General features: G+C 47.3%; 1 protein-coding gene and 1 long non-coding RNA gene across 2 annotated transcripts; one reads left to right on the top strand and one right to left on the bottom strand.

Annotated features, from left to right (window-relative positions):
- The first annotated feature begins 55,783 nt into the window (after nucleotides 1-55,783).
- On the top strand, nucleotides 55,784-140,249 carry LOC140420799 (uncharacterized). Its single transcript, XR_011946589.1, has 5 exons — nucleotides 55,784-56,294; nucleotides 57,000-57,155; nucleotides 60,631-60,739; nucleotides 119,331-119,386; nucleotides 139,553-140,249. It is a non-coding gene; the product is annotated as an uncharacterized lncRNA (long non-coding RNA).
- Nucleotides 111,563-117,690, bottom strand: LOC140420798 (uncharacterized). The gene is made up of 2 exons (XM_072504827.1): nucleotides 117,550-117,690; nucleotides 111,563-113,405 (listed from the first exon to the last, which is right to left on the bottom strand). Exon 2 carries the CDS (start codon nucleotides 113,068-113,070, stop codon nucleotides 111,862-111,864), a length of 1,209 nt encoding a protein of 402 aa, XP_072360928.1. The 5' UTR covers nucleotides 113,071-113,405; nucleotides 117,550-117,690; the 3' UTR covers nucleotides 111,563-111,861.
- Nucleotides 140,250-144,179: the final 3,930 nt, after the last annotated feature.

Below are 144,179 nucleotides of genomic sequence, written 5' to 3'. Positions count from 1 at the left end.
GCAGATGGGCAAAGGGGCGGGGTTGCATTGTTAGTAAGGAATGAAGTTAAATCGATAGCAAGGAGTGATATAGGATCAGAAGGCATAGAATCTTTGTAGGTAGAGTTGAGGAACCGCAAAAAAGACCCTTAATGGAGATATGTACAGGCCCCCTAGCAGTAGTCAGGATGGGGGGCAGAAAATAAATAAAGAGATAGAAAAGACTGTAAAAAAGGCAATATTACAATAATCATAGGGGACTTAAATCTGCAGGTGGACTGGAAAAATCAGGTTGGTAGTGGATCCCAAGAAATGGAATTTGTAGAATGTCTAAGAGATGGTTTTTTTTGAGCAGCTTGTGACAGAGCCGACGAGGGAACAGGCAATTCTGGATTTGGTGATGTATAATGAGGCAGACTTGATTAGGTAACTTAAGGTGAAGGAACCCTGAGGGAGAAGTGACCACAATATGATAACATTTACCCTGCATTTTGAGAGGGCGAAGCTGCAATCAGATGTAACAGTGTTACAATTAAATAAGGGTAACTATAAAGACGTGCGGGACGAGCTGGCCAGAGTTGATTGGAGAAGGAGCCGAGCAGGGAAGACAGTGGAACAGCAATGGCAAGGGTTTTGGGGGTTATTAAGGAGGCACAGCAGAAATTCATCACAAGGAGGAGAAAACATGCTACGGGGAGGACAAGGCATCCAGGGCTGACGAGGGATGTCAATGACAGAATAAAGGCTAAAGAAAAAGCATATAAAGTGGCGCGGATTTGTGGAAAACCGGAGGATTGGGAAGCCTTTAAAAGCAAGCAGAGGACAACTAAAAAAGCAATAATGGGGGAGAAGATGAAGTCCGAGTGCAAACTAGCTAGTAATATAAAGGAAGATGGTTAGAGGTTTTTTCAATATATAAAAGGGAAGAGAGAGGCAAAAATAGACATTGGATCACGAGAAAATGTGGCTGGAGAATTACTAATAGGGAGCAGAGAAATGGCGACGAACTGAATAGTTACTTTACATCAATTTTCACGGTGGAAGTCACCAGTGGGATGCCAGAGCTCCAGGAGAACCAGGGGCAGAGGTGAGTGCAGTGACCATTACTATGGAGAAGGTTCTGGGGAAACTGAAAGGTCTGAAGGTGGATAAGTCATCTGGACCGAATGGACTACAACCCAGGTTCCTAAACGAAATTGTAGAGGCATGAGTGATGATCTTTCAGGAATCAATGCAGGCAGGAAGGGTCCCAGAGGACTGGAAGGTGGCTCATGTCACACCACTGTTCAAGAAGGGAGAGAGGCAGAAGACGGGAAATTATAGGTCGGTTAGCCTGACTTCGGTCATTGGTAAGATTTTAGAGTCTGTTATTAAAGATGAGATTGCGAAGCTCTTGGAAGTGCATTGCAAAATAGGACGGAGTCAGCACGGCTTTTTCAAAGGGAGGTCGTTTCTGACAAATCTGTTAGTTCTTTGAGGAGGTAACAAGCAAGTTAGACAAAGGAAAATCAGTGGACATGATTTATTCAGATTTCCAGAAAGCTTTGACAAGGTGCCGGATAGGAGACTATAACTATACGTTAACATCCCATAGTATTAAGGGTAAGATCCTTGCATGGATAGAGGATTGGCTGACTGGCAGAAGGCAAAGATTGGGGACAAACAGGTCTTTTTCAGGATGGCAACTGGTGACTAGTGGTGTGCCTCAGGGGTCTGCGCTGGGACCACAACATTTTACAGTATACATTAATGATCTGGAAGAAGGAACTGAAGGCACTGTTGCTAAGTTTGCAGATGATACAAAGATCTGTCGAGAGACATGTAGTATTGAGGAAGCAAGGGGGCTGCAGAAGGACTTGGACAAGCTAGGAGAGTGGGCACTGAAGTGGCAAATGAAATACAATGTGGAAAAGAGTGAGGTTATGCACTTTGGAAGGAGGAATCTAGGCATAGCCTATTTTCTAAATGGGGTAATGCTTCGGAAAGCAGAAGCACAATGGGACTTGGGAGTCCTTGTTCACGATTCTCTTAGGGTCAATGTGCAGGTTCAGTTGGCAGTTAAGAGGCAAATGCAATGTTAGCATTCATATCAAGAGGGCTAGAATGCAAGACCAGGGATGTACTTCTGAGGCTGTATAAGGCTCTGGTCAGACCCCATTTGGAGTATTGTGAGCAGTTTTGGGCCCCGTATGTAAGTCAGGATGTGCTGGCCTTGGAAAGGTTCCAGAGGAGGTTCAAAAGAATGATCCCTGGAATGAAGAACTTGTCATATGAGGAACGTTTGAGGCCTCTGGGTCTGTACTCGTTGGAGTTTGGAAGGATGAGCGGGGATCTTATTGAAACATAGAAGATACTGCGAGGCCTGGATAGAGTGGACGTGGAGAGGATGTTTTCACTTGCAGGAAAAAGTAGAACCAGAGGACACCATCTCAGATTAAAGGGATGATCCTTTAAAACAGAGATGAGGATAAATATTTTTGGCCAGAGGGTGGTGAATCTGTGGAACTCTTTGCCGCAGAAGGCTGTGGAGACCAATTCACTGAGTGTCTTTAAGACAGAGATAGAAAGGTTCTGTTGATTCATAACGGGATTAGCGGTTATGGGGAGAAGGCAGGAGAATGGGAATGAGAAAATATCAACCATGATTGAATGGCGGAGCAGACTCAATGGGCCAAGTGTCCTAATTCTGCTCTTATGTCTTATGGTCTTATGGTATTATGGATCCCACACAATTCTTGTGGAAACAAAGTCCCACCTTCACATTGAGGATACGATCCATCGTGTTTTGTGGCATTACCAGCGTGCTAAATTGTACAGATTTAGAACAGATCTAGTAACTCAAGGCTGGTCATCCATGGGGCAGAAAAGCATGTCAGGAGCAACACAAAACATACCTAAAAATGACGTGTCTACGTGATGAAGCTACAACACAGGACAACTTGTATGTGAATCAACATAAGTAGCAAGTCCAAAGATGAGCAGGTTAGGTCGTTTGGCCATGCTCAATTGCCCTTTAGTTTCCAAAAGGTTAAGTCGGTTCACTGTGCTATGATAACAGTGTTGAGGCCTTGGCCTGGGTAGCGTGCTCTTTGAAAGGGTTGGTGTTATGTCTGTGGGCCAATTGGACCTTTCTGCTCTATCAGGATTCTATTATGCACCTTCTCACTTCCCAAATGAAACATTGTTACATTTAAACGATAAAGTGACAGCTGATCAGTTGCACCCAATGTTGTCCCTCGCAATGAGCACAGGGGGCATTATGGTGAAGTGAGAGTACAATGGAAAGTAGAGTTTTGGAATATCTCATGGTTCAAATTTGTCTAAGATATCCTACAATGTTTCTGATATCAAACTGTGTGGACCCATTTCAAAACTGTCGAAAGGTAATGTACCATAAATTCAGTGCAATGGAATATATTTCGAGGGAAATCATTTAACATCTTCACCATTGATTATTGGCAATAATCCAATTGGACATACATCCATATTAGCAGCAGGTGCAGGCCACTTGGACCATCTGGATTATTCCGTCATTAAATAACATTGTGACAGATTTGATTGGATCCTGAACTCCCAATCACCCCGGTAATCTTTTGTCCACTTTCTTCTTGATATCTCTCCAATTCTGCCTTAAATATAAACATTCTGCTTCCATAACCTTTTAAGCAAGACAGGTCGAAAGCCACACGATCCTCTGAGAGAGAAAGAACAGTCTCATCTCCGTGTTGAATCGAAAATCCCTTATTTTGAAACAGAATCCCCAGCTCTACATGCTCCCCGAAAGGTAGTGAATTCCTGGAATATGTGTGGGACAATTTCCTGCTGCAATATGTTCATGGGCATCACGGTAGCATAGTGGTTAGCACTCTGGCTTCAAAGCGCCAGGGCCCCAGGTTTGATTCCCGGCTTGGGTCACTGTCGGTGCGGAGTCTACACGTCCTCCCAGTGTCTGCGTGGGTTTTCTCCGGGTGCTCCAGTTTCGTGCCAAAGGTCCTGAAAGACGCACTGTTAGGCAATTTGGACATTCTGAATTCTCCCTCAGTGTACTCGAACTTGTGCCGGAATGTGGCGACAAGAGGCTTTTCACAATAACTTTATTGCAGTGTTAATGTGAGCCTACTAGTGACAATAAATATTTTATCATGGATGCAACTAGGGAACAGGCAATAGGCACTAGGGCCTAGTTTCAGGAGCCGTTCGGAGGAGGAGGAGCAGTCTCTGTGTGAGTATAAAAACCTACTTTAACCCGGGGATCGCGGCCTAGTTTCGGGAGCCATTCGGAGGAGGACGAGCAGTCTCTGTGTGAGTATAAAAACCGAATGGTAGCTTCCTGTTTTCCACTTTTTTTTCAAAAGTGACGTCAGAGGGAAGCTGTGATCTGATTGGTTGATAGCAAACGTACCCCAAATTTAGAAAAAACACAGCTAAACTCGTACACTTAAATTAAAGTAATTAATTAATTAGAGCTGGCTGGTCAGGTGATGTGCTTGAGCTGCTTGATGTCGGAGCTGGCAGATCCCATTGCGAGCTGCAGCAACTACATCTGCAGTAAGTGTTGGCTGCTCGAAGAGCTCTGGCTCAGAGTTGATGAGCTGGAGTCTGAGCTTCAAACACTGAGGCACATCCGGGAGGTGGAGACTTACCTGGACACTGCGTTTCAGGAGGCAGCTGTCAGAGTAAGTAGTTTTAATCCTGCCAGTGGCCAGGGACAGCAGGGTGTGACTGCAAGTCAGGCAGGTAAAGGGAACCAGCAGTCAGGAACTCAGGAGGCTCCGCCCTTGACCCTGTCCAACAGGTACGAGGCACTTGTTCCCTGTGTGGAGGGCGAACAGGGCTGCAGGAAGGATAACTCAGCTGACCAAGGCACCATGGTTCAGCAGGCCATTCAAGGGGAGGGAGTAAATAGGCAAGTTGTAGTTATAGGCGATTCAAGTATCAGGGGGATAGATAGTATCTTTTGTGAGCAGGATAAAGAACAACAAAAAAAGAACAAAGAAATGTACAGCACAGGAACAGGCCCTTCGGCCCTCCAAGCCCGTGCCAACCATACTGCCCGACTAAACTACAATCTTCTACACTTCCTGGGTCCGTATCCTTCTATTCCCATCCTATTCATATATTTGTCAAGATGCCCCTTAAATGTCCCTATCGTCCCTGCTTCCACTACCTCCTCCGGTAGTGAGTTCCAGGCACCCACTACCCTCTGCGCAAAAAACTTGCCTCGTACATCTACTCTAAACCTTGCCCCTCTCACCTTAAACCTATGCCCCCTAGTAATTGACCCCTCTACCCTGGGGAAAAGCCTCTGACTATCCACTCTGTCTATGCCCCTCATAATTTTGTATACCTCTATCAGGTCGCCCCTCAACCTCCTTCGTTCCAGTGAGAACAAACCGAGTTTATTCAATCGCTCCTCATAGCTTATGCCCTCCATACCAGGCAACATTCTGGTAAATCTCTTCTGCACCCTCTCTAAAGCCTCCACATCCTTCTGGTAGTGTGGCGACCAGAATTGAACACTATACTCCAAGTGTGGCCTAACTAAGGTTCTATACAGAGTCCAGCATGGTATGTTACCTGCCCGGTGCTAGGGTGCGGGACATCTCTGACCGGCTTGAAAGGATACTGGAGAGGGAGGGGGATGATCCAGTTGTTGTGGTCCATGTCGGCACCAACACCATAGGCAAGTCTAGGAAAGAGGACCTGTTTAGAGATTATAAAGAGCGAGGATGCAAATTTAAAAACAGGTCCTCAAGGGTCATAATCTCCGGATTACTGGCCGAGCCACGTGCAAATTGGCATAGGGAGGCAAGAAAACGGGAAGTTAACACGTGGCTGGAAGAGTGGTGTGGGAAAGAAGGGTTCCTTTTCTTTTTTTTTTCAATAATTTTTATTAAAGGTTTTCATAAAATATCAATAACAAAATGAGAAAGAAAAAAGGACCCAAAAGGGTTAAGTACAAAACACAATCTAAAAAAGCAACCCCCCCGAACCCCTCCCCCCCCCCATACCTAAATAATAAATTAACATTAACACCCCGACTTAAGACAACAGGTGTATACACCCCCTCAGACCCTTCCAGTCTAAATAACATAAACAAAAATAAAGTAAACCCCCCCCCACCCCCCACCCCCGAGCTGCTGCTGCCATTGACCAATGTCTATCGTTCTGCCAGAAAGTCTAAGAACGGTTGCCACCACCTAAAGAACCCTTGTACCGACCCTCTCAAGGCGAATTTCACCCTCTCCAATTTCATGAACCCTGCCATATCGCTGATCCAGGATTCCACACTTGGGGGCCTCGCATCTTTCCACTGAAGGAGAATCCTTCGCCGGGCTACCACGGATGCAAAGGCCAGATTTCCGGCCTCTTTCGCCTCCTGCACTCCCGCCTCCTCGTCTGCCACCCCAAATATTGCGAGCCTCCAGCCCGGTTTGATCCTGGATCCTACCACCCTCGACACCGTCCTCGCTACGCCTTTCCAAAATTCCTCCAGCGCTGGGCATGCCCTGAACATATGGATGTGATTTGCTGGGCTCCCTGAGCACCTAACACACCTGTCCTCACCCCCAAAGAACCTGCGCATCCTTGTGCCGGTCATGTGTGCCCTGTGCAGCACCTTAAACTGTATGAGGCTGAGCCTCGCGCATGAACAGGAAGAGTTCACCCTCCCTAGGGCATCTGCCCACGTCCCCTCTTCGATCTCCTCTCCCAACACCTCCTCCCACTTACTTTTCAACTCCACCACCGAGGCCTCCTCCTCCTCCTGCATCACCTGGTAAGTTTCCGAGATCTTACCCACTCCCACCCCCCACCACCCCTCCGAGAGCACCCTGTCCTGTACTGTGTGTGGCAGGTGGCAGTAGCCGTGGGAATTCCACCACCTGCCGTCTGGCAAACGGCCTTACCTGTAAGTACCTGAAGATGTTCCCCGGGGGGGGGGGGGGGAGCCCATACTTCTCCTTCAGCTCACCCAAGCTCGTAAACTTCCCGTCCACAAACAGGTCCCCCAACTTTCGTATCCCTGCCCTGTGCCACCCCGAAAACCCTCCACCTGTTCTTCCTGGGGCAAACCGGTGGCTCCCCCGTAATCGGGCCCACGCCGAGACCCTAACTCCCCTCCTATGCCGCCTCCACTGCCCCCAAATTTTGATGGCCACCACCACCACCGGGCTCGTGGTATACCTCCTTGGAGTGAGCGGCAGCGGCGCCGTTGCCAGCGCCCCCAGACGCGTACCCACACAGGACGCCGTCTCCAGCCTCTTCCATGCAGCCCCCTCCCCCTCCATCACCCACTTGCGCTCCATTGTCGCATTGGTGGCCTCGTAGTACCCACAGAGGTTGGGCAGTGCCAGCCCCCCCAATCTCGACTCCGATCCAGGAACACCCTTCTCACCCTCGGAGTCCCTCGCGCCCACACAAACCTCATTATACTCCTATTAACCCGCCTCAAAAAAGCCTTCGGAATAAACAGGGGGAGGCACTGGGACAGGAACAAAAACCTTCGGAGCACCGTCATTTTGATTGACTGCACCCTACCCGCCAGGGACAGCGGCAACGCGTCCTACCTCTTGAACTCCTCCTCCATTTGCTCCACCAGCCTTGTAAAGTTAAGCCTATGCAGGGCCCCCCAGCTCCTGGCCACCTGGACCCCCAAATATCTGAAGCTCCTCTCCGCCCTTTTTAGTGGGAGCTCGCCAATCCCCCTCTCCTGGTCCCCTAGCTGAACTACGAACAGCTCGCTCTTCCCCATATTGAGCTCGTATCCCGAAAAGTCCCTGAATTCCCTAAGGATCCTCATCACCTCTGGCATTCCTCCCACCGGTTCCGCCACATACAGCAGCAGGTCAGCCGCATAAAGCGACACCCTATGCTCCTCCCCACCCCGCACCAACCCCCTCCAGTTCCTCGACTCTCTCAGTGCCATAGCCAGGGGTTCAATTGCCAGTGTGAAGAGCAGGGGGGACAGGGGACACCCCTGTCTCGTCCCTCGGTGCAACCGAAAGTACTCGGACCTCCTCCTATTTGTGGCCGCACTCACCATCGGGACCTCATACAACAGCCTAACCCACCTGACAAACCCCTCCCCAAACCCGAACCTCTTCAGCACCTCACACAGGTACCCCCACTCTACCCTATCGAAGGCTTTCTCAGCGTCCATCGCCACCACTATCTCCGCCTCCCCCTCCCTCGCCGGCATCATGATAACGTTCAAAAGGCTCCGCACATTCGCGTTCAACTGTCTCCCATTCACAAACCCCGTCTGGTCTTCATGGATGATCTGTGGCACACAATCCTCAATCCTCGTGGCTAAGACCTTCGCCAGCACCTTGGCATCTACATTTAGCAAGGAAATCGGTCTGTCAGACCCACATTGCAGGGGATCCTTGTCCCGCTTCAGGATCAAGGAGATCAGTGCCCGTGACATCGTCGGGGGTAAAGCCCCCCCCCCCCTATCTTGCCTCATTGAAGGTCCTAACCAACAGCGGGCCCAACAGGTCCATATATTTTTTATAGAACTCGACCGGGAAACCATCCTGCCCCGGTGCCTTCCCCGCCTGCATGCTTCCTATCCCTTTGATCAGCTCCTCCAGCCCAATCGGGGCACCCAGTCCCACCACCAGTCCCTCTTCCACCTTTGGAAACCTCAATTGGTCCACAAAACGGCCCATCCCTCCCACCTCCCGTGGGGGCTCGGATCGGTACAATTCCTCGTAGAAGTCCCTGAAGACCCCATTGATGCCAACCCCACTCCGCACCACGCTCCCTCCCCTGTCCTTAACTCCCCCGATCTCCCTAGCTGCGTTCCGCTTCCGAAGATGATGCGCCAGCATCCAGCTTGCCTTTTCCCCATAGACCGCCCCCTGGGCCTTCCTCCACTGCACCTCCGCCTTCCTGGTGGTCACCAGGTCGAATTTGGCCTGGAGACTGCGCCTCTTCCTCAACAATCCTTCCTCAGGTTCTTCTGCATACCTCCTGTCTACCCTCACCATCTCCCCCATCAGCCTCTCCCTCTCCCCCCCCACCCCCCCCCCCGCTCCCTCCGCTCCTTGTGGGCCCTGATGGAGATCAGCTCTAACCTCACCACTGAAGTCAGTGCCTCCCATACCATCCCCACTTGGACCACCCGTTGTCTTTGGTCTCCAAGTACCTCTCTATACTTCCTCGGACCCGCTCGCTCACCTCCTCGTCCGCCAACAGCCCCACCTCCAAGCGCCACAGCGGGCGCTGGTCCCTCTCCTCCCCCATCTCCAAGTCCACCCAATGCGGGGCGTGGTCCGAAATGGCTATTGCCGAGTACTCAGTATCCTCTACACTCACTATCAGTGCCCTACTCAAAATGAAAAAGTCGATTCGAGAATAAGCCTTATGGACATGTGAGAAGAATGAAAATTCTCTAGCCCCCGGCCTTGCAAATCTCCAAGGATCCACCCCTCCCATTTGGTCCATAAATCCCCTCAACACTCTAGCCGCTGCCGGCTTCCTACCCGTCCTAGACCTGGAGCGATCCAGTGCAGGATCCAACACCGTGTTAAATTCTCCCCCCCCCCCCATTATCAGGCCCCCCCACTTCCAAGTCTGGGATCTGACCCAACATACGCCACATAAAACCCGCATTGTCCCAGTTCGGAGCATACACATTGACCAGTACCACCCTCTCTCCCTGCAACTTACCACTTACCATTATGTACGTACCGCCATTATCTGCCACAATGCTCGACGCCTCGAATGATACCTTCTTTCCAACCAAGATCGCCACCCCTCGATTTTTGGCACAAAGCCCCGAGTGAAACACCTGACCTACCCACCCATTCCTCAGTCATACCTGGTCTGCCACCTTCAGGTGTGTCTCCTGGAGGATAACCACATCCGCCTGGAGCCCCTTCAGGTGCGCGAACACGCGGGCCCACTTAACCGGCCCATTCAGTCCCCTTACATTCCAGGTTATCAGCCGGATCAGGGGGCTACCCGCCCCTCTCCCCCTGCCAACTAGCCATGACCCCTCCTCGGCCAGCCTCGAGCCCGCACCCCACACCCGGCCCGTTCCCCACAGCGGCATACCCCCGTCTCGACCCACCCCACTCGCTCCAGCTCCTCCTTGATCTTATCAGCAGCAACAACTCGATTCCCCCCACCCACCCACCCCCCCCCCACCCACCCACCCCCCACCCCCGACCCCCCCCCCACCGCTAGGAGCCATCCTAGCTGGTTTACTCCCACCATTGCACTTCCGCAAGTCAGCTGACTCCTGCTGACCCCGGCCACTCCCGCCTCCCCTTCGACTCCTCCCATTGTGTGGCACACCCTCCTCTCCCGCTCCCCATTCACAGGGTCTCCCCCTCCATTCTAAGCGTGGGAAACAATCCTCACTTCCCCGCCATGGTCCCGCCCCCCCCAGTCTTCGGCGCGGGAAAAAAGCCCGCACTCTCCACCTACCAGGCCCCGCCACCAACCAAAACAGTGCCCAACCCGCCCCATCCACCCTCCCCAACCCGAAAGAGAAAAACACAGAGAAAAAGAAACCCAAAACAATGCAAAGACACACCCCCCCCCGCACCGAACCAAAAATAGGCATTACATATCCACCGCAGTCGCTAATCGCCCATCCCGACCCTCAGTCTGTGTCCAGCTTCTCGGCCTGAACAAAGGCCCACGCCTCCTCCGGAGACTCAAAATAATGGTGCCGCTCCTTGTAGGTAACCCACAGTCGCACCGGCTGGAACATGCCAAACTTCACCCCCCCCCCCCCCCTGTGCAGCACCGCCTTTGCTCGATTGTACCCGGCCCTCCTCTTCACGACCTCCACACTCCAGTCCTGATATATCCGAACCTCCACATTCTCCCACCTGCTGCTCCTCTCCTTCTTGGCCCACCGGAGCACACACTCCCAATCGACGAACCGATGGAACCACACCAGCACCGCCCGCGGAGACTCGTTAGCCTTGGGCCTCCTCGCCAACACTCTATGGGCCCCTTCCAGCTCCAGGGGCCCCTGGAAGGACCCCGCACCCATCAGGAAGTTTAACATGGTGACCACATAGGCCTCCACGTCCGGCCCCTCCAGCCTCTCCGGGAGGCCCAGAATCCGCAGATTCTTCCGCCTTGACCGATTCTCCATCTCCTCGAACCGCTCCTGCCATTTCTTGTGGAGCACCTCGTGCGCCTTTACCGCCAGGACTAAGATCTCGTCCTCCTTGTCAGAGATCGTTTGTTGAGCCTCTCGGATCGCCACTCCCTGGGCCGTCTTTGTCTCCAGCACCTTATCAATCGAAGCCTTCATCGGCTCTAGCAGGTCCGTTTTAATCTCTCTGAGGCAGCGCTGGATACCCTCCTGTTGCTCCTCCGCTCACTGCCTCCATGCTGCCTGGTCTCCGCCAGCCGCCATTTTGGCCTTCTTCCCTCCCTTCTTCTGATCCACCACCACCGTTTTTGTCGCCCCGCTCCTAGTTAAAGCCATATACTGACGGGGAGCTATTATTAACTCCTTCTCACTCTGGGAAACGTCGAAAAGGTTCCCTTGTGGACCCTGAAAAGAGCCCATAAGTCAGTGTTTGCGGGAGCCGCCGAATGTGCGACTTAGCTCCGCAAAGCCGCAACCGGAAGTCTCGAGAGGGAATCCTTTTGGCAGTGTTCGCTTCACCAATCTGCCCCAATAAGTCTGTGGAAACTCCTGAAAAAGGTCTAAGAGTCCGTTCCAGACGGGAGCTGCCGAATGCGCGACCTACTCCTCTATGGCCGCCAACGGAAGCCTCGTCCCCGCTTCTTCAGTGGCCTTGGTGAGATCTTTTCGCAGTTGTTCCCTCTGCTGCTAGAATTCACCTTTGATAAAGGCCCTCAGGTTAGCTTGCAGCTTTAAGCTTGCCCTTCCCCCGCCTGCATGCTGGAAGAGGCCCTGTTTATCCTATTGCAGCAAAATCCTTTACTGTTTCTGCCGGATCTGGTAACCAAAGGACATCCCATTCCTGAGGGATACTGCCAGGGGAATGTTACAGTCTTCTTGCCACACCGGGAAATGTCAAACAAATGCCGTGGGGGCCCTGTAAAAGAGCCCAAAAGTCCGTTCCAAGCGGGAGCTACCGAATATGCGACCTAGCTCTGCATAGCCGCACCCGGAAGTCAGAAGAGTTCCTTTTCATGGGACGCTGGCATCAGTTTTGGGACGGGGGGGACCTATACCATTGGGATGGTCTCCACCTGAACCGAGCTGGGACAAGTTTTCTGGCGAAAAGGGTAAATAGGCTGGTCAATAGGACATTAAACTAGAGATTGGGGGAGAAGGGAAAGCCAGGGAACCAAGAGGTGAAGTAATCAGTGGGAAGCGTAGCTGCTTAGGAATACAAAAAAGCACGGAAAGACAGAACTCAGGAGAGGTTACGATAGTCCCCATCTCACAAAATAAGGACAAGTGTGGGAGGTGCGGCGGAAGCCCGGCAAACCACACACATATGTTTTGGTTGTGCCCGGCACTGAAGGGGTATTGGAGGGGGGTGACGGGAGTAATTTCGAAGGTGGTGAAGGTCCGGGTCAAACCAGGCAGGGGTTAGCTTTATTTGGAGTTGCGGATGAGCCGGGAGTGCAGGAGGCGAAAGAGGCCGATGTCGTGGCCTTTGCATCCCAAGTAGCCCAGCGTAGGATTTTACTCATGTGGAAGGAAGCGAAACCCCCCGGACTGGAGGCCTGGATAAACGATATGGCGGGGTTCATAAAACTGGAGCAGATTAAGTTTGCACTGAGAGGATCGGCTCAAGGGTTCACCAGGCGGTGGCAACCATTCCTCGACTACCTAGCGGAACGTTAGAGGGAAGTTAGATGACCAGCAGCAGCAACCCAGGGGGGAGGGGGGGGGGGGGAGGGGGAGGGAGGGGGGAGGGGAAAGTTTCATTCTATGTTATTTGGTTAGTTTACCATGTTAGTTAGTTACTCTGTATTAGATTGTAGTTATCATGTTACTTGTACTGTTAAATTTTTTAAATGTTTGATGTGTAGGGGGGAAAAATTGTGAATGAAAAATTTCAATAAAATATTTTTTTTTTTTACAGTCCCAACTAACGTGAAGCCCACGGAATCTAATCCACAGTGTTCCACTTCACGTGTCAGAGCCTCAGCCCAATGCCTAATGTCCCAACTCACCACTCATTGTTCGAAATGCCTCACGCTCCCCCAACAAATCGCTACTTATGCCGAAAGGAAATGCACTCTCCCACCTAATCGTACCAAACCTCAAATTTAACCACATTGCATAACCTCACCACGCATTGTGAAACCTCACCAATCCCTCTCACGGGTCCCAGATTAAGCCACACTGTGTAATCCCGCCACACCCTGACTCAGAATTAAACACAATTTCTAAATTTACCACATATCCCTGATTCAAGCATATTGTCTAACCTCACCACTCATTGTCCAAGATCTAAATGCACTGTCTAAACTAATCGCTCGTTGTCCCCGAATGATCCAAAGTGTCAAAACCCTGGTTGAACCATATTCTAAAGTCTCACTGATCCCTTCCCAAAATGACACACATTGTCCAATCTCACTACTCCCTGACCCAAAATGAACCAAACTGTCTAACCTCACCATTCCATGTTCCAGAAGGAACCCTATATTCTAACCTCACCACTGTCTGTTGCATATTGAACCACATTGACTGAGCTGAACACTTACTTCCACGGATTCCAACACATTGTCCAACTTCAGCTCTCCCTGTGCCAGGTTGAACCACATTGTCGAACATAACCGGTCCGTGTCGCATATTGAACCACAATGCATAATATCAACACTCCCAAAATTCTATAGAATCCCTACAGGTCATTCGGCCCATCCAGTCTGAACCGATCCTCCGGAAGTGCACTCTGCCTTGGTCCATTCCGTCTCCATAACCCTACAACTCAGTATCCCGACCGAAGCTGTACATCTTTGGACTGTGGGAGCACACCAGTGCACACAGAGGAAACCCACGCAGACGGGGGATGCATGTGCAAACTCCACACACACAGTCACCCAAGGCCGAAAGCGAAGCCGGATCCTGACGCTGTGAGCAGTGCTAACGACTGTGCCACCATCCCAGATTCAAGCTCACTCTGTAACCTCAGCACTCTCTGACGCCCAAGGATCTTTACTCACACACCTTGGCAGGCCCTGACCTAGACTAAACCATGCAGCTATAAGTAACCAATGCCTCGCGCCTTATTACTGGCAACGTTCTTCCTCATTAATCCCGATCAGCTTTGAGCCCTCACCGGTCCTTGCCCCATACTAAATTCCACCACCTCAACAAATCTGTCCCGCCCCAGAATAAATTATACTATCCCACCACACCTGTCAATGCCTCAGGCAAAACCACACATTCGAAGTTCATTAATCCCTTGCCTCAATAAATCACACTGCTCCACCTACTTAAACCCTTTCACAACCGGAAACACTTCATGGGAAGCTGACCTATTCATATTACCAATGTCCCACCTTATCAGTTCCTTTCCCAATCCAAACCACAATGCCTCACTTCTCAAGTGCCTGACAACGACTTAACCAGCATGTTTGGTATCAGCAAATTCCTGCGCAGACAAAATCACAATGTCCCATCTCACCAATCCCATTGTCACACATGAATCTTACCAACCTCTTCACCAGTTCTGAAAAACCGTTGAGCCATACAGTGCGACCGCATCACTACCTGTCATACACGGTATCACGCCGCCCCATCAACACTTGTCTCATCCTTGACTGAATCAAACTTCCTCACATCATCAGTGAATGCACTACAATGAACATCTCAGCCGCTCCGGTCTCTCGATCAAGCAAATACTTCCAATCTCAACGGTTCTGCTCCACGCAGATTCAAAGTAACCCAAACAAAGGCCGCTGTCCACCAGTGTAACCACAATTCAACATCCAACTGTTATCTGTCCCAAGGTTAACCGCAATTCCGCACCGAACAGTTATCTCTCGAGATTGGCAGAGAGTACCCCACATAACCACCCACTATCGTAGACCGACAAAAACTACCCCTAAATTAATCCCTGTCCCAGACTGCGAACCGTTTCAGCAACTTAATTTTCCCGTCCAGCAGTGCCCAAAGTTGCACGTTACCAGCTTGAGCCAAAATTCCCCGAGTACCGCTGTCTGTCCTTGACTGAATATCATTACCAATAGACGCCGCAGAATGAACATTGTTGTCGCACTTCAATGGCAGCCGTTCCAGACTGAAAAACATTGCCGCAACTCAGCACTTCTCCCCCAGAATAATAATAATCTTTAGAAGTGTCTCAAGTAGGCTTGCTGCAATGAAGTTACTGTGAAAATCCCCTGGTCAGTACTTGGCGGCGCCTGTTCGGGTACACTGAGGGAGAATTCAGAATGTCCAATTCACTAAAAAGGATGTATTCCGGGACTTGTGGGACGAAACCGGAGTGCCCGGAGGAAACGCACGCAGACAATGGGAGAACGTGCAGACGCCGCACAGTGATCCAAGGCGGGAATCGAACCGGGGACAAGAGCGTTCTGCAGAAACAGTGTTAACCACTGTGCTACCTTGCCGTCCTTGGGCCACATAAACATTCCACGCAACAGAATATAACAAAAACTGCCCAATTCCTCGCCGGAACCGCAAAAGAATGAGGCTTTTGGGAAGACAGCATTTATGGCTCAACTACAGTTCACTCTGGGATGAAGCTGTGAAGTCACTGTGTCACAACATAAGCGGCAACGACTGCACTTCAATTAAATAATGTTGACTGGACCCACAACGAGGCCAAACCTGGTAGGGAATCACTGAAGGCGAAATTATTGACTTAAGCTTTTTGTGTATATGATAGAAACTGCCCCAACTGTTTGAGTTATTTTCCGCAATATTAGTGCGTTTTACCGCACGGGTCATGTTCGATTGCAGTTGTCTGCTCAATTCCAAATGTATTTGAATCCTAAAAACAGGAAGTGCTGAAAAAACTGATCATAGCTGGCTGCAGCTGTGGTGAGAAACAAAGTTATTTTTTCTTGTGCCCATGACTTTTTTGCAAACCTTTCAGAAAGAACATTAATGAAATGTTCGAATTCAGCAGATCAGAAACGGCGCTGACACAGTGATCAAATACTGTTTAACTAGCTGCGGGGAGGGGTTTGGATTCGACCGAATCAAGAAACGTTGTTATCCCACGAAAGGTAGACATAGCCGACGATCAGGTACGTATCCATTAAATAGCTTTCATTCCAAGGAGGCCAGTCCAGTTCTTGAAATGTGTTTCATGTGCGAGCAAGGACAGCACTTACTCATGGAAAGAGAAAGGTTGGGGCTACCTCGAAGAATAAAACAGAGGACTTTGTCCGCCGTGGTGGGGGATGGAGGAGTACAGCCAGTACGGGGCGAACAGGAGATTGTTAAGGCCAAGGAACTGGAAACTGTCTCAGTGAGGAATGGTATCAGAAGAGACAGAGCTGGAGCTGTGAGCAGAATGGAAGGAATATTCCAAATATTCATATAATTACGGAGAACAGGACCGTTTACACAGTAGGGAACACTGGGGAACATGTCATTTGAAAATTAATATTACCGTGCATATAACCATGTGTAAATATATTGCTAGATAACGAAATATTCACTTTATTAGGGCATTTTTAATGACACTACATATAAAAACAGAATATGGAGGACTCTGTAAATTTGAAAAAAAGCAGAAAATAGTGGAAGTACTCCATAGGTCCAGCAGTATTTATGGAAACCAATACTGACAGGCCTGTTGGGAATTGCAGCATTTTATGTCTTTGCTTCAGGTGAAACATTACCTAATTCATGTGGGCCAGCCCATTCTGACAGTAAACCTGTCGATCTGGATCTGCTCACTTGGAAAGCAATGCTGCTGAATGCAATTGTGTCGACTGAGAACATCAGTGTACCGCACTCGCCCTGTGCATGCTGATTGGAAGCAGTTTGTGATGAACTTAGCAACACTGAAATTAACAATGATGCGTTGAACCTGACCACACTGAAATTAACTGTGTAAAACTGACATATAGAATCTTATAGGAATGAATCTGATCCTTAATGAACGGAACCATGCGACTATGAAACCGTGCACATGTTATGTGACTGTAGGGTTCGAGACTAGTTAACACTGAATTTAAACAATTGAACAGAGCATGTCGGCACGCAATGTACCTGTGTTGAGCTGGACATGTTCGTACTGAGCGTACATCGGCTGTCCTGGACCTGTTCACGGTTAAATGATTTTTTTCTCCAACAAAGAACAAAGAACAAAGAAATGTGCAACACAGGAACAGGCCCTTCGGCCCTCCAAGCCCGTGCCGACCATGCTGCCCAACTAAACTACAATCTTCTACACTTCCTGAGTCCGCATCCCTCTATTCCCATCCTATTCATGTATTTGTCAAGATGCCCCTTAAATGTCACTATCATCGCTGCTTCCACCACCTCCTCCGGTAGCGAGTTCCAGGCACCCACTACCCTCTGCGTAAAAAACTTGCCTCGTACATCTACTCGAAACCTTGCCCCTCTCACCTTAAACCTATGCCCTCTAGTAATTGACCCCTCTACCCCGGGGAAAAGCATCTGACTATCCACTCTGTCTATGCCCCTCATAGTTTTGTAGACCTCTATCAGGTCGCCCCTCAACCTCCTTCATTCCAGTGAGAACAAACCGAGTTTATTCAACTGCTCCTCATAGCTAATGCCTTCCATACCAGGCAACATACTGGTAAATCTCTTCTGCACCCTCTCTAAAGCATCCTCATCCTTCTGGTAGTGTGGCGACCAGAATTGAACACTATACTCCAAGTGTGGCCTAACTAAGGTTCTATACAGCTGCAACATGACTTGCCAATTCTTATACTCAATGCCCCGGCCAATGAAGGCAAGCATGCCGTATGCCTTCTTGACTACCTTCTCCACCTGTGTTGCCCCTTTCAGTGACCTGTGGACCTGTACTCCTAGATCTCTTTGACTTACAATACACTTGAGGGTTCTACCAATCAATGTATATTCCCTACCTGCATTAGACATTCCAAAATGCATTACCTCACATTTGTCCGTATTAAACTCCATCTGCCATTTCTCCGCCCAAGTCTCCAAACAATCTAAATCCTGCTGTATCCTCTGACAGTCCTCATCACTATCCGCAATTCCACCAACCTTTGTGTCGTCTGCAAACTTACTAATCAGACCAGTTACATTTTCCTCCAAATCATTTATATATACTACAAACAGCAAAGGTCCCAGCACTGATCCCTGTGGAACACCACTGGTCACAGCCCTCCAATTAGAAAAGCATCCTTCCATTGCTACTCTCTGCCTTCTATGACCTAGCCAGTTCTGTATCCACCTTGCCAGCTCACTCCTGATCCCGTGTGACTTCACCTTTTGTACTAGTCTACCATGAGGGACCTTGTCAAAGGCCTTACTAAAGTCCATATAGAGAACATCCACTGCCCTACCTTCATCAATCATCTTAGTGACCTCCTCGAAAAACTCTATCAAATTAGTGAGACACGATCTTCCCTTCACAAAACCATGCTGCCTCTCACTAATACGTCCATTTGCTTCCAAATGGGAGTAGATCCTGTCTCGAAGAATTCTCTCCAGTAATTTCCCTACCACTGAAGTAAGGCTCACCAGCCTGTAGTTCCCTGGATTATCCTTGCTACCCTTCTTAAACAGAGGAACAACATTGGCTATTCTCCAGTCCTCCGGGACATCACCTGAAGACAGTAAGGATCCAAAGATTTCTGTCAAGGGCTCAGTAATTTCCTCTGCAGCCTCCTTCAGTATTCTGGGGTAGATCCCATCAGGCCCTGGGGACTTCTCTACCTTAATATTTTTAAGACACCCAACACCTCGTCTTTTTGGATCATAATGTGACCCAGGCTATCTACACACCATTCTCCAGACTCAACATCTACCAATTTCTTCTCTTTGGTGAATACTGATGCAAAGTATTCATTTAGTGCCTCGCCCATTTCCTCTGGCTCCACACATAGATTTCCTTGCCTATCCTTCAGTGCGCCAACCCTTTCCCTGGCTACCCTCTTGCTTTTTATGTACGTGTAAAAAGCCTTGGGATTTTCCTTAACCCTATTTGCCAATGACTTTTCGTGACCCCTTCTAGCCCTCCTGACTCCTTGCTTAAGTTCCTTCCTACTTTCCTTATATTCCACACAGGCTTCATCTGTTCCCAGCCTGTTGGTCGACAAATGCCTCCTTTTTCTTTTTGACGAGGCCTACAATATCTCTCGTTATCCAAGGTTCCCGAAAATTGCCGTATTTATCCTTCTTCCTCACAGGAACATGCCGGTCCTGAATTCCTTTCAACTGACACTTGAAAGCCTCCCACATGTCAGATGTTGATTTGCCCTCAAACATCCGCTCCCAATCTATGTTCTTCAGTTCCCGCCTAATATTGTTATAATTAACCTTCCCCCAATTTAGCACATTCATCCTAGGACCACTCTTATCCTTGTCCACCAGCACTTTAAAACTTACTGAATTGTGGTCACTGTTCCCGAAATGCTCCGCTACTGAAACATCTACCACCTGGCCGGGCTCATTCCCCAATACCAGGTCCAGTACCGCCCCTTCCCTAGTTGGTCTGTCTACATATTGTTTCAAGAAGCCCTCCTGGATGCTCCTTGCAAACTCTGCCCCGTCTACACTCCTGGCACTAAGTGAGTCCCAGTCAATATTGGGGAAGTTGAAGTCTCCCATCACCACAACCCTGTTGTTTTTACTCTTTTCCAAAATCTGTCTACCTATCTGCTCCTCTACCTCCCGCTGGCTGTTGGGAGGCCTGTAGTAAACCCCCAACATTGTGACTGCACCCTTCTTATTCCTGATCTCTAACCATATAGTCTCACTGCCCTCTGAGGTGTCCTTCTGCAGTATAGCTGTGATATTCTCCCTAACCAGTAGCGCAACACCGCCACCCCTTTTACATCCCCCTCTATCCCGCCTGAAACATCTAAATCCTGGAACGTTTATCTGCCAATCCTGCCCTTCCCTCAACCAGGTCTCTGTAATGGCAAGAACATCATTGTTCCAAGTACTAATCCAAGCTCTAAGTTCATCTGCCTTACCCGTAATACTTCTTGCATTAAAACATATGCACTTCAGGCTCCCAGACCCGATGTGTTCAGCAACTTCTCCCTGTCTGCTCTGCCTCAGAGCCCCACTGTCCCTATTTCCTAGTTCTCCCTCAATGCTCTCACCTTCTGACCTATTGCTCCCGTATCCACCCCCCTGCCATACTAGTTTAAACCCTCCCGTGTGACACTAGCAAACCTCGCGGCCAGGATATTTATGCCTCTCCAGTTTAGATGCAACCCGTCCTTCTTATATAGGTCACACCTGCCCCGGAAGAGCTCCCAGTGGTCCAAACGGAAACCCTCCCTCCTACACCAGCTGTTCAGCCACGTGTTTAGCTGCTCTCTCTTCCTATTTATAGCCTCACTGGCACGTGGCACAGGGAGTAATCCCGATCTACATTGAATGAAACGAAAATGCTCTTGGCAAGTACACACTGAATGCAATTATGCAGTCCGGACGCTGGGCAGACTGATTGTACGGGCAGGTAACTGGGCCAGTCCACAAAATAGGCATATAGTCGTATTAAACTGGGTGAATAGTCTCAGTTTCAGGTGATCACATTGTCAGATTAATGGGACCGTGTCAGATCGAAAGAATTTTTAAAAATGACATCCAAATGTAAACACAAACCGAGCCGCAGCTGGATAAATCATATCAAATTCAATTAAGGCAAGTAAAAGACCCATCTAATTAAGTCCCTGGATGAGGACCTTGGTTATATATGTCATAACCTTTCAGAATGATGGTGAACACCGCTTACTGTATCTGAGAGAAATGCACGGACCACCAATTGGCCTAGTTTTTGCCATTTACTATCCCATCCTTGCAGCGATCGAGATTCCAGGTAGGGTATAATAGTTAGTCTGTATCTATGATTATCATTGGGTCGCTACATCGATTTCTCCCATTAACAGCAGCGATTCGCCATGTTAAATATTTGTTTTTCCCCATTTGACAGCATTCAATTTTCCCTTTATTGTGCCTTCCCCTTAAATGCTTAACTGCCCGTTCTTTATAATGACTCCGTCATTTTAATGTTCTTTTTTTCATTGACTGACATGAAATGAAAAATGAAAATGAAATGAAAATCGCTTCTTGTCACATTCCGGCCCACGTTCGGGGAAGCTGGTACGGGAATTGAACCCGCGCTGCTTGGCCTGCTTGTCTGCTTTAAAAGCCAGCTATTTAGCCCTGCGCTAAACCAGCTAAACATAAACATTAATGGTACAATGTCTCGCCTCCACGAGCGTTATTCGCCCATTTCCCAGTTAAGTTTCTTCACATTACCTTTCTAATTTGTCCCCTTTCACTGTTTGATATCTCATGTGATAGGTAGTCGTTTCAATTAAATAGCATCTCCCATTCATGACGAACTGCTCACGGTGTAAATGTGGTTATCTTTCTGTCACCAGTACTGTTGGTTATCATTGTGTGAGAGCACTTTCTTTGCGTTATTGACAATGTTATTGTGGCTGAAGTATCAGGAAGATATTGCAGTTCAAAGGCAATTAATTTGTGTTATTGGCAACGCTTCGTAGCTGAGATTGCAAGAGGTTATCACAGTGTAAATTCAATTCCATTGTTTTCTTGAAAACATTAGTGTAGATGAGGTACCAATAATTCATCACAGCGTAAACGCAATTCATTTATGTTATTCACAACTCTAATATGGCGGAGATACCAAGAAGATATGACAGTGCAAATGGGAATTATTTGTGTTATCGGCAACGCTCCGTGGTTGAGACAGCAAGCGGTTATCACAATGGAAATGCAGTTTAATTGTGTTCGGGACAACGCTGTAGTGGCAGAGATACCAAGAGGTTTTAATGGTGTAAATGCAATTTTAGTTGTGTTCTGACAATGCTATTGCGGGTGAGCTACCAGGGAGTTTTCATGTTGTGAATTGGTTCTAATATGATATTGACACTGTTCTTGCGTAGGAATTCTGCATCATTCTTGAAGTGTAGTTGCAGTTCTATAGTGTTATTCACTCTGCTGCTGCGTTTTACAATAAGCACATCGCTGTTCCTTCACTGTTGTTGCTCTGAATCCTGGAATCCTCTTCTTAAACGTTACTGTAGGTATACCTACAAATCAGGGACTGCAGTGGTTTAAGAAGGCATCTTACCATCAGATTCTCATAGGTAACCAGGAACAGGCATGAATATTGCTCTAACCAGTGATGCCCCCATTCCTTAAACTAAGTTTTAAAACTTAATCGCTGAGTATGTGATTTCATAATGTTAAAACTGAATGAATTTAGATTAATACACGCAAATCAGCCAATCTGAATTGTCAACGAGATCTAACCCTTATTTAAGTTAGTTTCCAAAATGGTTGTATCGTTATTGTCCTGCTCCGCCATTTTCTAGATTGCTTTTCTGTTGTGAATTTTCTTTGTAATCGTTGCTGTCATGTCACTTTCGATGTGCTTACGAATCATTCGCGTCGTTTGTTATCATGAGATTACTTGAATGTATTATGCAATTTAGCTGTCATGGCTAATTCTATGATTTTGGTAAAAACGCTAAACAATAATCTCTCGGTTAGGGGATTGTTCTAAATTAGGATCACGTCTCAAAATTATGAATTTCACACAGGATTCTGAAAAACGGATTATTTGTTCACAGTCGAACGGGCAATTCTACCCTTCTCTGTTTTCTATTGCAGCTAACTTGGTGGTAATTCTGATCCTGTCTCGAAGAGCTTGCGGTCTCTCCAAATGCATCATTTATTATCTAGTATCCCTGGCGGTCACAGATCTACTTGTCATGGTCACAGCTGTAATATTAAACCAGATCGCAGGGATTTATTTCCCATCTAGTTTCCTGTCCATTACGCCGGTTTGCAGTGTCCGTTCTGCCTTGAATTTTGCAACCATTGAGAGTTCCACCTGGTTAACAGTCGCATTCACCTTCGATCGATGTGTGGCCATTTGTTGGCAGAAGCTGAAAGTAAAATATTGCACTGAGAAGATGGCAGCTTGGGTGATAGGAATTGTGTTGACACTGTCCTACGTAAAACATATTTTTACGTATTTTGCTTATAAACCTGTTTACATAATGAACGATATACCCTGGTTCTGTGGATTTAAAGATTCATATTAGACATCGCCCGCATGGACGGCATATGATTGGCTCTATTCCATTATAAACCCAATTCTCCCATTCATTCTGATTTTGTTGCTCAATGCTCTGACTATCAGGCACATTTTAGCGGCCAATCGATCCCGCAAGAGACTGCGGATCCAAAGCAAGGGAAAGGATCAGAGGGACCCAGAGATGCAGAAGCGGAGAAAGTCAATTAATTTGCTCTTCGCCATTTCGAGCAGCTTCATCCTGTTGAATTTGGTATTTTTTGTAACGATAGTGTATGACCGAATTGCGAATCTGATTTATTCCACAGGATCCGCTTTCAATAATTCCATATTTGTACTTCAACAAAGCGGAACTATGTTTCAATTGTTGAGTTCGGGCATCAACCCTTTTATTTATGCCGGGGCCCATCGTAAAATCCGAGCCGAGTTAAATACTGGAATGAAATATGCACGGAGCCTATTTGTTAAAATATTTAAAGTCTGGAAATAGGATAATACAACATAAACTTTACTTTATATTGCAGCGTGTCGCCTTTATTGCCATGTCTCACACAACCCCGAACACCAGGTAGACCTCAGAGGAAGGTGGCAAATTGGAACCAAAATTGGCTCAGTGACAGGAAACAAAGGGTGGTCAATGGATGTTTTGCGAATGGGAAACGGTTTTCAGTGGTGTTCCACAAGGCTCAACGTTGGAACCTCTGCTATTTGTTGTATATATTAAGGATTCAGACCTAAATGTGGGAGGCATGATTGGAGAATTTGTGGATGACACAAAAAATGGCCATGTCGTGCTTAGTGAAAAGGATACCTAGAAACCCCGAAATGAAAATGATTTAAGACCATAAGACATAGGAGCGGAAGTAAGGCCATTCGGCCCATCGAGTCCACTCCACCATTCAATCATGGCTGATTTCAACTCCATTTACCCACTCTCTCTCCATAGCCCTTAATTCCTCGAGAAATCAAGAATTTGTCAACTTCTGTCTTAAAACACTCAACGTCCCGGCCTCCACCGCCCTCTGTGGCAATGAATTCCACAGACCCACCACTCTCTGGCTGAAGAAATTTCTCCTCATCTCTGTTCTAAAGTGACTCCCTTTTATTCTAAGGCTGTGCCCCCGGGTCCTAGTCTCCCCTGCGAATGGAAACAACTTCCTACGTCCACCCTATCTAAGCCATTCATTATCTTGTAAGTTTCTATTAGATCTCCCCTCAACCTCCTAAACTCCAATGAATATAATCCCAGGATCCTCAGACGTTCATCGTATGTTAGGCCCACCACTCCTGGGATCATCCGTGTGAATCTCCACTGGACCCGCTCCAGTGCCAGTATGTCCTTCCTGAGGTGTGGGGACCAAATTTGCTCACAGTATTCTAAATGGGGCCCAACTAATGCTTTATAAAGCTTCAGAAGTACATCCCTGCTTTTATATTCCAAGCCTCTTGAGATAAATGACAACATTGCATTTGCTTTCTTAATTACGGACTCAACCTGCAAGTTTACCTTTAGAGAATCCTGGACTAGGACTCCCAAGTCCCTTTGCACTTCAGCATTATGAATTTTGTCACCGTTTAGAAAATAGTCCACGCCTCTATTCTTTTTTCCAAAGTACAAGACCTCACATTTGCCCACGTTGAATTTCATCAGCCATTTCTTGGACCACTCTCCTAAACTGTCTAAATCTTTCTGCAGCCTCCCCACCTCCTCCATACCACCTACCCCTCCACCTATATTTGTATCATCGGCAAACTTAGCCAGAATGCCCCCAGTTCCGTCATGTAGATCGTTAATATATAAAGAGAACAGCTGTGGCCCCAACACTGAACCCTGCGGGACAGCACTCGTCACCGGTTGCCATTCTGAAAAATAACCTTTTATCCCAACTCTCTGCCTTCTGCCTGACAGCCAATCGTCAATCCATGTTAGTACCTTGCCTCGAATACCATGGGCCCTTATTTTACTCAGCAGTCTCCCGTGAGGCACCTTATCAAAGGCCTTTTGGAAGTCAAGATAGATAACATCCATTGGCTCTCCTTGGTCTAACCTATTTGTTATCTCTTCAAAGAACTCTAACAGGTTTGTCAGGCACGACCTCCCCTTACTAAATCCATGCTGACTTGTCCTAATCCGACCCTGCACTTGCAAGAATTTAGAAATCTCATCCTTAACAATGGATTCTAGAATCTTGCCAACAACCGAGGTTAGGCTAATTGGCCTATAATTGTCCATCATTTTCCTTGTTCCATTCTTGAACAGGGAGGGTTACAACAGCGATTTTCCAATCCTCTGGGACTTTCCCTGACTCCAGTTTGGTTGAGTGGACAGAGAAGTGGAAAATGAAATTCAATCCTGAAAAATGCTACGTAATCCATTTGGATAGGACAAACAACGCAAGGAAATTATCAATAAATGCAAGATATTGAGGGGGGTTGACAAAGTGAGAAAATCTGAAGTGCATGTCTGCAGGTTTACAAATGATGGAACCTGACCAGCTGCTGGAAAATGGCGGGATTGTTATCTGAAGAGCGATTAAAACGGTTAGGATTGTATTCATTGAAGTGCAGAAGAGTGAGGGGAGGTTCCAACAGGATTAGACAGGGTAGATTCAAAAAGAATGTTCCCGGTGGTTGGGAAATCCGGAATTCGGCGGTCATAATTTGAGGACAGGGGTAGAGAACCAAAGAGTGGTAAAACTGTGAAATTTACCACCACAAAAAATAGTTGAGGCTAAAATATTGTGTTATTTCAAGAAGGAATTAGATATATTTATAGAGGCAAAAGACATGAAGGGATATGGGGGAAGTTCGGATCAGCGTATTGAACTTGATGATCAACCGTGGTAATAATGAATGACGAAGCAGGCTCGAAGGGCGGAATGGGTCCCCTCCTGCTTCGATTTTTTATGTGTGTTTCTATATAAAATGGGATTAAAATAAGCAGCCAGTTTCTGATTTCTCTTTTTTGGTCGGAGCAGACTGATGGGCTGAATGGACTCTTTCTGCACCATAACCTTTCTACTATTCTAAAAGTTCATGGACATTGCCCCCAACTAACACAGCAGCGGCACATGCACAATATTGCATCTTGCCCCGCCCAAATGTGACAGCCACGCATGTGCTCCAGTGCAGAATGTCCGCTATAGATCAGTGAGCCGAACGTCAAAAGGAGGGAAGTTGCTCGAGTCCATTATCAAGAATTTCACATCACAGCATTTGGAAAGCAGTGGCATAATCCGACAAAGTCAGCATGTATTTACGAAAGGAATATCATGCTTGACTAATCTTCTAGAATTCTTTGAAGATACAACTAATAGGGTTGACCAGGGATAAATAGTGGATGTAGTTTATTTAAACTTACAGAATGCATTCGGAAAGGACACACATAGCAGACTACTACGTAAAGTTAAAGTGCATGGGTTTGCAGGTAGTGTCTTGAGATGGATAGAAAGCTGGTTAGCAGACAGGAAGCAAAAGGTTGGAATAAATAAGTCTTTTACTGATTCACGGGAAGTGACTGGTTGGGTACCGCAGGGATCTGTGCTCGGACCCCAACTGTTTACATTATATATTCACGATTTGGATGAGAAAACTAAATGACTCATCTCTATATTTGTAGATGATACAAAGTTGGACAGGACGGTGAGCTGTGATGAAGATGCAGAGATGCTTCAGTGGGATTTGGACAGGCTGAATGAATGGGCATTTGCATGGAAGGTGCAATATAATGTGGATATATTGAAGGTTCTCCGTTTCTGTAGAACAAATAGGAAGGTAGATTATTATTTGAATTGGTGTGAATTTTAAGAGGTGGATCCTCACTGAGACCTTGGTGTCCTCGTGCATCAGTCACTGAAAGTAACGAAGATGGTACAGCAGGCAGTAAAGAAGGCAAATAGTATGTTGGCCTTCTTGGTGAGAGGATGTGAGTATAGGAATATGGATGTATTACTGCAATGGTGTAGGGCGTTGGCGAGGCCACACCTGGAGTATTGTGTGCACTTTTGATGTCATTATCTTAGGAAGGGTGGCCTTGCTATAGAGGGAGTGCTGCAAAGGTTTGCTAGGCTGATTCCTGGGATGTGGGTCTGTCACACGAAGAAAGACTCGAATGGTTAGGATTATATTCATTGGCGTTTTGAAGTGTGAGAGGGGATCTCATGGAAACTTATACAATTCTTACGGGATAAGACAGCGCAGATTCTAAAATAATATTCCCGATGGTGGGGAGTCCAGAACCAGGGAGCATAGGTTGAGGATAAGGGACATTTAGGACTAAGGTGAGGAGAAATGTCCACACCCAGAGAATGGTAATCTGTGGAATTCACTTCCAAAGAATGACATTGAGGCCAAAACATTGTGTAATTCCAAGCAGGAATTAGATATACTTCTTAGGGTTAAAGGAATCATATCATAGTAATCATAGAATTTACAGTGCAGAAGAAGGCCATTCAGCCCATCGAGTCTGCACTGGCCCCTGGAAAGAGCACCCCACCTAAGGCCACACCACCACCCCATCCCTGCAGCCTAGCAATCCCACCCAACCATTTTGGACACTAAGGGCAATTTAGCATAGCCAATCCTCCTAACCTGCACATCTTTAGACTTTGGGAGGAAACCAGGGCACCTGCAGGAAGCCCACGCAGACAAGTGAAGAAAGTGCAAACTCCGCACAGGCAGTGACCCAAGCAGGGAATTGATCCTGGGACCCTGGAGCTGTAAAGCATTTGTGCTAACCATTGTGCTATCGTGGGGGGAAGGCAGGTCAGGGTATTAACCTTGATTATCAGCCATGATTATAATTAACAGCAGAGCAGGTTGGACTGGCCGAATGGCCTCACCCACTTTCTATTTTCTATGCATGTTTTTATGTATGTTACATGGCAGCCGTGAAGTCGACACTGCAACTGTGAAAAGCAGTTCCCCCGCCAAGTACAAAAGGGGATGCTGGTTTACACAATATGCTTACGGAACTTTGTTCGCCTGCCGGATCTTGGCAGTGAGTCGCCTGATAAAAGAGCTACGCTCCGAAAGCTAGTCATTCCAAACAAACTTTTTGGATTTTAACCTGGTTTTGTAAGACTTCTTACTGTGCCCACGCCAGTCGAACGCTGGCATCTCCACATAATGGCTACCAGAATGAGAATGATTATTGGCAGCATTTCTTGTTTGGGAGTTCGAGTTCGGGACATCAATTGCAAACCCTCCTCATCCTCTTTGGATGTTTTCCAGACGCTCGGCTTGGTGCAAGATTTTCTTCTCGCTGCCTGCTGCCTACTCCAATTTGTGCTTACTCCCTTTTCTGTTGACTCTCTGAAGGAAGCATGATAGAAAGGCAGGGAATGGTAAGTTGGGAACACTGACCCACTGTGAACTGCAAGCAAGGTACTGCGGATGCTACCATTCCCATTTCGAAGCGGAACTTGTTGGAAACACTGAGCAGGTGTAAGTTGTTTGCCTTCCTTACTCTCCAGACTCATAATTTGGAGTCGGATGTGCCAGGTGACCTGCGGTCGCTGCTGAAGGAGCGGAGCGGCGACGCCCCGATTTTACTGATCAACTGGAAGGCTGTGTTGTGATAACGTATGGACTACTGGTGCCTTTCTGCACTAGTGTCTGCAAACTGCTCCCAGTTTGTGAGCTGTGTGTATTGCTGGTGTTGCTTTGTATTGTCACTTGTCTGTAATTGTGTCATGTGTCTGTGCTCTTGTTGTTTATTGTTTAGAGACTGTGCGTTTATTTTGCCTCCACAGCCTTCTGTGGCAAAGAGTTCCACAGATCCACCACCCTCTGGCTGAAGAAATTCCTCCTAATCTCTGTTTTAAAGGATTGTCCCTTTAGTCTGAGATGGTGTCCTCTGGTTCTAGTTTTTCCGACAAGTGGAAACTGTCATAATATGCACTCATGTTCATAATGAGATACAGACAGGCAGTGAGGGACACACTCAGGAACCAATCAGCCCACAGAATACAGAACAACCAATCACCAGGCAGGACACTACAGGGCACATTACCAGTATAAAACACACGAGGCAGGAAGGCTCGGCCTCTTCGTACTTGTGATAGCTGTAGCAGCAGTCAGGGTGCAATGTACAGTCAGCACCTACAACACATGGTACAGGGCAAGTATGGGCAAGTCAGACCAAGGTTAGCAAGCTTAGATTGATAGAGTGTCGACTGACAGCGAACTATGTACAATACTCGGCAAGTTCAATAAAACAGTGTTGAACCATCTACAGCATTGGAAGTCTGTTTTCAAGTGATACTGCATGAAATTGCAGTCCGTGCTAATCCAACACAGATAACACATCAGAAACATCCTCTTCACGTCCATTCGATTCAGGCCTCGCAGTATCCTGTACGTTTCAATACGATCCCCCCTCTTCCTTCTAAACTTCAACGATTACAGACCCAGAGTCCTCAACCATTCCTCATACGGCAAGTTCTTCATTCCAGGAATCATTCTTGTGAACGTCTCTGGATCATTTCCAAGGCCAGCACATCGTTCCTTCGATACAGGGCCCAAAACTGCTCACAATACTCCAAATGGGGTCTGACCAGAGCCTTATACAGCCTCAGAAGTACATCCATGGTCTTGTATTCTAGCCCTCTTGACATGAATGCTAACATTGCACTTGCCTTCTTAGCTACCAACTGAACCTGCACGTTAACCTTAAGAGAATCGTGAACAGGGAATCAAAAATCCCTTTGTGCTTCTAATTTCCTGAGCATTTCCCCATTTAGAAATTACTCTATCCCTAAATTCCTCCTTCCAAAGTTCATAACCTCACACTTTTCCACATTGTGTTTCATTTTCCACTTCATTGCCCACTTTCCTAGCTTGTCCAAATTCTTCTGCACCCCCTTGTTTCCTCAATACTACCTGTCCCTCTACAGATCTTTGTAACATCTGCAAACTTAGCAACAGTGCCTTCAGTTCCTTCTTCCAGATCATTAATCTTCCAGAAAATTATAAAAAGTTGAGGTCCCAGCACAGACCCCTGAGGCAAAGCACCAGTCACTGACTGCCATCCTGAAAAAGACCCCGTTATCCCCACTCTCTGTCTTCTGCCAGTCAGTCAATCGTCTATGCATACCAGGATCTTACCCTTATCACCATGGGCTCTGACCATATTTAATAGTCTCCTATGCGGCACCTTGTCAAAGGTCTTCTCGAAATCTAAATAAATCATGTCCACTGGTTCTCCTTTGTCTAACTTCCTTGATACCTCCTCAAAGAACTCTAACAGATTTGTCAGACATGACCTCCCTTTGACAAAGCCGTGCTTACTCAGTACTATTTTACTATGCACTTCCAAGTACTTCGCGATCTCATCTTTAATAACAGACTCTAAAATATTACCAATGACCGAAGTCAGGCTAACCAGCCTATAATTTCCCATCTTATTCCTCCTTTCCTTCTTAATCAGTGGTGTCACATTCGCCACTTTCCAGTCCTCTGTGACCCTTTCCATTGGGCTGTTGAAGCTCCTTTGAGTGCCTTTTGGGGAGTTGATTCTCAGGATTGGCTGGGTTTTGTTCCGCTTGTTTTGTATTTTTGCCTCATCTTTTTGTACAAAGGAATGGAGCCCCGATTGGGCGGGTTGGAATGTTTTCTCTCTCTCTCTCTCTTCCGCCGTGTGCAGATGGATGGAATGAGCGAAAGAAGAAGGGATGGACTGATAAGTCAAAAACGCTGAACCACTGTGACCCGCAAGCAAGATGATTCGGATGCTGTGACTCCCATCTCAAAGCAGAACATGTTGAAAAAACTCAGCTGGTTGAAATTGTTCGCTACTGCCTCCCTTGTTCTCATGACTCGAACTTTGGACCAGGAGGTGTCAGGTGACCTGCTGAAGGTGCGGAGAGGCAGTGTCCCAACTTTACTGATCAACTGGACGGCTGTCCTCTGATACCTTATGGTCTACTGGTGACTTTCTTCGCAGATGCCTATGAACTGTCCCAGTTTGGGAGCTGTGTGTATTGGCGTTGCATGGTATTGCTACTTTTTTTTATATTTTTGTAGATCGTGTGGCTGTGCTTTAGGAGCTGCGGGGTTATCTTGCGCGGGCTTTTGCTTCTGATAGACAGGAGTATGTGCCTTTCTACCAGTGCTGGTGCGGGGGAGGGGGGGTGTTCTTTCTCTTTCACTTCTGCCTGCAGGTCTGACTCTTTTCAGTGGACCATGATGCTCATTTGGGTGCCTTTCCACCAATGTGGGTCCACTCCTGGGACTGCGGGGGTGGGGGTAGGGTTTTCACTGTTTTCGTTGTTTTCTTTTAGCTTGTTTTGTATTTTGCCTCGTCGTTTTGTACAATGGACTTGACATTGGGATGAACTGAGCCCGCTTGGGTAGGGCGGAATGTTTTCTCTCTCTTCCGCCATGCTCCGTATCGGTGAGACGTTGTTCGGTGGACTGTGCTGCTCGTTTTCACGGCAAGGTAGCACAGTGGTTAGCACTGTTGCTTCACAGCTCCAGGGACCAGGGACTTCTGTAAAGTAAAGGTGATAATCAGTGCATGAGGGAAATGAGTGTGAATCCAACCCCAGTGGGGAACGGACCTTGCATCTCTAAATCTAATTCCTAATAATCAGGTCCGATTACCGGCTTCGGTCACTGTCTGTACGGAGTCTGCACGTTCTTCCCATGTCTGAGTGGGTTTCCTCCAGGTGCTCCGGTTTCCTCCCAGTCCAAAAGGTGCAGTACGTGGATTGGCCATGATCAATTGCCCGTCAAGAAAGTTTATCTAGGGTTACTGGGTTAGGGTGAAGTTGTGGGCTTTGCGCTCTTTCCAATGGCCAGTGCAGACTCGATGGGCCGAATGGCCTCCTTCTACACTGTTAATTCTATGATTCACGCATTTACCCACTTATCTTTTGACACAGGCAGACTCTCGCTGCGTTGCACACTACTTTTTCACTCATATGCATTTATTTGGCACCTTTCCACTGATGTTGGTCTGTTCGGCCGGCTGTGGGGAGGGGTGACGAGGGTGTGAGAATGTGCTTGTTTGGTTGCTTGTGATTTCATTTTCTTACCGTTTGTTTTGTAATTTGCTTTGTCATTTTGTACGATGGAACTGTTATTTCCCTAAAACGTACTCAGTTTACTTGCTGATTATTGGAAATTAGATTTAGAGATGGATTGTCAGTTCCCCTCTGTCTGGTGTTGGATTCACACTCATTTCCCTCATGCACTGATTATCACCTTTACTTTACAGGAGAAGTCCCTGCTCCAATCCCACCTGCAAATTGTGTGTTTCAAATACATCCAAACTGGAAAAGTTCAATAATTTAGTAAAATGTAACACCGAAAAATATTATGTAATTTAATTCCATCAGTTAAAAAACTTAAAATATCCACTAAATGATGAAGGTTTGTAAGTTGCAGAGCAACAGAAGAAGAAAGAGACTAAATATTCTGGTTAACATCTTGTCTTACAAATCAGCAGATTCAAGATTCCAGTGTCAACTTTGTGACGAAATATCAGCTAATCAGGGAAGATGGTTACTGGGGACTCCAGTATTGTCATAAAGCAGCATCATTCAGCACAGCTCGTCCTCCCCCTAAATCTTTGAAGGTGGAACTCGGCCATTTTATCTCCAAAACATCCCACCCGGTTCACACTGAGAATCACAGTTCAGCGCTTCAGACAAGTTGAACTTTAGAGCCAGTTTATCACAGTGGGGCAGTGGAAGGTGGGAAGCAGCAGAAGCAGCTGATCGGATTGTCTCAACTTCAGTGACAAAGAAGCTCCATGAGCTGTTCACACTTTCCGGAGGTCAAGATGACGGCCAATGGGAAAGTGAGAGACTTTAGAGATAGAGATGTATAAAAAATTCAACATAATGTTCAACACCAAGGTGGTTTATTTGACCATTATCGAGAATATTAACACATATAACTGAGGTTGATTTTATTAACATAAATAGTAGCAGACCTGAATGAACATATTGCAAACCTGGATGTGATTTATACAAAAGAACAATCACTGCAGGTACTTGTGAATACCTCAGCAGGTTGGGATGAGGTAATGAATCCCTTCCCAGACTCTAAGCAGTTGAATGGCCTCTCCCCAGTTTGTGTGCTCAAGCACAGCGAGATTAGAAGATTGCCTGAAATCAGTCCCACAGTGAGAGCAGCTAAAATGTTTCCCTTCAACGTGAACATGTTGATGGGACATCAGTTCCCCAGGATTTTTAAAACACTTCCCAGTCTGGGCATTGAAATAGTCTCTCATCAGTGTGTGTTCGCTGGTGTCTCAGGAGGTAGGATGATTGAGTGAATCCTTTCCAACAGTCTGAGCAAATTAATGACCTTTCTCCAGTTTGGTTGTGTTCATGCGCAATGTGATTAAATGATTGAATGAAGACAGTCCCAGAGCGAGAGAACCTGAACAGTCTTGCGTCAGTTTCAAAAGATTGATGAGACAGCAGCTCCCCAGAAGTCCTGAAGCTCTTTGCACAATCAGGACATTTAGAACATAGAACGATACAGCGCAGTACAGGCCCTTCAGCCCACGATGTTGCACCGACATGGGAAGTCAAAAAACAAAAGCCATCTAACCTACACTATGCCATTAGCATCCATATGCTTATCCAATAAACTTTTAAATGCCCTCAATGTTGGTGAGTTCACTACTGTTGCAGGTAGGGCATTCCACGGCCTCACCACTCTTTGCGTAAAGAACCTACCTCTGACCTCTGTCCTATATCTATTACCCCTCAGTTTAAGGCTAAGTCCCCTCGTGCTGGCCATTTCCATCCGCGGGAGAAGGCTCTCACTGTCCACCCTATCTAACCCCCTGATCATTTTGTATGCCTCTATTACGTCTCCTCTTAACCTTCTTCTCTCTAATGAAAACAACCTCAAGTCCATCAGCCTTTCCTCATAAGATTTTCCCTCCATACCAGGCAACATCCTGGTAAATCTCCTCTGCACCCGCTCCAAAGCTTCCACGTCCTTCCTATAATGAGGTGACCAGAACTGTACGCAATACTCCAAATGCGGCCATACCAGAGTTTTGTACAGCTGCAACATGACCTCATGACTCCGGAACTCAATCCCTCTACCAATAAAGGCCAACACTCCATAGGCCTTCTTCACAACCCTATCAACCGGGGTGGCAACTTTCAGGGATCTATGTACATGGACACCGAGATCCCTCTGCTCATCCACACTTCCAAGAACTTTACCATTAGCCAAATATTCCGCATTCCTGTTATTCCTTCCAAAGTGAATCACCTCACACTTCTCTACATTAAACTCCATTTGCAACCTCTCAGCCCAGCTCTGCAGCTTATCTATGTCCCTCTGTAACCTGCAACATACTTCCGCACTGTCGACAACACCACCGACTTTAGTGTCGTCTGCAAATTTACTCACCCACCATTCTGCGCCCTCCTCCAGGTCATTTATAAAAATGACAAACAGCAACGGCCCCAGAACAGATCCTTGTGGTACGCCACTTGTAACTGAAATCCATTCTGAACATTTCCCATCAACCACCACTCTCTGTCTTCTTTCAGCTAGCCAATTTCTGATCCACATCTCTAAAGCACCCTCAATCCCCAGCCTCCGTATTTTCTGCAATAGCCTACCCTGGGGAACCTTATCAAACGCTTTACTGAAATCCATATACACCACATCAACTGCTCTACCCTCGTCTAGCTGTTCAGTCACCTTCTCAAAGAACTCGATAAGGTTTGTGAGGCATGACCTACCCTTCACAAAGCTATGCTGACTGTCCCTAATCATATTATTCCTATCTAGATGATTATAAATCTTGTCTCTTATAATCCCCTCCAAGACTTTACCCACAACAGACGTGAGGCTCACCGGTCTATAGTTGCCGGGGTTGTCTCTACTCCCCTTCTTGAACAAAGGGACCACATTTGCTATCCTCTAGTCCTCTGGCACTATTCCTGTAGCCAATGATGACATAAAAATCAAGGCCAAAGGCTCAGCAATCTCTTCCCTGGCTTCCCAGAGAATCCTAGGATAAATCCCATCAGGCCCCGGGGACTTATCTATTTTCAGCCTGTCCAGAATTGCCAACACCTCTTCCCTTCGTACCTCAATGCCATCTATTCTAATAGCCTGGGTCTCAGCATTCTCCTCCACAACATTCTCCTTTTCCTCAGCATTCTCCTCCACAACATTCTCCTTTTCCTGAGTGAATACTGACGAAATATATTCATTTAGTATCTCGCCTATCTCTTCAGACTCCACACACAACTTCCCATCCCTGTCCTTGACTGGCCCTACACTTACCCTACTCATTCTTTTATTCCTGACATACCTATAGAAAGCTTTTGTGTTTTCCTTGATCCTAACTGCCAAATACTTCTCATGTCCCCTCCTTGCTCGTCTTAGCTCTTTCTTTAGATTCTTCCTCGCTACCTTGTAACTATCAAGCGCCCCAACTGAAACTTCACACCTCATCTTCACATAGGCCTCCTTCTTCCTCTTAACAAGCGATTCCACTTCTTTGGTAAACCACGGTTCCCTCGCTCGACGCCTTCCTCCCTGCCTGACCGGTACGTACTTATCAAGAACACGCAGTAGCTGTTCCTTGAAAAAGCTCCACATATCCAGTGTGCCCAACACTTGCAGCCTACTTCTCCAACCTATCCCCCCCCCCCCCCCCCAAGTCATGTCTAATGGCATCATAATTGCCCTTCCCCCAGCTATAACTCTTGCCCTGCAGGGTATACTTATCCCTTTCCATCACTAACGTAAACGTCACCGAATTGTGGTCACTGTCCCCAAAGTGCTCACCTACCTCCAGATCTAACACCTGGCCTGGTTCATTACCCAAAACCAAATCCAATGTGGCCTCTCCTCTTGTTGGCCTGTCAACATATTGTGTCAGAAAACCCTCCTGCACACATTGTACAAAAAAAGACCCATCTAATGTACTCGACCTATATCTTTTCCAGTCAATATTTGGAAAGTTAAAGTCTCCCATAATAACTACCCTGTTACTTTCGCTCTTATCCAGAATCATCTTCGCCATCCTTTCCTCTACATCCCTAGAACTATTTGGAGGCCTATCGAAAACTCCCAACAGGGTGACCTCTCCTTTCCTGTTTCTAACCTCAGCCCATACTACCTTGGAATAAGAGTTCCCATCTAGCATCCTCTCCGCCACCGTAATACTGTTTTTGACTAGCAGCGCCACACCTCCCCCTCTTTTGCCTCCTTCTCGGAGCTTACTAAAACACCTAAACCCCGGAACCTGCAACAACCATTCCTGTCCCTGCTCTATCCATGTCTCCGAAATGGCCACAACATCGAAGTCCCAGGTACCAACCCATGCTGCCAGTTCCCCTACCTTATTTCGTATACTCCTGGCATTGAAGTAGACACACTTCAAACCACCTACCTGAACACTGGCCCCCTCCTGCGAAGTCAAATCTGTGCTCCTGACCTCTATACTCTCAATCTCTCGTACCCTAAAACTACAAATCAGGTTCCCATGCCCCTGCTGCATTAGTTTAAACCCCCCCAAAGAGCACTAACAAATCTCCCCCCCCAGGATATTTGTGCCCCTCAGGTTCAGATGTAGACCATCCTGTCTGTAGCGGTCCCACCTTCCCCAGAAAGAGCCCCAGTTATCCAGAAATCTGAATCCCTCCCGCCTGCACCATCCCCGTAGCCACGTGTTTAATTGCTCTCTCTCCCTATTCCTCATCTCATTATCACGTGGCACGGGCAACAACCCAGAGATAACAACTCGGTTTGTTCCCGTTCTGAGCTGCCATCCTAGCTCCCTGAAAGCCTGCCTGACATCCTTGTCCCCTTTCCTACCTATGTCGTTAGTGCCAATGTGGACCACGACTTGGGGCTGCTCTTAAGGACCCGGAAAACACGATCCGAGACATCACGTACCCTTGCACCTGGGAGGCAACATACCAAACGTGAGTCTCTCGCGCTCCCACAAAATCTCCTATCTGTGCCCCTGACTATCGAGTCCCCAATTACTAATGCTCTGCTCCTCTCCCCCCTTCCCTTCTGAGCAACAGGGACAGACTCCGTGCCAGAGGCCCGTGGCTTACCCCTGGTAAGTCCCCCCCCCCGCAAGTATCCAAAGCGGTATAAGTGTTACTCAGGGGAACGACCGCAGGGGATCCCTGCACTGACTGCTTCTTCCCAGTCCCTCTTAGTTACCCATCTATCTCCAATCTTTGGTGTAACTAATTCCCTGAAGCTGCTATCTATGACCCCCTCTGCCTCCCGAATGATCCGAAGTTCATCCAACTCCAGCTCCAGTTCCCTAACTCGGTCTTGGAGGAGCTGGAGATGGCTGCACTTCCTGCAGGTAAAATCAGCAGGGACACTAGCGGCATCCCTCACCTCAAACATCCTGCAGGAGGAACATTGCACTCCCTTCCCTGCCATCCCTCTAACCTCCAACCAAGATCTGGTTAATAAAAGTTTTTTTAAATAAAAAAAAATATATAATATAATATGGCACTTACCTCACACCAATGGGTCTTATTATTAGGTTAGAGGAGGAGGGCGGGTGGGAGACACTACACGTGTAGTGTCTCGGGTTTCCTCTCCACCAGAATTTATTGGTTGGGGGGGGGGGGGGGCATCCCAGAAGTCCGCGGGTCGAACTTCCGGTTCCCGCCTTATATTAAAAAAAAACAGAAAAGAACAGACAAGGGACCAGGTAAGGGTTTTTAAAGTAAATACTCACCTCCCAGAAGGCCCCTGCGCACCGCTCCCGCCGAAATTCAAAGGGCTTCTCCTGCAAAGGTAAGGGTTTTTAAAGTAAATACTCACCTCCCAGAAGGCCCCTGCGCACCGCTCCCGCCGAAATTCAAAGGGCTGCTCCTCCCACCCGCCGAAATTCAAAGGGTGTCTTTGAAAGGTCTCTTCTCAGTGTGAGTCTGCTGGTGTCCCTGTGTGCGCCCACTGGTGTCCCAGCAGGATGGATGACTGAGTAAATCCCTTCCCACACTCAGAGCACGTGAATGGCCTCTCCTCAATGTGAATTTGCTGGCGTGCAGTGAGTTAAGATGATGTCTTGAACCCAGTCCCACAGTGAGAGCACTGAATGGTTTCTCAACACTGAACTCGCTGGTGCTTGAGCAAGTGCATTGATTGAGTGAATCCATTCTAACACTCAGAGCAGGTGAACAGTCTGTCCCCAGTGAAATCCCTGGTGTTGAGTCAGTTGTGATAATCGCCTAAATCGAGTCCAGCAGTGAGAGCACCTGAACAGCCTCTTATCCTAGTGAATAGGTTGATGGGACAACAGCTCTCCAGAATTTTTAAAGCACTTCCCACAGTCTGAACACTTAAAACGTCTCTCATGGGTGGAAGCCTGCTGCTGTGTCAGCAGGTGTGCTGAATGAATGAATCCTTTCCCACACTGAGAACAGGGGAATGGCATCTGCCCAGTCAGAATGAGTCGATGAGTTTTCAGCTCACTTTCGTAATCAAATTCCTTCCCACTGCCTGCACAGATGAAAAGCTTCTCCCATTGTGACGGCATTTGTGTTTTGACATGTCTGATGAGTGGCTGAAGCATCGTCCACACACAGAACACTTGTACGGTTTCTCCCACTGTGAATGGTGCTTTTTCCTTCCATGTTCAAAAACCAATGATATTCCGGTTGCAATAAACTGGGCAACTCAATCAGATACTGATGTGCTTTTTAAAAAATAAATTGAAAGCACCCAATTAATTTTTTTCAAATTTTAGGAGCAATTTAGCATGACCAGTCCACCAAACCTGCACATCTTTGGTTTGTGGGGGTGAAACACACGCAGACATGGGGAGAATGTGCAAACACCACACGGACAGTGAGCCAGGGCCGGGATTCGAACGCAGGTCCTCAGCGCCGCAGTCCTAGTGCTAACCACTGTGCCACATGCCGCCCTCTGATGTGCTTTTTGGTTTGCGTTTCGCAACTGCACATCCTTCCCTTCTAACACACTGTGAAATTGAATTCAAACACAAAAAGGGGAGTGAGAGTGTGGTGGTATGTATTAGTGGTATTAAGGTACCCTGTGATGCAGAGAGGCTATTGATGGACAGATGCTGGGTCCCGAGTGGATCAGCCGCCTACTGGCTCCACCCAGTAAGGCGGAGTATAACAGCACGGGTTCTCCCAGCAGCCGCATTCTGTAACTGTGCTGCTGGGGAACAAGTCTGCGTAATAAAGCCATCGTTTGACTCCTTCACATCTTGTCTCCTGAGTGATTGATTGTGCTACAATTTATTGCGCAGACTTTAAAGGACATGGAGCTCCGAATCATTCCAGAGTGTCTACGAATCAGCCCCCATGTGGTAAACTCAGCGGCCACTTTTAAACATAGCATGTTTTCATGGATACCTCCGAACGACCCCCGGCATACCGACAGAAAAACAGAAACTGCAGGTCCTGCATGCCAGGGTGAGCCCGGAAATCTACACTCTCATAGAGGATGCGGACGATTTCCAGGCGGCGTTCGCCATGCTGATAGGAATCTACGTTCGGCCCGTCAACCAGGTCGACGCACGCCACCAGCTCGCGACGAGATGGCAAATCCCCGGGGAATCGCTGGATGAATTCTACAGTGCGCTGTTAATACTGGGAAGAAACTGCAACTGCCCATCGGTTTTGGCTAACGAACACACAGAGCTACTGGTCCGAGATGCATTCGTGGCAGGTATGCTTTCATCCCAAATTCACAGCGATTGTTTGGAAAAAGACGTACTAGGTCTCAAAGAGGCACGGGCCCTCGCTGCCTCGTTCGATGTGGAATTGCAGAACGCCCGTGCCTACGCCCCCAACCACGCGGCAGCCCCTTGGACACCGTGGACCCACCGCCGCGACCGAACCCCCGGGTCTCCCCCCCCCCCCCCCCCCAGCAGGCGTGCGCTGCCAGAGCAGCAGATCGCCCGGGGGGGGCCCCGCTGTTACTTTTGTGGGCAAGGGAAACACCCCCGAATGCACTGCCCGGCACGCTCGGCCCTCTGTAAAGGGTGCGGCAAAAAGGGGCACTTTTTAGCATTGTGCCAGGCCAGGGGGGTAGCCGCAATCTCCGGCGGAGAACCCCAAACTCAACCCACCCCACCCCCCCCAGCGATCCATGTACGGCCAGCGGGCGCCGCCATCCTGGGTCCCGGACTCCATGCGGGAGCGATGAGCGCCGCCATTTTGGGCTCCGCAGGCAACGTGCGATCCAGGGGCGGCGCCATCTTGTGCACCCCAGACCGTGTGCGACCCATGGACGCCGCCAGCTTGGCTGACGGCTAAGGACCCCGGGATGGACGGCCCGACGGGGCCTGAAGAAAATGCCCCGATGCAGCAACTACGACTGGCTTCGGTGACCCTGGTCCAGTCGCGACCCCGAACGCTCCAAACAGCAACAACGACTGTATTTATAAAACGGGTACGAGATGCCCTGCCTGATCGACTCTGGGAGCACGGAGAGTTTTAATCATCCCGACACATAAGACGCTGTTCTCTTCCGGATCCAGCCAAGTAATCAAAAGAAAATTCTGGCGGCAGGGTCCTATTCTGTAGAGATAAAAGGGTTCTGCATTGCGAACCTCACGGTGCAGGGGAGGGAGTTCAAGAACTACCGGCTTTACATCCTTCCCCACCTCTGCACTGCCACACTCCTGGGATTGGATTTTCAGTGTAACCTCCAGAGTTTAACGTGTAAATTCGGCGGCCCTATACCCCCACTCACTATCTGCAGCCTCGCGACCCTCAAGGTCGATCTGCCTTCCCTGTTCGCGAACCTAAACCCGGATTGCAAAACAGTCGCCACTAGGAGCAGACGGTACAGCGCCCAGGACTGATCTTTTATCCAGTCAGAAGTCCAGCGGCTGCTGAGGGAAGGCATAATCCAGGCCAGCAATAGTCCCTGGAGAGCTCAGGTGGCAGTTGTAAAGACCGGGGAGAAGCAGAGGATGGTCATAGACTATAGTCAAACAATCAATAGGTACACGCAGCTGGATGCGTACCCTCTCCCCCACGTATCCGACATGGTCAATCGGATTGCACAGTACAAGGTCTTTTCCATGGTGGATCTTAAGTCCGCCTATCACCAGCTCCCCATCCGCCCGAGCGACAGCAAATACACTGCTTTTGAAGCAGATGGGCGGCTCTATCACTTTTTAAGGGTTCCATTCGGCGTCACTAACGGGGTCTCGGTCTTCAAACGGGAGATGGACCGAATGGTTGAACGGTACGGTTTGCGGGCCACGTTCCCGCACCTCGACAACGTCACCATCTGCGGCCACGACCAGCAGGACCACGACGCCAACCTCCGCAAATTCTTCCAGACCGCGAACGCCTTGAATGTCACATACAACAGGGAGAAATGAGTGTTCAGCACCAACCGTCCAGCCATCCTCGGCTACGTAGTGCAAAATGGAGTGATAGGCCCAGACCCCGAACGCATGCGTCCCCTCATGTAGTTCCCCCTCCCCCACTGCTCCAAGGCCCTGAAACGCTGCCTGGGCTTTTTCTCTTAATACGCCCAGTGGGTCCCCAACTAAGCGGACATGGCCCGTCCGCTAATCCAGTCCACGGTTTTTCCCCTGTTGACAGAGGCCCGCCACGCCTTCAGCCGCAAAGCGGATATCGCAAAGGCCACGATGCACGCAATCGACGAATTCCTCCCATTCCAAGTCGAGAGCGACGGATCCGACGTAGCTCTGGCGGCCACCCTCAACCAAGCGGGCAGACCCGTGTCCTTTTTTTCCACGCACCCTCCACGCCTCAGAAATCCGCCACTCCTCACTGGAAAATGAGGCCCAGGCCATAGTGGAAGCTATGCGGCATTGCAGGCATTACCTGGCCGGTAGGAGATTCACTCTCTTCACTGACCAACGGTCGGTGGCCTTCATGTTCGATAATGCACAGCGGGGCAAGATCAAGAACGACAAGATCTTGCGGTGGAGGATCAAACTCTCCACCTATAACTATGAGATCTTGTATCGCCCCGGGAAGCGGAACGAGCCTTCCGATGCCCTATCCCACGGCACATGTGCCAACGCACAAGTGGACAGTCTCTGAACCCTGCACGAGGACCTCTGCCACCCGGGGGTCACTCGGTTCTATCACTTCGTGAAGACCCGCAACCTGCCCTACTCCACCGAGGAGCACAGGACCGCCACCAGGAACTGCCAAATCTGCGCAGAGCGCAAGCCACATTTCTACCAGCCAGGTAAAGCGCACCTGATAAAGGCTTCCCGCCCCTTTGAGCGCCTCAGCCTGGATTGCAAAGGGCCCCTCCCCTCCACCGATCGCAACAAGTACTTCCTGAACGTGATTGACGAATACTTCCGGTTCCCTTTTGCCATCCCCTGTCCCGACATGACCGCGGCCACGGTCATTAGAGCCCTCGGCACCATCATTACATTGTTCGGTTTCCCCGCCTACAGACATAGCGATAGGGGGTCCTCCTTCATGAGCGACGAACTGCGTCAATTCCTGCTCAGCAAGGGCATCGCATCGAGCAGGACGACCAGTTACAACCCCCGGGGGAACCGTCAGGTAGAGAGGGAGAACGGAACGGTCTGGAAGACTGTTCTGCTGGCCCTACGGTCCAGAGGTCTCCCAGTTTCCCGCTGGCAGGAAGACCTCCCGGACGCCCTCCACTCCATCTGGTCGCTGCTGTGTACAAAAATGAATCAAACACCTCACAAACGCCTCCTTGTCTTCCCTAGGAAGTCCTCCTCCGGAACTTCACTTCCGACCTGGCTGGCAGCCCCGGGACCCATCCTGCTCCGAAAGCATGTGCGGACGCACAAATCGGACCCGTTGGTCGAGAGGGTTCTTTTCCTCCACGCAAACCCTCAATACGCCTACGTGGAGTACCCCGACGGCCGACAGGACACGGTCTCCCTGCAGGACCTGGTACCCGCCGGAGCGCCCCCCCCCCCACACCAGTCACCCCCTCTGGAGCACCCCCCTCTCCCAAACACCAATTACCCCCTCCCTCCTACTGGCGCACCCCACAGCCGCCCCCTTCCCGGGTGGATCATAGAATCATAGAATTTACAGTGCCATTTGGCCCATCAAGTTTTCACCGGCCCTTGGAACGACAACCCCACGCCGCCACCCCATCCCCACAACCTAGTAACCCCACCTAACCTTTTTGGATAGTAAGGGCAATTTATCATGGCCAATCCGCCTAACCAGCACATCTTTGGAGGAAACCGGAGCACCCGGGGAGAACATACAGACTCCGCTCCGACAGTGGCCCAAGCTGGGAATCGAACCTGCCGGTCTGTCCCCTGGCCCCGAATAGGAGTATTGGAGCGGGAAGAGGCATCGCGACGCTCCCAGAGACGACGGGGCCCGAACCAGTGCCTACATCACCACCGGGGTTAAGACGATCGGCGAGGGCACCCATTCGACTCATCGAATCAGTACAGTAAAGCAAGAAATGCCTCTGTAAATAATTTTTTTGGGTTGCCCAGTAAAAGTGACATTGTAAGTAGGTGATATCGGAGCATAGCCGCCGTGTTAGCGGCATCCTAGGTACCGACTCTGTAAACCCCTACCACTATACGGCCCACTTCTACCCCGCCGGGTTCTTTTTTAACAAGGGGTGAATGTGGTGGTATGTATTAGGGGTATTAAATTACCCTGTGATGTAGAGAGGCTATTGGTGGATAGACGCTGGGTCCCGATTGGATCAGCCACCTACTGGCTCCACCCAGTAAAGCGGAGTATAAGAGCCTGGGTTCTCCCAGCAGCCGCATTCTGGAACTGTGCTGCTGGGGTACAAGTCTGCGTAATAAAACAATCGTTCGACTTCTTCACATCTCGTCTCGTGAGTGATTGATTGTGCTACAGAGAGACAACCCATAAAAACACAAAGGCAGGTTGTGAAATTGTACTAAATTTGTGGGGCCGGCACTAGGAAAAGGTGACCATGAAAGCTGTAGGACTGTTGTAAAAACCTAACTGTGTCACTAATGTCACTCAGCGGAGAGTGTAAAGGAACACAAGCCAAATAACGTGGAATGAAAATCAAGACAAATTACTGTGGGTGCTAGAATCTGAAACAAAAGCAGAAAATATTGAAGAATCTCAGCAAGTCTGACAGCATCTGTGTTGAGCAAATGTTAGCTCACGTTTTGAGACTGGATGACTCTTTGTCAAATCTGGAGAGAACTGGAAAGAAGATAAGATTTATACTGTTGTTGGAGGGGGCGGGGGGGGTGGGGAGCGTAGAATAGTGGGTCTGGATAGAGGACCACCAATAGATGGAGATTAACAAAGATGTTGTGGACAGGAAGACAAAGGGAACGTAAATGGTTGGGGGGAATTAAGGCTAAGAAGGGTGCTGATATTGGCGCATTAAGAAATTAGAATGTGTTAATAGCAGAACAGAGGTAAACAGTGTGTCAAAGTACAACGAGGAACAGGGAACAGGTGGCTCAAGTGGGGTGGGGAAACAATGGTGAAGGAAAACCAGATTGATGAAAGAAATTAAAAGAAATGGATAGAAATAAAAATTGGGTGAAGGTGGTGGAGAGAGTCAGAGTCTGAAGATCTAACATGCTTAATCGTAAGATGAAGTGCTGTTCCTCCAGTTTGCGCTGGGCTTCACTGCAAATTTCAGCAGGCCAAGGACATGTGGACATGAGAGCAGGATTGGAAGTTGAAATGACAAACATTTTCTGTGCGGAGTCTGCATGTTCTCCCTGTGTCTGCGTGGGTTTCCTCCCACAAGTCCCGAAAGACGAGCTGTTACGTAATTTGGACATTCAGAATTTTCCCTCTGTGTACCCAAACAGGCGCCGGAATGTGGTGACTGGAGGCTTTTCACAGCAACATCATTGCAGTGTTAATGTAAATCTGCTTGTGACAATAAAGATTAACAGGAAGGCCTGGGTCCTGCTTGTGGACGGACAAAAGGTGCTCTGCCAAGCGGTCACCCAGTCTGTGTTTAGTCTCTCCAATGAAGAGCAGACCGCACTGGGAGCAGCAACTGCAATAGACCAGATTGAAGGAGGTGCACGTGAAGTGTTCCTCACTTGATAATAGTGTTTGGGTTCCTGGATGGTGAGTATGAAGGAGGTAAAGGGGTGCGTGTCCCACCTTCTATGAGTGCATGGGAAGATGCCGTGGGAAGGGGGTGAGGTGTTGGGGGTGATGGAGGAGTTGACCAGGGTATCCTGGAGACACCTGCCCCTGCAAAATACTGATGGTGGAGGGAGGGCTAGATGTGTTTGGTGGTGGCTTCATGCTGAAGTTGATGGAACTGGCGGAGGACATTCTTTGAATGTGTCAGCTGGTGGAGTGAAAAGTGAGGACAAGGCGGACCCTATCCTGCTACACAGAGAGGGGAAAGGGTAAGAGCAGTGGTGCGCAAATGGGTCATTGAGAGCCCTGTCGACCACAGCGGGTGGGAAACCACGATTAAGGAAGAATGAAGTCATGTCAGAAGCACCGTTTTGGAAAGTGAAATTAATACAGATGTATCAGGTTAAAAGTAACTCCATGTAAAGACTCAGTATAACCTACTTTAACAGGTTCAAAACATGTTTTCAAAAGCAGCAAGGTGAAATCGCTTCACAATTAAGGTGCATTGACTGACAAGAAATATAGACAACTAAAATGTGCTTCTGTTTATGACATCAGCACGCATGTTACAATCTAGCTCTGATTAGTAAAATGACAAAAAAGATAAACAAACTACTCTGCCTCAACTTTTCTCATCTTACTGGACAAAATATTTCAATGAAGCAACATTGACAATCATACTGTTATGGAAAGTCAACTTTCAGGAATAAATTCAAAATAACATTTCCTCAAAATTGATCCTTTATTATATTAGGTGGGCCATTAGCCATATATTGAATACTAATTAAGGGTGATCTATTACATAGAAAGTAGGAGGAGGGTGGGAAGGTAGTCATGGTTAACGTGTACGTGCCAAACTGGGATGACGTAGAATTCATAAAGAGGGTACTGGGGAAGATACCAGACCTGGACTCGCACAAGCTGGTGATGGGAAGGGATTTTAATACTGACATCGACCCCGGCTGGACCGCTCGTGTTCAAAAACAGGGAGGGTGCCAGCAATGGCAAAGGGACTGTTAGGGTTCATGGAGCAGATGGGGGGTCGACCCATGGAGGTTTAGGCAACCGATGGGGAGTGAGTTCTTTTTATTCGCATGTGCATAAGTTTTAGTCTCGGATTGATTTTTTCATTTTGAGCAGGGATTTGCTGGCGGAGGTGGTGGACACGGAGTACTTGGCCATCACTATTTCGGATCATGCCCCACACTTGGTGGAACTGCGGTTTCGCGAGAAGAGCTTCCAGCGCCCGCAATGGAGACTGGGCGTGGGCTTGTTGGCGGAGAGGAGGTGTGCGAGAGGCTGTGGAAGTGTATGCAGAACTACCTGCAGGTCAATGACACGGGGGAATTCTCAGCAGCGGTGGTCTGGGAGGCGCTGAAAGCAGTGGTGAGAGGGGAGTTGATTCGATCAAGGCTCATAGGGACAGGACGGATAGGGCAGAGACTGACCGACAAGTTAAGGAGATCCTACAGATAGATAGGAGGTATGCGGCGACCCTGGGGGTAGAGCTTTTAAGGGAACGTTGGAGGCTGCAGGCTGAGTTCGGGGTGTTGTCCATACGCAAGGCAGTGGAGCAGCGTAGAAAGCCGAGGGGTGCGTTCTACGAACATGGGGAGAAGGCCAGCAGAATGCTGGCACAGCAGCTTAGGAAGAGGGAGGCGGTCAAGGAAATAGAGACGATGGTTGATGGGGATGTGAATTTGGTAGGGGACTCGGCTGGGCTAAACAGTGTGTTTAGGGACTTTTACAGTAGACTATCGCTCGGAACCCCCCACGGGGCCCGAGGGGATGAGACGCCTTTTGGATGGACTGACGTTCCCAAGGGTGGGCAGGGAGCTAGTGGATTGTCTAGGGGCCCTGATTAGGGCCGAAGAAATAGTTGAGGGCTTGAAGGCAATGCAGTCTGGCAAAGCCCCGGGGCCGGACGGGTATCCGGTGGAATTTTACAAGACGTTCTCGGGGATATTAGGGCTGTTGCTGGTCAAGGTTTTTAATGAGGCCAGGGATTGAGGGGTGCTGCCCCCGACGATGTCACAGGCCACTATTTCTTTATTATTGAAGCGGGAAAAGAACCCGGAACTATGCGGGTCATATAGACAGATCTCACTGCTTAATGTGGACGCCAAGTTGCTGGCCAAAGTTTTGGCCTCCAGGACTGAAGATTGTGTGCCGGAGGTGATTATGGAGGATCAAACCGGGTTTGTCAAGGGCAGGAAGTTGGTGGCCAATATAAGAAGGCTGCTCAACGTGATTATGATGCCTCCCGGAGAGTAGGGAGGTTGAGGTAGTCGTGTCCATGGATGCGGATAAGGCGTTCAACGGGGTGAGTGGGAGTATCTATGGGAGATGCTGGGACGATTTGGGTTTGGTAGGTGCTTTATCGACTGGGTTAGGCTGTTGTACCAGGCCCCGGAGGCTAGTGTAAGGACGAATAGGATGACCTTGAACTATTTTAGACTGTACCGGGGGACAAGACAGGGATGCCCCCTCTCCCCCTTCTGTTTGCGTTAGCTATAGAGCCGCTGGCAATTGCTCGGAGAGCTTCAAGGGGCTGGAAAGGTATGGTTTGGGGTGGAACATAGGGTCATGCTGTACGCAGAAGACCTGCTCTTACATGTAGCAGATCCAGGGGCAGGGATGGGGGAAATCATGGCGACTTTGGGGGAATTTGGGCCGTTTTCGGGATATAAACTGAATATGACAAAGAGCGAAATGTTTGTAGTCCAGACAAGGGGACAGGAGGGTCGGCTGGAGGAGTAACCGTTTAGGTTAGTGCGGGACAGGTTTAGGTACTTAGGGATACAAGTGGCACGTGACTGGGGCCGGTTACACAAGTTGAACTTCTCCTGGTTGGTTGAGCAGATGAGGGGCGAGTTTCGGAAATGGAATGCGCTACCACTGTCGCTGGCTGGGAGGGTGCAGACGGTTAAGATGGTCCTACCGGGATTTTTATTTGTATTCCAATGCCTCCCAATTTTAATCCCATGGTACTTTTTTTAAGAGGGTTAACAAAATCATTCTGGGCTTTGTGGGCGGGTAAGTCCCCGCGAGTGAAGAAGGTGATGCTCGAGAGGAATCGGGGGGAGGGGGGCTTGCCCTGCCAAATTTCAGTAATTATTACTGAGCAGCCAACATTACCTGGATAAGGAAACGGGTGGTGGGGGCAGGGTCGGTTTGGGAGCGGTTGGAGGCAGCTTCACGTAGGGGCACCAGCTTGGGGGCATTGATAACGGCACCTCTGCCGTTCCCTCTGGCGAGATACTCCACCAGCCCCATGGTGGTGGCGGTCTTGAGGATCTGGGGTCAGTAGACGAGGTACGTTGGAGCATCGGTTTGGTGCCCAATATGTGACAACGAAGCTCCAGGGAGCTTGGATGGGGGGGGGGGGGTGTTGAGTATGGCGAAGGGCGGGAATTGAGATGATGGGGGACCTGTTCCTGGAAGGGAGCTTCCCTAGCTTGAGGGCGCTGGAGGAGAAGTTTAGGTTGGCAAGAGGGAACAAATGCAGATATTTACAGGTACGGGACTTCCTGCACAGGTAGGTGTCATACTTCCCACTCCTGCCACTAAGGGGGATCCAGGATAGGGTAGTTTCTATGGGATGGGCAGGAGAGGGGAGCGTTGCGGATATTTACAAAGAACTTACGGGGGCGGAGGATACGCAGACCGAGGAGCTGAAGCGTAAGTGGGAGGAGGAGCTTGGGGGTGAGATGGAGGATGGCTTATGGGCACGCGCGATAAACAGAGTCAACGCGACCGCTACATGCACAAAGCTCAGCTTGATCCAATTCAAGGTGGTCCATCGGGCCCACATGACATTGGCCCGGATGAGTAGATTCTTCGGAGTGGAGGACAGGTGTGTAAAATGTGCGGGCAGACCAGCCAACAATGTCCACATGTTCTGGGCATGTCTAAAACTTAGGGGATATTGGCAGTGGTTTGCGGACGTCATGTCCAGAGAATTGAAAACAAGGGTGGCAATGAGTCCAGAGGTGGCGATTTTTGGGGTGTCGGAAGAGTCGGGTGTCCAGGAGGAGAAAGAGTCAGATGTTCTGGCCTTTGCTCCCTGGCAGCCCGGAGACGGATATTATTCGCTTGGAGGGATTCAAAACTCCCAAAGTCAGAGACCTGGTTAACCGACATGGTGAGGTTTCTCAGCCTAGAGAAGATTAAGTTCACCTTGAGAGGGTCATTGTTCAGGTTCGTCCGGACATGGCAACCGTTCATCGACTTCTTCGCAGAGAATTAATCGTTAGCGGGAGGGGGGGGGGGGTGGCGGGGGAGCTGGGATGGCGTAGAATAGGGGGGTCTTGTAGTGATGGGAGCCGGTGTTTGCACTAAGTTTATTGTTCTTTGTACATTGTTTTTGTACGGTTGCTGTTTGTAATGCCAAAAATACCTCATTAAAATTGTTTGTTAAAAAAAAGTAGTAGTAGTAGGAGGAGGAGGTCATTCGGCCCTTTGAGCCTGCTCCACCATTCATTATGATCATTCAACCTGATCTTCCCTCCCTCCCTCTCCCCCCACCCCACCATATTTGTCTTGGATTGGATTTGTTTATTGTCGCGTGTCGCAAGGTACAGTGAAAAGTATTTTTCTGCGAGCAGCTCAACGGATCATTAAGGTACATAGAACATGCAGTGCAGAAAGAGGCCATTCGGCCCATCGAATCTGCACCGACGCACTTAAGCCCTCACTTCCACCCTAATCTTGTAACCCAATCACCCCTCCTAAACGTTTTGGTCACAAAGGACAATTTATCATGGACAATCTACCTAACCTGCACGTCTTTGGACTATGGGAGGAAACCGGAGCACCCGGAGGAAACCCACACAGACACGGGGAGACCGTGCAAACTCCACACAGACAGTGACCCAGCGGGGAATCGAACCTGGGACTCTGGCGCTGTGAAGCCACAGTGCTATCCATTTGTGCTACCGTGCTGCCATTAAGTACATGAAAAGAAAACAAAATAAAAGAAAATACATAATAGGGCAACACAAGGCACACAATGTAACTAGATAACACCAGCATCGGGTGAAGCATTAATGAGGTCAGTCCATAAGAGGGTCGTTTAGGAGTCTGGTAACAGCGGGGAAGAAGCTGTTTTTGAGTTTGTTCGTGCGTGTTCTCAGACTTTTGTATCTCCTGCCTGATGGAAGAAGCAGAATTTGATCTCCGTTGCACAGAGTGCTATATCCAACCTGTTCCGTGAAAACACACAGGGTGGGATTCTGCGTCGGCCAACGCCGAAATCAGGAAACACAATTGGGCAGAGAATCGTTTCCCACGCCAAAATCGTGGCGGGCACCGATTTGACGCCAAATTGCAATTCTCTGTCGCCTCGGCAGAGGCGTCAAAATGCTCCAGAATGCCCATACAGCAAACACTGTTTGCATATCATTAGCCAGTCTGACCCGGAATTCTCATGGTCTCTGCGATTATCCGCATCTAATGGGCTGAATTCGCAATGGTGCAGTTCACTTGTGCTTTTAAAAACCATGAAATCGGCATTATGGCTGATGAGGCAGAGATGAAGTAGGATACGGAAAGAAGAGACCATGGTCTGCGGGCCGGACACTGGCCAGGGTGGAGGGCCCTGGGGTCAGGGGGGGGGCAGGGGGAAATGGGCCATGTGACCAGGTTGACCCCCCCATGAGACTGGAGTTGTGCCCAGGTCCGGACTGCCATTACTGAGGCCTGCGAGGCAGCCATCTTGCAACGCACCCCACTGACCACCCACCTTGACCTTGGTTCTGCAGAGTGACACCGACTTTATGGGGTCGGCAGGACATCAGGCGGCCCACAAAGGCAAATGGCCACTGTAGCTCCTACGGGGGCACCAATTGGGGGCCATGGAGCATAGCCTGACATAGGCAGTGCCATCAGTGACGGGCACCAGGGCTAGAGTCCCCATGATGCAGCGCACCGACGGGGCCAGGAGTGCGGGGTTGAGGACATGAGGAGGCAGAGTCCACAATGCCAATCGGGGCACCGTACAGCCCATTGAACCAGGTTGGGCGTGGGGGTATGTACCTTGCAAACATGTCATCCTTTTACTCCCTGCGGACAATGATATTGAAATTCAACAAGCAATGATGACCTTCCTCCTAATCTCTGCAGCCCTGGGGGATGCCCTGTGGCTGTACGAGCTGGAGCTTCATGAGGATGAGAAAGCTGAAGCAGTGGTCTGTTCAGCAGCGGAGACTGCCCCAGAGGAACAGGAGGCAGCCACCCAGGATGGAGAGCTGAACCTCCCAACAAGCTGAGGAGGAGATGTCAAGGAGGTCCCGCAGGAGGCCTCGTGTGTACCAGAAGCAAACCTCCCAACAAGCCGAGGAGGAGGAGATGTCAAGGAGGTCCCGCAGGAGGCCTTGTGTGTACCAGAAGCACGTGTCATTCAAGGACCTGCTGGACCAGGCATGTAATTGAAGAATCCGGCTGAGCAGCGGGACATTGTGACATATATCGACGGGATGGCCCTGGTCCAGGTGGCGATCGACAGGACGCATGTCGCCCTAAAGGCACCTGCAGATGACCGGACAGTCTACACAAATCGGAAGGGGTTCCACTCGATAAATGGTCGCGGTCTCTGCCTCAAGACTCAGTGTGCCCTGTCGAGTGCTGGCGCAGTAAATACCTCATCACAGCTCTTCAATTGGGAAAACTTCGCAACAAAGTATTTGGTCGGCCATGTTCCCTCAACTCCCTTGTGTAGACCCACTCACCTCAGGTTCATGCGCTTGGATCTATTTTTAAAATCATTCAGCTTCCCCTTGAAGCCCTTGTTCCTATCCCCACCGATTGCCATTGCAGCCTTCAAGGATGCAAATTTGTCTTCCTGTAGAGATATGGCCTCCTCCACATTTGCAATTTCTCCGCCTGTGCCCTACTAATTTCTCAGCTACTCCCTGACTGGGCATAAAGATTCCTCTATTTTGGCTTTAAATTAAACCTTCAATTACTCACTGTCTTTCTTGAAGAGCTCATCTATTTCTTCACCAAATTTCTTCAATTCTCTGGCTACCACCTCATGCCATGGGTGCTAGGCATGGCCGGCTCTTCTTCCATCTATGATGCCTCGTTGCTCATGCTTGACATCTGCAACTTCACCCCTCCGCCCCTTTTCGATATCACTTTCGACATTGTACTCTTTGTGGTCAGTTTCACTTCGGGGAGAGTCCATTTTAAAAAAAAACAAATTCCTCCGATCGGGCAGATAAGCCCAACGTGCCAGAGCCTGCCTGGGAGTCACCTGAGATGCGGCCACTACTTCATGCCACTGCACCGGAGGTCTACACCTTCAGGTGTTGAACTAAGTTTTCAAATTTCCTCTATTAGAGAAGGCAGGCCATGAAAAGCTGTTCACATTGGCCGATCATAAAAGAATTATAGGACACAAATTTATGAATTTGGGCAATACAACGGGGATGGGAAGAGAAAATTTCACACACTGAGTGGGAATGCCATGGAACTTACTTTCAAAGGCGGATAACATCCAGGTCCTGATGAATCGGGTGACTGATGTGATATTTGATTTGAGTCTCCGGTTAATGCAAATTATCTTCGCATATCCTGCAGTGCAGTTTAGAATTTGAGAAAAGACAAACATTTATCTACTTTGGAGTTTTCTATGTATGAATCCTCCCCTTCTGAGCCTCTGTAAAAGGAGTTTTGAAAATCCATCAGTGTCAGAGAGGATAGAAAGTCACAATATTGTCTCCTCCTGCTGCCTGGAGCAGGGTGACCACGCATATGCTCTGTTCCACATTGTCCCAATACAGATGGCTGGCGTTACCTCGGGGACTCCAATTCAGGCAGCTGCTGCCGCAGTCTCGCTTGGTGCAAACGCGGCACCGATCGGTTCTTATTCGGGGTTTGAGCTCATTACGGAGTGCCAATGAAACCTCTTCACCCGCTCCTCTGCCTCAATTGACCTCATACAATCAGCAATTTCTCTCCACGGACAAAAGCGAGTTGACAACATCCCTCCATCTGGAGCCTATCCTGAGCATGCACTGGTTGGATTCCTCAAAACGCATGCACCATTCGCAACTCACCTTGCCATAGAATCATAGAATACACAGTGCAGAAGGAGGCCATTCGGCCCATTAAATCTGCACCGGTCCTTGGAAAGACAACCCCACGCCTCCACCCCATCCCCACAACCGAGTAACCCCATCTAACCTTTTTGGATAGTAAGGGCAATTTATCATGGCCAATGTGCCTAACCAGCACATCTTTGGAGGAAACCGGAGCACCCGGGGAGAACATGCAGACTCCGCTCAGACAGTGACCCAAGCTGGGAATCGAACCTGGGACCCTGGAGCTGCAAAGCAACTGTGCTAACCACTGTGTTTGCGCAGGGATTTCCTGCAGCAATGCCAGTGCCGATTCTGATGCGCTATGAATGCTGGGTAAGAGCCTCGCCATTTCTGGGTAAGAGCCTCGCCATTTAAAGGAAACATTATCGCACATAATTATTTTTAAAAAAATATTTTATTGAACATTCTTAGATTAACATTCTTAGATAAGTACAAAACAATAAGACAAGAAAGCAGACGAGGAATGATAACTCCCAACCGCCCAGATCCCTACCCACTCAACAGCTGACTGAGCTCCTGAAATATAAAATAAACAGCTGCCAACTTTTGTAGAACCCCTTAATTGCACCCTTCATGGTAAACTTAATTTTCTCAAGATGTAGAAACTCCATAAGATCCCCCAGCCATAGTGAGGTCTTGGGGAGAGAAGCTGTCCTCCACTCCAACAGAACCCGCCTGCGAGCGATGAGTGAGGCGAAAGCAAATACATCCACCCCCGCACCTGTCTGCAGCTCTGGCATGTCTGACAATCCAAATATGGTCCCTAAGGGACTGGGCTCCAATTTCATTTGTGGAATCGCCGACATGGTGATGAAAGAAGGAGACCATGACCAGGACATATCACATGGTTTACCGGGCTCCTCCCACAGCACTCGCACTTATCGTCCACTCGGCCAAATAGCCGATTCATCCCAGACCATATTAAATGCACCCGGTGTCTCACCTCTAACTGCTAAGTCCAAGTCATGTACATGATGAACTGGCGTTCATCCTTCACAGGGCTTCAAACCACACACCCTTCTCCAATTCTGCCCCAACTCCTTCTCCAACTTGGCCTTAATCACCTCCATGGATGTGGTATCCTCTGCTAGTATTCTCATGTAAATTCCCGAACTAATCCCCTCCTTCCTCCCCGCGAGAGACAGAACACTTTCCAACAGTGATGATGGCAGCACTACAGTAAAAGGTGGGAAAACCTTCCACAAAATGTCCCGAACCTGCAGATACCTAATATGTTCTCCTGTGGGAGCCCCGCACCACCCCAACACATCTCTGCATTCGCCACCCAATCATAATATATCAGGCTCGGCAACACCAATCCCCTGGACTGCTGATCCTTGTGCAGGAACGTTTTCCGAATCCTGGCTACCTTGCCTGCCCCCATGAAAGATGAGATCCATCGCTCTACCACCATACAAAATGCTTTTGGTAAAAAATAACAGCAGACATTGGAATAAAAACAAAAACCATGGCAAAATGTTTATCTTCACAGATTGAACTCAGCCTATCAAAGGCAGAGGGAGGCTATCCACCTCTGGAGATTGGCCTTAATACTCACCAGACCGTAAAGTTCAATTTGCGAAGCCAGGCCCAGTCCCGAGGCGGCCCAGTCCCGAGTCACCTGCACCCCGAGGTACCTGTAGTGAGTAACCATTAGACGCAATAGCAATACTCCCAGATTAGCTCCCTTCTCTGACGGAGTATCTGAAAAACATTCACTTTTCTCCACATTTAGCTTATATCCAGAAAATGCCTCAAAACCATTATGTCCCCATTGTGGGGACCAGGTCCGCAACATACAATAACAGATCATCAGTGTACAGGGACCCCCTACGCTACACCACCCTCACTATCCCCCTCGACATATCCAAATTCCTCAAATCGATGGCCAAAGGCTCAGTCGCCAACGCAAACTGGAGAGGAGACATAGGGCACTCCTACCTTATTCCCCTGTGCAACTGGAAAAACCTTGAACTCCCATTATTCGTACAGATGCTGGTCTTAGGTTCCTTATATAATGGCTTAATCCACAACACAAACTTGGGCCCTATCCAACACCGCAAACAAATAACTCCACTCTACCCGACCAAAGGATGTCTCTGCATCTAACACCACAATAACCTCCTGTTCCAGCCTTCCAATGGTGGTAAAATCAGTCAAGAAGCTCCTACCCTGTATGATCCTCCCCAACAACTTGTGGGAGATACTACTCCAACCTGAACACCAATACCTTAGCCAAAACCTTTGCGTCCTCATTCAGTGAAGGGGTCCTCAACCTCTGTGAGTTGCAGAGCCTGCCACTCCTCCACCAATGTGTTACAGAGCCGCAGTCTCTGTCTAATGTCCCCACTCCACCTGAGTCACAGAGCCTGCAGCCTCTAAGGCCCCTCCTCCACCTCAGGCTCACAAAGCCTGCAGCCTGTCTAATGTACCTGCTCCACCTGTGAGTTACAAAGGCTGCAGCCTGTATCTAATAATAATAATCATTATTGTCACAAGTAGGCATTGCAATGAAGTTACTGTGAAAAGCCCTTAGTCGCCACACTCCGGCACCTGTACAGGTACACCGAGGGTGAATTTAGAATGTCCAGAGTATGCAACCGCATATCTTTCGGGACTAGTGGGAGGAAACTGGAGCACGGAAGAAACCCATGCAGACACGGGGAGAACGTGCAGACTCTGCACAGGAATCGAACCTGGGACCCTGGCGCTGTGAAGCTAGGGTGCTAACCACTGTGCTACCGTGCTGCCCAATGTCCCTCCCCCACCTGTGAGTTGCTGAGCCTGTCTAATATCGCTCCTGTACCTCCGAGCCACAAACCCTGCATCTTGTGTATAACGTCACCACTCCACCTCTGTGAGTTAGTGTCCGCACCGACGTGTCTGTCCCTCACCTCCCTCCGCAGCGGTTCGCGCTTCCTGGAACTAGACGGAGCACATCCCTGCACACCGCAGCCTTTCTGATGGAGGTAGGCGCCCTCACACGCGGTGCACAGAGTCAAGCCATCCGCCATTATACCGGAAATTATAAGGCAGCTAACAGTTCGTTCTTTGAATTTTTGATGAAGTGTGGTATTTCGAACTAACAGGGCGGCAGTGTCTTTCCCATTAGCGCGGGTTAACGCTCACGATCCTTAAACAATCAATGTTCAGTAATGCGCAATCGTGGTCACCATCATTATTGGGCACTGTGGCGTAGTGCGCATGCGGTGTCGCCATATTTGTAAAGGGGCAATGTGCAGCAGGCAGAGAGAACCATGCAGGTACAGGAAGAGAAACTGCAGTCAATCTGTCTCCTGAGCAAAATGGAAATCCTGCTGGGAAGTCATTTTAGTGCTGTTTAGAAAACGAGGATTTCCGAACGAGAAACTCCAACTAAAACTCCCGTCAAGATCTGAGAGATTCACTCACTTTTTCATGACCTGTATACCAGTAAACATTTTTAATGTGGAAGGAGAAATGTTTGTTCTGTCTCTGGGGTAATATTTCGGATATCAGAGTGACTGAGACTCTTTTTATGTTAAAATCGAGTTCAATTACACTGATCTCATTGGCAAAGGAAAATAATTTGCTTTTGTAGGATTATGTACATTTTTTAATGAATTTGCGGAATGTGGGTGTTGCTGGCTAATTGTTGCCTATTCCTAATAATAATCACTTATTGTCACAAGTAGGTTTCAATGAAGTTACTGTGAAAAGCCCCTAGTCGCCACATTCCACCGCCTGTTCGGGGAGGCCGGTACGGGAATTGAACCCATGCTGCTGGCCTTGTTCTGCGTTACAAGCCAGCTGCTAAACCAGCCCTGGAGATTATCCTGGAGAAGGTTGTGGTGAGTTGCCTTCTTGAACTGCCGCAGTCCACGTGGTGCAGATCCACCCAGAGTGCAGGCAAATCAAATTGTTTCATCAAAATACTATATTAGCTTTGAGGCAGCTAAAATTGGTCGACTATTGCCTGACGTTATAGGTGAGAGTTACTGTCCCAGTTTTTAACATTTGCTCATAGAATAGATCACAGATTTTACAGTGCAGAAGGAGGCCATTCGACCCATCAAGTCTGCACCGGCCCTTGGAAAGGGCACCCGACTTAAGCCCAAGCCTGCACCCTATCCCTGTAATCCAGTAACCCCATCCAACCTTTTTTTTGGACACTAAGGGCAATTTAGCATGGCCAATCCACCTAACCTGCACATCTTTGGAATGTGGGAGGAAACGGGAGCACTCGAAGGAAACCCATGCAGACACGGGGAGGATGTGCTTTCCTATCCATTCTATGTAAATCCCTCATAATTTTATATATTTCTCCCTTCAGGTTCCTGTTTGAGACAAAACAACACCAGCTAACCAACTAAATAAAATTCTCCATTTGTGGCACATCTTAAATCTCCTCTGAACCCTCCCGAATGCAATCAGATCCTTCCTGTACTCTAGCTTGATCCAACTTGTATTTATACAGTTCCAGCAGAACGGCCCTGCTTATATATTCTACTATTTTGGTAATGGAGATAGTAATCTCGTAGCTTTCCTAATAACCTTATTTACCTGTCCTAACTTCTGTTGACATATACTCCCAGATCCCTCTGAAATTCCCAATGTCCTACCATCAATAATCCTTTACCTTGACTTCCTTATGGATTTGTTTCTCACTATCAAGCACACCAACATGTCTGTGTCATCTGCAAACTTCTTAATTGAGTAGATTCTTTATTGAGTATAAGAATTGGCAAGTCATGTTGCAGCTGTATAGAACCTTAGTTAGGCCACACTTGGAGTATAATGTTCAATTCTGGTCGCCACACTACCAGAAGGATGTGGAGGCTTTAGACAGGGTGTAGAAGAGATTTACCAGAATGTTGCCTGGTATGGAGGGCATTAGCTATGAGGAGCGGTTGAATAAACTCGGTTTGTTCTCACTGGAACGAAGGAGGTTGCGGGGCGACCTGATAGAGGTCTATCATTATGAGGGACATAGACAGAGTGGGAAACTTGTCGGAGGAAACCCACGCACACACGGGGAGGATGTGCAGACTCCGCACAGACAGTGACCCAAGCCGGAATCGAACCTGGGACCCTGGAGCTGTGAAGCAATTGTGCTATCCACAAGGCTACCGTGCTGCCCCGTGTTCTTTGTTCTTGTTCTTATTCACAACACTACACCAAATCCAAATCAATGCGCTAAGCCTGTAAAATCCCACCACTGAAACCAGCCTTCGAGTCACAAATAAACACCCATCGACTATCATTGATCACTCCTGTCATTGATCCAATTTTACATCCACTTGGATCTTGGATCTCTCAAGCTTTCGTTTGCTGATCTGTTTGTCATGTGGGACCTTGTAGACATGGAGAGAATGTTTTCCCTTGCAGGAGATTCCAAAACTAGTGGCCAGAATACATGACAGTTACTGATCGATCCAACAGGGAAATAAGGAGTTTTCTTCAGAGAGTGGTTAGAATGTGGAACTCTCTACCACCAGAACTGGTTGTGGCAAAAAAAACGAGATACCTTCTAAGGAAACTAGACAAGTAATTGAGAGAAAAGGGAATAAAAAGATAAACTGAAAGACTGAGCTGAGGTAGATGAAATGGGAGGAGAGGTGTATGGTGTATAAAAACCAGCAGAAACTAGTTGGATCAAATTACCTGTTTCTATTCTGTATATTGTAATTCTATGTAAACTCTTTTCACAAGGTCTGAGAAGAGGAGGATTTACAATCTGGGGAGAGGATCATACGGCAGGAACAGGACTTCAGCCTGGAACCAGTCCAGGAGCATGAGGACCATCCATATCTTGTCCCTCTGATAGAATCAAACCAGTGTTTATTCTCTATCTAGTTATCAGACCATTTCATTTTGTATAGTTTATACTGAACTCCATGGCAACACAGATATTGTGCTTCCCTCTTCCTAATAGTCAAATTCAGATTTGTTCCTCCCAGTTTATCTAATACATCATCTGCACCTTCCCAATTAGCCTCCCAATCCCACCCACATCTCACATTGAGCTGTTAATGTAACGAATTGGGTGGTTCTCGCTGCTCGGATTAAGGTGAGCAACAGTATCTCATCCGTTGTCTCCAGTCGCAAGTGATTTTTTTTAGGGATAAGAGGTGCCAGTTACATGTCAGGTAATTCATTATTTTTGGGGTCGAGGCAGTACGGTGGTGCAGTGATTAGCACTGCTGCCTCACAGCGCCGAGGACCCGGGTTTGATCACGGCCCCAGGTCACTGTCTGTTTGGAGTTATAGACTGAACCTGGTAAAGTGGGAGTTGATGTGTTTTGGCAGCATGAACAAGACAAGGGAATTGGAGGGCCGAAGGGCTTGTTCATGTGTTGTACTGTTCTAATCCATAATGGATGGCTAACAAGGCTAGCGAATACACAATGGACGGCAGGACACTAGGAAGTACAGAGGAGTGGAGGAACCCTGGGGTTCATGTTCAAAGATTCCTGAAGACAGGAAGGCCAGATCGATAAGGTGGTTAAGAAGGCTTATGGGATACTTGTCTTTATTAACCCAGGCATAAAATATAAGAGCAGGAAAGCTAAAATTCCCTCAGTCCTGGGTTACAGCCATCCTGGCAAATCTCCTTTCCACGTAACGTAAGGCACAGGGGCAGGGGAAGGGTGTGTGACCCAGGGTTGCCAACCCTCCTGGAGTCTCCAGGAATTAATTGAGGATCCATATCAAGAATGCAGCTCTGTGCATTTATTGAGGGACATTGAAAAAAAAAAAATTGTCAATATCTTTGAATGTTTCTCTTTTCCAGATATAAACAAATGTTGAAAATGGGGAGGGGGAAGGAAAAGGCTGTTTGGTTGAGAGCTTTATCCAAATGGGTAATGACTATTTTTGCTTCCTGATGGCGGAGGAAGGCATTGTGTCACAAGGATGGGTGTGTTGGTCGATTAACAGTTGGATTATGAGGGTACATGATGATGAAACCATCAGGAATACATGGGAAGATCGTTTAATCTGGTGTGGCCAACTCTTGTGGAGAATATAAAGTGCCATTCTGACATGAGGGTCGCTGGAGCTGTGGGGGGGGGGGGCGGGGGTGCTGCCAGATTAAAAGAAAACGGTCGGAGAACGGTTACTGCGCATCCGTGAGCTTTCAAGATCCAAATTTTGTGCAAAACAGCATCCACCGATGCATGCAACACAGGACAGTTAGCTCAATTATGGGACAAGCCCTGGTCACACTGGTACTGAATCTGTTTTGTCATTCACTATGATCATGGCTGAACTTGGCTATTTTCCTTCTGAATGCTCTTACCTAATTCAATAAAATTCCTTTCGCAGGCTTTAGAAGGAGAGGATTTACCTACACAAACTTAAACCAATTATCAAGATCTGTCAAAGCTCCTCGATTCCTCGGGACCTGAAAATCATCAGCCACTGACTATAGAAGGTAAGAGGTTTGTCAGTTCTATCCATGAGGAAAGATTTCAGCTACAGTATGTCTGGAAAAGCAATGCAATGTCAGAACACACATGGAGCACTGTCATCCATTCTGGCCTCCACAACTTCAGAAGTAATGATTGTCCCTACCTACGTGATGCCTGAACTCCCGAAGGTACAATAATGGACAAAAATGACACCAATGAGTCAGAGTCATTATGAGAAAGTAAGAGGCCATTCAGCCCATCAAGCTTACTTTGTCTGACTGTCCAGTCAGTTGTACACCCCTGCTCTATCACCAACATATTTATTTCCCTGAAATCTAATTTGTTTTAAAATCTTAGAGCAGCCCCACTTCCACCAATCTCACAGGCAGTGATTTGATGGTAATTACCACTCGCTGCATAAAAAATATTATTCTTCACGATCCACCTGTATCCCTTTCCCCAAACCATAAATATGTGTTCCGAGTACTTGTAGCATCAGCCAAAAGGAAGATCTTTTTCTTGTCAACGTTCCCTAAAGCTGTCATCACCTTGCGCACCTTGACCAGACATTTCTGCAGCCTCCAAGGAGAATACTCCCAGCTTCTCCAATCTAACCACATACACCTCGATCAAACATCACTGCAGCCTCCAAGGAGAACAGCCCTTCACCAATCTAATTTCATATTCCTCGATCAGACATCCGTGCAGCCTCCAAGAAGAACAGTCTCAGTTTCTAGAATCTAACTCATGCACCTCAATCAGAGAGCCCAAACTTCTCCAATGTAACTGCGTACACCTCATCCCTGCCACCCTAACCTCATATACATGGATTAGACATTCCTGCTCCCTCCAAGGAAAACATTCACAGCTTCTCCAAATCTAACCTCATACATTTTGATCAGACATCACTGCAACCTCCAAGGAAACAGTCCTAGCTTTCTAATCTAACCTTGCATAGATTGATCAGATATACCTGTAGCCTCCATGAAGAGCACCTACTGCCCCAATCTTACCACATATGCCTTGATCAGACATTCCTGCAGCCTAGAAGGAAAACATCCCCAGCTTCTCAGCTGGGGTCTGGCAGATGGAATACAATGTTGACAAATGTGAGGTGATCCATTTTGGTAGGAATAACAGCAAAAGAGATTATTATTTAAATGATAAAGTATTAAAACATGCTGCTGTGCAGAGGGACCTGTGTGTCCTAATGCGCGAGTTGCAAAAAGTTGGTTTACAGGTGCAACAGGTGATTTCGAAGGCAAATGGATGACATGTGGCACAGTGGTTAGCACTGGAACTGCGGCACTGAGGACCCGGGTTCGAATCCCAGCCCTGGGTCACTGTCAATGTGGAGTTTGCACATTCGCCCCATGTCTGCATGAATTTCACTCCCACAACCCAAAGATGTGCAGGTTAGGTGGATTGCACACTCTAAATTGCCACTTACTTGGATAAAAAAATAATTGGGTACTCTAAATTTATTTTAAAAAATGAAAAAGAAGGCTAATGGAGTTTTGTCCTTCATTGCTAGAGCGATGGTGTTAAAGACTAGGGGGGTTATGCTGCAACTGTATAAAGTGTTAGTGAGGCTACACCTGGAGTATTGTGTTCACTTTTGGTCTCCTTTCCTGAGAAAGGATGTACTGGCGCGGGAGGGTGTGCAGAAGAGATTCACTAGGTTAATCCCAGAGTTGAGGGGTTTGTATTACGAGGAGCGGTTGAGTAGACTGGGACTGTATTCGTTGGAATTTAGAAGGATGCGGGGTGGGGGATCTTTTAGAAACATATAAAATTATGAGGGGAATAGATAAGGGTCACCGTCCGTGTGGCGTTTGCACATTCTCCCCGTGTTTGTGTGGGTTTCACCCCCACAACCCAAAGATGTGCAGGGTAGGTGGATTGGCAACGCTAAATTGCCCCTTAATTGGAAAAAATAATTGGGTACTCTAAATTTAATTTAAAAAAAAAAAATTTTTAATTAAAAAATGAAGGGAATAGGATAGATGCGGGGAGGTTGTTTCCACTGGTGACGGTGAAAGCAGAACTAGGGGGCATAGTCTCAAAATAAGGGGAAGTAGATTTAGGACTGAGCTTAGGGGGAACTTCTTCACCCAAAGGGTTGTGAACCTATGGAATTCCCTGCCCAGTGAAGCAATTGAGGCTCTTTCATTCAATGTTTTCAAGCTAAAGACGGATAGTTTTTTGAAGAATAAAGGTTATGGTGTTCGGCGGGAAAGTGGAGCTGAGTCTACAAAAGATCAGCCATGATCTCATTGAATGGCGGAGCAGGCTCGAAGGGCCAGATGGCCTACTCCTGCTCCTAGTTCTTAGGTTCTCCAATTTAACTTCATATATCTCGACCAGACATTCCTGCAGCCTCCAAGAACAGCTACCTCTCCAATCTAACCTCATTCACCTCGATCAGGCATCCCTGCAGCCTCCAAGCAGAACAGTCTCAGCTTCTGAAATGTAACTTCATGCATCTCGATCAGACAACCCTGCAGCCTCCAAGGAGAACAATCCCAGCTGTGCCAATCTAACACACACAACACAGAATTTACAGTGCAGAAGGAAGCCATTCGGCCCATCGAGTGCACCGGCACATGGAAAGAGCACCCTACATAAGCCCACACCTCCACCCTATCCCCATACTTCCACCCTATCCCCGTAACCCCACCTTACCTTTTTTTTTGTTGGACACTATGGGCAATTTATCATAGCCAATTCATCTACCCCTGTACATCTTTGGACTGTGGAAGGAAACCGGAGCACCCGGAGGCAACCCACGCAGACACGGCGAGAACGTGCAGACTCCGCACAGGCAGTGACCCAAGATAGGAATCGAACCTGGGACCCTGGCGCTGTGAAGCCATTATGCTAACCACTCTGCTACCGTGCTGCCCAGTAACCTCTCGTATATTTTGATCAGACATCCCAGCAGACTCCAAGGAGAACAGTCCCAGCTTCTCCAATCTAACTTCATACAACTCGATCTTCATTCCTTCAGTTTCCAAGAACAGGCTCAGCTTCTCTAATGTAACCTCATCCACCTCAATCAAACACCACTGGAGCCTCCTGGAACAGCGAAGACTTCTCCATTCTAATCTGCGGTACTTTGATTAGATATCCCTGCAGCGTACAAGAACACCCGCAGCTTCTCCAACGTAACCTCATGCACCTCTATCAAACAGCACTGCAGCCTCAACAAGAACAGTCCCAGCTTCCCCAATCTAATGTCATACAACCAATCAGACATCCCAGCACCCTCAAAGAACAGCCGCCGTTTCTCCAATCTACTCTCAAACACCTCTGATCAGATATATCTGTAGGTTCCAACAACAGCCCAACCTTCTCAAATCTAACTTCATACACCTCGATCAGTCCCAGCTTCTATCAAGCCGCACGGTGGCACAGTGGTTAGCTCTGCTGCCTCACAGCTCCAGGGACCCATGTTCAATTCCTGCCTCGGGTGACTGTGGAGATTGCACTTTCTCCGTCTGTGTGGAGTTTGCAATTTCTCCCAGTGTATGCGTGGATTTCCTCCGGGTGCTTCTAATTTCCTCCCAAAGATGTGCAGGTTAGGTGGATTAGCCACGCTAAATTGGCCCTTAGTGTCCAAAGGTTAGAGGCTAGGTGGGGTTACTAGGTTAAGGGGATAATGTGGGGTCCTGACCCTAGGTCGGGTACCATTTCAGAGGGTTGGTGCTGACCGACTCGATGGGCCAAATGGCCTCCTTCTGCACTAAACTGCACAAGTTCAGTCCCCAAGGCTGAATGTTTAAGGGAGGCACGGTAGCACAGTTGTTCGCACATGTTGCCTCATAGCTCCAGGGACCCAGGTTCAATTTTGGCCTCAGGAGACTGTGTGGTGTTTGCACTGTCTCCCTGTATCTGGGTGGGTTTTCTCCGGGTGCTCCGGTTTCATCCCACAGTCCAAAGAAGTGCAGTTTAGGTGGATTGGCCATGCTAAATTGCCGTTCACTGTTCAAAAGTTTAGGTGGTGTTACTGAGTTACGAGTATAGAGTGGAGGTGTGGGCTTAAGCACGGTGCTCTTTTCGAGGGCAGGTGCATACTCAATGGGCCCAATGGCCTCCAGCACTGTAAAATTCTATGACTCGATGATTCTCCAATATCTTACACCTCAATCAGACATCGCTGCAGCCTCAAAGAAGAACAGTCCCAGCTTCTTCAATCTAACGTCATACACCTGTCCGACATCCCTGCAGTTTCCAAGAATGACCTAAGCTTCACCAATCTAACCTTTTTAAAAATAAATTTAGAGTACCCAATTCTTTTTTCCAATTATGAGGCAATTTAGTGTGACCTACCCTGCACATCTTTGGGTTGTGGGGGTGAGACCCACGCAGACACGGAGAGAATGTGTAAACTCCACACGGACAGTGACCCGGGGCGAGGATTGAACCCGGGTCCTCTGCACTGTGAAGCAGCAGTGCTAAGCATTGTGCCACCGTGCTGATCTAACCTGATGCAGCTTGACCAGACATCCCTGCAACCTTCAAAGAGAACAGGTCCAGCTTGTCCAATTTAACCTCTTGCATCTCGATCAAACACCAGCAGCCTCCAGGAACAGCCCCAGCTAATCCAATCTAAACTCCTACACCTCGATCAACTATCTCTGAAACCTCCAGAAGGGCTGCAGCTTCTCCAATCTAACCTCATACTCCTTGATTCGACTTCCCTACAGCCTCTGAGGCGAACAGTCCATACACTGCAATCACACATCCCTGCAGCCTCCAAGAACAGTCCCAGCTTCTCCAATCTCAACTCATATACCTCGAGCAGATATCCATGCAGCCTTTTAGAACAGCCCCAGCTAACCTGATACACCTCGATCAGGCATCCTGCAGCCCCAAAGGAGAACAATCCCAGCTTCTCCAGTCTAAATTCATACACCTCGATCAGACATCCCTGCAGCCTGCAAGAACAGTCCCAGCTTCTCCAATCTCACCTCATAACCTTGATCAGACTTCCTTGCAGCCTCCAAGGAGAACAGTCCCAGCTTCTTGAATTTTAACTTGTACACCTCGATCAGACATCCCTGCAGCCTGCAAGAACAGTCCCAGCTTCTCCAATCTCACCTCATAACCTTGATCAGACTTCCTTGCAGCCTCCAAGGAGAACAGTCCCAGCTTCTCCAATCTAAACTTCTACACCTCGATCAGACATCCCGGCATCTTCCTAGAACGGCCCCACCTTCTGCAATCTAACTTCATATATCTCGAACAGACATCCGTGAAGTCTCCAATGTAACCGCATACACCTCATTCAGACACTCCTGCTGCCCTAACCTCATACACATTTATTAGATATCCCTGCTGCTCCAAGGAGAATAGTCACAGCTTTCCAATTTAACCTCACATACATTAATCCGATATCCCTGTAGCCTCCATGAATAGCGTCCACTGCACCTATCTTACCACATTTTGCTCGATCAGACATCCCTGCAGCTCCAGCCTCTCTAATCTAACCTCGTACACCTCAATCAGAGGTCCCTGCAGCCTCCAAGGATGTTACAAGTTACAGAGGGACATAGATAAGCTGCAGCGCTGGACTGAGAGGTGGCAAATGGAGTTTAATGCAGAAAAGTGTGAGGTGATTCATTTTGGAAGGAATAACAGGAAGACTGAGTACTGGGCTAATGGTAAGATTCTTGGCAGTGTGGATGAGCAGAGAGATCCCTGAAAGTTGCCACCCAGGTTGCGAGGGTTGTTAAGAAGTGTTGCTCGTTTTAGCCTTAGTTTAATTGCTCTAATTCTGTCACCTTTGCTCTTGAGTCGCCAGGTATCTTTCTGATACCGCCACGTGGTTCAAGTCTGAGTAATGATTAATAATCCAGCAGTAAGAGTTAAATCAACGCTCATTTATTATATACAGCAATTAATACTTATACATTAATTCTACTTCTAAGCTACTTCCTACAACTAACAGGCCAATACTTAACTTTGGAAATGGCCCACCAGGTCAGGGAAACGAATGGCCTTTCGAATGGGTTCTGAGCCTGCGGGATTCAAAAGCTGGTACAGGTCGATAGTCAGGAGTGCCTATCCGGTAGCGATCGTTGGAATAAAACTTACGTTCTCTTGCAGAAGGGTCTCGAAGGGTGCGGAGAGGAAAAGAAGGGTCGATTTGAACTTGGCCCCTATTCTTATAGTCCCCAGGGGCTTCCCGCCTCTCGGGGTGGACCTTGTACCTGGTTCCAAGTGATTGGACTTGGTCCCAATAACTTGGTTCGATATTCTCCAATACTGGAGCGATTCCTTGATTGAGGGGTGGTCGTTTACCTCTCTTTGTGTCAGCTTCTGCTGGCGCCAAAAGGTCTGGGTCGGCTTTGTGTGTCTATTTTGTATCAATTGATCCCGGCAATTGGTGATTAATATGCAGATGACTGGGGTGTTGTCATGTTGATGGCTGCAGGTATCGGTTTGGTCTGGCTTCTCCAGAGGCGAATACACTGTTTTACCTGCAGCTGTCTGTTTGAGTCCTGTTGGCTGATTTTCCCATCAGCCTCTTCCGTTCGCCATTTTAAATCGGGGTTTGGCCATTCTAATCGGGAGTCAGCCATTTTACATGGCTACAGAAGGCGTACAGTGTGTTCGCTTTTATTGGGAGAGGGATTGAGTTTCGGAGCGATGAGGTCATGTTGCAGCTGTACAAAACTCTGGTGCGGCCGTATTTGGAGTATTGCGTGCAATTCTGGTCGCCGCATTATAGGAAAGATGTGGAAGCATTGGAAAGGGTGCAGAGGAGATTTACCAGAATGTTGCCTGGTATGGAGGGAAGATCTTATGAGGAAAGGCTGAGGGACTTGAGGCTGTTTTCGTTAGAGAGAAGAAGGTAAGAGGTGACTTAATTGAGGCATACAAGATGATCAGAGGATTGGACAGGATGGACAGTGAGAGCCTTTTTCCCCGGATGGTGATGTCAAGCACGAGGGGACATAGCTTTAAATTGAGGGGAGATAGATATAAGACAGATGTCAGAGGTAGGTTATTGACTCAGTGAGTAGTAAGGGTGTGGAATACCCTGCCTGCAACAATAGTGGACTTGCCAACACTAAGGGCATTCAAATGGTCATTGGATACACATATGGACGATAAGGGAATAGTGTAGATGGGCTTTAGATTGAACAAAGAACAAAGAAATGTACAGCACAGGAGCAGGCCCTTCGGACCTCCAAACCCGTGTCGACCATGCTGCCCGACTAAACTACAATCTTCTACACTTCCTGTGTCCGTATCCCTCTATTCCCATCCTATTCATGTATTTGTCAAGATGCCCCTTAAATGTCACTATCGTCCCTGCTTTCACCACCTCCTCTGGTAGCGAGTTCCAGGCACCCACTATCCTCTGTGTAAAAAAACTTGCCTCGTACATCTACTCTAAACCTTGCCCCTCTCACCTTAAACCTATGTCCCCGAGTAATTGACCCCTCTACCCCGGGGAAAAGCCTCTGACTATCCACTCTGCCTATGCCCCTCATAATTGTGTAGACCTCTATCAGGTCGCCCCTCAACCTCCGTCGTTCCAGTGAGAACAAACCGAGTTTATTCAACCGCTGCTCATAGCTAATGCCCTCCATACCAGGCAACATTCTGGTAAACCTCTTCTGCCCCCTCTCTAAAGCCTCCACTTCCTTCTGGTAGTGTGGCGACCAGAATTGAACACTATACTCCAAGTGTGGCCTAACTTAGGTTCTATACAGCTGCAACATGATTTGCCAACTCTTATACTCAATGCCCCGGCCAATGAAGGCAAGCATGCCGTATGCCTTCTTGACTACCTTCTCCACCTGTGTTGCCCCTTTCAGTGATCTGTGGACCTGTACTCCTAGATCTCTCTGACTTTCAATACTCTTGAGGGTTCTACCATTCACTGTATATTCCCTACCTGCATTAGACCTTCCAAAATGCATTACCACACATTTGTCCGGATTAAACTCCATCTGCCATCTCTCCGCCCAAGTCTCTAAACAATCTAAATCCTGCTGTATCCTCTGACAGTCCTCATCGCTATCCGCAATTCCACCAACCTTTGTGTCGTCTGCAAACTTACTAATCAGACCAGTTACATTTTCCTCCAATCATTTATATATACTACAAACAGCAACGGTCCCAGCACTGATCCCTATGGAACACCACTGGTCACAGCCCTCCCAATTAGAAATGCATCCTTCCATTGCTACTCTCTGCCTTCTATGACCTAGCCAGTTCTGTACCAACCTTGCCAACTCACCCCTGATCCCGTGTGACTTCACCTTCTGTACTAGTCTACCATGAGGGACCTTGTCAAAGGCCTTACTGAGGTCCATATAGACAACATCCACTGCCCTACCTGCATCAATCATCTTTGTGACCTACCTCTTATCAAGGTAGTGAGACACGACCTCCCCTTCACAAAACCATGCTGCCTCTCACTAATACGTCCATTTGCTTCCAAATGGGAGTAGATCCTGTCTCGAAGGATTCTCTCCAGTAATTTCCCTACCACTGAAGTAAGGCTCACCGGCCTGTAGTTCCCTGGATTATCCTTGCTACCCTTCTTAAACAGAGGAACAACATTGGCTATTCTCCAGTCCTCTGGGACATCACCTGAAGACAGTGAGGATCCAAAGATTTCTGTCAAGGCCTCAGCAATTTGCGCTCCAGCCTCCTTCAGTATTCTGGGGTAGATCCCATCAGGCCCTGGGGACTTATCTACCTTAATATTTTTTAAGATGCCCAACACCTCGTCTTTTTGGATCTCAATGTGACCCAGGCTATCTACACACCCTTCTCCAGACTCACCAGCTACCAATTCCTTCTCTTTGGTGAATACTGATGCAAAGTATTCATTTAGTACCTCACCCATTTCCTCTGGCTCCACACATAGATTCCCTTGCCTATCCTTCAGTGGGCCAACCCTTTCCCTGGCTACCCTCTTGCTTTTTATGTACGTGTAAAAAGCCTTGGGATTTTCCTTAACCCTATTTGCCAATGGCTTTTCGTGACCCCTTCTAGCCCTCCTGACTCCTTGCTTAAGTTCCTTCCTACTTCACTTCTATTCCACACAGGCTTCGTCTGTTCCCAGCTTTTTAGCCCTGACAAATGCCTCCTTTTTCTTTTTGACGAGGCCTACAATATGTCTCGTTATCCAAGGTTCCCGAAAATTGCCGTATTTATCCTTCTTCCTCACAGGAACATGCCGGTCCTGAATTCCTTTCAACTGACACTTGAAAGCCTCCCACATGTCAGATGTTGATTTGCCCTCAAACATCCGACCCCCAATCTAGGTTCTTCAGTTCCTCCCTAATATTGTTGTAATTAGCCTTCCCCCAATTTAGCACATTCATCCTAGGACCACTCTTATCCTTGTCCACCAGCACTTTAAAACTTACTGAATTGTGGTCACTGTTCCCGAAATGCTCCCCTACTGAAACGTCTACCACCTGGCCGGGCTCATTCCCCAATACCAGGTCCAGTACCGCCCCTTCCCTAGTTGGACTGTCTACATATTGTTTTCAGAAGCCCTCCTGGATGCTCTTTACAAACTCGGCCCTCTAAGCCCCTGGCACTAAGTGAGTCCCAGTCAATATTGGGGAAGTTGAAGTCTCCCATCACCACAACCCTGTTGTTTTTACTCTTTTCCAAAATCTGTCTACCTATCTGTTCCTCTATCTCCCGCTGGCTGTTGGGAGGCCTGTAGTAAACCCCCAACATTGTGACTGCACCCTTCTTATTCCTGATCTCTACTCATATAGCCTCACTGCCCTCTGAGGTGTCCTCCCGTAGTACAGCTGTCATATTCTCCCTAACCAGTAGCGCAACTCCGCCACCCCTTTTACATCCCCCTCTATCCCGCCTGAAACATCTAAATCCTGGAACGTTTAGCTGCCAATCCTGCCCTTCCCTCAACCAGGTCTCTGTAATGGCACCAACATCATAGTTCCAAGTACTAATCCAACCTCTAAGTTCATCTGCCTTACCCGTAATATTTCTTGCATTAAAACATATGCACTTCAGGCCACCAGACCCGCTGTGTTCAGCAACTTCTCCCTGTCTGCTGTGCCTCAGAGCCACACTGTCCCTATTCCCTAATTCTCCCTCAATGCTCTCACCTTCTGACCTATTGCTCCCGTGCTAACCCCCCTGCCATACTAGTTTAAACCCTCCCATGTGACACTAGCAAACCTCGCGGCCAGGATATTTATGCCTCTCCAGTTTAGATGCAACCCGTCCTTATATAGGTCACACCTGCCCCGGAAGAGCTCCCAGTGGTCCAGATAACGGAAACCCTCCCTCCTACACCAGCTGTTTAGCCACATGTTTAGCTGCTCTATCTTCCTATTTCTAGCCTCACTGGCACGTGGTACAGGGAGTAATCCCGAGATTACAACACTAGAGGTCTTTTAACTTTCTGCCTAGCTCCCTGAACCCCTGCTGCAGGACCTCATGCCCCTTCCTGCCTATGTCATTAGTACCAATATGTACAACGGCCTCTGCCAGTTTGCCCTCCCCCTTCAGGATGCCCTCTACCTGTTCGGAGACATCCTGGACCCTGGCACCAGGGAGGCAACATACCATCCTGGAGTCTCTTTCACGTCCACAGAAGCGCCTATCTGTGCCCCTGACTATAGAGTCCCCTATTACTATTGCTCTTCTGCGCTTTGACCCTCCCTTCTGAAAATCAGAGCCAGCTGTGATGCCATTGCTCTGGCTGCTGCTGTTTTCCCCTGATAGGCTATCCCCCCCGACAGTATCCAAAGGGGTATACCTGTTCGAGAGGGGGACAACCACAGGGGATTCCTGCACTGACTGCCTGCCCTTTCTGGTGGTCACCCATTTCTCTGCCTGCACCTTGGGTGTGACCACATTTATGTAACTGCGATCTATGACGCTTTCCGCCACCTGCATGCTCCTCAGTGCATCCAATTGCTGCTCCAACCGAACCATGTGGTCTGTGAGGAGCTCCAGTTGGGTGCACTTTCTGCAGATGAAGCCATCCGAGACGCTGGAAGCCTCCCGGACCTGCCACATCTCACAGTCAGAGCACTGCACCCCTCTAACTGACATTGCGCCAATTAATTAGTAAATTAAAATTAAAAGTTTTTTTAAAAACTGTTTCTTAAATTTACTGTTAACTGTCTGTTTCCTAGCACTAGATTTCTACTATAAATGTGAAAGCTAAATATAGTACTCTCCAATCTCTGGCTTAGATACCCCTCTGAATTATAATTAAGTAATTCTGTTTAATTAGTTACCAGTGCTTAATTTTTTTAATTTAGTGTAGATTCCCAACCAGCCACTCAGGTCACAGCTTTTCTGTGATGTCACTTCAGTCCCCCCACCCCCCCCCCACACACACAATTTGAAAAGGTAATAAAAGTAAAAATGAGTAAAAATCACTTACTTACCTTCTCACCTTCTGAGGGTCTTAGATGTTCTCAGGTTCTCTCCCTGACAGAGACTGCTCCACCTCCTCCTCCGAACGGCTCCTGAAACTAGGCCGCAATGTTTTTAAATCTCCGCTCCGACTCGCAGCTCCCGCGCTTTTTAAATCTTTGGTTTCACAGGTCGGCGCAACATCGAGGGCCGAAGGGCCTGTACTGCGCTGTAATGTTCTATGTTCGAAGGAGAACAGACACAGCTTCTCCAATCTAACCTCATACATCTTTTTTTTTTTAATTCCAATTAAGGGGCAGGTTAACGTGGCCAATACATCTATCCTGCACATCTCTGGGTTGTGGGGGTGAGACCAACTCATACACGGTGAGAATGTGCGAACTCCACATGGGGCCAGGATTAAACCCAGGTCCTCGGTGCCGTGAGGCAGCAGTGGTAACCATTGTGCCATCGTGCCGCCAAAACCTCATACACCTTGATCAGACATCCCTGCTGTCTCCAAGAAGAATAGTCCCAGCTTCTCCAATCTAACCTCAATCAGACATTCCTATAGCCTCCCGGAATAGCCCCAGCTTCTCCCATCACACTTCATCAATGTCGATCAGATATCGCTGCAGCCTCCAAGGTACACAGACCCAGCCTCTCCAGTCTAGCCTCATTACACATCAATCTGACATCCCTGCAGCCTTCAAGTTGAAGAGTCCCAGCGTTGCCAATCTAATTTCAAACATCTCGATCAGACATGTCTACGGACTCCAGGAGCAGCCGCATGAGCACCCATGACAAATACTGCGTGTCCTTGATATGTACGTCCCTGTCAGGCAGGGAGGAAATGGTCGAGTGAGGGAACCATGGTTTACAAAAGAGGTTGAATATCTTGTCAAGAGGAAGAAGGGGGCTTATGTAAGGATGAGAAAACAAGGTTGAGTTAGGGCGCTTGAGCGATACATGATAGCTAGGAAGGAGCTCAAGAAAGAGCTTAGGAGAGCTAGGAGGGGGCACGCGAAGTCCTTGGCAGGTAGGATCAAGGAAAACCTTTTACACTGATGTGAGGAATAAAAGAATGACCAAGGTGAAGTTAGGGCCGGTCAAGGACAGTAGTGGGAACGTGTGCATGGAGCCTGAGGATATAGTAGAGACCCTAAATGAATACTTTTTTTCAGTATTCACAAAGGAGAGGGGCCATGTTGTTGAGCAGGGTAGTGCGATACAGGCTGGTAGGCTGGAGGAGGTAGATATTCAGAAGGAAGATGTGTTAGAAATTTTGAGAAGCCTGAGGATAGATAAGTCTCCTGGGCCTGATGGGATATCATAGAATTTACAGTGCAGAAGGAGGCCATTCGGCCCATCGAGTCTGCACCGGCTCTTGGAAAGAGCACCTTACCCAAGGTCAATATCTCCACCCCATCCCCATAACCCAGTAACCCCACCCAACACTAAGGGCAATTTTGGACACTGAGGGCAATTTATCATGGCCAATCCACCTAACCTGCACATCTTTGGACTGTGGGAGGAAACCGGAGCACCCGGAGGAAACCCACGCACACACGGGGAGGATGTGCAGACTCCGCACAGACAGTGACCCAAGCCGGAATCGAACCTGGGACCCTGGAGCTGTGAAGCAATTGTGCTATCCACAATGCTACCGTGCTGCCCATATATCCTAGGATTCTTTGGGAGGCGAGCGATGAGATTGCAGAGCCTTTGGCTTTGACCTTTATGTCTTCACTGTCTACAGGAATAGTGCCAGAAGACTGGAGAGAGGCGAATGTTGTCCCCTTGTTCAAGAAAAGGAGTAGGTATAACCGTGGGAATTATAGGCCAATTAATCTCACTTCGGTCATCGGTAAATTATTTGAAAGGGTCCTGACGGATAGAATTTATGATCATTTGGAAAGATACAGCTTAATTCAGGTTAGTCAGCACGGATTTGTGAGGGGTAAGTCTTGCCTCACATGTTTCATTGTAATCTTTGAGGAGGTAACTAAGTACATAGATGAAGGTAGAGCAGTTGATGTCGTATGTATGGATTTTCGTAAGGCATTTGATAAGGTGCACCATGGTCGGCTCATGCAGAAAGTAAGGAAGTTGGCATAGAGGGAAATTTGGCCGATTGGATCAGTAACTGCCTATCATGTAGAAGACAGGGTGGTGGTAGATGGTAAATTTTCATCCTGGAGCCCAGTCACCAGCGGTGTACCACAGGGATCAGTGCTGGGTCCTCTGCTATTTGTGATTTTTATCAATGACTCCGATGATGGAGTTGAAGGTTGGGTTAGTAAATTTGCTGATGACACCAAGATTGGTGGAGCAGTGAATAATGTGGAGGGCTGTTGTAGGCTGCAAAGAGACATTGATAGGATGCAGAGCTGGGCTGAAAAGTGGCAGATGGAGTTTAACCCTGATAAGTGAGATGATTCATTTTGGTAGGACAAATTTGAATGCGGATCACATGCTTAATGGCAGGGTTCTGAAGAATGTGGAGGAGCAGAGAGATCTCGGATTTCATGTCCATAGATCTCTGAAAGTTTCCACCCAAGTGAATAGAGTCGTGAAGAAGGCCTATAGTGTGTTTGCATTTATTAGCAGGAGGATTGAGTTTAAGAGCTGTGAGGTTATGCTGCATCTGTACAAGACCTTGGTTTGACCACATTTGGAGTATTGTGTGCAGTTCTGGTCACCTCATTATAGGAAGGATGTGGAAGCATTGGAAAGGGTACAAAGGACATTTACCAGGATGCTGCCTGGATTGGTGGGTGGGTCTTATGAGGAAAGATTGAGGGAGCTAGGGCTTTTCTCATTGGAGCGAAGGAGGATGCGAGGAGACTTAATTGAGGTGTACAAGATGATGAGAGGGATAGGTAGAGTGGACATTGAGCGACATTTTCCTCGGGTGGATGTAGCTGTTACAAGGGGGCATAACTATAAGGTTCATGGTGGAAGATAAAGGAGGTATGTCAGAGGTAGGTTCTTTACTCAGAGAGTGGTTGGGGCATGTAACGCACTCCCAGCACTGGGAGTGGAGTTGGACACTTTAGGAACTTTCAAGCGGTTATTGGATAGGCATATGGAGTGCACTAGAATGATTGGGAGGAGGTTGATTTGATCTTAGTTCCAGACTAGTTCGGCACAACATCGTGGGCCGAAGGGCCTGTACTGTGCTGTACATGATCTATGTTCTCCAATCTAACCTCGTACACCTTGATCAGACTTCCCTACTACCTCCGAGGCGAACAGTCCCAGCTTCCCATGTCTTCATACACCTCGATCACACATGCCTTCAGCCTCTAACAACGGTCACAACCTCTCCAATCTAACTTCACACACCTCCATCAGACATCCCTGCTGCCTCCAAGGAGAACAGTCTCAGCTTCTCCAATCTATACACCACACCTCGATCAGACATCCCTGAAGCCTATAGGAATGGTCCCAACTTCTCCCATCTAATTATATACAGCTCGGTCGGATATCCCCAACAGCCCACACGGAGGACAGCCCCAGCATTTCCAATGTAACTTCATAAACTTCATTCAGACATTCCTGCAGCCACGAAGAATGGACCCTATGTCTCCCATCTATCTTCATACACCACGATCACACATCCCTGCAGCATCAAACAATGGTCACGGCTTCTCCAATGTAACTTCATACACCCCATTCAGACATCCCTGCAGCCTCCATGTGGAACAGTCCCAGCTTCCCAAATCTTAATTCATACACCTCAATCAGACATTCATGAGCCTCCTCGAACAGGCCCAGCTTCTGCACGTTAACTTGATACATGTCGAACAGACATTCCTGCAGCCTCAAAGGAGAACAGTCACTGATACTCCAATCTAATCTCATACACCTCGATCAGACATCGCTGCAGCCTCAAACGAGAACAGTCCCACCTTCTGCAATCTAACTTTTTACACCTTGATCGGACATCCCTGCAGCCTCCAAGCAGAACAGTCCCACTTCTCCAATCCTAACTCGTACACCTTGATCAGACCTCCATGCAGACTCTTATGGACAGCCTATGCGGACTCCTATGGGCAGCACAGTAGCATAGTGGGGTCACAGTCTGTGTGGAGTCTGCATGTTCTCCCCGTGTCTGCGTGGGTTTCCTCCGGGTGCTCCGGTTGCCTCCCACCAGTCCCGAAAGAGGTAAATTGGACATTCTGAATTCTTACTCTTGTGTACCCGAACAGGCGCCGGAATGTGGCGACTAGGGGCTTTTCACTGTAACTTCATTCCAGTGTTAATGTAAGCCTACTTGTGACAATAAAGATTATTATTATTAAAACAGCCCCAGCTTCTCCAATGGAACCTCATTCACCTCGATCAGGTATCCTGCAGCCTTCAATGAGTGCAATCCCAGTCTTTCTAATCTTACCCGCTACACCTCGATCAGACATTGCTGCAGCCTCCAATAAGAACAGCCCAGCCTCTCAAATCTAACCTCATACATCTCGGTCAGACATCCCTGCAGCCTCCGAGGAGAACAATCCCAGCTTCTCCAATCTAATTTTATACACCTTGAGTCAATATCCGTGCAGCCTCCAAGAATGATCCCAGCTCCTCAAATCTAACTTCAGACACCTCGATCAGACACCGCTGCAGCCTCTCAGGACAACAGTCTCAGTTTTTCCAATGTAGCCTCATACACCTCGATCAGACATCCCTGCCGCCTCCGAGAATGGTCCCAGTTTCTTCAATCTAATGTCATACACCTCGATCAGCTTCTGTCATAGTTCAGTGAGACATGATCACTTTGTGGATCTGTACAAATGGAACTCACAGAGACACAGCTTATGTAATAATAGTTCAGTGACAGCTGAGCACTTAGTGAGTGACTGAGTCTGTAGAAGTGTAACTCAGATAGGCACAGCTTGTGTCACAGTTCTATGAGATCTGATTTATTGAGTTGGTGAGCGTATAAATGTAACTCAGGCTCAGCTTGTGTCAGAGTTCAGTGATAACTGATCACTTACTGAGTGAGTGACTCTCTAGAAATATTATTCAGACTAAGGTTTTTTAAAACAGCCCTTGGGGGAAGGAAGCTCTGAACTAACCACTAAATTTATCTTCTTAATTTGGAAATGGCGATTCATTCCAAACATTCACATCGACTAATGAAGTCATTAAAAATGATTTGTTGTTGTGAGCTCAATTATTTTCTACAAAGAAAGTGCTGAAGTGGGATTGACCCACAACCTGAGTCACCAAAGGAACAGAGAGAATCTGGAGAGGAGAAAATAATTAGTAGGACACCAGACACTGAATCTGGAACAATGAGCACAGAGGGGGAGGAGTGTGTGGAATGGGGATTTATAGATTTGGGGAAATGAAAGGAGAAATGATTTTCCATAAAAAAACTAGAATTGTCTATTCTGAATTTCTATCCTGTACTGAGTGATTTTATAAACTCCTCATACAGCGGATTAGAGAGAGATGATTTGCAGTTGGGAAACTGAAACCAATAATCTCAACGAGATCTTAAGGAATCAATTAATTCCTGTATGATTAGCCTTTGATTATGGAAGGAGATTTTTTTCTGTTCTGTCCATGGGGTGATATTTGGATCATCAATATTACTGAAAGAATTACTGGTACAGACACACACGTCAAAATCTCTTGAGGTTAAATATATTGTGTGTATCAAGTTTGATTTCCTCTAATCGGCTGCATGGTAGCATAGTGGTTAGCACAGTTGCTCCACAGCCCCAGGGACCCGGGTTCGATTCCCGGCTTGGGTCACTGTCTGTGCGGAGTCTGCACGTTCTCCCCGTGTGTGCGTGGGTTTCCTCCGGGTGCTCCAAAGATGTGTGGGTTAGGTGGATTGGCCATGCTAAATTGCCCTTAGTTCCCAAAAAGGTTACGTGGAGTTACTGGGTTGCGGGGATAGGGTGGAAGTGTGGACGTGAAAGTGTGTGCTCTTTCCAAGGGCCAGTGCAGACTCAATGGGCCGAATGGCCTCCTTCAGCACTGTAAATTCTATGATTCTATGAATGCAGTTGACCGGAAGCGGAATGGAGTTGGCAACTGGGGAATAAAAACAATGGCTTCAATCTTCCCAATATTTTATTGGAGGTCCCTGGAGGAAGTGGGAAAGAAACCACTTGGGACACAGCACAGAATGGGAGGTCACCGCTCACCCCATTCCCCTGGTTACACAAACCATTTACCTTGGACTGACCCACATCTGGGCAGGACTGGGTAAGGTGCAGGAACCTGCAAACTGGGAGGTTGAGCTGTGAACTGGGCAGGGTTAGCGGATTGATTGATGGGTCTGGGGCTTTTTCAGAGCAGGCACAGTCACTGCTTCCCCCCATTTTCTCGTGGATGTTTCCCTGAAGTCGTGCTGGGAATGTTTCACTATCCTGGGAATGGAGGTGGATTGGAGGTTGCTGTGAGTGTTTTCTTTCTCAGATGAGCTCAGGCAGGAGTGAAGGGAGACAAAGTTACTGAGGTGGAAATAGGTAGTCTTAGTGATGTGTTGTCAGAAGATCAGCTTGTGGTGAAAAATAACTGTGAACAATCATCTCCCTTTACCATCTCCCTGTTCCCCATCCAATGGTCTAAACAAACTTTCGGGTGAGGCTGCACTTCATGTGCACCTCCTTCAATCTGGTCTATTGCATTCACTACTCCCAAATGGTCTCCTTTACATTGGACAGACTAAACGCAGACTGGATGACTGCTTTGGTACATCCACAAGCAGGATCCAGACCTTCCTGTTGCTTGCCATTTCAACGCCGCATTCTGTTCTCATGGCCATCCTTGGTCTGCTGCAATGTTCCAATGAAGCCCAAGGCAATCTGGAGGAATCGCATCTCCTCTTGCGATTAGGCAGGTTACAGCCTTCCAGACTTCACATTGAGTTCAACAACTTCAGTCTGCCAAATCTCTCCTCCACCTTTTTCTTTAAATTTAGAATACCCAATTATTTTGTTTTCCAATTAAGGGGCAATTTAGCATGGCCAATCCACCTAGTTTGCACATCTTTTGGATTGTGGAGGAGAAACCCACGCAAACACGGGGAGAATGTGCAAACTCCACACGGACAGTGACCCAGAGCCGGGATCGAACCTGGCACCTTGGCGCAGTGAGGGCGCAGTGCTAACCCACTGCGCCACCGTGCTGCCCCTCCTCCACCTTCACCCATTTGTATTTCGTTCAATTTATTTTCTTTTGTTCCATCAATAAATTTTCCTCACCACCATTCCTCTCCCTACCCCACCTCAGCAGGGTCATCCGTTCCCTGTTCCAAGGTGTCTTTGACACACTGCTTATCTTTGTTCTGCCATTAACACATTCTGATGAGTTAATGTGCCATTATCAGCACTCTTCTTCTTCGTAAGAATGATGTGGAGATGCCGGCGTTGGACTGGGGTGAGCACAGTACGAAGTCTTACAACACCAGGTTAAAGTCCAACAGGTTTGTTTCGATGTCACTAGCTTTCGGAGCGCTGCTCCTTCCTCAGGTGAATGAAGAGGTCTGTTCCAGAAACACATATATAGACAAATTCAAAGATGCCAAACAATGCTAGGAATGCGGCCATTAGCAGGTGATTAAATCCTTACAGATCCAGAGATGGGGTAACCCCAGGTTAAAGAGGTGTGAATTGTATCAAGCCAGGACAGTTGGTAGGATTTTGCAGGCCAGATGGTGGGGGATGAATGTAATGCGACATGAATCCCAGGTCCCGGTTGAGGTCGCACTCATGTGTGCGGAACTTGGCTATAAGTTTCTGCTCGGCGATTCTGCGTTGTCGCGGGTCCTGAAGGCCGCCTTGGAGAAAGCTTACCCGGAGATCAGAGGCTGAATGCCCTTGACTGCTGAAGTGTTCCCCGACTGGAAGGGAACATTCCTGCCTGGTGATTGTTGCGCGATGTCCGTTCATTCGTTGTCGCAGCGTCTGCATGGTCTCGCCAATGTACCACGCTTCGGGACATCCTTTCCTGCAGCGTATGAGGTAGACAACGTTGGCCGAGTCGCACGAGTATGTACCGCGTACCTGGTGGGTGGTGTTCTCACGTGTAATAGTGGTATCCATGTCGATGATCTGGCACGTCTTGCAGAGATTGCCATGACAGGGTTGTGTGGTGTCGTGATCACTGTTCTGAAGACTGGGTAGTTTGCTGCAAACAATGGTTCGTTTGAGGTTGCGCGCTTGTTTGAAGGCAAGTAGTTGGGGTGTGGGGATGACCTTGGCAAGATGTTCATCGTCATCAATGACGTGTTGAAGGCTGTGAAGAAGATGACGTAGTTTCTCCGCTCTGGGGAACTACTGGACGACGAAGGGTATTCTGTCGGTTGTGTCCCATGTTTGTCTTCTGAGGAGGTCGGTCCGGTTTTTCGCTGTGGCGCGTTGGAACTGTCGATCGATGAGTCGAGTGCCATATCCCGTTCGTACGAGGGCATCTTTCAACGTCTGTAGATGTCTGTTACGCTCCTCCTCGTCTGAGCAGATCCTGTGTATACGGAGCGCTTGTCCATAGGGGATGGCTTCTTTAATGTGTTTAGGGTGGAAGCTGGAGAAGTGGGGCATCATGAGGTTATCCGTGGGTTTGCGGTAAAGCGAAGTGCTGAGGTGACCGTCCTTGATGGAGATGAGTGTGTCCAAGAATGCAACTGATTTTGGAGAGTAGTCCATGGTGAGTCTGATGGTTGGTTGGAACTTATTAATGTCATCGTGTAATCGTTTCAGTGATTCTTCGCCGTGGGTCCAAAGGAAAAAAATGTAATCGATGTATCTGGTGTATAACGTCGGTTGAAGGTCCTGTGCGGTGAGTAGGTCCTGTTCAAACTTGTGCATGAAGATGTTGGCGTATTGGGGTGCGAATTTGTTCCCCATGGCTGTTCCGTGCGTCTGGATGAAGAACTTGTTGTCGAAGGTGAAGACGTTGTGATCCAGAATGAAGCGGATGAGTTGCAGAATTGCGTCTGGAGATTGGCAGTTGTCGGTGTTGAGTACAATCTGCTATTGTAAAACTTCTTAGTAAGAAGTTTTACAATAGCAGATTAAAGTCCAACAGGTTTGTTTCGAAGTCGAGGTGCATGATTAGCACCAGTTCCATTCCCTTTGTGTTTTTGTCTCCCATATCTTTGTCAATCTCTCCCTAGCCTCCACCTATTGCTGACCTTCTATGCAGTCCCACTGCTCCGCAGCCCCCCCCCCCCAACCACCATGAAACAGTTCCAGTGGGCAGCACGGTGGTTAGTACTGTGCTTCAGAGCGCCAGGGTTCCAGGTTCGTTTCCCGGCTTGGGTCACTGTCTGCGGAGTCTGCACGTTCTCCCTGTGTCTGCGTGGGTTTCCTCCGGGTGCCCTGGTTTCCACCCACCAGTCCCGAAAGACGTGCTTGTTAGGTGAATTGGACATTCTGAATTCTCCCTCTGTGTACCCGAACAGGCTCCGGAATGTGGCGACTAGTGGTTTTTCACAGTAATTTAATTACAGTGTTAATGTAAGCCTATTTGTGACAATAAAGTAAGAAGTCTGACAACACCAGGTTAAAGTCCAACAGGTTTGTTTCGAATCCTAGCTTTTGGAGCACTGCTCCTTCCTCAGGTGAATGAAGAGGTGGGTTCCAGAAACATTTATACAGACAAAGTCAAAGATGCAATACGATACTTTGAATGTGAGTCTTTGCAGGTAATTAAGTCTACAGGCCCAGACGGAGCAACTGGAGAGAGGGATAATCACAGGTTAAAGAGGTGTGAATTGTCTCAAGCCAGGACACGGTAGGATTTTGGAAGCCCAGGCCAGATGGTGGGGGGTGAATGTAATGCAACATGAATCCAAGGTCCCAGTTGAGGCCGTACTAATGTGTGCGGAACTTGGCAAGAAGTTTCTGCTCGGCAATTCTGCGTTGTAGCCCGTCCTGAAGGCCGCCTTGGAGAACGCTTACCCGAAGATCACAGGCTGAATGCTCTTGGCTGCTGAAGTGTTCCCCGACTGGAAAGGAACATTCCTACTTGCCGATTGTCGCGCGATGTCCGTTCATCTGTTGTCGCAGTGTCTGCATGGTCTCGCCAATGTACCACGCTTCGGGGCATCCTTTCCTGCAGTGTATGAGGAGGCCGAAACAAACCTGTTGGACTTTAACCTGGTGTTATAAAACTTCTTGCTGTGCTCACCCCAGTCCAACGCCGGCATCTCCACGTCATGTGACAATAAAGATTATTATGACAAAGAAAAGGGCAGCACGGGGGTGCAGTGGGTTAGCCCTGCTGCATCACGGCGCTGTGGTCCCAGGTTCGATCCCGGCTCTGGGTCACTGTCCATGTGGAGTTTGCACATTCACCCCGTGTTTGCGTGGGTTTCGCCCCCACAACTCAAAGATGTGCAGGGTAGGTGGATTGGCCGTGCTAAATTACCCCTTAATTGGAAAAAATCAATTGTCAGGTGAATTTAAAATCAATTTTAAATTTATTTTTTTTAAAAAAAATATTACAAAGAAAAGTTCTTACCAGCTCTGTTCACTCTCCACAGATGCCGTCAGACCTGCTGAGAATTTCCAGCATTTTCTGTTTGTTTTGTGAACGGTCTGGTTCAGCTTCAAGCTGTAAGAGCGATGGATGTTATTGATGGTTAGGATGTGAAGTATGTAGCTGGGATTGGATTAGAAAGATTGGAGAGGCTGGGACTGTTTTCCTTGGAGCAGCAAAGATTAAGATTATGAGGGGCACGGATAAATTGAATAGGAAGACACTTTTTTTCTATTAGTAGCGGGGTCAAGAACCAGGGGGCAAAGGTAGAAGGCTGAGAGGAGAGTTGAGGAGAAACCTTTTTCACTCAGAGGCTGTTGGGAGTCTGGAACTTGCTGCCTGAAAGGGTGGTTCAGTCAAGCTCCTAACATTTAAGAAGTATTTAGATATTTACTCGTGCTGTCATAACCTCCAGGGCTATGGGCCAAGTGCTGGAAAATGGGATGAGTGTAGTCAGATCTTTGTTCACACTGAGGACACACGATGAGCCAAATGGTCCATTCGGTGCTTTAAACGTGTTCTTGTATCTATAAGTATATTCTGAATTCTCACTTCTATATCTTTCCAACACGAATGTTAAACTGACTGATCTGATGATGCTGGGCTATTCCTTCCATTTATGATTAGTCACGATTTAATATTAATGATAGAAAGTGCGAGGAAAATTAGAGAAGTGATGAAATTGTAATGATATTTAAAAACACTGATAACTGAGAAATAATTCAACAAATATTCACAGGTCAAGACATAAACGCGAGATAACAAATGAAAATATGTCTAGTGCAGATTAAAATGAGAAGCTTCTTTATTTGAGAATAAGAACTGCATTTTGGTTTCTGACTTTAAACAAAATAAGCTGTACAAACAGCAGGACAAACATTTTCCGATTGGCTGCAGCCAGAGGCGGCATGTTGGTGCAGCGGTTAGCACTGCTGCCTCATGGCGCTGAGGAGCCGGGTTTGATCCTGGCCCATAATCACTGTTTGTGTGGAGTTTGCACATTCTCCCCGTATCTGCGTGGGTCTCACCCCCACAACCCAAAGAGATGTGCAGGGTAGGTGAATTGGCCATGCTAAATTGATCCTTATTTGGGAAATAAAAGAATTGGATACTCTAAATTTAAAAAAGCCGATTGGCTGCAGTCAGTTAAAACGAGTTTGAAACTAAATCCTGAAATCGTGTAAATCTGAGCTCAACCCAAGCAAACCGAAAACTGCTGATGGTTAAAGCGGCCAAGAGGTAGAATTATCGAATTCCTACAGAAGTGCAGAAGGAGGCCATTCGGCCCATAGGATCTGCACCAATGCTCTGAAAGAGACTGTACCTCGGCTTACTCCTACACCCTATACCCGTAATCCCTCCTAACCTACACATCGTTGGACACTAAGGGACAATTTAGCATGGCCAGTGCACCTAATCTGCACATCTTTGAACTGAGGGAGAAAACCAAATCACCCAGAAGAAACACACGTAGACAATGACAGAAACTCCACACAGACAATCACCCAAGGCTGGAATCTCTGGTGCTGGGAGGCAGCAGTGATAACCACTGTGTCGCCAGGAAGAAGTCTGACAGCATTGCACAGGGGAAAGGGGAGGAATTACTTGGGTAAACAGGGAGCAGGGGACAATAGCAGATGATGGGAATCATTGGGAAGGTTGCAGCAGGATAAAGGGCTATTCAGAGAATCATAGAATGGTTACAGCACAGTTTAGCTCAGTTGGCTGAGCAGCTGGTTAGTGATACAGCGCAAGGGCAACAGCATGGGTTCAATTCCCGTACTAACTGACTTGCCTCTGGTCGGTCAGCCTCAGTTTCAATCACGACCAATCAGCTCTCCCCCTCAAAGGGGAAAGCTACTGATGATCATCTGCGTCTATGGTGACTTTACTTACTTACTTTTACAGCACAGATGAAGGTTGTTAGGTCTGTTGTGCTGGCCCATTGCTGGTACAATGTACCACCTCCCTGTCTTTGTCCTGCAGTCCTGCAATTTATTCCTGGCATTAATAAGAGTTGGTTAAGTGAAGGGTCGCAGATAAAATCAACCTATTCACAGTGAGTTGGCTATGGGGTGCAGGATAATGTAACTGCACAGGTCAGTGAGGCTCCCCAAGGTCCATTAGCCGTCTGTTTGTAGAGGGTCCTGGGGGAGGGAGGAAGGAACCATTTGGGACACAGCACAAGGCGGGAGTTCACCCGTCCCCTGGTTACACAAACCACTCACCTTGGACTGACCCACACCTAGGCATGGCTGGGTTAATGTGCAGGAATCTGTTAGGTTGTGCTGTGAACTGGGCAGGTTTGGGGGAGGGTTTCAGTGACGGGTCTGGGGCTATATCAGAACAAACACAGTCATCACTGTTTCCTCCCTTTTCCTCATGCATGTTTCACTGAAATCATGTTCATAAGTCCATAAGATATAGCAGCAGGGGCGGCATGTGGCACTGGGACTGCGGCGCTGAGGACCCGGGTTCGAATCCCGGCCCTGGGTCACTGTCCGTGTGGAGTTTGCACATTTTCCCCATGTATGCATGGGTTTCACCCCCACAACCTGAAGGTGATGAATGTGATATAAAATAGTTACTTTAGAGATATTAGTTACTGTAATGTAAACATAGGCCGGTCTGATTCTGTTAGTTCACAGACAAAGGATTTCAGAACGCATGGCAAAGCAAGGGGCAGGGGTTTCATAGAATTTACAGTGCAGAAGGAGGCCATTCGGCCCATCGAGTCTGTGCCGGCTCTTGGAAAAAGCACCCTACCCAAGGTCAACACCTCCACCCTATCCCCATAACCCAGTAACCCCACCCAACACTAAGGGCAATTTGGGACACTAAGGGCAATTTATCATGGCCAGTCCACCTAACCTGCACATCTTTAGACTGTGGGAGGAAACCGGAGCACCCGGAGGAAACCCACGCACACACAGGGAGGATGTGCAGACTCCGCACAGACAGTGACCCAAGCCGGGAATCGAACCTGGGACCCTGTGAAGCAATTATGCTATCCACAATGCTACCGTGCTGCCCTAGCTGGTGTCCAGATGAGGAGGAGAAAAGGATGCTGGGTAATAGGAGGCCAGAGGAAGGGATGAGAAGTGAGCCAATCAGGATGTATGGCCAGGTCAGGAGGGGTATAGGATGACCTATGGGAATCGTGTATGTGAAACTTGATGCCATTTGAATGTATTTACAGAAATCCCTTTGTCTCCTTCATTCGTTTTCCAAGGGTCTAGGAGACTAGTTCCGTGTCCTGTGCCTGTGTGAAATGAATCAGACTTGCAAGTCAAATAAAATAACTACTGCTGTACCTGCAAATCCATCTCGACTTTTATTGAGGCCAGACTGACGGGTAAAGAAATTTATGGTTTGTCAAAGATGTGCAGGTTAAGTGGATTGGCCACGCTAATTTGCCCCTTAATTGGAAAAAAAAATAATTGAGTACTCTAAATTTACAACAAAAAAAAAGAAAAGAAAACAAAACAAAAAAAAAGATATAGCAGTAGAATTAGGCCATTTGGCCCATCGAGTCTGCTCTTGTAGCCATCTGGGATGGCCACGTCCCGAGTACAAAATGGACACTTGCAAAGACTGCAGGGAAAATTGGACAATGCTAAGAAACAAGCAGGTGCATGCCCTGTCTGTTGATTAGAACGTTAAACGTTCAGACAGGACAGAAACTACCAAACGATTTACATACTAATGAGCCATCTCCGGGGACAAAAGGGAATTATTTAGATACACAATGTTAGGACAGACTCCCCGGCGCCAGAAGAAGCTAAGACAAAGCTGACAGACAGTCACCAGGACTCGCCCAGCGATCAGGAAACCACCCCTCTATTGGAGGAAAATCGATACCGATGATTGGGAAAGACCCAATTAGTTGAGGCCAAGTTCAAGGCCCACCCAAAGAGCGCGAAGCCCTTTTGGGTATAAAAGGTATCCCACAAGGGAGAACGCCCTCCTTTGGCTTTGGCTCTCAGCGAAGAGAGAGACCTGCCTAGCAGCTACAGCAGACCAAGTAAGTTCCAAGTCAACGCACGCTACGAGATAGACGCTCCTAGTTGCTACCCTGTAAACAGCTCAACCCAGCAGCCTCAGAACCGAGCAACGGCCATTGTTCCTCTGACTGTACTCTGACTGTGAGATGTGGCAGGTCCGGGAGGCTTCCAGCGTCCCGGATGGCTTCATCTGCAGAAAGTGCACCCAACTGGAGCTCCTCACAGACCGCATGGTTCGGTTGGAGCAGCAATTGGATGCACTTAGGAGCATGCAGGTGGCGGAAAGCGTCATAGATCGCAGTTATGTAAATGTGGTCACACCCAAGGTGCAGGCAGAGAAATGCGTGACCACCAGAAAGGGCAGGCAGTCAGTGCAGGAATCCCCTGTGGTTGTCCCCCTCTCGAACAGGTATACCCCTTTGGATACTGTCGGGGGGGATAGCCTATCAGGGGAAAACAGCAGCAGCCAGAGCAGTGGCACCACGGCTGGCTCTGATGTTCAGAAGGGAGGGTCAAAGCGCAGAAGAGTAATAGTAATAGGGGACTCTATAGTCAGGGGCACAGATAGGCGCTTCTGTGGACGTGAAAGAGACTCCAGGATGGTATGTTGCCTCCCTGGTGCCAGGGTCCAGGTTGTCTCCGAACGGGTAGAGGGCATCCTGAAGGGGGAGGGCAAACAGGCAGAGGTCGTTGTACATATTGGTACTAACGACATAGGCAGGAAGGGGCATGAGGTCCTGCAGCAGGAGTTCAGGGAGCTAGGCAGAAAGTTAAAAGACAGGACCTCGAGGGTTGTAATCTCGGGATTACTCCATGTGCCACGTGCCAGTGAGGCTAAAATAGGAAGATAGAGCAGCTAAACACGTGGCTAAACAGCTGGTGTAGGAGGGAGGGTTTCCATTATCTGGACCTGGGAGCTCTTCCGGGGCAGGTGTGACCTGTATAAGAAGGACGGGTTGCATCTAAACCGGAGAGGCATAAATATCTTGGCCGCGAGGTTTGCTAGTGTCACACGGGAGGGTTTAAACTAGTATGGCAGGTGGGTGGGCACGGGAGCAATAGGTCAGAAGGTGAGAGCATTGAGGGAGAATGAGGGAATAGGGACAGTGTGGCTCTGAGGCAGAGCACACAGGGAGAAGTTGCTGAACACAGCGGGTCTGGTGGCCTGAAGTGCATATGTTTTAATGCAAGAAGTATTACGGGTAAGGCAGATGAACTTAGAGCTTGGATTAGTACTTGGAACTATGATGTTGTTGCCATTACAGAGACCTGGTTGAGGGAAGGGCAGTATTGGCAGCTAAACGTTCCAGGATTTAGATGTTTCAGGCGGGATAGAGGGGGATGTAAAAGGGGAGGCGGAGTTGCGCTACTGGTTCGGGAGAATATCACAGCTGTACTGCGGGAGGACACCTCAGAGGGCAGTGAGGCTATATGGGTAGAGTTCAGGAATAAGAAGGGTGCAGTCACAATGTTGGGGGTTTACTACAGGCCTCCCAACAGCCAGCGGGAGATAGAGGAACAGATAGGTAGACAGATTTTGGAAAAGAGTAAAAACAACAGGGTTGTGGCGATGGGAGTCTTCAACTTCCCCAATATTGACTGGGACTCACTTAGTGCCAGGGGCTTAGACGGGGCGGAGTTTGTAAGGAGCATCCAGGAGGGCTTCTTAAAACAATATGTAGACAGACCAACTAGGGAAGGGGCGGTACTGGACCTGGTATTGGGGAATGAGCCCGGCCAGGTGGTAGATGTTTCAGTAGGGGAGCATTTCGGTAACAGTGACCACAATTCAGTAAGTTTTAAAGTACTGGTGGACAAGGATAAGAGTGGTCCTAGGATGAATGTGCTAAATTGGGGGAAGGCTAATTATAACAATATTAGGCGGGAACTGAAGAACATAGATTGGGGGCAGATGTTTGAGGGCAAATCAACATCTGACATGTGGGAGGCTTTCAAGTGTCAGTTGAAAGGAATTCAGGACCGGCATGTTCCTGTGAGGAAGAAGGATAAACTGGGCAATTTTCGGGAACCTTGGATGACGAGAGATATTGTAGGCCTCGTCAAAAAGAAAAAGGAGGCATTGGTCAGGGCTAAAAGGCTGGGAACAGACGAAGCCTGCGTGGAATATAAGGAAAGTAGGAAGGAACTTGAGCAAGGAGTCAGGAGGGCTAGAAGGGGTCACAAAAAGTCATTGGCAAATAGGGTTAAGGAAAATCCCAAGGCTTTTTACACGTACATAAAAAGCAAGAGGGTAGCCAGGGAAAGGGTTGGCCCACTGAAGGATAGGCAAGGGAATCTATGTGTGGAGCCGGAGGAAATGGGCGAGGTACGAAATGAATACTTTGCATCAGTATTCACCAAAGAGAAGAAATTGGTAGATGTTGAGTCTGGAGAAGGGTGTGTAGATAGCCTGGGTCACATTGAGATCCAAAAAGACGAGGTGTTGGGTGTCTTAAAAAATATTAAGGTAGATAAGTCCCCAGGGCCTGATGGGATCTACCCCAGAATACTGAAGGAGGCTGGAGAGGAAATTGCTGAGGCCTTGACAGAAATCTTTGGATCCTCGCTGTCTTCAGGGGGTGTCCCGGAGGACTGGAGAATAGCCAATGTTGTTCCTCTGTTTAAGAAGGGTAGCCAGGATAATCCCGGGAAGTACAGGCCGGTGAGCCTTACTTCAGTGGTAGGGAAATTACTGGAGAGAATTCTTCGAGACAGGATCTACTCCCATTTGGAAGCAAATGGACGTATTAGTGAGGGGCAGCACGGTTTTGTGAAGCGAAGGTCGTGTCTCACTAACTTGATTGAGTTTTTCGAGGAGGTCACTAAGATGATTGATGCAGGTAGGGCAGAGGATGTTGTCTATATGGACTTCAGTAAGGCCTTTGACAAGGTCCCTCATGGTAGACTAGTACAAAAGGTGAAGTCACACGGGATCAGGGGTGAGCTGGCAAGGTGGATACAGAACTGGCTAGGCCATAGAAGGCAGAGAGTAGCAATGGAAGGATGCTTTTCTAATTGGAGGGCTGTGACCAGTGGTGTTCCACAGGGATCAGTGCTGGGACCTTTGCTCTTTGTAGTATATATAAATGATTTGGAGGAAAATGTAACTGGTCTGATTAGTAAGTTTGCAGACGACACAAAGGTTGGTGGAATTGCGGATAGCGATGAGGACTGTCGGAGGATACAGCAGGATTTAGATTGTTTGGAGACTTGGGCGGAGAGATGGCAGATGGAGTTTAATCCGGACAAATGTGAGGTAATGCATTTTGGAAGGTCTAATGCAGGTAGGGAATATACAATGAATGGTAGAACCCTCAAGAGTATTGAAAGTCAAAGAGATCTAGGAGTACAGCTCCACAGGTCATTGAAAGGGGCAACACAGGTGGAGAAGGTAGTGAAGAAGGCATACGGCATGCTTGCCTTCATTGGCCGGGGCATTGAGTATAAGAATTGGCAAGTCATGTTGCAGCTGTATAGAAACTTAGTTAGGCCACACTTGGAGTATAGTGTTCAATTCTGGTCGCCACACTACCAGAAGGATGTAGAGGCTTTAGAGAGGGTGCAGAAGAGATTTACCAGAATGTTGCCTGGTATGGAGGGCATTAGCTATGAGGAGCGGTTGAATAAACTTGGTTTGTTCTCACTGGAACGAAGGAGGTTGAGGGGAGACCTGATAGAGGTATACAAAATTATGAGGGGCATAGACAGAGTGGATAGTCAGAGGCTTTTCCCCAGGGTGGAGGGGTCAATTACTAGGGGGCATAGGTTTAAGATGAGAGGGGCAAGGTTTAGAGTAGATGTACGAGGCAAGTTTTTTACGCAGAGGGTAGTGGGTGCCTGGAACTCGCTACCGGAGGAGGTGGTGGAAGCAGGGACGATAGTGACATTTAAGGGGCATCTTGACAAATACATGAATAGAATGGGAATAGAGGGATACGGACCCAGGAAGTGTAGAAGATTGTAGTTTAGTCAGGCAGCATGGTCGGCACGGGCTTGGAGGGCCGAAGGGCCTGTTCCTGTGCTGTACATTTATTTGTTCTTTGTTCTTTGTTGACTGAGTGGGCACCCAAAGCTAAGTTTAGGCTTTAGTAATAGTGGTAGTTTAGTTTGTAGAGTTTATGCCTGTGTAGATTTGACGGTGTGTAAATAAATGAGCATTGCTTTTGAACTTACTAACTGGTGTATCGAGTCATTGATCAGTATTCGGTTCTGAACCTTGTGGCGGTGACAAATGATACCTGGCGACTCTTGAGCAAACGTGATTAAATAGAGCCAAATTGAGAACCAACCAAAAGTTAGCAACACTCTGCCATTCAGTCACGGCTGATCTCATCCTGGCCTGAACTCCACCGTACTGCCCTTTCTCCATAACCCTTCAACACATTACCAATTAGAAATCTGTCCAACTCCTCTTTAAATGTACTCGTGTCCCAGCTTCCATTGCTCTCTGGGCTAACAAATTCCACAGATTCACAACCATTCCATAGAATTTGTTTGTCCTCAACTCTGTTTTAAATTTGTTACTCTTCTCCTAATACTAAGACCCCTCCTAGAATGCCCCTCAAGAGGAAGTGTTGGTGGTGTTTCTGGACTCTTGTCGCACTATTCCCGGGAATGGAGGTGGATTGGAGGTTGCCGGAAGTGTTAGATTATATTATTTCTTCTCAGTCTTCCTGCTTCTCCCACTCGCAGTTCTAGGCTATAGATTCTGGTGACTCTGATTGTGGGAGTCTCAGCCTTACTCTGGATTCGCAAGGTTCATTGTTCGATAATAATGGTGGCGATCCTCCCAAAGTGCTTCGCGAGGAAAACGAGATATATCTCATGGAAACTTGTAAAATTTTAATAGGACTGAACAGGGTAGATTCAAGAAGCATGTTCCCGATGGTGGGGTGTCCAGAACCAGGGGTCACAATCTAAAGAGATGGGATAGACCATTTAGGACTGAGACGGGGAGAAAGTTCTTTACCCTGTGTAGTTGGCCTCTGGAATTCGCTATCACACAACGCAGTTAGATATAGCACTTGTTGCGAAGGGGCTCAAAGGATATGAGGGGAAGGCTGAATGAGGCTATTGTGTTGGATGATCAGCTATGATCATTGTGAATGGCGGAGTGGGCTCGAAGGGCAGAATGGCCTCCGCCTGCTCCTATTTTCTATGGAACTTCATTCTTGGGATTCGGGTGTCACTAACAAAAGCAGCAGATACTGTCAATCTCTGTTGTGTGTTGATAGTCCTTCTTCCAGAATGCTGCAGTCACTGGTGAAGGCGCTCCCACAATGCTGTTTGGTTGCGATTATTCAGGGCCCGTGCATCTATTAAAGCTAGTATTCTGCTGGCTGTCTCTCAGTATGTCCTGCCACCTTGAGTCATACACACCAAGGTCCTCCAGTCCCTGTGCACTTCTTTCAGAGTGGGCCTTTAAGTATCTGTTGCCTCTTCCCACTCCTTCTGACAGAATTCATCATCTCACTGTGAAGGTTGTGATCCCTGAAATTTATAAGTTTAAGGAGAATTTTATCAAAGTTTCGATGATATTAATTGGAAATGTTATGATAGATAGAGGGGAACTATTTCTAATCCTTGAGGTATCTAGGGTGAAAGAATACTGTCCGAACATTAGAGCCAGACCTTTCAGGAGTGAAATTGGGAAAATCTTCTCCAGGGAAAGTTGGTTGAAGTTGGAATTCTCTTCCTGAATTGGCAATCAATGTTCCATGTAAAACTGACATTGATAGATCTTTGTTAACCCAAGGTGTTCATGAAGGGACACGAGACAAAGTGTCACTGATCAGCCAGCATCTGATTGCAGGGTGGGACAGGCTCGAGGGCCGAAATGACCAATTCCTGGAATCATAAAAATTACAGCACAGAAGGAGGCCTTTCCACGTTTTGTACTGGTGCTATCTCTTTAAAAGAGCGATCATGCTCTTGCTGTTTGTAACCCTGTAAATCCCTCATTCAACTCCTTTTTAAAATTCCAGATTCCAGCACCTTTTCAGGTCGAATGTTCCAGATCCTGAGAACACTCTGCTGGTGCAGAAACTGCTGAACGCAGTGTTGAGCGCAGAAGGTTGTGAAGTGCTGAACAGAGCTGCTGTTCCTCGAGCTTCTTTGCAACAGCAGGAGGCCAGGACAGAGAAGTCAGAGGGAGTGAAGCAGGGAATTAAAATGAAAAGTGACTGGATGTTCAGGGTCAATCTGACAGATTGAACGGAGGTGGTTGCACAAAGTGATCACCTAATCTGTGTTTGGTCTTCCCATTGTAGACCAGACCACAGCGTGAGCAGTGAATACAGGAACTAAATTCCAAAAATTACAAGTAAATCACTGTTTCCTTTCAGCTTTCAAAACCTTGAGAACAGCCTGAATAAAGATAGTTTATAGGGCAGCACGGTGGCGCAGTGGCTAACACTACTGCCGCACGGTACCCAGGTTCGATACCGGCTCTGGGTCACTGACCGTGTGGAGTTTGCACATTCTCCCCGTGTTTGCGTGGGTTTCGCCCCCACAACCCAAAGATATGCAGGGTAGGTGGATTGGCCCCGCTAAATTGCCCCTTAATTGGAAAACATGAATTGGGTATTCTGAATTTTTTTTAAAGAAAAAAAAATGATAGTTTATTTGAAGAGTAAAGCTTGCAAAGTAACGCAAACTGATTGTCAGAATATTAAATTTAATGCAGCACGGTGGCACAGTGATTAGCATTGCTGCCTCACAGCGCCAAGGTCCCAGGTTCGATCCCGGCTCAGGGTCACTGTCCGTATGGAGTTTGCACATTCTCCCCGTGTTTGCGTGGGTTTCGTCCCCATAACCCAAAGATGTGCAGGATTGGTGGATTAGCCACGCTCAATTACCTCTTAATTGGAAAAAAGTGAATTGGGTACTCTAAATTTGTAAAAAAAAAAAAAGAATATTAAATTCTATCCCAGTAACAGGAATTTTTTAACATCACCATAAATAAACCTCAACTGTCTGGATGAACATGGTGTGTTAATCACATCCAAACCCTGCAGTCACTTGTGAACTCGCCGGCTTCTCAGCAGTTGGATGATAAATGAATTCCCTTCTCACACATGGAGCAGGTGAATGGCTGCTCTCCAATGTGAACTCACTGGTGTGTCTTGGAGATGATGGTTTTTCCCTGCACCAGCTGCTCTTGTAATTGTTGAGTTGGGGAGATTCAGTCCAAATTCTGGTTTAGTTGTAGCTTAATTAAGTCCATTTCTGTGTACACTCCCCCAACCTCTGTCTTTTTTTCTCTCTCTCTCCTCCCTCAGAGGCCAGAGTCTTGTAGGCCCAGACCAGGTGGCAGTTTTCCTTCCCTGAAGGAAACTAATGAACCAGTTGTATTTTTACAATGCTCCAGCAGCTTTCACGGTCACTTATTCCTGGGGCCGTCCCCACAAATTACCAGATTCATTCAGCTCAATTTCACAAGCTGCCTTCGTGTTTTTTTGGGTTCTCTCACTTTATTTTTCTGCTTCAGATCAATTTCACAGGGTATTAGAAGTGGAGGTATTAGAAGTAGAAGTGGAGGATTTGCAGTCGAGGAACTCGAATGAGATCCAGACTGAAGATTCATGTTCGAATTATCAGAGCCTGAACATCATTGGATTTGGAACATGGAAGGAAAAAGCACTGTTCATTGGGGAGAAACCTTACACATAGAAACATACATAGAAAATAGAAGCAGGAGGAGGCCATTCGGCCCTTCGAGTCTGTCCCGCCATTCATTATGATCATGGCTGATCATCAAGTTCAGTACCTTGATCCAGCCTTCTGCCTGCCATATCTCTTTAGCCCCAAGAGCTATATTTAACTTCTTGAAATTACACATTTTGCCCTCACCTTTCTGTGGTAGTGAATTCAACAGATTCACCACACTGGGTGAAGAGATTTCGCCTCACCTCAGTCCGAAAAGGTTTACCCCTTATCCTCAAACTAACGATCCGTAGTTCTGGACTCCCCCACCATCGAGAACATTCTTTCTGAATCTACCCTGTCCATTCCTGTTAAAATTTTGTACATTTCTATGAGATCCCCTCCCATTCTTCTAAACTCCAATGAATATAATCCTAACCGATTTAGTCTCTCCTCATATGATAGCCCTGCCATCCCAGGAACCAGCCTGGTAAACCTTCGCTGCATTTCCTCCATCTCAGGAACATCTTTCCTGAGGTAAGGGCACCAAAACTGTACACAATACTCCAATGCCGACATATTTGCAGTAAAACCTCCTTATTCCAATACTCTAATCCTCTTGCTATGAAGGCCAACATACCTTTTGCCTGCTTTACTGCCTGCTGTACCTGCGCACTTACTTACAGTGACTGATGCACAAGGATACCAAGGTCTTGCTGAGTATCCACCTCTCTCAATTTATACCCATTCAAATATTTATCTTCCTTCCTATTTTTGCTACCGAAGTGATAACCTCATGTTATCCACATTATTCTGCATCTGCCATGGATATGCCCACTCACTCAGCCTGTCCAAATCCTGCTGATGCATCTCTGCATCCTCCTCATAGCTTGCCCTCCCACACAACTTTGTATCGTCTACAAGATGCGCTGCAAGAACTCGCCAAGGTTTCTTATGCAGTACCTTCTAAATCCAGGACCACTACCAACCAGAAGAACAAGAGCAATTGATTCCTGTGAACCCCACTAGCTGGAGGTTCCCTTCCAAATCATTCACCACAACAACTTGGAAATACATTACCGTTCCTTGACTGTCGCTGGGTCAAAACTCTGGAAGTTCCTCCGTAAAACCACTGTGGACGTATCTACACCTCCGGACTGCAGAGGGGTTTGGAAGGTGCTGCCTAAGGAATCTTGGCGAGTTCTTGCAGTGCATTTTATAGATGGTCCACATGGTTGCCACTGTTCGTCAGTGGTGGATGGATTGTATTTTTGTGGAAGGGAAAGCAATCAAGTGGGCTGCTTTTTCCTGCAAGGTGTCGAGATTTTTGAGTGTTGGAGCTGCACTCATCCAGTCCAGTGGCGAGTATTCCATTCCACTCCTGACTTGTGCCTTTTAGATGATCGACAGGCTTTGGGGTCAGGAGGCGAGTTACTCGCCATAGGATTCATAGCCTTTGACCTACTCTGGTAGCCACAGTATTAATATGGCTAGTCCAGTTCAGGTTCTGTTCAATGGTAACCCCCAGGATGTTGATTGTGGGGGATCCAGCGATGGTAATGCCATTGAATGTCATGGGGTGATGATTAGATTCTCTCTTGTAGAGATGGGCATTGCCTGGCACTTGTCTGGTGCGAATCTAACTTGCCGCCTGTCAGCCCAAGCCTGGATATTGTCCAGGTCTTGCTGCCTTTGCACATGGACTGCTTCATTATCTGAGGAGTTGGGAATGGTGTTGAACATTGTGCAGTCATTCCCATTTCTGATCCATTGATGAAGCAGCTGTAGATGTAGATGGTTGGGCCTAGGACACATACCCTGAGGAACTTCTGCAGTGATGCCCTGGCGCTGAGATGATTGACCTCCAAACAACACAACCACCTTACTTTGTACCAAGTATGGCTCCAACTGGGGGAGAGTTTCCCTGCTGTTTCCCATTGACTCGTTTTTCTAAGGATCCTTGATGCTGTATTCGGTCAAATGCTACCTCGATGTCATGGACATACTAAGGTGAGGCCTTTTCAATGTCCAGACTGCAGAAAGTAATTTTAAGTTCAGAGAGCCTGATGTTCCATTAACTTGTTCACACTGACGAGGGAGTGTTCAGTTGCTCTTACTGTGGGACTGGGATCAGGTGCTGATCTGTCCTTGCTAAACATTGACGCACTCACACTGGGGAGAAACCGTTCCAATTATTCTGTGTGGGACTGGGATCAGGTGGTCATCTGACCTCACTAAGCATTGATGCACTCACACTGGTGAGAGACCGTTCACTTTCTCCGAGTGTGGGAAGGGATTCACTGATTCATCCAACCTGCGGAGATACCAATGAGTTCACACTGAGACTTTTCAAATGCCCAGCCTGCAGGAAGTGCGAGCAAAGTTTCAGGAATGACCCATCAACGTGTTAACGCTGAGGAAAGGCTATTTAGGTTCTCTAACTGGGGGACTGGGATTAGTAGTCATTTCAACTCATTGCACATCAGCACAATCACACTGAGGAGAGACTGTTCACCTGCTGCCAGAGTGGGATTTGATTAATTAATTTCTGCAACTTGAAGACACATCAAACAGTTCACACCAGGAAGAGATCATTTACCTGATCCAAGAATGGGATGGGATTCACTCATTTGTCCCACCTTTGAGTTTACAGATGCAGGGTAAAGAGACACCAGGATCTCCTCTTCCTGATTCCCCCAGATACTGAATACAGGAATGTTTACAGTGCCAGGTATTCACAGTTACATTCACCCTCCAGTATTGTGTACGTTGTTAAGCTTTGTCATCTTTAAAGTCTTGCAACAGTTTTTCAGTGTTCTGATGAGACAACATCTGGAATATTGTGTGCAATTTCGGTCTACACGTTGAAGAGACATTGGGCGGGATTCCCCGGTTGCCGACTCCAAAATCACGTTCGGCGGTCGGCCGGAGAATACCCGTTTCCGACAATATTGGCAGCGGCACCGCTTTCACAATGCTCCGCCCCCTCCAAAGCCATCATATCGACGGCCTCACCCCCCGATACTCCGCTCCCGGCCAGCCGATTTCCCGATGCCGTCAGTCGCATGTGCAATCATCCGTTGGGAACTCAGCATGGCAGCTGCAGACTAAGTCCAGTGCCGCCACAGTCGGGGGAGGGCTGAACCACGGGCAGGGGTTCTTGTCAGTGGCTAGAGGCACTGTTGGGGGGTGGTCCCCGGGGCTCACGAGCCAGATAAAGTGGGGCACTATTTTGCAGGCCAGGTCTGCGCATGGCCGACGCCATGTTGCAAGGCGAGGCCGCTGTAGGCCACCGCCGTGCGCAGGCCCGGCCACGGACCCGGCAATTCTCCGGGCCGTTTCGGCAGCTAGAGCCGGGTGCTCTACGGTACTCGGCTGCTAGCCCCCAGCCAAACGGATGATCGGTGGTCGTTTTGCGCCGAATGTTCGGTCGTGAAACGTCACCGTTCCCATGCCGGCATGAGGACATAGCTTCAGAATCAAAGAATCCAGCCCAATATACTTGCATTGAAGGTGGTACAGCAAAGGTTCACTAGATCTTTTTCCTGGAATGACGGGGTTTTCCTCTGTTAAGGGGCTGAGTAAATTGGGCTGAAATTCCCAATCGAGGCAATTTCAATGAACCTATATAATTCTGAATGGGTTTGATAGAGTGAAAGCTGAGAAATTGTTTCCACTGTTCGGGAAATCTAACACGGAGGCAGAGTTTGAGAATAAGGGGCTGATCATTTGTGACTGCAATGAGGAGAAATTACTTCAAAGTGTTGCGAATCTTTGGAATTCTCTAAACCAGAGGATTGTGGATGCTCCAGCATTGGACACATTTCAAGCTGGGATAGATAGGTTTCTGGTCTGTCTGGGAATGAAGAGGAGCGTGTGGGAAAATTGAATTGTAACCCAAGATCAGCTAACAGTTAAGGTTTCATGTGTGATTGTTAAGTTTAATAGCGTATTTTAAATATACTTTTTATGACATGTAATATGTTTATAATGAATATTAATTGAAAAAGTAATGTTGGTAACACCGGATAATAGTAGAGCCGGTAAGACTTGAAAGTTATTTTTATTGTTGCCCAAGGACCCAATAACAACTCAGAATGGTAGAATCCCTACAGGGCAGAAAGCAACTATGCGGCACCATCGAGTTTGCACCGGCCCTTGGAAAGTGCACCCTACATAAGCTAATGCCTCCATCCTACCCCCGTAACCCAGTAACCCTACCGAACCTTTTGGACACTAAGGGGCAATTTAGCGTGGCCAATCCACCTAACCTGCACATCTTTGGATGGTGGGAGGAAACTGGAGCACGCAGAGGAAAGTCACGCAGACACGGGGAGAAAGTGCAAGCTCCACACAGACACTAACCCAGGCCGGAATTGAACCCGGGTGCCTGGAACTGTGTAGCAGATGTGCTAACTACTATGCTGTTTCTGTGAGACAACAGAACTGCGCGCAGAGTGTCCTGCTGGAGGCTGCGCAAAGTGTCCCGCCGGAGGCCCGAGGCTGCTGGCGGTTTCTCCATGGTTTCTGAGGTAAATGTGCAGTTGTTTCTCACTCAGTATCGGCGGCCCAGGGATTTCCCCTGATAATAGAAGCTATGCTGCCACAATTTGAATTGGTCAGTTTAAATAGTTCAAATATTCCTCATGTTGTGAACATAAATAAATAGATTAATTAATCAATATTACTTTAGGTATAAGGTCTTATGGGAGAATAGTGAATTTCTCTATCCCACACTGAATCGTGAGTTTCTCCATCCCACATTGAATAGCGAGTGTCTCCACCCCACACTGGATAGCAAGTTTCTCCATCCCACACTGAATAGAGTTTCTCCATCCCAGACTGCAGAGCAAGTTTCTGCAACCCACACTGAATGGTGAGTTTCCCCATCCCAAACTGAACCATGTGTATCTACATCCCACACGGATCTTTTCCCCTTGTTTTGGGACTGGGAAAATCAAGTTGCGTTGTGATAACCGTTGGCATTAATTGTCCAGATGCACAGTTACATGTCAGCATCTTTCTAGTTACACAAAAATGTTTTGCGACCTTGGAACTATAACCCAACTATGTGTTCAATAAATCATGTGTAACTTTGATTATATGATACTCTGTCTGGAAGGAAAATAGTTAAAATATTATATTGTATCGATGAATGGCACTGAAAAAGAATAAATCTGACATCAGAGATTAGTAAGGGGTCTTACAGCAGGTTAAAGTCCAATATGTTTATTTGGAACCATGTGCTTTCGGAGGATAGCTCCTTCAGGTGAGTCAGAGATGAGCTTGCAATATTAAAGCACATGAGATTGGCGGTGGTTATTAGGGTGGATTGAGGATTGGTTAGCAAACGTGAAGCAGAGACAAGGACTCAACAGACATATTTTCAGAAAGGCAGATGATAAGCAATGTTGTGCCACTCGGATCAGAGCTTGGGTCCGGGTTATTCACAAGCACTGCTGCCTCAGAGCGCCAGAGACCCTGGTTCAGTTCCGACCTTGGGTGACAGTCTGTGTGGAGTTTGCACTTTCTCTCTGTGTCTGCGTGTGTTTCGGTTTCCTCACAATCCAAAGACGTGCATGTTTGGTGGATTGGCTGTACTAAATTTGACCCATAGTGTTCACGGATGTGTAGGTTAGGTGGCGTTATGGAGATAGGATGGAGGAGTAGGTTAATGGACAGTGCCTTGTCAGGGGGTCGGTGCAGAATCTATGGGCCAAATAGCCTCCTTCTGCACTGTAGGGTTTCTATGGTTCAATGAATGCTGATAGGTAGAAAACAGTGAAGCCTCCCTCCCTGGATGGTCTCGAATCACCAACTTTTCAGTTAACAGCCGGACGTGGTGACCACTTGCACCACAGAGCCTGATACTGCAGAACTTTACAAGATATCCTATACCAGGATGTCTGCGAGTTCTCAACATAGCAATTCTATTTCTTGAAAACTTGATACAGACCGAAATCATGACCATACTTTTTACAATTCTGTACAAGTCTCTTTGGTTATTTTTCCACCACTGTTGCTGTGGTGTACTGGTTATTCCCTTTCTCCTAACACGGGCATGTAGAAAAAATTAATCCATGTCTCCTATCACACAGAGAGACTGAATGCAATGCCAGGGAAGAGAATTGACCACCAGAAGCCCAACCCTCCAATGCTTTCCACTCAGATACCCATACCATTATTCACAGCTGCATCTCCTTCCAACATTGTGATCCATTTCCCTCAGGATTTGTTCCTGGATTTAATATTTACCAGCTTTGTGTCCTCATTTTGAAAACAGATTCACTTCAAAATCCAACACAAATTGAATTACAAACCTGACTGTCAAACAATGGGAAACAAGTCACTCGGAGTCCCGTGGTGCTCATTTTCTATTCACAACAGTCACCTTTTCAATCAAATGAAGGCATTTTGCAGTGAAACAATTTGGAAAGTTGCTAAGATTTTTATTTCTGATTCATTCATCAATTGTGTAAATGCTGCTCGGAGGTTTAGTGAGCGGGATATAATCTACCTGCATTTTCCTGACCCTGTGCTCAGTGTACTGGGAGGTTTGGCGCGGGTTGGAGTATCTTGCGTCCCAGGGATGGACAGTAACCCGCTGACTGAAGCTGCAGTCATTCTTTCTGCTGGCAGTGCGTGATTGGAGAGTGCAGGGTAAAATCCTGCTGCTTGTCCCTGTCTCACTCACTGTGGAGCTGGGGAAGAGAGAATCATTGAGGGGTTATCTTTAGGGTCAGACAGTAGAGAATAAACCCTTCGGCCCATCGAGCTTGCACTGACAAAACAATACTAAATCTAACTTTTCAGCTCTTGGCCCATAGTCTTGAATGTTATGACACTTCAAATGCTGTCACCCACATACTTTTCAAAGGTTGTGGGGTTTCCCACTTCTAATACTCTTCCCGGCATTCCAGACTCCCACCGCTCTCTGGGGGAAACAATGTTTCCCCACACTCCTCACCTGAAAATTACGCCCCCTCATAGAACATAGAACTGTACAGCTTAGCACAAGCCCTTCGGCCCCCGATGTGCCGAACTAGTCAGAAACTAGGATCAAATCAACCTACTCCCAATCATTCTAGTGCACTCCATATGCCTATCCAATAACCGCTTGAAAGTTCCGAAAGTGTCTGACTCCACTACCATAGCTGGGAGTGCGTTCCAAGCCCCAACCACTCTCTGAGTAAAGAACCTACCTCTGACATCCCTCCTATATCTTCCACCATGAACCTTATAGTTATGCCCCCTTGTAACAGCTACACTCACCCAAAGAAAAAGCCGCTGAACGTCCACTCTTATCTATCCCTCTCATCATCTTATCCACCTCAATTAAGTCACCTCTCATCCTCCTTCGCTCCAATGAGAAAAGCCCTAGCTCCCTCAACCTTTCCTCAAGACCTACCCTCCAATCCAGGCAGCATCCTGGTAAATCTCCTTTGTACGCTTTCCAATGCTTCCACATCCTTCCTATAATGAGGTGACCAGAACTGCACACAATACTCCAAATGTTGTCTAACCAAGGTCTTGTACAGATGCAGCATAACCTCACAGCTCTTAAACTCAGTCCCCTTGTTGATAAATGCTAACACACTATAGGCTTTCTTCAGGGCTCTATCCACTTTCAGAGATCTATGGACATGAACTCTGAGATCTCTCTGCTCCTCCACATTCTTCAGAATCCTGCCGTTAACCCTGTAATCCGCATTCAAATTTGTCCAACCAAAATGAATCACCTCACACTTATCAGGGTTAAACTCCATCTGCCACTTTTCAGCCCAGCTCTGCATCCTATCAATGACTCTTTGCGGCCTACAACAGCCCTCCACATTATCCACTACTCCACCAATCTTGATGTCATCAGCAAATTTACTAACCCAACCTTCAATTCCATCATCCAAGTCATTGATAAAAATCACAAATAGCAGAGGACCCAGCACTGATCCCTGTGGTATACCGCTGGTGACTGGGCTCCAGGATGAAAATTTACCATCGACCACCACTCTCTGTCTTCTATGTGATAACCAGTTACTGATCCAATCGGCCAAATTTCCTTCTATGCCATGCCACCTTACTTTCTGCATGAGCCAACCATGGGACACCTCATGAAACGCCTACCTAAAATCCATGTATACGACATCAACTGCTCTACATACATCTATGCACTCAGTTAACTCCTCAAAGAATACAATCAAACTTGTGAGGCAAAACTTACCCCTCACAAATCCGTGCTGACTATCCTGGATTAAGCTGTATCTTTCTAAATGATCGTAAATCCTATCCCTCAGGATCCTTTCCAATAATTTACCTATGATCGAAGTGAGACTAACCGGGCTATAATTCCCAGGGTTATACCTATTCCCTTTCTTGATCAAGGGGACAACATTCGCCTCTCTCCAGTCTTCTGGCACTATTCCTGTAGACAGTGAAGACATAAAGATCAAAGCCAAAGGCTCTGCAATCTCATCCCTCGCCTCACGAAGAATCCTCGGATATATCCCATCGGGCCCAGGTGACTTATCTATCCTCGGGCTTCTCAAAAGTTCTAACATATCTTCCTTCCGAATATCTACCTCCTCCAGCCTGTATCGCACAATTCTCCTCAACATCATGGCCCCTCTCCTTTGTGAACACTGAAGAAAAGTATTCATTTAGGTCCTCTCCTTTATCTTCAGACTCCATGCACACATTCCCACTACTGTCCTTGAGCGGCCCTAACTTCACCTTGTCATTCTTTTATTCCTCACATAAATGTATAAAGCCTTAGGGTTTTCCTCGATCCGACCCGCCAAGGACTTCTCATGCCCCATCCTAGCTCTCCTAAGCCCTAAGCCCTTTCTTGAACTCCTTCCTAGCTATCTTGTATCCCTCAAGTGCCCTAACTGAACCTTGTTTTATCATCCTTACATAAGCCCCCTTCTTCATCTTGACAAGACATTCAACCTCTTTTATAAACCATGGTTCCCTCACTCGACCATTTCCTCCCTGCCTGACAGGGCCATGCATGTCACGGACACGCAGTATTTGCTCCTTGAACAAGCTCCACATCTCAATTGTGCGTATCCCTAACAGTTCCTGTTTCCATCTTATGCTCCCCAATTCTTGCCTAATCTTATTGTAATTACCCTTCCCCCAGTTATAAACCTTGCCCTGCCGTATGTTCCTATCCCTCTCCATTCCTATAGTGAAAGTCACCGAATTGTGGTCACTATCTCCAAAGTGCTCTCCCACAACCAAATCTAACACTTGGCCCGGTTCATTACCCAGTACCAAATCCAATGTGGCCCCGCCTCTTGTCGGTCTATCCACATATTGTGTGAGGAAACCCTCCTGCACACACTGGATAAAAACAGCCCCATCCAAACTATTGGAATTATAGTGGTTTCAATCAATATTTGGAAAGTTAAAGTCACCCATGACAACTACCCTGTGACTACCGCACCTATCCAGAATCTGCATTGCAATCTTTTCCTCCACATTTCTGTTACTGTTTGGGGGGCCTATAGAAAACTCCTAACAAAATGACCGCTCCTTTCCTACTTCTAACTTCAGCCACACTACCTCAGTAGACAGATCCTCCTCAAACTGCCTTTCTGCAGCCATTATAGATAAGCTGCAGCACTGGGCTGAGAGGTGGGAAATGGAGTTCAATGCAGAAAAGTGTGAGGTAATTCATTTTGGAAGGAATAACAGGAAGACAGAGTACTGGGCTAATGGTAAGATTCTTGGCAGTGTGGTTGAGCAGAGAGATCTCGGTGTCCATGTACATAGATCCCTGAAAGTTGCCACTCAGGTTGAGAGGGTTGTTAAGAAGGCGTACGGTGTGTTAGCTTTTATTGGTAGAGGGATTGAGTTTCGGAGCGATGAGGTCATGTTGCAGCTGTACAAAACTCTGGTGCGGCCGCATTTAGAGTATTGCGTGCAATTCTGGTCACCGCATTATAGGAAGGATGTGGAAGCATTGGAAAGGGTGCAGAGGAGATTTACCAGAATGTTGCCTGGTATGGAGGGAAGATCTTATGAGGAAAGGCTGAGGGTCTTGAGGCTGTTTTCGTTAGAGAGAAGAAGGTTAAGAGGTGACTTAATTGAGGCATACAAGATGATCAGAGGATTGGATAGGGTGGACAGTGAGAGCCTTTTTCCTCGGATGGTGATGTCTAGCACGAGGGGACATAGCTTTAAATTGAGGGGAGATAGATATAAGACAGACGTCAGAGGTAGGTTCTTTACTCAGAGAGTAGTAAGGGTGTGGAATGCCCTGCCTGCAACAGTAGTGGACTCGCCAACACTAAGGGTATTCAAATGGTCATTGGATAGACATATGGACGATAAGGGAATAGTGTAAATGGGCTTTAGAGTGGTTTCACAGGTCGGCGCAACATCGAGGGCTGAAGGGCCTGTACCGCGCTGTAATGGTCTATGTTCTATTATACTATCCTTGATTAGCAATGCCACTCCTCCACCTCTTTTACCACCTTCCCTAATCTTACTGAAACATCTAAACCCCGGAACCTCCAACAACCATTCCTGCCCCTGTTCTGTCCACGTCTCCGTAATGGCCACATCGTAGTCCCAGGTACCAATCTATGCTTCAAGCTCACCAACTTTATTCCTGATGCTCCTCGCATTGAAGTAGACACACTTCAAACCACCTTCATACCTGGAGGTCCACTCTTGTGACCTTGGTACCTTCCTCAGTACTGCACTACCCACAACTTCCTGAACTCCAGCAACGCTATCTCCTGGACTACAAATCAGTTTCCCATCCCCCTACCAAATTAGTTTAAACCCCCCGAAGAGCTGTAGCAAATTTCCCTCCCAGGATATTGGTGCCCCTCTGGTTCAGGTGTAACCTGTCCTGTTTGTACAGGTCCCACCTTCCCCAGAATATGCTCCAATTATCCAAGTAACTGAAACCCTCCCTCCTACACCATCCCTGTAGCCATGTGTTTAACTGCACTCTCTCCCTGTTCCCCACCTCGCTAGCCCGTGGCACTGGCAGCAAACCAGAGATGCCAACACAGTCTGTCCTGGCTCTCAGCTTACAGCCAAGCTCCCTGAATTCCTGTTTTACATCCCCGTCCCTTTTCCTACCTATGTCGTTGGTACCGATGTGTACCACGACTTGTGGCTGCTCCCCCTCCCCTGAAGGACCCGGAAAACACGATCAGAGACGTCACGGACTTTGGCACCCGGGAGGCAACACACAACCGTAAGCCTCTATCATTGCCACAGAACCACCTATCTGTACCTCTAACTATAGAGTCTCCAATAACTAATGCTCTCCTGCTCTATCCCCTTCCCTTCCAAGCCACAGGGACAGACTCAGTGCCAGAGACCTGGTCACGTGGCTTACCTCTGGTAGGTTCCCTCCCCCCCCCCCCCCCCCCCCCAACAGTATCCAAAACGGTATACCTGTTATTGAGGGGAACAACCGCAGAGGATCCCTGCACTGACTGCTTCTTCCCCCTCCTTTTAAACGTCACCCAGCTACCTTCATTCTCAGGCGTAACTACATTCCTGTAGCTTCTATCTATAACCGACTCTGCCTCCCGAATGATCCTCAGTTCATCCAGCTCCAGCTCCAGTTCCCGAACACAGTCTTTGAAGAGCTGGTGATGGGTGCACTGCCCGCAGGTGAACTCAGCAGGGCCACTGACAGTGTCCCTCACCTCGAACATCCTGCAGGAGGAACATTGCACTGCCCTCTCTGCCATCCCTTCCATTTATCCACTTGACAATTAGAGAGAAAAAAAAAGCAGCTTACCTGATTTTCACACTCCCCACAGGTTAGAGATGGTGGAAGGATGGAAAGAGGAAATGGAAAGAAAAGCTTACCTCACCAGCTCACCACACAGTCTTTTTTTTTGGTTAGAGGTGGATGGGTGGGCAACACTACCCGTGTAGTGTCTCGGGTTTAGCCACTGAAATATATTAGTTCCAGAAACTCAGCTTTCCACAATTCACTCCCCGCAACAGCCAATCAGCGTCACCATTCTGCTGCCCTCTGCCCGCGTTATTGATCTTTCAACTGTAATTGATCAACTATAATTGATCCAGATGCGGCTGATAATAATCCTTATCAGTGTCACAATTAGGCTTACATTAACACTGCAATGAAGTTACCATGAAAATCCCCTAGTCGCCACACACTGGCGTCTGTTCGGGTACACCGAGGCTTCTGAGGTGTCTACCTAGTTAGGTGTCGATATATGGTAGGTTTTATTCTTTCTTTATGGTTTTTGCAATTAATTTTGGAAAAAGCGGTTACCTGTGCGGCAAACTGCTAGATAACAGTGGATCTGAACGTTTTGGAGATTTTGTTTGCAATTACATGTCAGCCCCAAACTGTGAGACAAGGAATGCTTAAGGGGAAAAAATTGTGGATCCCTGGATGGTCTCGAACCAGCATCCTCTGGGTTAACAGCCAAATGCGCTGACCAGTTATGCCACAGAGACCAAGACGGAAATGACACATGAGCTATCTTAAACCAGGGTATCAGTGAGTTGAATCTTCAGATTGCTGCCACTGGAATGACAATTGTTTTCCATCTGTTTTAATCTTCCAAAATAAAGGGCAGGACATTCATTGTGGATACATGGGAGCAGTCTGATTCCACACATGCAAACATTTCCATGTCAGCGGGAACCAGCTCTCTTGCAACTGGTGACTTCTCCCTTCAAGCCTTTCGGTGTCTTGTCTGTTACCAAGTATTCTGATTTCCCGAAGATGATATTAGTTTTAATTCCTGATGTGCAGTGACGAGAATCCTTTCAATGTCTCAGATCATCTAATTTCACCGATAACATCAGAGACAATGTTCCAGCATCTTAAAGAAGTGAAAGGTGCCTGAATCGGACAGTTCACTATTTATTCTCCTCAGATTCCGGTTCTCCTTAAAGTTTCTAAAGAATCACAAAGCTGGAGACTGGATTTTTTGGTTCAGTTCATAGGAACAGGAGTAGGCCATTCAGCTCCTGGAGCCTGTTCTGTCGTTCAATGAGATAATAGCTGATCTGTGGCCTAAATCCATGTACCTTCCTTTGGCCCATATACCTGAACACCTTTGCTCCACAAAAATGTATCTATCTCAGATTTAAAACTAACAACTGATCAATTGCCATTTGTGGAAAACCATTCCAAATCTCTACCACTCTTTTAAGTGTAGAAGTGCTTCCTAACATCTCTACTGCAATAATTCTTAGACTATGCCCCCTAGTTCTGAAATTGTCAACCAGTGGAAATAGTTAATCTTTATTACCCTGTCTATTCCTGTTAATATCTTATATCTTTGATTAGATCACCCTTTAACCTTCAAAATTATAAAGAAAGGAGGCATAATTTGTATAATCTCTCCTCATAACTTAACACCTAAAGTCTAGGTATCATTCTTGTTAACTTACGTTGAACTTCCTCCAAGGCCAAGTTATCCTTCCTCAGTTGTGGTGCCTATATCTGCTCACAGTACTCCATGTGGGGCCCAACCATGGTTTTGTAAAGCTGCAGCATAACTTCTGCATCACAGAATCTATAGTGCAGAAGGAGGCCATTTGGCCCATCGAGTCTGCACCGGCCTTGGAAAGAGCACCTTACCTAAGCCCACACTTCCATCCTATCCCCGTAACCCCACCCACCCTTTTTTGGACACGAAGGGCAATTTAGCATTGCCAATCCACCTAACCTGCACATCTTTGGAGTGTGGGAGGAAACCGGACCACCTGGAGGCAATCTACGCAAACACGGGGAGAACGTGCAGACTCCACACAGTGACCCAAGCCGGGCATCAAACCTAGGACCCTTGAGCGTGAAGCAACTGTGCTAACCACTATGCTACCGCGCTGCCCTTATACTCCAGTCCTCTAGATATAAAGGGCAGAATTCCACTCACCTTCTTTATTACTTTCTGAACTTGTTCATGACATTTGAAAGATCTATGCTCCTGGACCCCCAGGTCTCTTTGGACAGTTACTGAATTTAGCTTCATACCATCTAGAAAGTACCCAGACCTATCCTTTTTTGGTCCAAAATAGATAATCTCACACTTGCTTACATTAAGCAAGTGGAGGATAAGGTTGAATCCATTTGGGTGGAAATCAGGAATAGTAAGGCGAAAAAGTCACTGATAGGAGTAATCTATAGGCCACCAAATAGTAACATTATGGTGGGGCAGGCAATAAACAAAGAAATAACAGATGCATGTAGAAATGGTACAGCAGTTATCATGGGGGATTTTAATCTACATGTTGATTGGTTTAACCAGATCGGTCAAGGCAGCCTTGAGGAGGAGTTTATAGAATGTATCCGCGATAGTTTCCTAAAACAGTATGTAATGGAACCTACGAGGGAACAAGCGGTCCTAGATCTGGTCCTGTGTAATGAGACAGTTTTGATTCGGGATCTCATAGTTAGGGATCCTCTCGGAAGGAGCGATCACAATATGGTGGAATTTAAAATACAGATGGAGGGTGAGAAGGTAAAATCAAGCACTCGTGTTTTGTGCTTAAACAAAGGAGATTACAATGGGATGACAGAAGAACTAGCTAAGGTAGACTGGGAGCAAAGACTTTATAGTGAAACAGTTGAGGAACAGTGGAGAACCTTCCAAGTGATTTTTCACAGTGCTCAGCAAAGGTTTATACCAACAAAAAGGAAGGACGGTAAAAAGAGGGAAAATCGACCGTGGATATCTAAGGAAGTAAGGGAGAGCATCAAATTGAAGGAAAAAACATACAAAGTAGCAAAGATCAGTGGGAGACTAGAGGACTGGGAAATCTTTAGGGGGCAACAGAAAGCTACTAAAAAAGCCAGAAAGAAGAGTAAGATAGATTGAGAGTAAACTTGCTCAGAATATAAAAACAGATAGTAAAAGTTTCTACAAATACATAAAACAAAAAAGAGTGGCTAAGGTAAATATTGGTCCTTTAGAGGATGAGAAGGGACATTTAATAATGGGAGATGAGGAAATGGCTGAGGAACTGAACAGGTTTTTTGGGTCGGTCTTCACAGTGGAAGACACAAATAACATGCCAGTGACTGATGGAAATGAGGCTATGACAGGTGAGGACCTTGAGAGGATTGTTATCACCAAGGAGGTAGTGATGGGCAAGCTAATGGGGCTAAAGGTAGACAAGTCTCCTGGACCTGATGGAATGCATCCCAGAGTGCTAAAAGAGATGGCTAGGGAAATTGCAAATGCACTAGTGATAATTTACCAAAATTCACTTAACTCTGGGGTGGTCCCGGCGGACTGGAAATTAGCAAACGTGACACCACTGTTTAAAAAAGGAGGCAGGCAGAAAGCGGATAATTATAGGCCAGTGAGCTTAACTTCGATAGTAGGGAAGATGCTGGAAACTATCATCAAGGAAGAAATAGCGAGGCATCTGGATGGAAATTGTCCCATTGGGCAGACGCAGCATGCGTTCATAAAGGGCAGGTCGTGCCTAACTAATTTAGTGGAATTTTTTGAGGACATTGACAGTGCGGTAGATAACGGGGAGCCGATGGATGTGGTATATCTGGATTTCCAGAAAGCCTTTGACAAGGTGCCACACAAAAGGTTGTTGCATAAGATAAAGATGCCAAGGGGAAAGTAGTAGCATGGATAGAGGATTGGTTAATTAATAGAAAGCAAAGAGTGGAGATTAATGGGTGTTTCTCTGGTTGGCAATCAGTAGCTAGTGGTGTCCCTCAAGGATCAGTGTTGGGCCCACAATTGTTCACAATTTACAGAGATGATTTGGAGTTGGGGACCAAGGGCAATGTGTCCAAGTTTGCAGACGACACGAAGATAAGTGGTAAAGCAAAAAGTGCAGAGAATACTGGAAGTCTGCAGAGGGATTTGGATAGGCTAAGTGAATGGGCTAGGGTCTGGCAGATGGAATACAATGTTGACAAATGTGAGGTTATCCATTTTGGTAGGAATAACAGCAAAAGGGATTATTATTTAAATGATAAAATATTAAAACATGCTGCTGTGCAGAGAGACCTGGGTGTGCTAGTGCATCAGTCGCAAAAAGTTGGTTTACAGGTGATTAAGAAGGCAAATGGAATTTTGTCCTTCATTGCTAGAGGGATGGAGTTTAAGACTAGGGAGGTTCTGCTGCAATTGTATAAGGTGTTAGTGAGGCCACACCTGGAGTATTGTGTTCAGTTTTGGTCTCCTTCCTTGAGAAAGGACATACTGGCACTGGAGGGTGTGCAGAGGAGATTCACTAGGTTAATCCCAGAGCTGAAGGGGTTGGATTACGAGGAGAGGTTGAGTAGACTGGGACTGTACTCGTTGGAATTTAGAAGGATGAGGGGGGATCTTATAGAAACATATAAGATTATGAAGGGAATATATAGGATAGATGCGGGCAGGTTGTTTCCACTGGCGGGTGAACGCAGAACTAGGGGGCAAAGCCTCAAAATAAGGGGAAGTAGATTCAGGACTGAGTTTAGGAGGAACTTCTTCACCCAAAGGGTTGTGAATCTATGGAATTCCTTGCCCAGTGAAGCAGTAGAGGCTCTTTCATTCAATGTTTTTAAGATAAAGATAGATAGTTTTTTGAAGAATAAAGGGATTAAGGGTTATGGTGTTCGGGCCGGAAAGTGGAGCTGAGTCCACAAAAGATCAGCCATGATCTCATTGAATGGTGGAGCAGGCTCGAAGGGCCAGATGGCCTACTCCTGCTCCTCGTTCTTATGTAAATACATCTGTCACAGTTTTGCCCATTCATCAATTCTCTCAATATGCCTTTGTAATTTTATGCTGTCATTTAGACTCTCTACAATCCCACCCAACATTGTGTCATCAGAGACGTCTCTACTCCCACCCCCCACTCACCTGCGAATTGCCAATATTTTCCTAAATCTCCTGTCAATCCTCCACCTTGCACTGTGTCCACGGATGAGGTAATTCAGTTTTGTGGAGAGATTATACAAAAATGGATTGTTATTTTTAGAACAAAGAAGGTAAATAGAGATTTCTTGGAGCTGTTCAACATAATGGGTTGGAGTCTATGGGGATGGGTGCTTCGATAGAGCAGATAGGGAGAAACTGTTTCTACTGACAAGGATCAGTAACCAGAGGACTGGGATTTAACATAATTAAAGAAATTCAGATTTTAAAGTATACAGCGCTTTTCCCGACCAGTGGATGTCAAAATGAAATTGTTATAATGGCCAACTTCTGCTCCTACGTTTCATGGTCTATTCTTTAGTTCCCTTGAAGCTGGACTATTCCCAGCCTCCCACATGAAGATGGGATCATTGAAACATTAAAACCAAGCTGACTTATTTGATTTTTACAAAAAAATATTAAAATCTGGAACTGTGCTGGAGTTTATTAACGTAAGCAGAAAAATACACCAATAAACATGGTTCTGTCCTGGAATTAACAGCAAAATCCACTAGCAGTTACTTGTGAACTCGCTGCTGTCCCAGCAGGTGGGATCACTGACTAAATCCCTTCCCACACCGGGAGCAGGTGAATGGTCTTCTCCCAGTGTCAGGTTGTGGTTGTTCAGTGAGTTGAGATGACCAGCTGAACCCAGTCCCACGTGAAAGCACCTGAATGGTGTCTCATCAGTGAGAACACGTTGATGGGACATCGGTTCCGAGGAATATTTTAGCATTTCCCGCCATCCGTGCATTTCAAAGGTCTCTCATCAGTGTGAACTTGTTGATGGTACATCAGTTCCGAGAGGCGTTTGAAGCATTTCCTGCAGTTTGAGCATTTAAAAGGTCTCTCGTCAGTGTGAACTCGTTGATGGGAGATCATGTTCCCGGAATATCTAAAGCTTTTTGCACAGTCCGGGCATTTAAAAGGTCTCTCATCAGTGTGAATTCGTTGATGGGATACCAGATTTCCGGAACTTTTATAGCATTTCCTGCAGTCTGGGCACTTAAAAGGTCTCTCATCAGTATGAACACGTTGATGGGACATCAGTTCCCCGGAACTTTTATAGCACTTCCCACAGTCTGGGCATTTAAAAGGTCTCTCATTAGTGCGCGTTTGTTGATGGGACATCAGGCTCCTGGAACTTTTATAGCATTTCCCACAGTCTTGGCATTTAAAGGGTCTCTCATCAGTGTGAACCCGTTGATGGGACTTCAGTTTCCAGGAACTGTTAAAACACTTCTCGCAATCTGGACATTTAAAAGGGTTCTCATCAGTGTGAACCCGTTGATGGAACATCAGTTCTGAGGAACGTTTGAAGCACTTCCCACAGTCTGAGCATTTAAAAGGTCTCTCATCAGTGTGAACTCGATGATGGGACAACAGTTGTGAGGAACGTTTAAAGCACTTCTCACAGTCGGAGCATTTATATGTTCTCTCATCAGTGTGAACTCGTTTATGGGAGATCAAACGTCTATCAGTGTGAACTTGCTGATGGGCTATTAGATTCCCGGAACTTTTAAAGCACTTCCCGCAGTCTGGGCACTTAAAAGGTCTCTCATCAGTGTGAACTCGTTGATGGGACATCAAATCCCCGGAACATTTATAGCACTTCCCACAGTCTGGGCACTTAAAAGGTCTCTCATCAGTGTGGACCCGTTGATGGGACATCAAGTTCCTGGAACTTTTAAACCACTTAGAACAGTTTGGGCATTTAAAAGGTCTCTCATCGGTGTGAACCCGATGATGGGACATCAGTGACCAGGAGCTTTTAAAGCATTTCCCGCAGTCTGAGCATTTAAAAGGTCTCTCATCAGTGTGAACTTGTTGATGTGACATCAGGTTCCCATAAATTTTAAAGCATTTTGAGCACTCTGGGCATTGAAAAGGTCTCTCATCAGTATGAACTTGCTGGTGTGTCAGTGGGTGGGATGTCATAGTAAATTCCTTCCCTCACTCTCAACAGGTGAATGGTCTATTTCCAATGTTACGCCATCGATGAATTTCCTAATTGAATCCTTTCAAAATCCTCACATTTTAACAATTTCTTCCCGTTGTGACTGTGTTTATGGTCTGATAGGTCAAATAATCAGCTGAATCGTTGTCCACATAGAGAACACCTCTACACTATCTCCCGACAGGGAATGGTGCTATTTCCTTCCATGTTCAAAGTCCGATGATATCCAGGTTCGGATAAATTGGGCGACTCTGTCAGATCCTGATGTGATGTTTGGTTTCAGTTTCCCCACTGCAACTTGTCCCCTTCTTTTCCCCTGTGCAATTGATTTAAAACAGAAAAAAGGAAGTGAGAGAGAACCCACAAAAACAGGTTGTGTAATTGTGCTGAATGAATCTGGTAATTTGTGGGACCGGCACTAGGAAAAGTGGCCAAGAAAGCTGCTGGATTGTTATAAAAACCCAACTGGATTACTGATGTCCTTCAGGGAAGAGAATCAGCCACCCAGTCTAGGTCTACACAAGGTGGGAGGAGAGGGAGGTGGGCGGGGAAGAGGCAGAGAGTAATTCTATATATCTGTAAGAAACTCCCCAAACCCTCAAGCTCCACCATTTAGAAAGACCAGGTTTACCTGTGCATGTGAACACCAGCACCCACATGTCACAGACTACCATGACTGGACTGGGATCCAGTCCTGGATGAACTGAAATTTCCTCAATTTAAATATTGGGAAGACTGAAGCCAATGTCTCCAGTCCCCACTTCAAACTCCACCCTATGCGCACTGACACCATCACTCTTCCTGGAAATGTCTGAGGCTGAACTACTGTTCACAACAATGGTGAAATATTTATTTTTAAATTTAGCTTTGCAGAGTTGACAGGTCTGAGTTTGCCATTTTTTCCAAGGTTCAATTCTGGCCTTGGCTGACTATCTATGTAGATTGTCCATGTTCTCCCCGTGTCTCTGTAGGTTTCCTTCTAGTGCTCCGATTTGCTCCCAAAGTCTAAAGATATGCAGGTTCGGTGGATGGGCTATGATAAATGCGTTGGGTTACAGTGATAGGGTGGGGAGTGGGTCTAGGTAGGGTGTTCTTTCAGAGGGTTGGCGCAGACCCGATGGGCGAAATGGTCTCCTTCTGCACTGTAGGAACTCCATGGATTTAAAAGTTAACCAGATTGTTGTGGATCTGGATTCACGTGTAGGCCAGACAAGGTGAGGACGTCAGATTTTTCTTTCCTGAACACCATTCGGGAACCAGATAATGAACAATGATAATTAATAATTGTTCCTTGCTCAACATCAGACTTTCAATTTCAAACTTTTCTTAAATTCAAATTCCACCATCTGCCGTGATTTGAATTGGGGGCCCCAGAGCATTACCTGGGTCTTACCCCAAGATGACCTACCAACCAGACATATGTTCCACTCCCAACAGTGGGATTCAATCCGTGAGGGGCCAGAGACCTTGTACTTTATATTTTTTAGAAATACTTCTTGATGTACCACTTTTGATACTGTTGAGAGGTATGATCTCTCAGGGTAACAGCCAAATTTGTTGGACCACGGCTGATTCTGCTGCAGAGGGGAGGAGTAAAATGTGCGGGAATGCAATAGTTCTGGGGGATCCAACTGTCAGGGAATAGATAGGCATTTCTGCCAGTGGTCGTGATACATATTGGTACAAACTACGTAGGTAATGAAAGAGATGAGGTCCTAAAAGTACAATATAGGGAGTCAGGAAGAATGTTGAGAAGTCGAACCTCAAATGTAACGATCACAGGTTTCCTACCAGTGCCACATGTTAGTCAGAGTAGAAATAGCAGGATATATCGGATGAAGAAGACGTGGCTGAAGAGATTGTGTAAAGGGAAGGGTTTCAGATTTCTGGGGCACTGGGACTGTTTCTGGAGGAGGTGCGACTTGTACAAGCTGGATGAGTTGCACCTGGGCAGGACCGGGACTGGTGTCCTTTGGGAGGTTCTTGCAAGAGGGATTGTGGATCTTGCGAGAGCGGTTGTGGAGGGTTTAAACTAATATGGCCGAAGTAGGATTCAGAGCAGGGGCGGATCAAGACAATACATAAAAACAGCAAAGAGAATAAGAAAAGCAATAGGCAAAGAAATCAAGGGCCTACATCAGATAATGACACTGTAAAACATAGTAGGGATGGGACAAGGAATGTCAAAAGAACTAGCCTTAAGGTTGTGTACCTGCATGCTTGGAGCATTCACAATAAAAAGAATTAGTTGCACAGATAAAGGGGTATGATATAGTTCGGATTACAGAGACATGGCTGGAAAATTACCAAGGATGGGAACTAAACATTGAGGGCTAAACATTATGGGCGGCACGGTAGCACTGTGGTTAGCACTGTTGCTTCACTCACCAGGGACCCGGGTTCGATTCTCGGCTCGGGTCACTGTCTGTGCGCAGTCTGCACTTTCTCCCCGTGTCTGCATGCGTTTCCTCCGGGTGCTCTGGTTTCCTCCCACTTGTCTCGAAAGACGTACTTGTTAGGTGAATTGGACATTCTGAATTCTCCCTCGGTGTACCCGAACAGGCGCTGTAGTGTGGCGACTAGGGGATTTTCACAGTAACTTCTTTTCAGTGTTAATTTAAGCCTACTTGTGACACTAATAAAGATTATTATTATTCAGTTTTTAGGAAGGACAGACAGAAAGGAAAAAGACAGACAATGTGGAATCTGGATGCCACACCTTGAGTATTTTGTGCAATTTTGGTGTCCTTATTTGAGGAAGGATGTTCTTGCTATGCAGGGAGTGCAGCGAAGGTTTACAGACTGATTCCTCGCATAACGGGACTGTCAAATGAAGAGAGACTACCTTGGTAAGGATTATCTTAATTGGAGTTCAGAAGAGATCAGGTCATAGAATTCTATGATCTATGATCTTAATTGGAGTTGAGAAGAGTGACGGGGATCTCGCAGAACGTACACAATTGTAACAGGATTAGACAGGGTAAATTCAGAAAAAATATTCCTGATGGTGATGGAGGCCAGAACTCGGGGTCATAGGTTGAGTATAAGGGGTAAACCTTTTAAGACGGTGGTGAGGAGAAATTCTTTCACCCAGAGGATGGTGAATCTGTGGAATTCACTGCCATAAAAAGTAGAGGCCAAAACGTTATGTAATTTCAGGAAGGGGTTAGGGACAGCTCTCGGGGCTAAAGGGATATGGTGGGTTTGGGGGGGCGGGGGGAGGCTGGATCAGGGGTATTGAAATTCTTGATTAATAATGATGATTATCTTTACTAATGTCACAAGTAGGCTTGCATTAACACAGCAATGGAGTTACTGTGAAAATCCCCTCGTCGCCTTGATCCTAATAGCATCTTTCGGAACTTGTGGTTGAAACTGGAGCATCCGGCGGAAACCCACGCAGACACGGGGAGAACGTGCAGACTCCGTACAGACAGTGACCGAAGTCGGGAATCAAACCTGCGACCCTGCAGCTGTGAAGCAACTGTGCTAACCACTATGCTACCAAGCTGCCCTCGTCGCTTGACATGTCCATGTCTTAGCTCATGTTTCTGAAACTTCCATGCATCTTATGCTTACTCGCAACCATTTTTGGTCCCCCATCTGTGCTCACTGACCTGCAAAGACTCCTGGTTCTGAAGCACCAATATTTTACAATTCTCATCATTGATTTCCTCCATGGTTGTGACCATCTATAGCTCTGTCGCCTCCTGCAGCTACACCCCCTTCAATATTTCTACGCTCATCTAATTCCGGCCTCTTGAACATTCCTGATTTAGTCGCTCCACCATTCGTGACCGTTCTTTCATTTGCCTGGGACACAAACTCTGAAAGTGAGAAACCTTGGTGTGCAGGTCCACAAGTTTGCATCTGAAGTGCTGTAACCTGACCAGGTGCTGGAAATGGGACCAAAATGAGTGGCTAGTTTATTTTTCCTCCTTATTCCTGGAGCAGACAAGGGCAGCACGGTGGCACAGTGGTTAGCACAGCAGACTCACACCACCGCGGTCCCAGGTTCTATCCCAGCTCTGGGTCACTGTCCGTGTGTTTGCATGGGTTTCGGTCCCACACCCCAAAATTGTGAAGGCTAGTGGAATTGGCCACTTTAAATTGCCCCATAATTGGAAAAAGTGAATTGGATACTCTAAAAAAAAATGAAATTCCTGAAGCAGACAGGATGGATTGATCGATATCTTTCGTTCTAGTTTTCTAAAACATTGAACAGATTGCCCCCAACCAACATGGACGCTGCGCGTCACTGTATATCGCCCCGCACAAAGATGTCCACCACGCATCCGCCCTACTGCACAATCAAGGCGGCAGTGAACTCTGGTCTGACTGCAGAAAAAAAACTGGCCCCACCAACTATAAACGAGAGACCGGGAAGTTATTTTTCGGAAATTGGATTTGACACAATATGTTTAGAAAGCCTCCCTGCCGATCCATCGCCCCTTCCGTACCGTCATTCCGCCCACTTAAGGATTGGACATAACATCAGTTGCTCTCGTCCGCCATTACTCACATGGCGCATGCTCCATTCCTACCCCGCCCCTCATTCACTTCAGTTGCTTGGAGCATTAGCCCCTCCCGCTCGATCTTCCAGATCCGCCCCCTCTCTTCCTATTGGTCTTAAACTGCCGTCAATCAGCCGGGCATTGTCGCGCTTTCAAACAGTGAGCAGGAAAAGCAATAAAGCTATTGAAAGGAAGCAACGAATGAAGCTAATAACAGCGTTAGGTCAAATTTTGTTTGTTTATAAATGATTCGTTAGTTACAATGTCAAGGGTGAAGACAGTCTAATACCCACACTTCAGAAAGGAAACAAAGTAAGACACAGCAGGAGAATTATTATGTTGGACATCAATGCCGATACAATCTCAGACTCAAGATACACTAATAATCTTTATTATTATGCCTTATAATACTAATCTTTATTGCCATAAATTAACACACTGCAATGAAGTTACTGTGAAAAGCCCATAGTCACCACATTGCGGCACCTGTTCGAGTAGCACGGTAGCATAGCGGTTAGCACAGTTGCTTCACAGCTCCAGGGTCCCAGGTTCAATTTGCGGCCTGGGTCACTGTCTTTGTGGAATCTGCACGTTCTCCCCGTGTGTGTGTGGGTTTCCTCCGGGTCCTCCGGTTTCCTCCCACAGTCCAAAGATAATAACAATAATAATAATTGCTTATTGTCACAAGTAGGCTTCAATGAAGTTACTGTGAAAAGCCCCTAGTCGCTGCATTCCGGCGCCTGTTCGGGGAGGCCAGTATGGGCCCTGACACTGTGAAGCAATAGTGCTAACTAATGATAAATGATTTATTTTAATTTAGTTAACATATGGGTATGTTAATTCAGAATTATTTTATACTGAATGTGACGACTCGATGTGCGGTTAGGTGCATTGGCTATGCTAAATTGCCCTCAGTGTCCAAAAAGGTTGATTGGGGTTACCAGGTTAAGGGGAGTGGGTGGAGGTGGTGTGTGCTTGAGTAGGGTGCTCTTTCCAAGGGCCAGTGCAAACTCGATGGGCCGAATGGCCTTCTTCACTATAAATTCGTAGAGTACACAGAGGGAGAATTCAGAATGTTCAAATCACCTGACAGCACGTCCTTCAGAACTTGTGGGAGGAGACCGGAGCCCTCGCAGGAAACCCACGCCGACACAGAGAGAACATGCAGACTCCATACAGACAGTCATCCAAGCCGAGAATCGAACCTGGGGCCCTGACGCTGTGAAGCAATAGTGCTAACCAATGATAAATGATTTATTTTAATTTAGTTAACATATGAGTATGTTAATTCAAAACTATTTTATACTGAATTCTGGGACACAATTTCATCCCGTGACTCGGTCTTAGGATCATACTCAAAATTGACAAGGAAAACAAAAACATGGCCTTAAGGTATTGATGCCAGGCATCAAGTTTGAACAATCACTACTGGCACGAAAAATATACTTCCCTCACAATCCAAGAAAATAAGCATTGAAACACTATCTCATGGACTGAATTAGTGCGGTTTAACTTTATAGAATCACTGCAGTGCTTAGCACAGTAACCCCACCTAGCCGCTAAACCTTTGGACACTAAGAGGCAATTGATCATGGCCAATCCACCTAACCTGCACATTTTGGGCTGTGGTAGGAAACTGCAGCACCTGGAGGAAACCCACTAAACAACCTATATTGATTTTGTAGGTTTGGAATTATGTTCTGTAATTAACTCTTGTATTTTTTCAGTTCAGCAGATTACTGAACCACTGTTGATTTTATACAGACTTTGTGTACTTTTAAAGGTAAGAAACGCATGCCAAATAAGCACAGAGAGAACTAATAGCGACCTTTCAATAACCTGAGCAAAACATAGACAGCATGTTTCTCCCATTCTGAACAGTTGGACAAGAGAAGTTATATTTCCTGAGTAAGAAGTAATAGAAACAGATGTTAATAAGAGGGATGGTAACATCAGTAATTGATACACTGGAGAGCTGTCAAGGGACGAAGGGAAATCATATCATGAGATCACAATTAGACCAATCACATAGGAATTAGTCCCATCTGGGCTGGGGTTAGTTAATAAGCAGTATTTTGCACTAACCAAGTTATGTATTGAGTATAGGACTGTTTGCAGTACCTACTATTCAGGAGGAAGACATTGCGAGAGGGTATGGGTTATATTAAGGCGGATGATCAAACACGTTGGGATCAGCTGTGGATACCCATGAATTATGATCTGCCGCTACATTTAGATTTTAGATTTGGGTTTATTGTCATGTCCCGAGGTACAGTGAAAAGTATAGTTTTTAGTACATTCCAGGCAGATCACTGCATGCATGAAAAATATAGGACATAAGATAAATACACAATGCAAATATATAGACATCGACATGGACATCGGGTGAAGCATACGGAGTATAGTGCGAGTGGATTTACAACAAACGCAAAAAGAACATTATTACATGAACCATGGGGCTTGATATTGTCGGTGCTCGAAAGATATTCGGACACAGCGTTCAGGAGTGATCGATCCTTTATTGCCTACTTATTGATAAGGAGAGGAGAACTGGAGAATCCTCAAGGCTTCTTCAGTCCACTCTGCCCAATTGTGTACCGTTAGCCTTTTTATTAGGCATTTCTTACAACTTCCAGTGAAGTTATTTGTTTCTAGTCATGCACACATATTTACATATGATACAAAGAGGTAGGACTGAGACAATAGGGGCGGGATTCTCTGGTCCCCGAAGCCGAAATCGCATTTGGTGATCGGCCGGGGATAATCCCCATTCATCACCGAATCGGGGGCTTTTCCGCGATGCTCCATCCCCTAGAGTACGCCGTGTGCCGTATCGACAACCTCAGGACATTGCCTGAGGCCCACCCCCCCCCATGCCCGCACCCGACCGGCCGAGTTCGCGTCAGCCGCGTGAGGTCTCATCCGTTGGGAACTCGGCGTGGCGGCTGCGGACTCAGCCCAGCGCCGCCACAGTTGGGGGAGGGCCGATCCGCGGGCAGGAGGGACTTTGCTAGGGGCTGGAGGCACTGTTGGAGGGTGGTCTGTGGTGCGCGAGCCAGCCAAAGGGGGTGCACTATTTCGCAGGTCGGTCTGCAAGCGACTGGCACCATGTTGCACAGCGCGGCCGCTGCAGGCTGCCGCTGTACGTTGGGCGGCCATTGGCCTGGCAATTCTCCTGGCCGTATCAGCAGCCAGTGCCAGGTGCTCTACGCTGTCTTGATGCCAGTCCCCAGCCAAACGGAGGATCGGTGGCCGTTTTATGCCATTTGTTCCATCGTAAAACGTCACTGTTCCCACACTGAAGTGGGGACATGGCCTCAAAATCGGAGAATCCAGCCCTAGCTGTTTAATCGCGTCCCATTGCTAATGTCAGAATCTTTGGTGGTAGACTGATGGAATGTCCGTTCAGACAATGGTCACTTGATCATGTCTTTTTTACAGTTTCAGTGCTGTTAGCAAGGACATTCAGCTGTGTCCTGTTGTTAGATATAGTGAAACATTCACCTTTATTGCGCTGCCTATCTTTGTTTATCCAGAACCAGCCAGTCAACAGTGAGGGTGTTGCTGCTGATGTGCTAATTTTCCTGTTCCCTGACAAATCCCCTGCTGAGCTCAGTCTCCTCTCCCACACTCCTTCCTTTTTGTCCTCGATAACCGCGGAGCGTTCTGCTTGCAAAACAGGCAACACAGGCAAGTTGCTTTGATGAGGGGAACCTGTAGGTGTCAGACTGGCGCACATGGTCTGCAGCAGAGTGCCAATTGTATTAGGACATAAATTACAACGACTGTCACTAAAATGATTAGGGCATACTTTAGCATATATTTGAGGAAGCCACATAACCATCCTCCAACAACAGGCAGCCGCCCCCACAAGTCAAAAGGTTTTTCCTCTGCTATTTTATATGAGGCCTGCTACTGATCATGTATGGTTTTAACATGTGTTTCTATGCATCTGTTTTGGCTATGATAGAAGCAACAAGACTAATTTTTGTCCATGCATACGCCACCCTGATCACCTTAGACAGCGACTGAACCTTAGATTGCAGGGCTTGATAGCATCCGCTGTGTTATTTTCTATCCTTTCCATAGTGGCTGAGATATTGATGATGGTTCTCTCCAACTGGGCTACACCCAGACTAGGGAACACGGCCCTCAAAAACTGGCGGAACCCGGTACCCCTAATGACAAGGGGGTTCGGGACATCATGCTTGTGGCATCTCCCACTAAAAGGGTTATGATTGTGAATTAAGTGGGCATAGATGCGATCCACGGCATAAGCTTCAGGGGCTGTATACCCTGTGGTGCATGTGCCCCCCCCCCCCCCAGGCTAAAGGTTATGTCTTATAGGCATTGAGGCCGCAAAGCCAAAGTAATCCTTGACACACAAGAGTGGGATACCAACTCTTAGTGGCTTTGACAAAAGGTCATCCATTTGGAGGCTAATGAGTAATTGAATTGATGCTACTGAACTCTACAGGTTCATCCGAGTCTCAGTCCCCAGAGGGTGGTAAGGTTCCAACACTCTCCCTGGGTCGCCCATCCACAAACAGTGGAGATGGTCCTGCTAAACCAGGCACTAGATGACCACAGCCACCAAATGCCACTACAGGTGAGGTTGTAGGCCTGCTGGCAGCTGCAGCTACCATTTTTGTAAGTGAGGACTAACTCGTCCCCTGGGAGAGATGCCTTTCAAATGCTGCGGATATTAGCAGCGGGGCTTGGGAAGCGGAATCGCTCCCCGCTGGCGTTGTAGTCAGCAAGGTACTGTCGATGACTAAGGGCTGTACTTCCTACTCTAATACTTCCCTCGGTGAAATTCCTGCAGACACACAGGTGTCCCTTTGCCATAATTGGGGTTGGCTGGTGCCTCCAAGTTGTATATTTCTACTTAGGGCTATTATTTGATCCTTATGCCAGGAAGTATTAAAAGCACGGTGGCGCAAGTGGTTAGCGTGGTTGTCTCATGGCGCCGAGGTCCCAGGTTCAATCCCAGCTCTGGGTCACTGTCCTTGTGGAGTTTGCACATTGTCTCCGTGTTTGCGAGGGTTTCACCCCCACAACCGAAAAGATGTGCAGGATAGGTGGATTGGCCACGTTAAATTGCCCCTTCATTGGAAAAAATGAACTGGTTACTCTAATTTTTTTTAAAAAGGAAGTATTAGAAGGGAACACAAGCAAACGCAATTCTGGGGAGTAGGCGGTAGTGGGAAAGTTGGTACAGAGCCAGCAATTAGTCCGATTCACTTGGGAAGCTATGGCCTGCATTTGCAGAACAGCAGAGCTTGTGCAATACTATATGAGGTCACTGCACAAATTAGCACAATTAAACAGAGTTCAAACAATATTACACTGTGGGGGACTGCTTTGAATGCAAAGCGTAAATCCACATCGACTTCCCTTCAAGCTTCAGTGCTGTGTGTGTTATCAGCAATACCTCATGTGGTCCTTCCCAACGAGGTCCCAGACAATTCCTCCATCGGTAAGCCTTCATGAGTACGTAGTCCCCCGGCTGGTAAATGTGGTAGGTCTTGCTGGTCGGTTCCTTCTGGGCCTGGGCGACCTGTGAATGAAAACCCTTCAAAGATTTTGTTCGTTCAGTGCAGTAATTTAGCATCTCTTCACTTATGCTGTGGATGTCCACTACTTTAACTGTTAGGGGGGCGCTTATTGGCAGCCTCATAGCACCCCCCCCCCCCCCCATGATGTGGGCTGTTCGTCCGGTGGTTTTGTTAGTGCTTGACCTCAGTATCATAGTGCAATAGGCAAGGCCTCTGGCCATTTTAGACTGGTCTCGCTACACAATTTTGCTATTTTAGTTTTCAGAATGCCATTCTGTCTTTATACTGCTCCCGTAGATTGTGGGTGATAGGGGCAGGACAGCCGTTGTTTAAATTGGAGTCACTTCAGGAGCTCCTTAACCACTTGACGTTAAAATGTGGCTCATTGTCACTTGACATGATTTCAGGAATGCCAAATTTCGACACGATTTCTCTTAGTAAAACCTTGGCTACCGTTACTGCATCATTCGTCCGGTAGGAAATGCTTCTAGCCACCTGGAAAATAAATCTACAGTTACCAATATATAATTGAAACTCAAACACTTGAGCGTTTGAATGACGTCCATCTGCATATGTACAAAAAGGCCCTAAGACTGAGGTTGTTAAGCAGGTTGGACACTAGGCATTTTTTCCGGATTAAAGTTTTGACATATTTAGCAGTAATTTTAGCAGCGTAAGTGGCAAAACCTGGGGCATACCACATCTGCTGCATAATATGATCCATCTCTCCCTTTACTGCTTGCGTGAAGTGATGACACCCATGGGAGTAGCTGCCTTGGGGTGACAACACGGCCGTCGGAGGACACCCAAAGAGCAGATATGATTTGATAGCAGCCGTTGTCAGCCCAGGCCATTTTCTCTGACACATCAGCTGCAGTTGATCGTCATCGACAGATGGGGCTCCAGCTGGAAGCTATTTGTAAACACCGGATCCACACGCACTGTCTACAGTTCTGCTGACAGAAAACATCCCATTTCGTTGGCGCTGGTCGCCCATGGCTGAGCAGTATCTTGAGCTAAAAGGTCTGCCTTGGATAAGAGCTGCAGGGAGTGTTGAAGGGTGTAGCACTCAAAGGTGTGGCCATAAGACTATCAAACCATAAGACATAGGAGCAGAGTTAGGATACCCTGCCCATCGCGTCTGCCCCACCATTCAATTATGGCTGATATTTTTCTCATCCCCATTCTGCCTTCTCCTCAGAACACTTGATCCCTTATTGATCAAGAACCTATCTCTGTCGAAAAGACACTATGATTTGGCCTCCACAGCCGTCTGCGGCAAAGATTACACAGGTTCACTAACTCCTGGTTGAAGAAATTCTTCCTCATCTCTGTCTTAAAGGATCGTTCCTTTCGTCTGAGATTGTATCCTATGGTTCTAGATTTTCCTACAAGTGGAAACGTCCTCTCCATGTCCACGCTATCCAGTCCTCGCAGTTTCAATAAGATTCCCCACCTCATCCTAATAAACTCCAGTGAGTACAGACCCAGAGTCCTCAACCGTTCCTCATACGACAAGCTCTTCATTCCAGGAATCATTCTTGTGAACCTCCTCTGGACCCTTTCCAAAGCCACCACATCCTTCCTTAGATTCAGGGCCCAAAAGTGCTCACAATACTCCAAATGGGGTCTCACCAAAGCCTTATACAGCTTCAGAAGTACATCCCTGGTCTTGTATTCTCGCCCTCTCGACATGAATGCAGAAATTGCATTTGCCTTCCTAACTGCCGACTGAGTTGAACATTAACCTTGAGAAAATCAAGGACTCCCAAGTCCCTTTTTGCTTCTGATTTCCTAAGCATTTATCCATTTAGAAAATAGTATATGCCTCCATTCCTCCTTCCAAAGTGCATAACCTCACACTTTTCCACATTGTATTCCACATGCCACTTCTTTGCCCACTCTCCTAACCTGTCTCAGTGCTTCTGCAATAGTACCTGTCCCTCTACATATCTTTGCATCATCTGCAAACATAGCAACAGTGCCTTCAGGTCCTTCTTCCAGATCATTAGTGTATATTGTGAAAAGTTGTGGTCCCAGCGCAGACCCCTGAGGCACACCACTAGTCACCGGTTGCCATCCTGAAAAACACCCCTTTATCCCCACTCTCTGCCTTCTGCCGGTCAACCAATCCTCTATCCATGCCAGAATCTTACACTTAACACCATGGGCTCTTAACATATTTAACAGTTTCCTATGCGGCATCTTGTCAAAGGCTTTCTGGAAATCTAAATAAATCACGTCCACTGGTTCACCTTTGTCTAACTTCCTTGTTACCACCTCAAAGAACTCTTAACAGATTTGTCTGATATGCCCTCTCTTAGATGAAGCCGTGCTGACTCAGTCCTATTTTATTGTGCACTTCTAAATACTCCACAATTTCATTTTTAATAAATGGCTCTAAAATCTTACCAATGACCGAAGTTAGGCTAACCGGCCTATAATTTCCCGACTTCCGTCTCCCTCCCTTCTTAAACAGTAGTGTTACATTAGCCACTTTCCAGTCCTCTGGGATCCTTTTTGTCTCCAGTGATTCCTGAAAGACCACTACCAATGCCTCCACAATCTATTATTGATTTTTTGTTTCTCCTCTGCTCGTTTTTAAAGGCTTCTCAATCTTCTGGCTACCCACTAATTCTCGCCACTTTGGATGGTTTTTCTTTTGCTTTCATGCTGTTCTTGACTTCCCACATCAGCCAAGGATGCCTTGACTCATCTGAGAATGTTTCCTCCTCCTTGGGATGAATTTCTGTTGTGCCTCCCGATTAACCCCCAAAAACTCCTGCCATTGCTGTTCCACTGTCTTCCCTGCTGGGCTCTTTTTCCAATCAACTCTGGCCAGCTCCTACCTCATGTCTTTGTAGTTACCTTTATTTAATTGCAATACCGTTACATCTGACTCTAGCTTCTCCCTCTCAAACTGCAGGGTAAATTCTATCATATTGTGGTCGCTGCTCCCTAAGGGTTCCTTTACCTTAAATTCCCTAATCAGGTATGCCTCATTACACATCGCCAAATCCAGAATTGCCTGTTCCCTCGTAGGCTCTGTGACAAGCTGCTCTAAAAGAAATCTCCTCCACGTTCCACAAATTCATTTTCTTGGGATCCACTACCAACCTGATTTTCCCAGTCCACCTGCATATTGAAGTCTCCCATAATTATTGTAATAATGCCTTTTTTATATGACTTTTCTATCTCCTGATTTATTTTCTGCCCCACATCCTGACTACTGCTACGGGGCCTCTATATAACTCCCATCAGGGTGTTTTACCTTTGTGATTCCTCAACTCTACCCACAGAGTTCTATGCCTTCTATGCCTCCTTCCTATCGATTTAACTTCATTCCTTACAAACAATGCAACCCGGCCCCCTTTGCCCATCTGCCTGTCCTTTCGATAGGACACATATACTTGTATATTTAGATCCCTGCCCTGATCCCTTTGCAGCCACGTCTCTGTGTTGCCCACAACATCGTACCGGCCAAGTTCAATGTGTGTAGCAAGCTCATTTACCTTGTTCTGTATACTCATTTTCAATGTTGCGCAAAATTTCAATGTGCACAACAAACATATTTACCTTATGCCATGGCGAGATAAATTGTGCGATAATCTAAGCCAACCCCACAAGATCCCAGAATGGCAGCTTGCCCGAAGTCCCGAAGGTTTCAGTGTGTGGCTGTTGTGAACAAGGCTGTGCAATCAGACCCAAATCCTTGGCCTTGTAATGTCCCGTAACACAGAATGTAACATGAGGGGTGGTATCACTGTGGCTCTAGATGAGGATTTTGGCAACGGGAAAATTCGACTGCCATGGCTATGCCTTTGGGACCACAGTAAAGAAATTCCGTATGAAACTGAAAATGTTCACCAAGGTGTGGCGTGGCAACAGATGTATAATCGGCATCACAACCTTCCGGGTCAAAGTAGGCAGTACAGTGTAGATAGCGGTGCCAGAATTTAACAGTTGTGTCAAAATGTGGAAACGTCATCTGGTCGATGTGATTCTGTCGCAAATTTTGGATGACCTGGTATAGTCTGTGAGAAAGCCCTGGAGGCATAATTTGCCACCGCCATACAGCAGGCCCAATAGTAAGAGTCTGTTCTGTGAGTGCAAGTATATGTCCATAATGTTGTTTCAGCACTTGTAGACTAATTCCTCCCGGTGTACAAATGAGGGTGCAGATCAACTTTCATTGTATATCTCTGCCCGGTAAGTTAATCGGGACGTTATTGGAAATTAAAAATTGGTGTTCTCGTGAATGGCCCAGACTGGAAAGAGGGACACTATCTCATGAACTGAAGACGTGAATTCCTGCAAGGTGGAGTAGTCAGCGCTTCTAACAATAGAGTAAGTCACCCCTGGATCGATCAGAAAATCCCTAATGTGACCGTTGAGCAACAGGGCAAGAGAGTTGTGGGATGGTCACAATTTATGAGCTGGAGACAAGAAGCTGAGAAAAGGAAGGAAGAGTCCAGCCGTAGGAGTAGAGAGGATGCAGAATACAAAATGAGGGACAGACAAAGGAAAAGTAAGGAATATGAGGTGAGAGAGGGTGAAAAAGCTCCACGTTGCAGCAATCCTCTCAGCATCATACTGGAGGCCCCTCCAGAGTGGTCCAGACACCTGAACCGCATCTTCAGGATGCCGAAGCACCGCATGATCACACCTCTGGTCGCTATATGCGCGTCGTTGTAGCGGGTCTCTGCGTACCTCCAGATAGGTGTCATTGGCCGCAGCTGGAAACCCCTGTCACCAAGGAGCCAACCCGTCAAGCCGGGGGTGAACATGTCAGGAATCATCGAGTGTGCCAGGATGAAGGCATCATGCACACTACCTCGGTATCGGGCACAGACGTGCATGATGTGCAGCTGATGGTTATATATCAGCTGCACATTCATTGGATTCTCCAATCCCCGACGCCGAAATCGCGTTCGGCGACGCGACGGAAAATTTCCGATGACGTTAAAATCAGGGGGTGGCACCTTGATGCTCCGCGCCCTTGTAAAGCAGTGTACTCCAGGAGTACGTCACATCCATGGCCTCGGGCCATTGCCTGAGGTCCGCCCCACGATGCTACGTCCCCGACCAGCCAAGCTCCCGACGGCATGGGACATGTGTGGTCTCACCCGTTGGGAACTCAGCGATTTCAGCGTCGGGGATCGGAGAATCCAGCCCGAGGTGTAGCGCAGGGTGGGATGGCGTTGGAGGACCTCTCCTGCAAGGTTCAGATAGAATGCCGCACTGCCGACTTTTTATGGGATGTTGGAGGTTCCTGTACCACCCTAAACACATGCAAAATCACTGACCTACCCTGGCAAACTGGGGAAACCATAACTTTGAATGGATTCACTAACCAGTCACAGGGAAGGCTGGAGACCACCCTGTTAGAATTGAGATGTGCAGATTTAGTTTGCTTTCATCGGACCATTTTAGTGAACCTATAAGTAAAAGCAGAACATTTTCTTGGTTCTGACATGATGCAAACATTTCATTTATCCTTTAGCCCTGCACACTGTTGTACTTCACAAATGGGGAATGGGACAGAAAGCCCAGTGAAGATTCCCATAGGAGCTTAACCTTGGCGAGGATGTACTGCAGGAGAATTGTGGGTGATCTGGTCTGATAGATGACTCACAAGCGCAAGAAGTAATTAGGCAACATGTTAAGGCATTTGGAAGTCACAAACATGACTGGCCAAATGGTAGGCGAAATTAGGATTGATGGCCCAGACCCAAGCCGGAATTATGATGGTAACAACAAAACAACAAGCTTGTTACAGCAAGGAATGTTACGACCTGTTGCATCTACAAACAATTCACTGATTGGGGCTGTAGGTACACCGGACGGAACCTGGCGACTGACTATTGACTAGAGAATTAAGGCTACTCGATTGACCGTATTTACGGTCGGAACTAGCCTCGAGACCATGCTAAAACAGCCCCGACAAGCTCGATATTTCATGGTATTAGATTTCAGTGTGTTCTTGGTCAATTCCGTTTTACAGCGAATGCCAGTATAAATTTGCCTTTATCTTCCAATACCAACAGTACACATAGACGTGCTTGCCCAAAAGGTTTCACAGCTCTACTTGTTTTTTCACGAAAGGCAAGCTGGAGGTCTCCAACATGTTTTTCTCGGCCCGAGCGCTTAGTTTAGTACGTAGATGACCTCCTCCTTCAAACAGACAGGAGGGAGGACTACCTACCCCATCTCTAGCTTCTAGCCCAATTCCTAAAAAGTATTCCTCTTCCGAGAACTGTAAAGTCCATCTGATCCTTTCCAGGATTAGTCGGCTACTGCCGTAACCATATTGATGGATTCACCACAAAAGCCACTCATTTGTCGGGACTCCTCAAGAAGGACGTCCCGTGCCAATGAATGGAACAGCATACTCAGGCCATTGTGGACCTGAAAAGGCTCTCGACACAGTTCGAGCTTTACAGCCCTCAGATCCATCACCTCACTTTGCTCTAGAATTATCGGCCAATGAGTCAATCATCTGGGATCTTGTGCTGCAAGAAAGAAATGGCGGGCTGCGTCCAGTTGCATATGCACCCCGACTCTTGCCCTTGTGGAACAAGAGTTTTCTGAATGTGGACGGCATCGATTAGCAGTTTTCTGAGTAGTACAGAATTTGGCATGCATTATTGGATTAAGCCTGTTTACTACTCTCACGGAAAATACTCCAATCCAGGTGTTACTGGATGGACACATTAACGATGGGACAGTAAGTCAGAACCTTATAGTCCGATGGACACTAATGGTCAAAGGCATTACATTTATGTGAACCAGAACACCCACCTTTCCTGCAGACAATCTCAGTTACCATGGGGAACAGTATGAATGTCAGGTCTTGACAGCGAATGATCCCAATGGCCAGTTCATGGCAAAACAAAAAGGGGGAAGCCCGGGGCACCATGGCCCGGGTCGGCCCTACCCTTAAAGCTTTTTGTAGATGTTGTGGTATCTGTATGGACGATTACCAAAGGCACACCATTAGTAGAATTGGTATTAACATTATCAAACAAAATGAGTGCCCAGACACGGAATTAGCAGCAGTCGCTTCTGCGGTTAAACATAGAACATACAGAGCAGGAGGAGGCCATTCGGCCCATCGAGTCTGCACCGACCCACTTAAGCCCTCACTTCCACCCTATCCCCATAACCCCTCCTAACTTTTTTGGTCACTCAGGGCAATTTATCATGGTCAATCCACCTACCTGCACATCTTTGGACTGTGGGAGGAAACCGGAGCACCCAGAGGAAACCCACGCAGACAACGTGCAAACTCTGCACAGACAGTGACCCAGTGGGGAATTGAACCTGGGACCCTGGCGCTGTAAGTACATTTTTCAGTCGGCGCAGGGACAGGAATACAGCAACCTGAAGGTCAAACCCCTTAGAAATCAACACCCGCAGGGAACATTAGAGCAGAGGAACTGGTAAAGCAGGCCCCAGCGAACAGGAGACATGGCAGTCCCCAATTGGCAAAACAAATTGACGCCGTCACATTTAATCAGATGAAGTCAGGGGACCTGGTAGAGCCACAGAAGGCAGACGAGGATTTGAAACAAATCAGGGATGCAGTGTTTCAGACATCTTGTGCTAAATGGAAAACTAAAAGAGTCATAAAGAGCGGACTTGATCTTAAGGACAGAGGATATGTGGTGTAGATTAAGAATCAGAATCAGATAATCCATCAATGTCCAGAGACACCAGGGTGTCAATACACGTACAGAAAGAAGCAAACGTTTATGTGTGTGGCCATAAATAGATGGAGATGTCAAGCATTATGTAGAAAATGGTCTGGTTTGTGCCCAAAATAATCCAAACCACTATGCTAAGAAAGGAGAACCAGGATGGTAAACGGGCCATTGAAAAATTTACAAATAGACTATGTGGACCCCTTTTCACCATCTAAGGGAGGTTACAAATATACTTTGATTATCATTGATACCTTTAGTAAATGGATGGAAGCAATCCCTACCAGGATGAACACAGCAAAAGTAACAGCCAATGTGCTGGTACAGCAGGTGTTCCCCATTGAATCAGCCGCTCAGGCAATGCAGAATGCAATGGCCCTAGTGGGAATAAAAGGGAAATTCCACAATGCTTATTACCCACTGTCGAGCGGTATATAGGAACGGGAAGAGCCTTCAAAAGCATGATTTGGAAAACCGATCCAACAAAATAACTCTTCTTGGAATTCTCCCCTTTATCGAAATCATAGAATTTGCAGTGCAGAAGGTGACCATTCGACCCATTGAGTCTGCACCAGCCCCGGTAAAGAGCACCCTATCTATTCTTTACTGTAAATTCTATGATTCTAAGCCCACACCTCCACCCTGTCCCAGTAACCTCACCTTTTTTTTTTAAAATATATTTTATTCAAGATTTTTGGCCAAACATAACAGTACGTAGTGTTTCTTTTACACAACAATAAAGCAATATAAATAACAGTGGCCAGTTTTAAACAAATAAATAAATAATATAAAAACAAAACTGAATGGCAACTGCCTTGTTCAAAATAAATACTCTCCAAAAATACAATCCAACAATCCAATATACAATTCCCTATAACAAATACCTATACATATTATACATATACAATAACATCTCTGAGAGTACGTTCGATTCCTCCCCCCACCCCCCCCCCCTCCCCCCTGGGTTGCTGCTGTTGTCTACTTCTTTTCCATTCCCTCTATCTTTCTGTGAGGTAATCGACGAACGGTTGCCACCGCCTGGTGAACCCCTGAGCCGAGCCCCTTAACACGAACTTAATCCGTTCTAACTTTATAAACCCTGCCATGTCGTTTATCCAGGTCGCCACACCCGGGGGTTTGGCTTCCTTCCACATTAACAATATCCTGCGCCGGGCTACTAGGGACACAAAGGCCAACACGTCAGCCTCTCTCGCCTCCTGCACTCCCGGCTCTTCTGCAACCCCACATATAGCCAACCCCCAGCTTGGTTCGACCCGGACACCCACCACCTTCGAAAGCACCTTTGCCACCCGCACCCAGAACCCTTGTAGTGCCGGGCATGACCAGAACATGTGGGTGTGATTCGCTGGGCCTCTCGAGCATCTCGCACACCTATCCTCTACCCCAAAAAATTTACTAAGCCGTGCTCCAGTCATATGCGCCCTGTGTAACACCTTAAAGTGTATCAGGGTTAGCCTGGCACACGAGGAAGATGAGTTTACCCTACGTAGGGCATCAGCCCACAGCCCCTCCTCAATCTCCTCCCCCAGTTCTTCTTCCCATTTCCCTTTCAGCTCATCTACCATGATCTCCCCCTCGTCCCTCATTTCCCTGTATATGTCCGACACCCTACCATCCCCCACCCATGTCTCTGAGATCACTCTATCCTGCACATCCTGCGTCGGGAGCTGCGGGAATTCCCTCACCTGTTGCCTCGCAAAAGCCCTCAATTGCATGTACCGAAATGCATTCCCTTGGGGCAACCCATATTTTTCCGTCAGCGCTCCCAGACTCGCAAACGTCCCATCTACAAACAGATCTCTCAGTTGTACTACCCCAGCTCTTTGCCATGCTCCAAATCCCCCATCCATTCTCCCCGGAACAAACCTATGATTGTTTCTTATCGGGGACCGCACCGAAGCTCCCGTCCTTCCCCTATGCCGTCTCCACTGCCCCCAAATTTTCAATGTAGCCACCACCACCGGGCTTGTGGTGTATTTCTTTGGTGAGAATGGCAACGGTGCCGTCACCATTGCTTGTAGTCTAGTCCCCCTGCAGGACGCCCTCTCCAATCTCTTCCACACCACTCCCTTCCCTTCTCCCATCCACTTACACACCATTGAAGCATTAGCGGCCCAGTAGTACTCACTTAGGTGCCAGCCCCCACCTGTCCCTACTACGCTGCAAGAATCCCCTCCTCACTCTCGGGGTCTTCCCAGCCCACACAAAACTCATAATACTCTCCTCTATTCTTTTGAAAAAAGCCTTCGTGATCACCACATGGAGGCACTGAAACACAAAAAGGAATCTCGGGAGGACCACCATTTTAACCGCCTGCACCCTACCTGCCAATGACAGGGACACCATGTCCCATCTCTTAAAGTCCTCCTCCATCTGTTCCACCAACCGCGTTAAATTAAGCCTGTGTAATGTACCCCAATTCTTGGCTATCTGGATCCCCAAGTACCGGAAGTCCCTTGTTACCTTCCTCAACGGTAAATCCTCTATCTGTCTGCTCTGCTCCCCTGGATGCACCACAAACAACTCACTTTTCCCCATGTTCAGTTTATACCCTGAAAAATCCCCAAACTCCCCAAGTATCCGCATTATCTCTGGCATCCCCTCCGCGGGGTCCGCCACATATAGCAACAAATCATCCGCATACAGAGATACCCGATGTTCTTCTCCCCCCCTGAGTACTCCCCTCCACTTCCTGGAACCCCTCAATGCTATGGCCAGGGGTTCAATCGCCAGTGCAAACAATAACGGGGACAGAGGACATCCCTGCCTCGTCCCTCTATGGAGCCGAAAATAGTCAGACCCCCGTCCATTCGTGACCACGCTCGCCATCGGGGCCCTATACAGCAACTGTACCCACCTGATATACCCATCCCCAAAACCAAATCTCCTCAGCACCTCCCACAAATAATCCCAATCCACTCTATCAAATGCTTTCTCGGCATCCATCGCCACCACTATCTCCGCTTCCCCTCTGGTGGGGGCATCATCATTACCCCGAGCAGCCTCCGTATATTTGTATTCAGCTGTCTCCCCTTCACAAACCCAGTTTGGTCCTCATGAACCACCCCCGGGACACAATCCTCTATCCTCATTGCCATTACCTTGGCCAGAATCTTAGCGTCCACATTCAGGAGGGAAATGGGCCTGTAGGACCCGCATTGCAGCCGGTCTTTTTCCTTCTTTAGGAGGAGCGATATCGTTGCCTCTGACATAGTCGGGGGCAGCTGCCCCCTTTCCCTCGCCTCATTAAAGGTTCTCATCAATAGCGGGGCCAGCAAGTCCATATATTTCCTGTAGAATTCAACTGGGAATCCATCTGGTCCCGGGGCCTTCCCCGCCTGCATGCTCCCAATCCCTTTCACCACTTCCTCTTTCTCAATCTGTGCTCCCAGTCCCACCCTCTCCTGCTCCTCCAACTAAGGAAATTCCAGCTGATCCAGAAAGCACATTATTCTCTCCTTCCCATCCGGGGGATGAGCTTCATATAATCTTTCATAAAATGCCTTGAACACTCCATTCACTCTCTCCGCCCCCCGCTCCATCTCTCCCTCCTCATCTCTCAGCCCCCCCCCATCTCCCTCGCTGCTCCCCTTTTCCTCAGTTGGTGGGCCAGCAACCTGCTCGCCTTCTCCCCGTATTCGTACTGTACACCCTGTGCCTTCCTCCATTGTGCCTCTGCATTACCCGTAGTCAACAAGTCAAATTCTACATGTAGCCTTTGCCTTTCCCTGTACAGTCCCTCCTCCGGTGCCTCCGCATATTGTCTGTCCCCCCTCAGAATTTCTTTCAACAACCGCTCCCTTTCCCTACCCTCCTGCTTTCCTTTATGTGCCCTAATAGATATCAGCTCCCCTCTTACCACTGCCTTCAGCGCCTCCCAGACCACTCCCACCTGTACCTCCCCATTATCATTGAGTTCCAAGTACCTTTCAATACACCCCCTCACCCTTAAACACACCCCCTCATCTGCCAATAATCCCATGTCCATTCTCCAGGGTGGACGCTGTTGTTTTTCTTCCCCTATCTCCAGGTCCACCCAATGTGGAGCATGATCCGAAATGGCTATAGCCGTGTACTCCGTCCCCGTCACCTTTGGGATCAGTGCCCTTCCCAAAACAAAAAAATCTATTTGTGAATAAACTTTGTGGATATAGGAGTAAAATGAAAACTCCTTACTCCTAGGTCTACTAAATCTCCAGGGGTCTATTCCTCCCATCTGCTCCATAAAGTCCTTAAGCACCCTAGCTGCAGCCGGCCTCCTTCCGGTCCTGGACCTCGATCTGTCCAGCCCTGGGTCCAGCACCGTATTAAAATCTCCACCCATTACCAACTTCCCCACTTCTAGGTCCGGGTTTCGTCCTAACATACGCCTCATAAAGTTGGCATCATCCCAGTTCGGGGCATACACGTTCACTAATACCACCGCCTCCCCTTGCAATTTGCCACTCACCATAACGTATCTGCCCCCACTATCCGCCACTATAGTCTTTGCCTCAAACATTACCCGCTTCCCCACCAGTATGGCCACCCCCCTGTTTTTTTGCGTCTAGCCCCGAATGAAACACCTGCCCCACCCATCCTTTGCGTAGTCTGATCTGGTCTATCAACTTCAGATGCGTCTCCTGAAGCATAACCACATCTGCCTTAGGTTTCTTTAGGTGTGCGAGCACCCGTGCCCTCTTAATCAGCCCATTCAGCCCTCTCACATTCCACGTGATCAACCGGGTTGGGGGGGTCTTTACCCCCCCCCCCCCACCTGACGACTAGCCATCTCCTTTTTCAATCCAGCTCCTCACCCGGTTCCCACGTAGCCGTATCTCCCCCAAGCGGCGCCCCCCCGCCCCGACCCCCCCCCCATACCAGCTCCCCCTTCTCCCCAGCAGCAGCAACCCAGTTAACCCCCCCCCCCCCGCTAGATCCCAAACTAGCGTAATTGCACCCCCCATGTTGCTCCCAGAAGTCAGCAAACTCTGGCCGACCTCGGCTTCCCCCCGTGACCTCGGCTCACACTGTGCGAGGCCCCCTCCTTCCTGCTTCCCTGTTCCCGCCGTGATTACCATAGCACGGGAACAAAGCCCGCGCTTCCCTTTTGGCCCCGCCCCCAATGGCCGGTGCCCTCAGCTCCTCATCCTCCCTCCTCCCCCTCCCCCCTCCCCCACGACATGGGGAAGAGAGAAAAGTTACAGGGTCGCAGGATTAACAACTTGGGAAGTCATCTCTTCCCTCTTTTCCCCCCCTTCATCCCACATATTCACCCCCCACTTTGTCCCAAACGTTCTTTTTATGGCCCTCTCACTCCAGTTTCTCCTCGACAATAATTGTCCACGCCTCGTCTGCCGTTTCAAAGTCGTGGTGTTTCCCTTGATGTGTGACCCACAGTCTTGCCGGTTGCAGCATTCCAAATTGAATCTTCCGTTTGTGCAGCACCGCCTTGGCCCGATTAAAGCTTGCCCTCCTTCTCGCTACCTCCGCACTCCAATCTTGATATACGCGGATCACCGCGTTCTTCCACCTTCTGCTCCGAGTTTTCTTTGCCCATCTGAGGACCATCTCTCTGTCCTTATATCGGAGAAATCTCACCACTATGGCTCGAGGAATTTCTCCAGCCCTCGGTCTTCGCGCCATAACTCAATAGGCTCCCTCCACCTCCAGCGGACCCGTCAGGGCCTCCGATCCCATTAACGAGTGCAGCATCGTGCTCACATATGCCCCGACGTCCGCCCCTTCTACACCTTCGGGAAGACTAAGAATCCTTAAATTCTTCCTTCTCGCATTATTCTCCAGCACCTCCAGCCTTTCCACACACCTTTTGTGTTGTGCATCGTGCATCTCCGTTTTCACCGCCAGGCCCTGTATGTCGTCCTCATTCTCAGCAGCCTTTGCCTTCACGACCCGAAGCTCCTGTTCCTGGGTCTTTTGCTCCTCCTTTAGCCCCTCAATCGCTTGTAATATCGGGGCCAACAGCTCCTTCTTCATCTCCTTTTTGAGTTCTTCCATGCAACGCCGCAGGAACTCTTGTTGGTCAGGGCCCCATATTAAACTGCCTCCTTCCGACGCCATCTTGCTTTGTGCCTGCCTTCCTGGCCGCTGCTCTAGAGGATCCACCGCAATCCAGCCACTTTCCTCTCTTTTTTCCATCCGTGTCCAGGGGGGATTCCCTTCTGGATTACAGCACAGTGTTTTTTGCCGTTAAAATTGCCGTTGGGGCTCCTATCAAGAGTCCAAAAGTCCGTTCCACCGGGAGCTGCTGAAACGTGCAACCTAGCTGGTCATCGCCGCACCCGGAAGCCCCAGTAACCTCACCTAACCTTTAGGACACTAAGTGGCAATTTAGCATAGCCAGTACACCTAACTTGCAAATCGTTGGACTGCAGGAGGAAACCGGAGCACCTGCAGAAAGTGCAAACTCCACACAGACATGGGGTGAAAGCGCAAACTCCACACAGTCACCTGAGGCCGGAATTGAACCTGGGTTCCAGGAGTTGTGAGGCAGCAGTGCTAACCACTGTGCTACCATGTCGCTCCTAATGATATTATGAAATACCATGTGCACTCAGCAGGTTTTCCTCCTCATGTCCTGATGGCAGGGCGCCCCTTGAGAGTAATGGAATCCTCGTTGGGATTGGATATTTCAGAAGCAGAGTATAACTGTAAGCCGTGAAAAAACTGTGCAACATTTGATGGTTCATGTCTAAGACTCACTTATGGCCGTTGCAGTTAAAAAGAAGGACAGATAGGAAAATTTTGAAGGGAAGGTCAAGCCTGTGGAGTTAGAGATCGGAAAAAAGTCACGCTCCAAATTCAAAACCTGAAACGTTTCTGTCCTCTAAATATAGCGGACCACATTTTATAGTAGACAAAGGTAGACAACGTAAATTTGGTTTAGAAAATTTTATTGGACTCTGGAATAATCTGGGTGGAACCATGCAATCACCAGCAACATGTGTTGCAGGAGGCGAGGGAGGGAGGTGCAGTCCCACCTTACGCTCCTCCACTAGTAGAGAATGGAGTGTCTGCGGGCGCTTCCGCTATCTGTGATCAGGTGACAGGTTGCAGAAGCGCTGACAGGCAAATCCTCGAAGAAGATTCAATGTACGCCCCCCCCTCCCTTCCAGGTTGGGAGAGAAAAAAGGGAAATTGGAGACCAATATAGGCAGGCAACATCCTGGTGAATTGGAACAGTTGGCTAGCAAACGTGAAACTATAAATAAGAGCATATACTATCTTAATCCCATTAATAGGTGTGAAAAGATTAACTGAAAACATAAGAAAAAGAGTTTCAAAACGATAGTGAAAACTATCTTACGATAATTAAATGAAAACTTGAAGCATGAAACTGAAGGAAATGAAAAAACAAATGAAGCAGGTTTAGATATTGTGAAAATGTTGAAAGGACATGCGAAAGCGATTACCCAGACAATAAAAGAGAAGGCTAAAAGTTCCGACGAGAATCAGAATCTAATTCATTGCAGTGTTTATGGAAATTGGATGATCGAACAATTGAGGCAAAAATTGGAAGAGGTGAATAAATGCATGAGCGCTATCGTAGATTTACCATGAACAGTTACAAAATTTGACCAATAGGGGCATTAACTGGAAAAATTACAAGTTACCAACCTAATCTTTGGTTCAATAAAGAAGGTAAAGGGATTAGTGGAGAAGCTTTAGGAACGGTACTCGGAATTTCCATCATCCCACCTGAAGAGTCTGCGATATTGGTCTTTGAGGTAGAAAACGTTGGGATCATCCAGCATGATGTGTGGATGGGATAAAAAGATAGGCCCCTGTATGCGACAGAACGGGAAAAACATTAGCAGGAACTATACTGAAAACATGTCCGCAAAATTATAATCTGTCCATACCTAATATATCCATCAGAATAAGGCAGCTGTGATTAAAGACTAATGAGAATGCAACTTGTACCCGAGATGTTAGAGACCTGAAACAGAAATCACATGGGTTGCACATGTGGGTAAAGGAGAATATTGTGTAAGCAACTCAAAGAGAAGATATTAGCATGGGAACAGAATATGCCCTGTTGATAAACTCACATTTTGCATAAAATCCCAGGTTTCAGCTAGAATTGGTGCAATTTAGTTGGTGATATTCATAAACGACAACAAGAGAAAATCAATGTCATGGAGAAAATTAAATCTGAACTAAAGGATTATTGGATGAAATATGTGGCAAATATGCACTGTTGCCAGAAACTTTCACAAATGTTAAAAAGTGCCTTAAGTATGATCATATGACATTTTAGAATGTACTACAGGAAATAAATTAATTGGAACGGACAGAAATACAATTAAGGGAACTAGTTGATGGGACGATGTTTGGAACTGGAACAAATGTACATCTTTACTCATGGGAACAAATTATATCACATTTAGTAATAAAAGCCATGCTTATTATTGTATTGTATCAAATGTATAGTATGTTTATGTTAAAGCGTTGGAAAATTAAGATGGAAAATAAATCAGAGATGGAATTTCAGTGCGAAAATTGTGCGATTGATGGGAAAATTATATATCATTCAATAATTACACATACACACATCAATCTAATTACTTTAAGTGATTATGATCAATTGTATCGCTACTTTTGTTGAATACCTGCCCAATTGGAAGACCTGATAAAGGTTTGTGTGATTCACTTCGCTCAATTCAGTGGATCAAAAGGTTGGAGATGCTGAGAGGAGAAATGGCTTACATCATATCGTGTGTGATGATCGTAAAAGAGGGTAGCAGATGTGTGTTTGAAAACTGCAACTGAGCAAACTGAGTTTCGTGGGAAATTGGAGAACAACAACTTGTACATTTGGACTCTTCACTGATAACACTTTGTGCTGAAACAACGAAATACAGACTCTACAAGGGCAACTGATGCCTACGTGGTAATGCATAAAAAGAAACATACAGGATTTGAGCAGCGATAACCCTGGGATCACCATTCACATGAAGAGAACCTGGGCTGTATTCTTCGCCCTGAGGCGATTCTCCGTGGTCGACCGGCCAAGCTCCCGCCAGCTTGGTTCACGTATGGTTCCACCCATCAGCAGCTCGGTGTCGCGGCTGCGGAGCCCATCCTGGTGGGGAGGGCACCAATAGATTCAGAAACAGCTTCCTGCTGTTACCAGACTCCTAAATGGCCCTCTTATGGACTGAACTGATCTTTCTCCGCTTCTTCTCTACAGTTGGAGCACTATATTATGTATGCTTCACTCAGTGTCTTATGTTTATGTATTTACATGTGTATTTATAATATGTTCTATGTATTCATGTATGGGGCAATCTACCTGGACTGTACACAGAACAATACTTTTATCTGTACCTCGGTACATGAGACAATAAATAAATCAAATCAACTCACTAATAATGACAGATGATTATGTGATGTTCCGTAAATTGTTAGCCTGCAATTGCTTAAGTAATGATTTGATTAAATAATTATATTAAATTTGGGCAAAAATAGATTGATTGCCGTTTGTTTTCACACAAGTGAGTAAACCTGACAATGTAATTGCAACGTAGGAGGTTTGGATCAACCAGATGGGACAAAAATGCATTGGACGTTTGGTGTGCTCTAAGTCGAAAGGTGACGTTGTCGACAGGGGATTAGTTATGAACTGTTGGAGTATAAAGGTGGAAATGGCGACGGCAGGGGTAACAGTTTATTAATCCTCTTTGAATACACTGAAGGGCTTGGCTGCAAATGGTGCACTGTTGTTTAAAAGTGATTTGAAAATAAACCTGAAAATACAGTGCATTGTTGGTAGTCCAATTTAAGGAGTACATTTCTGGACAAAATGCATTACAGTTTGGAACATTGCTGTTAGAAACTCGGGAAAAACCTTACTTACAATTCAATTTTTGCCAGAGAAACTTGATTTAATATTTGGAGGAACTAATAGAAAGGGGATAGTAGAGTATGTGGTAGTATTCATGCTGGAAACAATGTTTATGCAAGAGTCGATATTAATACAACTGCTTGTTTCAATCTGTTAAATGGCTGGAATATTTGGTATGATTTCAAATTAAACAAACGGTACGGCAGAAAGATTAAGTAAAATATTAAGGCGGTGCAAATATAGAGGATTTACATAGATACGTAGAAGATACGAGCAGGAGGAGGCCTTTTGGCACTTTGAGCCTGCTCAGCCATTCATCACGATCATGGCTGATCATTCAACTCAATAGCCTAATCCTGCTTTCTCCCCATAGCGTTTGATCCAATTCTCCCCAAGTGTTATATCGAGCCGCCTCTTGAACCTATTCAAAGTTTTAGCATCAACTACTTCCTGTGGGAATGAATTTCACAGGCTCACCACTCTTTGTTGTGAAGAAATGTCTCATTATCTCTGTCCGAAATGGTTTACACTGATTCCTCAGGCTGTGACCTCTGGTCCTGGACACACCCATCATTGGTAACACCTTCCCTGCATCTACCCTGTTTAGTCCTGTTAGAATTTTATAAGTCTCTATGAGATTCCCCCCTCATTCTTCTGAACTCCAGCGAGAACAATCCCAACCTCGTCAATCTCTCCTCATATGACAGTCCCGCCATCCCTGGAATCAGTCTGGTAAATCTTCGCTGCACTCCCTCGAGAGCAAGAACATCCTTCCTCAGAGAAGGAGACCAAAACTGCACACAATACTCGAAGTGTGGCCTCACCAAGGCCCTATACAATTGCAGCAACACATCCCTGCTTCGATACTCGAAACCTCTTGCAATGAAGGCCAACATACCGTTAGCCTTCTTTACAGCCTCCTGTACCTGCATGGTTACCTTCAGCGAATGGTGCACAATGACTCCCAGGTCCCGCTGCACACTCCCCGCTCACAATTTACAATTCAGGTGGTAATCTGCCTTCCTGTTTTTGCTTCCAAAATGAATAACCTCACACTTGTCCAAATTATACTGCATCTGCCATTGGTTTGCCCATTCGCCCAACCTGACCTACAGATCTTCCTGTAGGATTTGCTGACACACAGCTGAACTAATTTCTTGCGAAGATGGGTGAAATGATTCATCTAGTTAGGAAACATCATCGTCTTAGCTCTCTCTTTAGATCCTTCCTCGCTACCTTGTAACTATCCATCGCCCCAACCGAAACTTCACACCTCATCTTCACATAGGCCTCCTTCTTCCTCGTAACAAGAGATTCCACTTCCTTGGTAAACCACGGTTCCCTCGCTCGACGCCTTCCTCCCTGTCTGACCGGTACATACTTATCAAGAACACGCAGTAGCTGATCCTTGAACAAGCCCCACTTATCCAGTGTGCCCAACACTTGCAGCCTACTTCTCCACCTTATCCCCCCCAAGTCACGTCTAATGGCATCATAATTGCCCTTCCCCCAGCTATAACTCTTGCCCTGCGGTGTATACTTATCCCTTTCCATCATTAACGTAAACGTCACCGAATTGTGGTCACTGTCCCCAAAGTGCTCTCCTACCTCCAAATCCAACACCTGGCCTGGTTCATTACCCAAAACCAAATCCAACGTGGCCTCGCCTCTTGTTGGCCTGTCAACATATTGTTTCAAGAAACCCTCCTGCACACACTGTACAAAAAACGACCCATCTATTGTACTCGAACTATATCTTTTCCAGTCAATATTTGGAAAGTTAAAATCTCCCATAATAACTACCCTGTTACTTTCGCTCTTATCCAGAATCATCTTCGCCATCCTTTCCTCTACATCCCTAGAACTATTAGGAGGCCTATAAAAAAACTCCCAACAGGGTGACCTCTCCTTTCCTGTTTCTAACTTCAGCCCATACTACCTTGGAAGAAGAGTCCCCATCTAGCATCCTCTCCGCCACCGTAATACTGCTCTTGACTAGCAGCGCCACACCTCCCCCTCTTTTGCCTCCTTCTCTGAGTTTACTAAAACACCTCAACCCCGGAACCTGCAACATCCATTCCTGTCCCTGCTCTATCCATGTTTCCGAAATGGCCACAACATCGAAGTCCCAGGTACCAACCCATGCTGCCAGTTCCCCTACCTTGTTTCGTATACTCCTGGCATTGAAGTAGACACACTTCAAACCACCTACCTGAACACTGGCCCCCTCCTGCGATGTCAAATCTGTGCTCCTGACCTCTATACTCTCATTCTCCCTTACCCTAAAACTACAATCCAGGTTCCCATGCCCCTGCTGCATTAGTTTAAACCTTCATGTATTTGTGAAGACGCCTCTTCAACGTCACGATCGTACCTGCTTCCACCACATCCTCCGGGAGCGAGTTCCAGGCACCCACCATCCTCTGTGTAAAATTTCCCTCTTATATCGCTAAACTTTCCCCCGCACAGTTTAAACCTATGTCCCCATGTAATTGAAACTCACCCTGGGAACAAGATTCCGACAATCCACTCTTTCCATGCACCTCATGGTTTTGTACACTTCTCGCATAGCTTAAACCTATGTCCCCTAGTAATTGACACTTTCACCCTTGGGAACAAGATTTTGACGATCCACTCTTTCCATACACCTTATAATGTTGTGCACTTCTCTCAGGTCTCCCCTCAATCTCCATCGTTCGAGTGAGAACAAATCAAGTTTATCCAACCTCTCCTCATAGATAATGCCCTCTATACCAGGCAACATTATGGTCAATATCTTCTGTATCCTCTCCAAAGCCTTCACATCCTGACAGTACTGTGGCGACCATAATTGAACACCATGTTGAAAATGTGCCTAACTAAGGTTCGATACACATGCATGATATGCCAATTTGTATACTCAATGACCTGGCCTCTGAAGGCAAGAATGCCATATGCCTTCTTGCCTACCTTCTCCACATGCGCTGCCACTGTCAATGACCTGTGGACTTGTACACCCAGATCTCTCTGCCAGTCAATACTCTTCGGGGTTCTGCCACTTACTATATGTTTGCAACCTGTATTGAAATGAAATGAAATGAAAATCGCATATTGTCACAAGTAGGCTTCAAATGAAGTTACTTTGAAAAGCCCATAGTCACCACATTCCGGCGCCTGTTCGAAATGCATTACCTCACATTTTTCCGGATTGAATTCCATCTGCCATCCCTCCGCCCAAGCCTCCAACCGATCTATATCCTGCTGCATCCTCTGACAGTGCTCATCACAATGCCACAACGGAGTATATCAATGGTCTCCATTGTCTCACTGATGAATGGGTAGGGGGTGTGGTGGGGGCTGGAGCCAGTGATTGGGCGGGTTGACCATTCAGGGCGTTGTTGTGCCAATTGGTTGGGTCGGGTGTGAAGGAATGGTAGTCGGTGGCGCAGGATCAGTCAGTCAGAGTGG

The sequence above is a fragment of the Scyliorhinus torazame genome, chromosome 5, assembly GCF_047496885.1.
Source record: "Scyliorhinus torazame isolate Kashiwa2021f chromosome 5, sScyTor2.1, whole genome shotgun sequence".
Classification (NCBI taxonomy): Eukaryota; Metazoa; Chordata; class Chondrichthyes; order Carcharhiniformes; family Scyliorhinidae; genus Scyliorhinus; species Scyliorhinus torazame.
This window is presented reverse-complemented; position numbering and strand designations above follow the sequence as displayed.

Coding starts and splice junctions, on each gene's coding strand:
- LOC140420798 (XM_072504827.1), bottom strand. CDS start 113,070: ATGACATCCCACCCACTGACACACCAGCAAGTTCATACTGATGAGAGA.